Source organism: Bubalus kerabau, chromosome 1 (assembly GCF_029407905.1).
Source record: "Bubalus kerabau isolate K-KA32 ecotype Philippines breed swamp buffalo chromosome 1, PCC_UOA_SB_1v2, whole genome shotgun sequence".
Taxonomy (NCBI): Eukaryota; Metazoa; Chordata; class Mammalia; order Artiodactyla; family Bovidae; genus Bubalus; species Bubalus kerabau.
Window position 1 is genome coordinate 271,034,109 of NC_073624.1, and position 144,179 is coordinate 271,178,287.

A 144,179-nucleotide genomic window follows, 5' to 3' on the forward strand; every position below is an offset into this window, starting at 1 on the left:
ATAAGTCCTGAATTTTCATTGGAAGGACTGATGCTGAAGCTGAAACTCCAATACTTTGGCCACCTGATGTGAAGAACTGACTCATTTGAAAAGGCTCTGATGCTGGGAATGATTAAAGGTGGGAGGACAAGGGGATGAGAGAGGATGAGATGGTTGGATGGCATCTCCAACTCAATGGACATGAGTTTGAGTAAACTCTGGGAGTTGGTGATGGACAGAGAGGTCTGGCGTGCTGCAGTCCATGGGGTCACAAAGAGCCGGACACGACTGAGCGGCTGAACTGACTGAATGGAACACTGAGTCAGTCACTCTCAAGATCAACCATGGGCTTCTAGCTATCAATGGCAAAAATAATAATCTGAAAAACAGAGGCAGTTTTGGGGCTCCAGGTAGGTATTCTGAATTCCCAGTGTTATCTGAAATGGCACTTTATACCCCCTAGGGATAGAATCTAATTAGAGACAACGATATGCAAATTGAGCTCAGGTCTCTCTAGGCTGTCTCTGCAATGGTATCTGCCACCTCAGAAGCTTTTGCAGCAGTGTCAGCAACAGGCCAGGGAAAGGGTTGCAGAAGTCGCTCTACAATCCATGACTCTCCTGCCTGGCAGTGTCATTAGGACCAGAACTAAGGTGATATTATTAACCTAAAAACAGTCACCATGTATTTTTCTTAATTGCCTCTGAAACACATATTTCTTTTTTTTTTTTTTTTTTTTTTGAAACACATATTTCTAAGAAACTTTTATCTGTGAAGAAAAACATCACTAACTGCTGGAGATTGCTAATTTAAATTTTGAATTATATTACCCTCATGGTAAAATACGTGAAGGAGAAGTAAAGGAGAAACGGTTGACTGCCATTCCAATTCTACCAAGATCAGCCTTTAGCTCCTCTAGTTGCCCACGGATTGAGCACCCTGGGGAGAATCTCAAGAGGAAGAAAAACAGGAAGCATTCTATGCTGTGCATGTGCAGGCCCCTAGACAGTTGAAACACAGATCTCAGGAAACATTTCAATGAAGTCCAGATTTTTGTATCTTCTCTTGTGTAGAAAAGGACTAAAATCATTAACCTGAGATGTCTATTCTTTGTGATTAGCAGTAATATTTAGATGTTTGACATGTTTTTTCCTAGCCAAAAAAAAAAAAAAAAAATTATATATATCCTGACTCCTCCCTTACCTCTTTGGAGCAGGTCCTCAGAACTCTGAGAGGCTGGTTTCCTGGGCCGTTTCCCTCAGTAAGGTCCCTGAATAAATGTAACTCACAACTTTTACATTGTGCTTTTTACTTTTGTCAACAGATACGTCACATGGTAAAGTATGTCAACAAAATGTAGGCTAGTTCTATCCTCCTTCTAATTTAAAAAAAAGCCCTCAACATAGTACATTATACATGTAAATTATACATCTGACATTTCAGCTCATGCTTTATAAGGTAGATAATAGTTCAAACTCTAAAGAGGTGACATGTCTCCACAATATGAATCACCAGTCATACTGAGAATCGAGGAAGCTTTCAGGTACATGCCCACAATAATTGATGCAAGCTAACTGCAAACTGTTCTGATGTAAATGCCAGTGTTCATTGTGGTGTCTGACTACAGCATGCATCCGCAGATATTAACTCTGCTTTTTTAGTTCTGCTTTTGCTTTTGATACAGATAGCCATAAAAGAATAGGAATGAAAATTCAAAAATATTTCAAAAGAATAAGAAAGAATACTTTATTAGTGACCAAATTCTTAAGCTGTATAATTAAACAACATTTACACTTAGTCCATTTGAATTATAACAGAAATAATAGGATTCCTGCTGTACCAAATTACAGGATAATTTTTTTTCCTGAGAAGAAATAAGTTTTAATTTCTAAAGTAGAATTACAGAAGTACATTTCTCCCTCTTTACTCACTCCAATGAAAGAGCAGAAATTCTTCCCAATGATGACTGCTCCAACATGGGTTCTCCATGTTTTATACCAAGAGAGATATACTTTTCATGTATGCGAGAAAAGGCACATTTATATATTTACAGGATGATGGGAAAGGTAGTTATTTAGGGCACTAGTGCCTCTTCTTGGACTCTCATAGGCAATAATGGAGAAACCAAAGCTATGTATAGTATTTTAGAAAAAATAATCCAGAAATAGCACACTTCCTAATTTCAAACCCCATTATAGAGCTATAACAATCAAAACAGTAGGACACTGGTATAAAAACAGATATATAGGCCAATGGAACAGAATCATGAGCCCCAAGATAAACCCCTGCATATGTGGTAAACTAATATTTGACAAGAGCCAAGAATACTCAGTGGAGTAAAGATACCTCCTGAAAAAAATGATGCTGGTAACACTAGTCATGTAAAAGAGAAGGAAACTGAACCCCTATCTTACATCACTCACAAAACTTAACTCAAGATGGATTAAAGATAAATATAAAACCTGAAGCTATAAAGCTCCTAGAATAAAACACAGGGGAAAATCTCCTCTTGGCAATGGTTTTATGGCTATGACACGAACAGCACAAGCAACGAAAGCAAAGGTAAATAAGTATAACCACATCAACTAAAAAGTCTCTATACAGCAAGAGAAGCAAGCAACAAAATGAAAAGACAACCTACAAAATCGAAGAAAATGGGTGCAAATCTGACATCTGTTAAGATGTTAATATGCAAAATATATAAGGAACTTATACAACTCAAAGGCCAAAAAAAATCGAACAAACCAATTAAAAAATGGCAAGACATTAATAAATTAACATTTTTCCAAGAAGATATTTAAATGGCCAACAATTACATCAAAAGGTCACTAATTATCAGGGAAATGTAAATCAAAACAACAATAAAATATCACCTCACACCTGTCAGAATGGCTATTATTAAAAAGACGAGATAGTGTTGATGAGGATGTGAAGAAAAGGAAGCCCTTGTGCACTGTTGGTGGTGGGAATATAAATTAGTGTAGCTGCTTGACAGAGTAACTAACTGTGGACCTCCTGTTTCCTGTTATTGTACAGCCTAAGAATAGTTTTCACATTTTTTTAATGGCTTAAAAGAAATCAAAAGAAGCAGATTTTGTGGCACATGAAAAGTATATTAAATTCAAATTTCAATGTCCATAAAGTTTTATTAGAACATAGCCATGCTCATTTGCTTATGTACTGAAGCAAACCCAAAACTTTTATCCTCTAGAACTTGGCAGAGCAAGGTTACTGACCTCGGACCTTAGCAGATTGAACACCACTGAGGGGCAGGGGCTAGAACAGACAAGTAAGGCAATGTAAGTAAATTCAAATAGCACAGGTGATATGATAAATAACTTGTTTGGGGGAAGAAAAATTGAAAAGGAAAAAAGCTTACATGAGAGTATGTAAAATGAAGCTTCGAAGTTTCTACTAGGGGTTAGTGGAAGAGTGGTTCCAAAAGAAAGGGGCAAAGGTTTTACTCAGAACTGCCAATGCTGGTGTTTACCAAAAGAGAGCAAAGTTCAAAAAAAATAGTAGAAAAACACTTACCTGTCACAGAGAAAGTTATCAAAATATTGAATAAAATAACTGAGTGAGAGGTTCGGAAACATTTCACTCTTTTAGAAATACCAGGCTGCTCCTGAGATGTATTGAAAAGGCCTTGGCTTGTTGTCATCCATATGTACAAAGGAGTTGCTATCTTCTTTATATTAATAATTTTCTGATTCTTCACATGCTACCCCTGACCATTATGCATTTTAGAATCCAAAATGACCATATTTAATCAGTTCAGTTCACTTCAGTCACTCAGTCATGTCCAACTCTTAGCAACCCCAAGGACTGCAGCACGCCAGCCAGGCTTCCCTTTCACTATCTCCCAGAGTTTGTGCAAACTCATGTCCATTGAGCTGGTGATGTCTTCCAACCATCTCATTCTCTGCCACTCCTTTCTCTTCCTGCCTTCAATCTTTCTCCTCCTTTGTTTAGTACTTTCAGGGTTTTTCTAATGAATTTGGCTTTTCACATAAGGTGGCCAAAGTATTGGCATTTCAGCTTCAGCATCAGTCCTTCCAATGAATATTCAGGACTGATTTCCTTTAGGATGGACTGGATGGATCTCCTTGCAGTCCAAGGGACTCCCAAGAGTTTTCTCCAACACCACATTTCAAAAACATCAATTCTTTGGCACTGTTTTCTTTATAGTCCAACTCTCACATCCATACATGACCACTGGAAAAACCATAGCTTTGACTATACGGACCTTTGTTGGCAAAGTCTCTGCTTTCTAATATGCTGTCTGGGTTTGTCCTAGTTTTTCTGCCAAGAAGCAAGTGTCTTCATTTCATGACCACAGTCACTGTCCACAGTGATTTTGGAGCCCAAGAAAATAAAATATGTCACTGTTTCCACTGTTTCCCCATCTATTTGCCATGAAGTGATGGAACCAGATGCCATGATTTTAGTTTTCTGAATGTTGAGTTTTAAGCCAGCTTTTTCACTCTCCTCTTTCACTTTCATCAAGAGGCTTTTAGTTCTTCTTCGCTTTTATGCCATAAGGGTGGTGTCATCTGCATATCTGAGGTTATTGATATTTCTCCCAGCAATCTTGATTTCATCTTGTGAGTCATCCAGCCCAGTGTTTCTCATGATGTACTCTGCATAGAAGTTAAATAATCAAGGTGACAATATACAGCCTTAATGTACCCCTTTCCCAAGTTTGAACCAGTCCATTGGTGGGAATACCAGACCACCTGATCTGCCTCTTGAGAAATTTGTATGCAGGTCAGGAAGCAACAGTTAGAACTGGACATGGAACAACAGACTGGTTCCACATAGGAAAAGGAGTTCGTCAAGGCTGTATATTGTCACCCTGTTTATTTAACTTATATGCAGAGAACATCATGAGAAACACTGGACTGGAAGAAACACAAGTTGGAATCAAGATTGCCGGGAGAAATATCAGTAACCTCAGATATGCAGATGACACCACCCTTATGGCAGAAAGTGAAGAGGAACTCAAAAGCCTCTTGATGAAAGTGAAAGTGGAGAGTGAAAAAGTTGGCTTAAAGCTCAACATTCAGAAAACAAAGATCATGGCATCCGGTCCCACCACTTCATGGGAAATAGATGGGGAAACAGTGAAAACAATGTCAGACTTTATTTTTCTGGGCTCCAAAATCACTACAGATGGTGACTGCAGCCATGAAATTAAAAGATGCTTACTCCTTGGAAGGAAAGTTATGACCAACCTAGATAGCATATTCAAAAGCAGAGACATTACTTTGCCAACAAAGGTCCGTCTAGTCAAGGCTATGGTTTTTCCAGTGGTCATGTATGGATGTGAGAGTTGGACTGTGAAGAAGGCTGAGCGCCGAAGAATTGATGACTTTGAACTGTGGTGTTGGAGAAGACTCTTGAGAGTCCCTTGGACTGCAAGGAGATCCAACCAGTCCATTCTGAAGGAGATCAGTCCTGGGATTTCTTTGGAAGGAATGAGGCTAAAGCTGAAACTCCAGTACTTTGGCCACCTCATGCAAAGAGTTGACTCATTGGAAAAGACCCTGATGCTGGGAGGGATTGGGGGCAGGAGGAGAAGGGGACGACAGAGGATGAGATGGCTGGATGGCATCGCTGACTCGATGGACGTGAGTCTCAGTGAACTCTGGGAGTTGGTGATGGACAGGGAGGCCTGGCGTGCTGCGATTCATGGGGTCGCAAAGAGTCGGACATGACTGAGCGACTGATCTGATCTGATCTGATTGTTCCATATACGGTTCTAACTGTTGCACTTTGACCTGCATACATTATTCTCAGCAGACAGGAAAGGTGGACTGGTATTCCCATCTCTAAGAATTTTTCACAGTTTGTTGTGATCCATATACAACCATAAATAATTATTGTATGTTATACACATTTACATACATAACTTGAAATTTGGCATTTTTGTTCATTTTATTTTTAAATATTCATTTTGACAGCTCCACCTCAGTTTCACCATTTAATAGCAATTGGTTTCCATTATAAAAATATCACATAATGCATTTATGTTATCTTACCAATTACAATTTTTATTGTTCCCCTATTTCCTCATACAAACCATTACTTCTATGAACATTTCTTAGCATGTCTCTTTCTGAACATATGTAAAGTTTTTCTAAGATTTATACTCCTAGGAATGGAATTTTTGGGTTACATGGTATATACACTTTCAACTTAGAACATAAAGCAAATAACTGTTCACAATGCTTCTACAGTTTCACACTTCCACCATATAGAAGTGTAAAAGTGAAAAAGAGAAAGTCTATTTGCCCAAATTCTCAACAAGAGATCTTGTTATGTTTTTTAAATTTTTAATTCTGATGCATACAAAATGACTCAATTTTCAATTATGATTTTCTCAGGGTATATGCCCAGGAGTGGGATTCCTGGGTCATATGGTAGTTCTATAGTGGTTGTATCAGTTTACATTCCTACCAACAGTGCAAGTGGGTTCCCTTTAAGATTTAATATTGTGTTGATGCCCATAATACCTAAAGCAATCTATAAATTTAATGCAATCCTTATCAGAATACCCATTATATTTTCCACAGAACTAGAACAGACAATCCTACAATTTATATGGAACCACAAAATGATCCAGAATAGCCAAAATAATCTTAAAAAAAATAACAAAACTGGAGGTATCATGTTCCGACTTCAGGCTATACCACAAAGATACAGTAATCAAAATCGCATGGGACTGACACAAAAGAGAAAGTACAACGGAACAGGATACGGAGCCCAGAATTAAGCCCAAACACTTACAAACAACTAGTCTATGACAAAGGAGGCATGTCATATAAAATGGATAAAAGATAGTCTCTTCATAAATGGTGCTGGGGAACCTTGCCATCAACACATAAAATTATGATATTCGAACATTTTCCCGCACCATATACAAAAATAAATTCAAATGAGTTAAAGACCTAAATGTAAGCCTCAAAACAAAACAAAAAAACTCCTAGAAGAAAACATGCAGAACACTCTTTGACATAAATCAAAGCAGTATTCTTTTGAGTCTGTCTCCTGAGGCCAAAGAAACAGAATCAAAAATAAGCTATTCCTACCTAATTAAATATGAAAGGTTTTTCACAGCAAAGAAAACCATTGACAGCCTACCAAGTGAGATAAATACTTCCAAATAATATGGCCAATAAGGGGTTGATATCCAAAATGTATAATCATTTCATATGACTCAATACCAAAAAACCAAACAACCCAATTAAAAAATGGGCACAAGACCTGAATACACATCTTTTCCAAAGAAGACATATGAGTGGCCAAAAGGCACATGAAAAGACACTCAGTATCACTAATCACCAGAGAAATGCAAATCAAAACCACAGTGAGATAGCACCTTGCATGTGTCAGAATGGCTATCATCAAAAAGTCTACAAATAACAAATGTTGGTGAGGGTGTGGATAAATGGGAACTCTAGAATGAAAATGGGAGCAGACCCTGGGAAGACAGTATGTTGGTTTCTCAGAAAAACTAAAAATAGAACTACCATGTAATTCAATAACTCTACTTGATATATATCCAAAGGAAAAAAACAAAAAAACAAATCACTAATTCAAAAAGATACCTTCACGCAGTGTTCACAGCAGTACTATTTACAACAACCAAGATACGGAAGCAGGGACTTCCCCGGTGGTGCAACATTAAGACTCTGAGCTTCCAATGAAGGGGGCCCGGGCTCAATCCCTGGCCAGGGAACAAGATCCTGAATGCCATAATAAATAAAAAATAAAATAACTATACTATTTTTTTTAAAGATATAGAAGCAAACTAGGTTTGTATCAACAGATAAACGGATAAAGTATATGTTTTTGCATGTATATACGTATATACCATGAGGGATCACTCAGACCTAAAAAAGAATTCTGTCATTTGCAAAAACATGAACAGACCTAGAGAATATTATGCTTAGTGAAATAAGTCCCAAAGAGAAAGACAACTATTTTATGTTATCACTTATATGGGATTTGAAACAAACCAAACACAATCTAAAGTCATAGAAAAAGGATCTGAGTTGATCAGGGGCAATTAAGACGGTCAAAGACGCAAACCTCCAGCCGTAAGATATAGAAGTACTGGGATATACACCACGTGATGACTACACTTAGCACTGTGTCACTGGGAGTTAGGAGGGAAGATCCTAAGAGTTCTCATCATGAGGAAAAAACATCGGCTCTTTCTGTTTTTCTTCCCTCCTTCCTCTTTCTTTCTTGTCTGTATTAGATGACGAATGTGACTGCGGTAGACTTACTGTGGTGATCACTATACCATACGTGTGACTCAGGGCATCACACTGTACACCTTAACCTTACACAGTGTGCGCTGTGCCCGGCTGTGTCTGACTCTTTGTGATCCCCTGGACTATTGCCTGCCAGGCTCCTCTGGTCATGGCATTTTCCAGGCAAGAATACTGGAGTGGGTTGCCATTTCCTACTGCAGGCCATCTCTTGTGTTTCCTGCACTGGCAGGCAATTTCTTTACCACTGTGCCACCTGGAGCCCAACCTTATACAGTACTGTGTGTCAATTATATCTTAAAGCTGGGGGGAAAGGGGGAATAAACTCTTAGTGCTGAAAAAGGAAAATGTTCTGTTAATAAACCAAACCTTGATGCTTTTCTAGACTATATGTGTAAGGTTAAATGCTAAATGTTAAATCAAGAAAGCATCAATCTAGTTTACATAAGAATCCAGAGAAGAAAAAGATTGAAGAGACAGGATAGTCATAGGTATTAAGACTTTGGTGAAAATGCAACTTAAAGAGCACAAATAAACTCATCAATTCTAAAACATAAGCACTCTGCTGTAACACCAGGTATTGTTGTTTAGTCACTAAGTTGTGTCCAACTCTTTTGATCCCATGGACTGTAGCCTGCCAGGTTCCTCTGTCCATGGGATTTCCCAGGCACGAATACTGGAGTGGCTTGCCATTCCCTTCTGCAGGGATAGAACCCTTGTCTCTTGCATCTCCTGTATTGGCAGGTGGCTCCTTTACCACTGAGTCACTAGGGAAGCCCAGTATTAAGTAGGCTTTGCTTAAAAATGTCCCTTCAGGCAAAATCAAGCACCCAAAATAATTAGGCTGATGCAGAAAATACTGTAGAGGTGAACCATTCAAAAACCTATGCAACTTTGTAACCACAGTCCTAACAAAAATAATCACAATCTTAATGAATTTTAGCTTAGCTAAATCTCTCTAGCATTTTCACCCAGCAATCAGCAATTTTCACACAGTCAATCAGTTCTTTAAGTTTTAAGGCTGGGGCTCACCTCCCTCCTTTGAGAAGTAGTTCCTTGAGGGCACCAACTGTCAATAGAAAACTGCTTCATCAAAAATTTAAATTTAAAATCTGATATTTAAAAATGCCTTTGCAGCTTCTTCATCTGCAGTTGCAGCTTCACTGGATACATTAACACTCTAGAATGTGTACTGATCCTTGATAGCATTAAAATACTCAAAACTGATTACAAAGAAAAGTATTTTAATAGGATTTTTAGCTGGCCTTTTTCCTTAAGACTAAGGTTTTCTCATTAACATTGAGAAGCTTCCACTGATTGTTTTAAAAGCTGCTAAAGTGGTGTTAACCAGTGACTTTGGGGTTATATTTTCTCTATCAATCCTCTGTGAACTAGTTTGCGGCATAGAAACACACGTTCTATTGTAGCAGAATATTATATGCAAATTGAAGTCAACACTACTGTCCAAATTGTTATAATCTTTACTATACTTTTACTCTACTTACACAAAAAATACATATATAGATATTTACACATAAACACAGAAACATACTACAAGTTCCTTCAAAATGGATCAGAATATTATTATCTTATTTCCTCATTGCATAAATTTTCAAATAATATTTTTAGACAATAGAATATAAAGAAAGTATATAAATACCCTACAAGTATTAACCTCTAATTCTAGGAAAACCTATACTGTACATTGGTGTTTAAAATCCTACATATATTAAAAACATAAGAGAAACACTTTATAAGAATGTACTTTATTATGAAAATACAAATCACCACAGATTACATTTCTACTACTTTTGCAATCACATGTGATTTTCCTTTTCTGAATGTAGCACAGCAACAGATCTTGTAGAATCTTTAAAGGAAAAACTTCTGTTTTCACATTCTGATCCTCAGATATTCTACTATCCTGCTGGTTCAAACAGAGAACAGTCAAGTTTCACATAAAGGCAAGTTTATAGATTTTCATAAATGCATGTTACAGCTAGGTAGAAAAACGTATAGGAAGATATGAACACTCCCTGCTTCACATTTCCTTCTGCCAACCAAGACCATGAATAGGGCCATGTCTGCCCTTACACACAGGGTCACTGACTAATATGAATAACCAAGGAGAAATTTTGTGAGTTGTTCATTCTCCCAAGAGAACAAAAGAAACATTGTAGAGAAGCTTTTGTTTCATAGCAATTTTATTTTTTAATAGTTGGAAAATTGCTTTATGATTTGGATAGGTATTAAATCATGTATGAAATAATTATATCAACATTTTTCTATTGAAACACATTTAAGCTTAAGAAAAACTCCACAAATGGCACGTTTTCTGCATTCAGATTTGAACATTTCTTTAAGTGAAATGATTATGATTAATCATAAAATTAAATATAAAAACACAAAAATGGATATCAACTGAGGTATCAGTAGTCTTTACCAATAAAATTCAAGTCAAGAAATTAAGTGAAACAGAGAAGTATATGATCATATTGAATTTCATGTCTACTAATAGTAAAGAAGCATGAAAATATGTATTGTAAACTGGCCAATTGACTGTTTGGATAAATTTTCTGAGAAAACCTTTCCATTACCAAATAAAGGAAAAATGCTAATTTTTAAATAGTTTGACATGTCTCCTTTTGGAGAGCAAATATAACTTTCATGTAAATATTTATTATATGAACTGGATTGGCACATCTAGTCTTATTTTGAAAATTATTTATAAATATGCACAGCCCAGAGGAAAAGTAGCAAGAATAAACTACATGAAACCTAAATAATTCTACATAAAAAAATGAACGTGGTGGTTGTTCAGTTGTGTCTGACTCTTTGCAACCCCATGGAGTGTAGCCCTCCAGACTTCTTTGTCCATGGAATTCTCTAGGCAAGATTCCTGGAGGGGGTTGCCATTTCCTTCTCAACGGGATGTTCCCAACCCAGGGATTGAACTGGGGTCTTATTTCTGGGAAAGACTGAGGGCAGGAGAAGGGGACGACAGAGGACAAGATGGTTGGATGACATCACCGACTCAGTGGACGTGAGTTTGAGCAAGCTCCGGGAGATGGTGAAGGACAGGGAAGCCTGGCGTGCTGCAGTCTACGGGGTCGCAGTGTCAGACATGATTTAGAGACTGAACAGCTCCCTCATTGCAGGCAGATGACTTACCATTTGAGCCACCAGGGAAGCCCAATCCTACATAACCAAAGACCAATAAGGAATATATAAGACATCACTGCAGTTACAATTAACTTATGTGTATTTTCTACTTTCACTTCATCTTTTTCTTTCAGAGTATGACCTTTCTATTGAAAGTATTAAATATGTGTGATATCTTTTAAAAGTGCAAAACACAGACTATATTATTATTTTATACTCAAAATAATAAAACTTATAAGATCACATGAACTTATTAAACATGTAGTTATATTAAATTATTTTAAATTTTATTTTATTTTTTTTAATTTTATTTTATTTTTAAACTATACATAACTGTATTAGTTTTGCCAAATATCAAAATGAATCCACCACAGGTATACATGTGTTCCCCATCCTGAACCCTCCTCCCTCCTCCCTCCCCATTCCATCCATTAAATTTTATTAATATCCAATAATATCCCATTGATAGATTGACAATTGTGTAATTCTTACATAATGTTGATTCTTCTCTTTCATTTTTTTTAACTCTTGGATTCTTCACAACTGTAGCCAAGACATCACTATTTTCCTGTGGTAGATTTCTATATAGGCTCAATGCAACAGCATTAAAGAAAATAGTAGCTACTTTGCAAGTAAAACCTGAATTTGAAAAAAAAAAATACAATCATCAGATGCATCAATTTATGTAGAGCAAAATGTTTATGGAAAGAAAGATATTTACCAAAGAAAAGGTGAACATATTTCATCTCTAAAGTTACCAATTTTCCAATTGTAGAATGTAATTAATGTCGTAAACTTATATCAAGTTACTTAAAGGAAAATTTGTTTAAATGTTTGTAAAACTTTTTAGATTTCTTAAATGTATAACCCAAGAAAAATGCAAAGTATATTACTATTTCACAGAATGTATTAACTCTAAAACATAAAAATACATTTCTACTTTCAAAACTAATTATCAGTGGAAACTGGAAACTTTTAAAGTCACTTCATGCAACTTTACTCTTTTTTGAAATATATATAATTTTCTGAATGCCAACAGAAACATTTTAGAAAAACGAATTGACTATGTTTAAGTTTTTAAATTCATTTTCATTTTTCAAGTTTCAGAAAGGTATAGGCATTATATCAAAGTACTTGAAATTTGGATGCAAATAACCCTGTTAAAGTAAAAAATATTTTATAGCAACAATATCAATTATAGTGGTTTCAAAGATAAAATAGGAAACATTTAATGAGTCTATATCATTTGTAATGATACATTTCAAACATTTATTTATAACAGCCAAACAGGGCAAACAGCCCAAATATCCATTAATATGAGCATAAATAAACTATAGCATATTCAAAAATGAAATGGTATTCAGAAATTTTTAAAAAGCACAAACTACTGCATAAAGTAACATGGATGAATCTCCCCAAAGTGTAACATTAAGCAAGGCAGGTGAAATCTGCCCCGCCCCCAGCATATATTCTATGCCATTTGCATAATTTGTAGAACAGGCTAAACCAAGGTATTGTAATAGAAATATGAAAATGGCTTATCTGTGCAGAAGGAAAATTGACTCAAAAAGGGCGTGGATAAATTTCTATAGTTGTTTTGGATGCAGCTTGCACAGGTGCACCCAATTATCAAAAACCATGACATGGAATACCCAAGACATTACCATATGAACACCTGTGTTAATTGTAGGTGAACTGAACCTTATTTTTTTAAAAAACAGTACCACTTGATACATTTTTCACAAACTAAATAGCGTGACCAGCATTTGGATGAAGAAAATTAAGCATTGCCTACACACCAGAAACCCTTCTCATATTTCCTCAAAGTCACTGATGACAAAAGTTTAATCTTATTTGCTTTGGAAGAATATTTATAGCAGGTTAAAATTCTGTAAGTGGAGTCATACAATGCATATTCATTTGCGTCTAGTTTCTTTCCTGCAACATTATGTTTATGTGATTCATATTTTATGAAGTTGTGTGCTTTTACATTTCACTGTTTCATAATATTCCATTGTTGATGTTATCACAATTTATCCATTCCATTGTTTTATGAATATGTATAACCTTTCTATTGAAAGTATTAAATATGTGTGATATTTAGCTTCCAGCATCTAAGCCTCACATTTTAGATTAACTCAGTTCAGTTCAGTTCAGTCGCTCAGTCGTGTCCGACTCTTTGCGACCCCATGAATCGCAGCACGCCAGGCCTTCCTGTTCATCACCAACTCCCGGAGTTCACTCAGACTCATGTCCACTGAGTCAGTGATGCCATCCAGCCATCTCATCCTCTGTCTCCCCTTCTCTTCCTGCCCCCAATCCCTCCCAGCATCAGGGTCTTTTCCAATGAGTCAACTCTTCGCATGAGGTGGCCAAAGTACTAGAGTTTCATCATTCCTTCCAAAGAAATCCCTGGCACTCTCGGCCGCCGCCCCTGACCTTGGACGTGGAGTAGCTCCTCTCTGCGACTTAGATTAACTACTTAATAATATTATAAATGTGAATGCACAGCCTGATAACTGGGAATCTAAATGACATAGATTTACTTATTATTTATGTAACCATACAAAATTTTATATGCAACAGGAGCTTTTACACTGTAGAATCTGACCTTACAAACTAGCTTACATATAAAACATAGTTACTCTTTACTCATCTGTCCTAACCTAGAAAGTGTTGCACCAATGCTTTTTAAGATGTTCTTAAAACAGATGAGTTCTCAACACAAGCTTAACAAATCTGAAGCACCACCCTAGAAATACAAACCCATGAATAGAAAAATTGTTTTACCAGAAACAGGGTATGAGCACCTCTTCCCAAAGTAGTTACAGGGAGTTACAGTGTTGACCCAAAGAAGACACTGGTTTCTCATTAAGCTTTTTATTAATGGGTCTCAAATTCTGTGACAGATTTTTGGTCAAGTTGTTTTCATTAAAAAGTACTGATTTTAAGAACTAATAACTTAAACTGCCACACACAAAACATATGGTCCACAAAACATTCTCCTTTCCTTCTGAAGGTTTTACAATGCATTGTTATCATTAACCAGTCTTTTGCTATTAAACATAAATGGTCAATTGAGACAAACAGTTCTGAGACCGTTCTTCCACCACTATTAAGACTTGGGGTGGCAGGTATTGGGGATAATATTCATTTAGCCTTCTGAGCTTTCTGGGCAGACTTGGTGACCTTGCCAGCTCCAGCTGCCTTCTTGCCCACTGCTTTGATGACATCCACAGCGACCGTCTGTCTCATGTCACGCACAGCAAAACGGCCCAGGGGAGGAGAGTCAGAGAAGCTCTCGACACACATGGGCTTGCTGGGAACCATATCAACGACGGCAGCATCGCCGGATTTCAAGGATTTAGGACCATCTTCCAGCTTTTTCCAGAACAGCAATCAATCTTCCCCTTCAGCTCAGCAAACTTGTAAGCAAAGTGAGCTCTGTGACAGTCCAGCACAGGTGCATATCCTGCACTGATCTGGCCTGGATGGTTCAAAATAATCAGCTGGGCTGTGAAGCCAGAAGCTTCCATTGGTGGGTCATTTTTGCTGTCACCAGCCATGTTGCCATGACGAACGTCTTTGACAGACACATCATTGGCATGGAAGCCCACATTGTCCCCAGGAAGGGCTTCACTCAGTGCTTCATGGTGCATTTCTGCAGACTTCACTTCAGTCATTACATTGCCTGGAACAGAGGTGACCCCCATGCCAGGTTGGAGAACATCAGTCTCCACACGACCCACAGGGACAGTACCAATACCACCAACTTTATAGACATCCTGGAGGGGCAAATGCAAGAGTCTGTCTGTTGGGTGAGTTGGTGGCAGGATGCAATCCAGAGCTTCACACAGGGTGGGTCCATGGGCATTGCCATCCTTACAGGTGACTTTCCATCCCTTGAACCATGATTGCTGTTAGCACTTGGCTCCAGCATGTTGTCACCATTCCAGCCAGGAACTGGCACAAAAGCTACTGTGTCGGGACTATAGCCAATTTTCTTAATGTAGGCGCTGACTTCCTTAACAATTTCCTCATATCTCTTCTGGCTGTAAGGTGGCTCCATGGAACCCATTTTAACTCCAACAATTAGTTGTTTCACACCCAGAGTGCAGGCCAGAAGGGCATGCTCATGCCCACTCTTGGAGATGCCAGCCTCAAATTCACCAGCACCAGCAGCAACAGTCAGGACAGCACAGTCAGCCTGGGAGGTGCCTGTAATCACATTTTTGATGAAGTCTCTGTGTCCGGGGGCATCAATGATGGTAACACAGAACTTGCTGGTCTCAGATTTCCACAGGGAGATAGCAATGGTGATACTATGCACGTTCAGCTTTCAGTTTGTCCAAGACCCAGGCGTTCTTGAAGGAGCCCTTCCACCTCGGCAGCCTCCTTCTCGAACTTTTCCACTGTTCTCTTGTCAATCCTGCCACATTTGTAGACCAGATGGCCAGTCGTGGTAGACCTCCCTGAATCTACGTGCCCAATGAAGACATAACAATGTCGATGTGGGTCTTTTCCTTTTCCATTTTTGGTCAGGTCTAATGGCAGTTTTCAAGACACTTGTGTCCTGGAGGCAAACCCGTTGTGAAAGTATTTTATGACTCTTTGATTATCCACTTTTCTAAAGAGTTCTTTCCAGCGTTTTGTTCACTTTTCTATTAAGTTATATATCCTCTATTTATTGTTGTTCTGTGGGGTTTTTTTTAAAAAGTATCTTGGACATTAGTTCTTTTTCACCTTTTTACTTTTCCACTGTCTTCTAACATTGTGGTTATCTTTTCTGTCTCTCAGTTGTTTCTTTGGATGATCAAATTTTATTAATTTTATAGCTTGTGCTTTTTGTATCCTTCTTTATGCAGTCTTTTCCTACTTCAAGGTTGTGAATATATTCTACTGTTAATCTCTCACACTTGCTTCAGGGCATCTAGAAATGATTTTTGTGTATAACGTAAGGGAGGGATCAAGATACATTTTTTCAGATATGGAGATATAAAGTAATCTATTACCCTTTAGTTAAAAGACCACCTTTTTACCCGCCTAGTGTCTCCTTTGTCATTATCAGATGAGTGTGCAAGTGTGGGTTTACTTCTGGGTTCTCTACTCTGTTCTATTGGTTAATGTGCCAACACTCGCACCCTTTTGTATTGATTATTACAAGTTGATAGTAGGTTTTGTTATCTGGTGGCATATACCTTTCAATTTTGTTTCTTCTTTAAGATTTTCTGGATAGATCTTAGCGCTTTGGCTTCCCATATGAATTTCAATTCCCTTGACAATTAAAAAATTTCCTTCTGGGATTCTGTGACCACACCAAGGCTATAAATTAATTTAGGAGAGGTGGTATTTTTAAATCTTCTTATCTGTAATCATGATACATTTTTTTCATTTATTTAGGTTATGATTTCCCTCAAATAAATTTTATATTTATCTGTGTAGAGGTTTTATACAACTTGCAAGAAATTTTTTCTTGGTACTTGATTTTTAAATGTTACTGTATTTTTTAGATTATTTCTGTATTTGGTTGTGCACATGATTTCTGTGTATTGATTGTATACTAAGCATCTTTACTAAATTCATGTATTAATTCTAATATGCTGTGTTTCTTAATTTGAGTGCTAATGATACATACGCTCACTTTATAAAAATGTGTTCAGCTATACATTTATAATATGTGCTCTTTCTTTATATTTTCTATAAAAATTTTACCAAAAAACTCAAACTTGATGAAGTTGGTTGATGAATTTCCTTGCTACCAAAGAGAACCGACAGATTGATAAAATACATTTTTCCTAACTTTTTTGAGTGATAAAACTTTTGAGGATTTGATGAATGCCACACTCTTCCTCTATAGCAGATTCACGACTGTACAAACAGAATTTTAGGATTTCAAAAATACACAAAGTTTAACGTGGGCTCCCAGCGTTCCTGGATCCCTCTTGAATAAGTTTTGCCCTAGAACAGTGGCGTGCATAGAACTTTCTGTGACGATAGCAGTGTTCTACATCTGCACTGTCCTACAGAGGCACTGGATGTTTAATTGCATTAGATTAACAGAAAACAACTTTATATGTGATGCAGCATTTCAAATACTTACATAAATTCCATAGTAATTTAGTTTCTAAAATATTTTGTATATAATAACATAAGGTTTCTTTAATAATTAGAGTATCCACTTGTTCTTAGTTTATTATGACTATGCCTTACTCCAAACAGCCATAAGTTTTAAAAAACAATTTTACTTCTTGACATTCTTCAATAGATATCACTTACATACTGCTACCAATAGGTAGGCCATTTTTGTCTTGTAATAGATCCAACAATTTCCAGTGCTTCCACAGCGCTCAGTATCCCGAAAGATGCAAGAAGTTTCTCTTATTATTTTAAAAATTACTGGTCCAGGTAGAGTCCCTATCAAAAATGCAATGATGATAAATTCTCCATGAAAACACTGTAGGCTGGAATCAAAATGATTTTTATCCCAAACTTAAACTTATATACTTAGCCATCATCACTCTAAACATACCATTTTAAATTATCTAAGAATTTATTTTTTAATAGGATTGTTAAAAAATGGAAACACAATTGCATGTTTTTGAAAATCCTTATTCTTGTAGATATTAAAAAAAAAAAACTAGCAGATTCTCATCTTCTTAGAATGGTATGCATGCTCTTCTTTAGTTCAGTGGTCCTCAACCTTTTTGGCATCAGGGACCAGTTTCAGGGAAGACAGTCCTCCCACAGATGGCGGCAGGGAATGGGCCTATGACTCAAGTACATGACATTTACTGCACCACCACTGATCTCACAGGAGGCAGAGCTCAGGTGGGCATTCGAGCAATGGGGTATGACTGCAAATACAAAAGAAACTTCACTTGCTCACATGCCACTCATCTCCTGCTGTGTGGCCCGGTTCCTAACAGGCCACCAAACAGTACTGGTTCATGCCCTAAGGGTTGAGGACCCCTGATCTAGTTGACATCTCAACATTTTTGTTAATTTCTGAATTAAAAGTTTAGGAGGAAGTATTTAAAACAGAGATTCTAAATACCAGTTTTGTGAATCCAATGTATCTCCCAAAGATTTAAAAGTCTGAAATTTTCAATGACTGAAAAATTAGTTTTGAAATGCAGTGTGTTATGTTATGTGTCAAGATATTGAGAGAAATAACTGGAAAAGTAAATTCTTAGGTATGTCGTAGCAGCCCTAGCTTCAGAAGACCCCAAGTCTAGAGGCGTACTTGTGTGCTGCCTGAGGGAAATCTCTGTATACTCACAGAGAAAACATCTTCCCAGCAACAGTATCACTTTCAGATAAAAGTGAATGAAATCTTTAAAAAAAATGAATAAGTAAATAAATAAATACCACTCCAAAGACATTAGAGATAGGTTCTCAGAACTAATATATCTGGGTTCTCAGAACTAACATATCTAATGACTAACCTTCTTGCTTAAGAAATTGTGAGTTCTCATGCGTCATGACTTTGATGCCTATCAAAGAAAGCTACCCATCACCAGATTTCCCAATCCCAGGGAGTGCCGGTACTCTGTCTACAATTGCTCAAAGTGAAATGAGGCCTATTAACTCAATTTTTTTTTTCATTTCCCTCCATGTTTTTTCCAATCCATGATAAATCTTTGTAACATTAACTCCAAGTATATCTTGGATAAGTTGATTTCTCTTTTTCATTACAACCCCCAGAATCCAATTTAATATAACTCAGACTAAGACTTCAGCAAACACATTTATCTTTTATAAATACTTCTCTCCAGCAGCAAAGTTATCTTTTAAATGTAAATCAGGTAACATCTATCATCTGCTTAAATTTTCTGAGACCTAGAAACAGTCATATCTAAAAGATCATCACCTTGTCCCACCCTCTCTCATTCAAAAATGTACCAGCCTCACTGGCTTCATTTCTGAGGTAGGAAACTGTGCCCTTGCTCTTTCTTATGCTCCCTCTACCATTCAGAATCTATCTTTATCCACTGGATCATTGTTCACCATTAAAATATGATCTAATTTTTCTCAATCAAAATAGCTATTTTGAACCCTGAATACTGAGCTAAAAATTTCTCAGATTCCCCATTACAGCCACATTTAAATTTTTCTGCATTCTTGATCCTAATTACTGTCTGTCTTTGTCTTCAACCCAGTCTAATCTTATTTCCTTACCCCACCAATATTTTAAATCAACTTCTTGAATCAGAGCTCCTAATATAGTCTTAATGTGGACTTGAAAGCTAGTTTTTGCACTTTAAAAAAGCCTGAAGTACAGAGTGCATCACCATCACAAAAATCAATTTGTTCTTTGCATGTAAATCTTTTAAAACATCAGATACAGTATCTTTGGTAATGAAAAAAATTTAAAGCTCTAATCTAGGTTAATGACTTCTCAAACACGCAAGAATGTAAAATATAGTTTCTGTGGTTATATGTGCTTTGTTTCAGCTTACCAAACCATTTGTATAAGCTTGAAGAATATATTTCTGATCAAAAAGATTTTCTTCTAGTTAAGTAAAAAATTAATACACATTTTATATGACAAGATGGATTTACATTAAGTATTATCTTTTTATACTGTCTCCTAAATTCTGTAAAGTATCTCCCCTATTCACTTGTTTTTTCAGTTTATCATTATTATCATTATTATTTGTTTGAAATTCTATATATACATGTTGACACATATAAATCAAAAGAGAAACAATTCAATTCAATTCAATAATAGATTGCCAAAAATCCATACCACATATTCTCAAAATCACAAAGGTCATACCCATGGCCAGAGGACGCTGTTTGTCAGACACAATCCTGCAAGCAAATAGCAATGATATCATCAAAACAGCATTATAATTAGCTGGAGAGAATGCTTACTAGGTTCAGGGGTGATTTTTTTTTTCCCCTGTGCATCCATTAGACTAAGACTCTTTAGCCAGTTGACAGAATTCAGTCTGGTTGAATTAATTACAGCTCTTCCCATTTCCCCATATTTTGCCAACCAACTTTAAAATGTCTTACACTTCTCAAGGAGGAAGCATTTATGGCCCAAACTCTCTGCTCCAGTATTTGCTGGAAAAAAGTGTAGCACTACCTTTCCTACTTCTCATTTTTCATCCTGTGGGCAGTTGTCTCAGATGTCTTCCTTTTTTCCCCATGAGATTCATTCTCTACCTTTCTCTCCCTTGCTCTCTGCCTTGGGAATCTGACTTGAATGGACTTCATCAGGAGGTTCTCTTGCTTCTGGCTACTGATTGGGTTCTGCCAATGCTGTGCTCCAGAGTGAGAAAGGAAAGTGACGTCAAGGTCTTCAGCCCCAGGTTTCCTCCCTGAAGAGTTTCCCACGTTGACTGGGTCTCTAGGCAAAGCAGTCCCCTCTACAGGTCTCTCCTCTTCCTACCCTTGTTCCCCTTGGGTGTGGGGTGGTAAGAGACCTGAAGCTCTATACTTTGGGATGCCTAAACCCTGCCCACATTTTAAATAGCCACTTTATTCAACCTTACTTGTTCTAATTGGAGAGTGCCATTTCTTTTCTGTTGGAAATCTAATTTTTACCCTCACTATTCAAAAGTTGAAATAAATGAAAAAATAACTTTCTAAAAATATATATAAAGAATGAAGATCTCTGTACTTTGTATGGGTCAAACTAAGCATTTGTTTTAAAAAGAAATCATAATGCATAATGTCATATATTAGTAGTTTGGAAAATAAACTGAACTAAAATAAAAGTAATCAACCTTTGAACATTTTCAAAAGTAAAAAAATCAAAGCTACATTTAAATGGATATTTAAACAAATCCTATGCATATCCTTTATTTCCTTGTTCTGGAACTTGAATAATAAACAAATATGACCAAGATTGTCACCTAGAAATACCTCAGTGTATTAAAATTCAGCATTTGGACAGTATTTTATGACTCTTTTGTAAAAAATAACTCCACCTGTATCAACCTGATAAAATTACATACTCTTCTCTCAAAAGTTTACTACTGGGAATATGAAACCAAATTTACCAATTTTTAAAGGATTTTAAAATGTTTATAAATAAAAAATAATTCAACTGTTATTATGAGTAGATTCATTAAAGACATATAAAGGAAGTAAAGTGAATTTTTTTGGTATTTTATCTAAGGGGTAAGGCTGTGATAAGATGGTTTAAGAATTTCATGGAATAAACAAAACATGTATTAGTACTCTTTCAAAATGGAACAGGCAGTTTCCAATATCTCTGATAACTTCTAAATTTATATTTTCAGCCCATATTTTCTTAAGTTCTATACTTCAGTTCCTATCTTGCACAAAAGTTGCATCCCCCTCATGCCCCCTATCACAAGAAGTAGAATCATCATCCATGCAGCTTTCAAGCCCAAAATCTAGAATGAGGCATGCTTAAAAAAAAGTATCCTTTCCTGCTTTCATCAAATCAATAATAAAATACTGTGATTTTTAAAAATAACTTTTTCCCCATCTCTGATTTTCTTAATCTCTAATTCCACTAACCTATTCCAAGCATGTATTTTTTTTTTTTTTTTTGGCCTGAAGAAAATGAAACAGTTTCCTTACTTATCTCCCCCAAATCATTTTTAATCCTTTCAGCCCACTCTCTACATAGAGCCACAGTGATTTTTTTAAGGTAAAATTTTGATTATTTCATTGCCCCCCTAGGATCCTTCAATGGCTCATCAGTCTCATTGCACGCCACCTCACAGCTTTTGCCTTTGTCATCCTCTGCTTACATTCTATCACACAACATTCTTACAAAGCTGTTTCTTGCACTCAGCTCAGAGTCTTGCATATATTGTTCCCACTGTGTGAAATTCTCATCCCTCACCTTGAGGACTTCGTTAAAATGTGATTTCTTTAAGGATACCCTCTCTGAATCTCCAGACTAATTAAGATTGTCCCATAATTTTCTCCTAGCATTCTTCTACATTTTCTTTGCAGTATATTTTAATGTTATAATTAAACACTTATAAGTGAAACTACTTTTTTTTTTCCGGCCTTACAACCCTTCAAAGTCCATCAGAGAAGCAGGGACCTGGTCATTTCTATTCCTCTTTCAATTTACTGTTTTCCCTGAAAGTGCTCATCCACCTTCTAGCTTAAATCCATGGCACCTATCACAGGTGAGTAGAATACCTAGACATGTTAAAATAATGAGGAATGGAAGGGAAAGACATGAAGAACTAATTTTTCTTCATGAGCGCCTTGATGGAGAGAGAACTGAAAAATCATACTTCTCTGTTTAGACTTAAGCCTCACAGCTTCAGATGGCTCAAATTAGTCCAGAGGAAAAGGAACGTTGTCTTTCTTTGTTCTTGTTTTGTCGCCAAGTTATGTCCGACACTTTTGCAACCCCTTAAGCTGTAACACACCAGGCTCCTCTTTCCACAGGATTCTCCAGGCAAGAATACTGGAGTGGGTTGCCATTTCCTTCTCCAAGGGATCTTCCTGACCTAGAGATCGAACCTGTGTCTTCTGCATTGGCAGGCAGGTTCTTTACTGCTAAGCCACCAGGGAAATACTACCCCTCATCAAGAACTGGCAAGAACATCAGTTCTTTAAGGGTCGGTTTTAGATCCCTATTACATCTCTAAAAGCCCTGCTCTCTCTGGAATTTTAATCCCTCTAGTCCTCTGCCACCTTGTGCCTTTAATATATTTATCTCAGCTTTTCTAGTGATCTTCTGAAAGAGCACTGGGCTGCTGCAAAGTATTTCATCCTACATCACTTCCATGACATGAATTATCACTTGATAATGACTTCACAATTTAGGTATTTGACTCTATTATTATATTTTTAAAAAATAAATTTTGTTGAATTTGTATTATGATTATATGCTTTGGAAAGCTATAAAAAGAGCACATACTGGACAGACATGCTTGTTTATACCCCTGCTCTCATCTACTTCCTTTATGCACTTAATTAGAATTTTACTTTTGTTGTATTAAATTCCTACATGGGTTGAGATCTATTTCTAAGCTTAATGTTATTCTATTCATAAATCAACACTATACTGCTTCAGTGTTGAGGCTTTATGGTGCATTTTAGCTTATGAGGCTAAGCCTCTGTTATTCGTGCCTCTTTGTTTCAGATTCCCAAACCACTCTTATTATTTTTCAAAAAAAACTTTAAAATCAGATTTTACACTTCAATAATTCTATTGGTATTTTCATTATCACACTGAAATTACACATTAACTTAAGGAGAATTGATATATTGGTGGTGCTAGGTCTTCCTATTCAATAATAGGAGATATACCCTTCCAAATTGTTCAAGTCAGTTTTTGTGCATTCAAGTGTGTTTTGCTTTATTTTGAAATTATTATTTATCTTGAAACTCACAGGTGGTTGTAAAAATATTAATAGTACAAAGCATCCTGTGTACCCTCACCCAGCATCTGTAAATGGTGAAATCTTATATAACTGTAATTATAATATTAAAACTAGGAAACTGACATTGGCTCATTGCTGTTAACCAAACTATAGACCTTAATTTATTTTCATTTTTCAGTTTATAAATGTTAAATTTTTAAACTGAATTCGTGTGTGTGTTTGTGTGTAGTTCAATGTATCTGTTATTTTTTTATATTCTGTTACCTTACTAAACACTTAGTTAAAATGTACTGGCTATTATTTCTAATACAGTGTAAAAAAGAACTGGTAAAATTGCTCTTAGAAGTTCTGTTGTGGCTGGGTAGATAAGTACTGGAGTTCAAATCTCACCACAAGAGAAGGATCTTATATCTAACATACCTTTCTTTCAATTAAATCCTCCTGAAAGACTATACCCTAGTATCAGTCTTAGAATTGATAAGGTCTTTAAAAAACTTATGTGGACAAGAAAATGGCAACACGCTCCAGTATTCTTGCCTGGAGAATCCCATGGACAGAGGAGCCCGGTGGGCTACAGTTCATGGTGTCACAAAGAGTGAGCAACTGATACCACTACTTTAAAAACTTAAACCTATCATCAAATCAGCTAAGTTTTTGCTTGGTTTACAGGGAACTGTTCCTATCTACCTTTCTTAATAAAGCTATTGTAAAATATTTTTGGAGTTATTAACATTCAGAGTCTCTATTATTTTTTGGTGCACAAAATCTCACATATGATTAAAAATAAGTACAGGTGTTTTAAGAGACAGAGACAAGAGAAAAGTTGAAATGTAATAATCCTACAGAATATTCAGATACTAGATACCTGATAGACATTTTAAATTTAGGGGACTAATAAGTTCAAGGAAACAAATGACAAGGTAGAGAATATTATCAGAGAACTAGTCTATTAAAAAGAAATAAAATTCTATAACACAAAAGTACACTAATTATAGTGAACTCATGGATGAATTTAAAAGCTAATAAGATACAGAGACAGCTAGAATTAGTAACCTAGGGGACATAACTGAAAAAGCAGGTGGAAATATGATTAATACATTGGAGATCAGTGAAAAAACTTAGGCTGAAGCACAGAGCATAAAAACAAATGAAACTGAAAGTAAAAGTGAGAAGATACATGGATATAGTGAAAGGTTTACAATTTGTGTAACTGATATCCAAAAGGTAAGCAGACTAAGAATGGAACAGAAGCAGTATGTGAAGAGATAATAGTTAAGTATTTTCCAAAACCAGTGAACGATACTGCGGTAGATAATTACCTGAGATGGCTATCATTGATTCTTTTTTCCCCTAAGACATGCACATTACTCCTGATCTCAAGAAGTGGAATCTAATCACTCTCCTTTTGAAACATGACTTTTTGGACAAACAGAATGCAGAACAACGGCATTCTTGGACTTTCAACCCGGATCGAATGAAACCTTGCAGTTTATACTTGTAGCTTATGCCTGTGTCTCTTAGAATACTTAAACTTGGGATGTTCCCTTTTGGAATTCTTGCACTTTGTTAGCAGACGTTTAAGTTACATAGCAAAGCCACTTGGCAACAGCCCCACCTAGGCTCCTAGCAAAATTCAGCCTAAATTATCAGCCATCTGGGAAATCTAGCCCAGTCATGCTATCAGACAACTCAAATGTTATGTGTCATCTGACCACAAGCTCAAGAGAAACCTCAAGCAAGATCTATTCTGTTGAGCCCAGTCAACTCACAGAACCATGAAATATGAGGGAAAATGTTGTTAAGTGATCAAATTTGGGATGGTTTGTTACTGCTCTGGACTGACTTCCCTTCAAAATTTATATGCTGAAATTCTACCCCCAGCACTTTAGCTGCCGCTGCTGCTAAGTCACTGCAGTCGTGTCCGAGTCTGTGCGACCCCATAGACGGCAGCCCACCAGGCTTCCCCATCCCTGGGATTCTCCAGGCAAGAACACTGGAGTGGGGTGCCATTTCCTTCTCCAATGCATGAAAGTGAAAGTGAAGTCACTCAGTCGTGTCCGACTCTTAGCGACCCCATGGACTGCAGCCCACCAGGCTCCTCCGTCCATGGGATTTTCTAGGCAAGAGTACTGGAGTGGGGTGCCATTGCCTTCTCTGCCAGTACTTTAGAATGTCGTCAAATTAGAGACAGGGTTTTACAGAGATAATTAAGTTAAAATGAGGTCAGTTGGATAGGCCCTAATCCAATAGAACTGACATTTTTATAAGAAGAGAGAGTCTGGACACAGACATTCACAGAGTGAAGATAATATGAAGACTCAGGGAAAGACAGCATTGAAAGGCATACTTGAAAGTATGAGAAAAAATATATACATCAAGACTTCTGGGATGCAGCTAAATTTATACTTGGGTAGAAAAGGCATATATAGCAATACACAGAAGACATAAGTGAATAAAATAAAAATACTAAAAATGCAGAAGCAAAATGATAGAAATTATAAAGATAAAAGAAGAATGATTTATTAGCCACATATACACACATTCAAATTTTAATTTAAAATATTCTCACAAATAAATTCTAGGCCCAGGTATATCACAAATAATTTCTTCTAAAGATTTAATTAAAATACATAATAATAAAACCAGATTAATAATGATGCCCAAACCTAACAAGTACATTGATAAGAAGGAAAATTCTAAGGCAAACTTCAAAAGAAAAAGGCACCCTTATTCTTGAAAATGGGGCTTCCCAGGTGGTGCAGTGGTAAAGAATCTGCCTGACTGAAGGAAACATAAAAGACGTGGGTTCGATCCCTAGGTCAGGAAAATCCCCTGGAGGAGGAAATGGGACCCCACTCCAGTATTCTTAGGGCTACCCTTGTGGCTCAGCTGGTAAAGTATCCGCTCGCAATGCAAGAGACCTGGGTTGATCCCTTGGTTGGGAAGATCCCCTGGAGAAGGGAAAGGCTACCCACTCCAGTGTTCTGGCCTGGAGAATTCACAAAAGTCAGACAGGACTGAACGACTTTCACTTTCCAAGGACACTACAAAAAAACCTGCAACCTGTCACAGTAATGAACTTTTATCTCCCTCTAGTGATAGCCTTTAGCAATCAATCATGTAAAGATAAAAATAGCTTCAGCTTGCCAGCAGGGAGCATAATTCTTCTGAAGCAACTTTGTAGCCTTGTGGGTTTTGCCTTTACAAACACCTGCATTTTATCTCTTTCTTGGAACACATTTCAGCTCTTGCTCAAACTAATGTCTTCAGAACTGGAATTCTCAGACCCCAAATAAAGCCTTTATTTCTTCGCAGTTCAACTGTGGCGAATTTTTTTCTACATCGTATACAAAATTGGAAGTAGTCTACCAACTAACTATTAGAAATTAACATGAAGGCAGTCACAGGATACAAGATAAAAGCACAAGAATAAATTGTATGTCCTTCAAATCAGTAATAAACAAGTATATTATATTAGACTGCTGCTGATAAGCCGCTTCAGTTGTGTCCGACTTTGTGCGACCCTATAGACGGCAGCCCACCAGGCTCCACCGTCCCTGGGATTCTCCAGGCAAGAACACTGGAGTGGGTTGCCATTTCCTTCTCCAATGCATGAAAGTGAAAAGTGAAAGTGAAGTCGCTCAGTCATGTTGGACTCTTAGCGACTGCATGAAAAACAGTTATCTAGGAATGCGCCAAAGAATTGATGCTTTTGAACTGTGGTGTTGGAGAAGACTCTTGAGAGTCCCTTGGACTGCAAGGAGATCCAACCAGTCCATTCTGAAGGAGATCAGCCCTGGGATTTCTTTGGAAGGAATGATGCTTAAGCTGAAACTCCAGTACTTTGGCCACCTCCTGAGAAGAGTTGACTCATTGGAAAAGACTCTGATGCTGGGAGGGATTGGGGGCAGGAGGAGAAGGGGACGACAGAGGATGAGATGGCTGGATGGCATCACCGAATTGATGAACATGGGTTTGGGTGGACTCCGGAAGTTGGCGATGGACAGGGAGGCCTGGCATGCTACGGTTCATGGGGTCGCAGAGAGTCAGACACGACTGAGTGACTGAACTGAACTGAATGGCTAATGAATAAAAGAAAATATGTTCAATAATATTAGTCCTGTGAATAAGGAAATTAAGATTACAATGAAATATCAACAGTTACACAATAGTAGACTGCTAGAAGAACTTATGCACTTATGCAAATACTTAAAAAATTTATTAAAATGCTTAACATACTATGATTCATAAATTCTGTTTATACATGTACTCAACAGAAATGTATTCATTTTTTCCAAAAGACAAGTAAAAGCATGTTCATAGAAATAGTAATCATATTAGCCTAAAGTGGGAACAACATTAACTATAGAAAGAATAAATTTTAGTATATTCACACAATGGACTACTATGCTGCTAAGTCACTTCAGTCGTGTCCGACTCTGTGCGACCCCATAGACAGCAGCCCATTAGGCTCCTCTGTCCCTGGGATTCTCCAGGCAAGAACACTGGAGTGGGTTGCCATTTCCTTCTCCAATGCATGAAAGTGAAAAGTGAAAGTGAAATCGCTCAGTCGTGCTCGACTCTTAGCGACCCCATGGACTGCAGCCCACCAGGCTTCTCCGTCCATGGGATTTTCCAGGCAAGAGTACTGGAGTGGGTTGCCGTTGCCTTCTCCCCTATAAAACCATACTATACAATATGGTAACTATTACCCACATGTGCCTACTTAAATTTAAGTCAGTTAAAACTAAATACAATTAGAGTTCAGTGCTTCATTCACACTGACCGCATTTCAAATGCACAATAGCACATGTGGCCAGAGGCTATAGTGAACATTGGAGATACAGAACATTTCCATCATCTAAAAAAATCTGATTGGATAGCACTGCAATACAACAATAAAACTGAATTTCTGCTGTATGCAACTATATGAATGACTCATGAGCACATCATTGAGTAACAAAATGCAGACACAAATAATTATGTGCTGTATCCTCCTGTTTCTGCATAAAGTTCAAAAACAGGACAAATTAACCTATTTGCAGAAGTCAAGAGTGTGGTAATCTTAGGGATTAAGGCTTTAGATAAGAAAGGAGGTGGAGGCAAAGTTTTTGAAATAGTTGAATTATCTGTTTCTTGAGCTGGACTCGGGTTACATAGATGTCTTCACTTTGTAAAAATCTATCAATCTATACTGGTAATTTAGCACAGTCTTCTGAAAATGTATTATGCTTCAATAAAATGTCTCTAAAAATAATATCAATATTTCCTGCACATATCCATATACAAACTGTTTATAACTGTAGGATAGTTTTTTGATGATGAAATAATGAGCTAATGTTTTCTTTCCTTGAGGATTTTTGTTTGGCTAGTTTTCAGGAGATGAATGCTACCGATGAGAAATTTGATTGAAAACATTTTTGAGTTCTCTCTTTTTTTTAGATGACAAAAGGACTTTTTCTTCATTTTTAAATCCAATAATTTTACCACAGTATATCTCAATGTTGAGATATTAGATACTCCTTAAGAACTGACAGCAAGGCAAGTTATAACCAACCAAGATATAACTGGATAAACTTTGATAAAATGTCTGGTGACTAGCATCAAGTACCTTAAACTTCTTACGTTATACTACTTAGATTAACATAGATTTAACCACTTACATTAGCTGGTATACTTAATTAATTAATTAATACTAGAACTAAGACTAAGTGAACATAAGGGTGAAAAAATGAAATAATAATATCTCTTGTCTCCCCATCTATTAGGCAGCCATCAAGTTTTCCTTCTTTTGATCTTTACCCTGTTTACTTCTCCAATTTTTGTCAGTTGTATGTGTACACTGGATCTCCTTTTCCTTTCTTCTATATTTGTCTCTTCTCACTAATACATTTCTTACTCTTATTTTATATTCTCCATCCTCCCCCTTCTATGCCACACTTTTGTTGTTCAGTAGCTCAATCGTGTTCGACTCTGTGACCCCATGGACTGCAGCACACCAGGCCTCCCTATCCTTCACTGTCTCCTGGAGCTTGCTCAAACTCATGCCCATTGAGTCGGTGATGCCATCCAACCATCTCATCCTCTGTTGTCCCCTTCTCCTCCTGCCTTCAACCTTTCCCAGCATCAGGGTCTTTTCCAATGAGTCAGCTCTTGGCATCCTCTGCCTTTTCTGAATCCAGCTTGTATATCTGGAAGTTCTTTGTTCATGTACTATTGAAGCCTAGCTTGGAGGATTTTGAGAATTACCGTGCTCCATGTGAAATGAGCACAACTGTGTCATAGTTGGAATATTCTTGGGCATTGCCTTTCTTTTGGGATTGGAATGAAAACCAACCTTTTCCAGTCCTATGACCACTGCTCAGTTTTCCAAATGTGTTGATATATTGAGTGCAGAACTTCTACAGCATCATCTTTTAAGATTTGAAATAGCGCAATTCCATCACCTCCACTAGCTTTGTTTGCAGTGATGCTTCCTAAGGCCCACTTGACTTCACACTCCAGGATGTCTGGCTCTGGGTGAGTGACCACACCATCGTGGTTATTTGGGTCATTAACACCTTTTTTTTTTTTTTTTTTTGCTATTCTTCTATGTATTCTTGCCACCTCTTCTTAATATCTTTTGCTTCTAATAGGTCCATATTGTTTCGTCCTTTATTGTGCCCATCTTTGCATGAAATGTTCCCTTGGTATTTCCAATTTTCTTGAAGAGATCTCTAGTTTTTCCCATTCAATTGTTTTCTTCTATTTCTCTGCACTCTTCACTTAAGAAGGCTTTCTTATCTCTTCTTGCTATTCTCTGGAACTCTGCATTCAGTTAACATATAGTTATGCTTATATTTTTATTGGATTCATGGTAACATTGTTCTCGAGCATTTTCACTGTCTATAGCAAAGTAATGCTTAATAATTTTAATTTATTTTACTATAATTATTTGGTATAGAGGAAGGAATTCTTCCTTTTTTTATCCATTTTTACTTAACCATATTTGAATGAGATGCATTTTCTTAAACTAGAGGCAGAAAGTTATGGGAATGGAACATGCAACAGGTTTCCAAGCTTCAAAACTGAAGAGATCTTCTCTGTTTATGTAGAGGAGGGGTTTTAATATAATCCCTATGTGCAGTTACACCGTCTCCACTCCTGCACACCTGGCCTGCTTGCAAAGAACTTCTGTTGCCAGCTCTGAGCTTCTGAGATCTCTTTATATTTCTTGCTTTCCAAGGTTATGTATTCATTTATAGAAGGTACATTTTGCTGGCACTTTTTGAGATCTGCTGTCTGGACCTCCCAGGCATTTGCAAAGCTTTTCTCCCATTCTTTCCAAAAATAATCTGCTCTGATTTATCACTCCCAGAACTTTCATCTTAAGGTGGAACTCTCACCTTCCAAGAAACAGTAATATATGCTGGAGATACTGAGATCTGTCAATTCCGAGACTCTCTCAACATTTGCTGTATCTTTTTGTGATAACATTTGTGATATATTTGTGAATCTACAATCTGGTTCCTTGTTCTTCTTCAATTTTGGTAATATTTATATGCAATTACAACTCTTTTTTTTGTCTTGTAACTGTACTAAAACAACATTATAAGTGTGCTCATGTGTGTTTGTGTGTGCATATTTATGTGTTTTATTCTTCTTATTGCTTTGTATAGTTATCAGGAGAAGTGAGAAGATTCAGAACCAGACTTCTAGAAAATTACAATCATCTTTCTCATCTCACTGCTGAGAATATTTACTCAGAAGTTTCACATGAACTTTAAATAAGGCATGATCAATACTTTAATCATTATCTTCAATCTGAGCTTTCTCTTCTTGAATTTTTAATCTCAGTTAATGGATTATCATTCATTTAGTTCCCAGACTAGATATCTGGACATCAGTTCAGTTCAGTTCAGTCACTCAGTCGTGTCCGACTCTTTGCAACCCCATGAATCGCAGCACGCCAGGCCTCCCTGTCCAGTGAACTCCCAACTCCTGGAGTTCACTCAAATTCATGTCCATCGAGTCGGTGATGCCATCCAGCCATCTCATCCTCTGTCATCCCCTTCTCCTCCTGCCCCCAATCCCTCCCAGCATCAGGGTCTTTTCCAATGAGTCAACTCTTTGCATGAGGTGGCCAAAGTACTGGAGTTTCAGCTTCAGCATCATTCCTTCCAAAGAACAGCCAGGGCTGATCTCCTCTAGAATGGACTGGTTGGATCTCCTTGCAGTCCAAGGGACTCTCAAGAGTCTTCTCCAACACCACAGTTCAAAAGCATCAATTCTTTGGTGCTCAGCCTTCTTCACAGTCCAACTCTCACATCCATACATGACCACTGGAAAAACCATAGCCTTGACTAGACAGACCTTTGTTGGCAAAGTAATGTCTCTGCTTTTCAATATGCTATCTAGGTTGGTCATAACTTTCCTTCCAAGGAGTAAGTGTCTTTTAATTTCATGGCTGCAGTCACCATCTGCAGTGATTTTGGAGCCCAAAAAAATAAAGTCTGACACTGTTTCCCCATCTATTTGCCATGAAGTGATGGGACCAGATGCCATGATCTTCATTTTCTGAATGTTGAGCTTTAAGCCAACTTTTTCACTCTCCACTTTCACTTTCATCAAGAGGCTTTTGAGTTCCTCTTCACTTTCTGCCATAAGGGTGGTGTCATCTGCATATCTGAGGTTATTGATATTTCTCCCGGCAATTTTGATTTCAGCTTGTGCTTCCTCCACCCCAGCATTTCTCATGATGTACTCTGCATATAAGTTAAATAAGCAGGGTGACAATATACAGCCTTGACGTACTCCTTTTCCTATTTGGAACCAGTCTGTTGTTCCATGTCCAGTTGTAACTGTTGCTTCCTGACCTGCATACAGGTTTCTCAAGAGGCAGGTCAGGTGGTCTGGTATTCCCATCTCTTGAAGAATTTTCCGCAGTTTATTGTGATCCACACAGTCAAAGGCTTTGGCATAGTCAATAAAGCAGAAATAGATATTTTTCTGGAACTCTCTTGCTTTTTCCATGATCCAGTGGATGTTGGCAATTTGATCTCTGGTTCCTCTGCCTTTTCTAAATCCAGCTTGAACATCTGGAAGTTCACGGTTCACATATTGCTGAAGCCTGGCTTGGAGAATTTTGAGCATTACTTTTCTAGCAGTAATGTAGTACTACATTTTACCACATTTTATACCAGGAACATCAAATTAATAACCTTGCCCTTTTATCCAAGCTAAATATTTCTCAATTATGATCTATTCTTTCTCTCTTTCAGTAGAGATAAATTCTAAAATGGTTTCCTAAGTTCTTTTCTTTGTTTGCAGTTTTCCCCCATCAGCTCCAGCACCCAGACTATCTTCAAAGTAATCTATCTAAAACACATATTTGATAACTTTTACTTCTGAAGTCTGCTGTCTTTAATGGCTTTCTGGTGTACACAGAATAACATCATTCATGTTAACATGGCAGAGAAAGCCTTCCACGACCAGGCCCTTATCAAGCTCAAATCTCCCTGTCCAATTCACAGTCATGGTACTCTTGCCACTAACTCCTTGCCAATATAGTTCACACACTTTGCCTCTACATTCCCTACTCATTTTTCCTGTTGAGAACTGCCCCCCGTTTGCTTGCATTATGAGAAATCACTTATCGTTATGACTCAGTTCAAGTGCCACATTGTCTTAAGCATTTTCAAATCATCCTAGATAAAAATGACCATTTTTTCTCCTTTGTTCCCAAGTCACCCTGTACAAGCTTTAATCAAGGCATTTGAAGTGCTCACTGCACTCCTTTTTATGTGTTTTTCTCCTCCTATTAAACTCTAAGCAACATAAAGACACGTCCATACAAGGTCTTTGTAGTTTCAGTACCAGATACAGGTGAATAAACTAAAAGCCCATCTCATTTTATAGATATGTTCAAGTTTTGTCACCCCTCTAAACTGCAAGTTCACCAAAGACAGAGACCATATATGCCCAATTTAGATCTTTCATTGGCATATATTTATTCATGTTTTCTAGTCTATTTTTGTAGCAGACAACAAATTGCTTCTCACAACCTAAGGATTTATGCTAGCCTTTTGAAAAAAATAATTTGAAAATAATGACCAATTATTCTGTTACTATGATAAAAATATCAAATATACTTCATATATTCAGGAGGAACAAATGAATAACCAATGTTTGTTTATTTTAGAGTAATAATCAACTTATATATTAAAATTCCAAAATTCTAGAAGCTAATTTATGTTCCTTTATTGATGACACTGATGTTTTCTCATAGTCAAACTGGCTAATATAGAAGTAAGTAGGCAATAAACATCTATAACCAATGAATAAACATTGAAATAATGTGTTAAAATTAAGATTTTTCCTATATCTATGAAATTTCCAGGTGTATAAAATTAATGTTTAGTTTTAAATTAAACTAAATCTGTTTTCTACATATCTTCTGCAAATAAATTAGAGGATTAAGCACATACAAGAATTTTGAAAATATAACAATTTTCCCCTTGAGCAGTTGCTACCTTGAAAAAAAAGCTTAAATTATTTACTGCAATATTCTAAAAGCTTCCTAAAATTGTCTTTCACATGTATTAAATGAATAATGATTATGAATAACATATACACACCGAAGGATGGTCAGGATGCTTGGTACACCAGCAAAAGCAGAAAATACAATTGTAGCAAAGATAAAAGCAATGAACAAAGGTAATTTATAACACTTTGGATCACATGTCCCTCTTGTAGCATCAATAAAATCACCTTGATCATCTGAGGTTGTTAATCCTTCTTTAATGCAAGAACAATTGTAGTATGTCTATAAAAATGAAGATAGGAAACAATCTTTAGAAATATAATCATAAGGTAAAAGCTCTTATAGTCATAAAATAAAAATTAAATCATTAACTGTAGGGAGACTAGGCAGTTTTATTAGTAAATATTTTTTGCCGTGTTGCTGATATTTGTTGTTTTAGTCACTAAGTTATGTCCAACTCTTTTGTGACCCCATGGTCTGTAGCCTACCAGGCTTTTCTGTCCATAGGATTTCCCAGACAAGAATACTGGAGTAGGTTGCCATTTCCTCCTCTAGGGGATCTTCCTGACACAGGGATTGAACCCACATCTCCTGCATTGCAGACAGATTCTTTACTGCTGAGCCACCAGGAAAGCCCAATTAGTAAATATACTTACATTAAATCATATGTTGTTAATTTATAAATTAAGGACTAATGATAAATAATATCAAGGCATTTTACCTAACAAAGAATTGTGTACATGTGAATATACAATTATAGTTACTTAGGAAATATTCCATTAATTTAAGAAATTTCACTAAAAATATTTATATTTAATTATACAATAACTGAGAGAGATATGGGTTGAGAATGAATAAGGAAAATATAATGAATAAAATGGAATTTTAGGTGGGATTTGAAATATGGAGAATTACTCAATTACAGACAGTTTTAGAACTGTGCTGAAAAGACAAGACTTTACTCTGTATGTGATGATGATAGGGCTGTTATCTATTAGGCAGAGGAGGCACAGTGTGCCTAGGGCCCACAATACTTTCAGGACCAAAATAGAGGTTTTAATTTTACAGTCTTTTAAAATCAGAGAAAAAATAAATGTCATAATAAAGGAATATATTATAATGTATCAAGCCTGGATCATATTTGTCTTTACACCATTGCAGTTGAACATTAAATCACATTCTCTCTCTCTTTCTTTTGTTTTAAGTGAAAGAAGAGGTTTACAAAGGCAAAAGTGCCTAAAGTCAATGTAAGTCATAATGTAGTCCCTAATGAGAACCAATAAAAACTTCAGGTTGTTATTTTAGTACTGGTAATTCAAGGAAGATGAATAGGTGACATTTTCTAAGAAGAGCTAAACAGAGCTGGAGATACAAAAACTAGTAAGCAATTTGCTAATATACTGAGAAGATTCTAAATTAAATAATTTTGTTGTTCAGTCGCTAAGTCAGGTCCACCTTTTTGTGACTCTATGTACTGCACCACACCAGGCTTCCCTGGGGAAATCAAGATGACTGGAACCTCGGTGATTCAGAAGATGATGGTACAAAAGTCATGTCAGTTGTTTAGGGCAGCTGCTAAGTGGTTGCTGGATGTGTTAAACAAAAATAGAAATATCCAAAGAGCAAATCATTCTTTCCGTCGTATTTTTTTTTATAATGCCCTTGTACCAAACATCATTCTAGGTATTATTAAAACAGAGTAAACATACAACAGAAATCCCTGCCCTCATGTAGAAAATTTACTTGCATAATATAAGTGATTTTTTTTATATAAAAAGAACCTTTAATGGAGCACACGGTGATGAATACTATGGAGAAAAAAAATAAAGGAAGGAAAAATCAGAGAGATGATAAGGATGAGTTTTGCACGGTCAGGTAATGCCACAAAGATACAGTGATATTTAAGCAGAGATTTGAAGAAGGTAAGGAAGTGAGCTATTGTGGCTATCTGAAAGAAGTATATTCCAGGTAGGAAAAACAAAATAGAAATTAAAAAGCCTTGGGACTTGAGCTTGCTTGACAAGTTCAAAGAAAACAAGGTGAAAATTTTGGTTGAATCAGAGTGGACATAAAGAAAACTAAGAGAAAACAAGATCAGAGTAATGAGGAAAGGATTTATACAGAAATTGATAGGTAATTGCAAGAGCAGTTTAGAACTTTGGTTTATATTCTTAGCAATATGAAACCATTAGAGGGGTATATGTATAAGTGATATATTTAAAAAGACTACTTTAGCAGCTATATTGATACTACTGAACTGTGAAAGCAGAGAAAAGTTAAAAGGCTATTGAAATAAGATGCAAGTCAGTGGTGACTGGGGCCCAGGTATCAAAGAAAATGATGAAGATAATCAGATCCAGCATGTATTTTAAAAGTAGATTTGAAGGGTCCTAGGGTAGGAATGCTTATCAGAAGGAGAAAGTCATATGGAGAAGGCCTCCCTGAACGAAACTAAGATTTGCAGGAAAAGGCAGTCAGTCTAAGGCACAGAGAGGGAACCAAGAAAATAAACACAATGGCTTTACTTTCTCCTACCCCATCTTTCTGATTTTCTACTAGGACTTCTTACTAGCGTATAGTCCAGTCAGAAGCTAGAGGGCAAAGGAACTCTCATCCTATAGTCCAGTCTTCTGGAACAATGAGTAGGGTAGAGAAGGTGGAAAGTAGAGATCTAGCATAACAAACAATTGCAGGCCATAGAACCTAAGCTGACTAACAGGAAAAGTGAAAATATGAAGAAAGGTTAGTGAACAGATGATAGAATTACAAGATATTAGGCTCCGTGGAGTTATAACCAAAGAGATATAACCAAAACTGCAAAAGTTAAATTAAAAATGAAACATTAAAAAATATTCAATCCAAATAATAAAAGAGGAAGACAGATCTAACTCTACAATATCAATAATTACAATAATTGTCAGTTGTCTAAAAATGCCAATTGAAAGACAAGACATTAACAGAAATGTGGAATAAAGCAAAAGCATATTATCCATGGGCTATGGGAGACACTTTAAACCTAAAGACACAAACTGTTGGAAAATAAAATGATAGAAATAAGATGCACCATGAAAACAGCAAGAAAATCTACAGTGACTATTTAATACACAAAATATACTTCAAGGAAAAAAAGTATTATCAGAGTTGGAAAGGAACATTTTGTAAAGATAAAAGAAACAATTCATCAAGAAGCTGTGACAATTATTAATGTTGTGCACACAATGAGAGAGTTTGAAAATGCATGAAGCCAAAATAGAGAAATAGATGATGGTATAATTGTGTTGATATATTTTTATATATAATGTTTAGGATTTCATATATCATTACAAAGTATGCAAAATGATAAGAATAATTGGCTTAAAACTAGAAGAACAAACGTAAGTAGGCTACTACAAACAGTAGACCTGAAAACAAGAACTTGAAAACAGTTATAATTAATATTTTCCAGAAAATAGAATGTAAATAGATAAAATATCTTAAGGAATGTACAATTTCTCCAGGGGTTTGTATTCTGCAAAAACACAGTGTTAGAACTGAAAAATACAATGAGTAAACTTACCACCTCAGTCAATGGGTTTGACAGCAAAGCAGACATTGCAGAAAACAGAAATAGCAACTGGAAGACAGGCCAATAGAAAATATCTAAACAGATAAAAGGAGATGGAAAATAGAAAAAAAAAAAAAGCAAAAAAAAAAGGATGGGACACAGTAGAAAAGTATATTTGTAGTCTAGTGTTAGGCAGAATTCTAAAATGGCACCTATGAATCCCACCCCTCTATTTTATAAACCTGCATAATTACTAGGTTGATGGAAACTGGTGAATTTTAATCCTCTTACTAAGTTTATGTTACATGGCATTGCTAAGAGGTGGTAAACCTCACCCAATCAGATAGTGTATATAAGCAACTGGGACTTTTCCGAACTCAGAGATTCAGAGCATGTGTCATAAGTAAGATTCCTTTGCTGGCTTTGAAGATGGAAGGAGTCATGTAGCAAAGAAGGGGGGTGGCCTCTGAGACCTAAAATCGGCCCTTAGCAGACAGCTAACAAGCAAAAGGAGGCTTCATTTTTTATAGTCCAAAGGAACTAAATTTGGCCCATAATCTGAATGAGCTCAGAAGTAGGTTTTCCCCCCAGAGCCTCCAGAAAGGAATATATTTCAGCCAATACCCTGATTTCAATCTGTGAGACTCCGAGCAGAGGACTGAGTGATGCCATATCTGGACTTCTGATCCTGTCAGCTAATAAATGAGTATTATTTAAAGACACTAAGGCTGTAATAATGTGTTACACAGTAATATTAAGCTAATATATAGTGCTTCCCCCTCCAATAAAAGAGGAAAAAATGAGGGAGAAACAATGACCAAGAATTTTCCAACCGATAGACATAAATCCAAAAACTAAAGATGTTCTGTGAAACTCTAGCAAAATAATTATAATGAAAACCGCATCCAAGCACATCAAGTAAAATTCTTGAAAATTAAAAATTAAGAGAAAATTTTAAAAGCAGCTTAGCAGCCAGAGACATAAAGACGATATAATGGCCCCAAATGTAGGGGCAGGGCAGGGAGTGGGGACAGATCATTGCCAATATAGGATTCCATACCAAATGAAAACAGTTTTTCTTTTCAGAAATGAAAGGTAAAATATAGTTCTTCAGGAAGAAAGAAAATAACCTCATATGAAAATGCAAGGAAATGGGCAAATTGACTGTACAAAACAGCAACAAAAAGGGTATGGTGTGTGCTGTGTCTGACTCTTTGTGACCCCATGGATTGTAGCCCGCCAGGCTCCTCTGTCTATGGAGGTGGTGGCCATTTCCTCCTCCAGGGGATCTTCCCAACCCAGGGATCCAACCCAGGTCTTGTGCATTGCAGGCAGATTCTTAACCATCTGAGTCACCAGGGAAGCCCATAATTTACATAGTTTATCAAAATTACATATGTCTGCAAGAATACTGGAATATGTCACCCAAGAATACTGGAGTGGGTCACCTATCCCTTCTCCAGGGGATTTTCCCGACCCTTTGATGTGGGGTTTCCTGCATTGCAGGTGACTTCTTCACCAGCTGAGCCACCAGGGAAGCCCAACAAAAAGGATATGTGTCCTTAAAAGTATATGGGGAAATAAAATATATATGACAAAAATAACACAAAGAAGGCAAATCAGTAAATGAAATTAAAATATTCTAGGGGTGTTTCAACTGGAAGAGACCCTAAGCCTGGCTTCTTGTAATCCTTAACACTTTGGACAATACTGATTTCCCTTCTCTATAAATAATTAGAATGAGGCTCCTGTTGAATGAGAGCAGTCTCTAGAAGAAGCCCCCTGAATCTGCTGTTTTATGATGAAAGCCATATCAGCTGCTGAAAAGAACTGCTGCTAAGCTGCTAAGTCACGTCAGTTGTGTTCGACTCTGTGCGACCCCACAGACGGCAGCCCACCAGGCTCCCCCGTCCCTGGGATTCTCCAGGCAAGAACACTGGAGTGGGTTGCCATTTCCTTCTCCAGTGCATGAAAGTGAAAACTCAAAGTGAAGTCGCTCAGTCGTGTCCGACTCTTAGCGACCCCATGGACTGCATCCTACCAGGCTCCTCCGTCCATGGGAGTTTCCAGGCAAGAGCACTGGAGTGGGGCGCCAGTGCCTTCTCCGGCTGAAAAGAACTAGTCCCAGTGAAAGGATCATGAAGAAAAGCTAGAGATTTCTTTCATATCTATGTAAGGATAGTTGACGGTCTTTGATAGCATGGAAAATAGCAATACATGTGGGTCTCAAAGAGACAAAACACTTGGAATATTATCAACATGAATAGCAGATATCTGTTTTCAGTTTTGGTAAAGCTGTGATTCTCTACTGAAAATTAGAAATCTTCAGAGGTGTAGTGTTTCCTACCACTCCTCTTGTAAATTTTTGCATAAATCTAACTGAAGAGCACTCAATTCTAACACATTTGACCCTGATCATACTTTGAATATGAACATTTAATCAGAATTATTTCAAAGTTGACATATTTTTATTGAAAAAAAATTTCCAGAAGGAATTCCACTAACACAATTTAGACACAATAGTTTTTTATATATGTTTAAAGTTTTTAAAATATTTCTCTTATTTAATTTTCATTTTGTTAAAATTATGTTTATTGGCATCAGTTCTTTCCCACTTGAAGTTAATGTATGTTTTATCCATTAATTGGCTTCATCTGTATCAAATGGTACTAATCATAACATCTGCTATGGTCAGTTTTCCTTCAGAGACTTTATTGCGTTTCAAAGCTAATTGTCTTGGGTAATTTGTAACATCTAATTTTTGGTCATGGAGAAGGCAATGGCACCCCACTCCAGTACTTTTGCCTGGAAAATCCCATGCATTGAGGAGCCTGGTAGGCTGCAGTCCATGGGGTCTCTAAGAGTCGGACACGACTGAGCGACTTCACTTTGAGTTTTCACTTTCATGCACTGGAGAAGGAAATGGCAACCCACTCCAGTGTTCTTGCCTGGAAAATCCCAGGGACGGGGGAGCCTGGTGGGCTTCCGTCTATGGGGTTGCACAGAGTCGGACACGACTGAAGCAACTTAGCAGCAGCAGCAGCAGCAGCAGTAGAAGCAATTTTTGGTCAAAAATATTTCATTCTTTTAATTTTTATTCAGGATCAAATGTTATCACTGCCTGGGCTCCTGTATTATGTGGCAGCTTCCCACCAGCTATCTATTTTACAGATGATAGTATATATATGTCAACACCAATGATATAAAAAAAAATGTTATCACACAGTTTGAGTCACTATTTTGTGAATTACTTCATTATTCCTTAAGAATTAATTATTCCTTAGACAAATTAAATATAAAGATTTTTATGAAATAGAAACAAATCCCTAAAAGGGATTCCCCAGAAAAATAAAGAGGGGTTAGAGCATTTCAGTGAGTGGACTTTTTGGCTCTTGAATATCCCATGGGATCAAAACACCAAAGTCAAACAGTTCTGCTTTATACTGTGGTTACAATATGAACACTTAAAAAATCATTTATTTAAAATAAGATTTTCCATAAGTTAATAAATTGTTGAAGATGGGTAACATATAGGAGTTCATTATGCTTTTCTACTACATTTAAAGTTTTCTATAGTAACCTATTTTGAATGATTTAAAATATTTTAAATATATTTTAAAAATATAAATCATTTAAAATATGTAACAGTTTTTAGAAAATATAATATTTATAAATAACCATCTTAAATTTTAAAAATTTAAAGAATCATTTTAAACATTTAAGAAAAAAATTTTAAGGGTATATAATCTTTTCAATATAAATATTCAATAAAAACTGAAGATACATTGTTAAATCATAGGCCAGAAAAAATACGACAATGAGGAACTAAAGTTGGTCAGGTATGTTATTATCTTGTAATAAAATTATCTGTTTGTAACAGCAAAAAAGAATATTGTGGTGTAGATACGAATAAATAAAGTACTAATCAAGTACTTTATTGCCTACTTGGGAATATGGTATAACATCCATATGTGAGGAAAAATGCTCTTTGTTTTTCTCTTCCCCTCACAAAGACTAGACAAAGAGAGAGGAGAGAGAACCATTGAATAAAATGATGGATCCCAAAGTCATTCCTGGGCTTCCCTGGTGACTCAGATAGTAAAGAATCTGCCTACAATACAGGAGACCCGGGTCCCATCTCTGGGTTGGGAAGATCCCCAGGAGAAGGGAATCTTGAGTATTCTTGTCTGGAGAATCCTATGGACAGAGGAGCCTGGCAGGCTACAGTCCATGGTGTCATAGAGTCGGACTCCATTGAGTGACTAACACTTTCACTTCACTTATGGTTCTCCATAAGTCCTATGAATTGTGATCAATAAATCCACAATTTAAGAAAAATTTAAGAAAAGGGAAAATAGGAGAAAAAAAGGATTTTATAGAGAGCAAGAGTAAAATGTAAACATCTATAAGATGCACTTCTTAATGGAGAGAGAGAAGCATAATAGAAGATAATAACCTTGCTAGCCTTTAATGTTTTAGACTGTGTACAACCTGCAAAGCAAGGAGAAAAATATCCAATATCATTTCTTCCACATGTAGCAGAATAAAATGCAGATGAGCATTTACAATGAGAATTGCAAGGAGCTGTCAGGTTTCCCAACTGCCCTATTCTGTAACAAAAAAAGAGATTGAATGTAATTATAATACTAGTGTATTACACATATTAACACACACATCGAGATATCAATGAGACCAATAAAATATAATTATTAATTTTAACAGATTTAGGAATAACTGATATACAATAAACTCTACATATACAAGGTATAGCATTCGCATACACTTGTGAAATTATCACTGCAATCATGTTAAAGAACATGACCATCACCCGCAGTGGTTCCCTCATGCTCCTTTGTATTAATAGTTCCTCCACCCCATGGCATCTGCTGATCTACTTTCTGACACTATTCATTACTTTCAATTTCAAAGCATTTTATGAAATGGAATCATACAGTATGTGCCCTCTCTTTGTCTGACTTCTTTCATGAAGTTGGTCTTTACATGGTCTTTGTATGGTCATATGTTTCCATGTCTCTTGAGTAACATCAAGGACTAGAATTTTTGTATCATATGGTAGGTGTTCATTTAACTTTTTAAGAAACTGTCAATTAGTTTTCCAAAGTGATTGTGTTATTTCATAATCTCAGAAACAGTGTATAAGATTTCAACTGTTTCCTATATTTCTTGCCAACACTTGGAAGAGTCTTTTTAATTTTAGACATTTTAACAAAGATATAGTTTGAGAGTCCCTTGGACTGCCGGGAGATCCAACCAGTCCACTCTAAAGAAAATCAGTTCTGAATATTCACTGTAAGGACTGATGCTGAAGCTGAAACTCTACTTTGGGCACCTGATGCAAAGAACTGATTCAATTTAAAAGACCCTGATGCTGGGAAAGATTGAAGGCAGGAGAAGAAGGAGACAACAGAGGATGAGACAGTTGGATGGCATCACCAACTCAATGGACATGGGTTTGGGTGAACTCAGGGAGTTTGTGATGGACAGGGAGGCCTGCCGTGCTGCAGTCTATGGGGTTGCAAAGAGTCAGACACAAATGAGTAACTGAACTGAACTGAATATGAGTTTCCCTAATGACTGATGCTAGACATCTTTCCATGCACTTATTTTCCATCTATATTTATTATTTGGTTAAATATCTGTTTAAATCTTCTCCCCATTTTTGTGGCTTTCTTATTAAACATTGACAGTTGTTAATATTAGCAAGAAATCAAGTTCTTTGTTAAACATATGATTTTCAAATATCTTCTCATAGTCTATGGTCTGTCTCTGCATTACTTTAATGGACTCTTTCAAAGAGCATGATGTTTTTTTTATTTTAATTAAGTCCAATTTATCAATATATTTCTTTGTGGATCACATATCTGGTGTCATATCTAAGAAATCTTTGCTGAACACAAGTTCACATAAATTTTTTCTCATATCCCTGGAATTGTATATTTTACATCTACAATCCATTTTAAATTATTAGCATTGTATAATATACAGATCAAAGTTTATTTGTTTAAATATAGATATCTAAGTGTTCCATAAACTGCATATGCACTCTATCATAAATCAATTATCTATATATGTATTTGTGTACTTTTGGACTTTAGTCTGTTCCACTGACTTACTTGTCTATATTACACCAATACTACTTTCTTGATTATTGTGGCCTTATAATAAGTCTTGAAATCGAATAGTGTTAGTCCTCCATCTTTGTTCTTTAGAATTGTTTGTTTGTGGTTTTCTAGGTCCTTTGCATAGCTATATGAATTTAAATGTCATCTTTCCAATATCTAAAGAAGGAAGCTCACTAGGATTTTGGTTGTGAGTACACTGAATACACACATTAATTTTTGTATTAACATCTGAAGATTAACATCTTAAGGATATTGAGTCTTTTAATCCACCAACATTGAATATCTCTTCATTTTAAAATTTAGGTCTTTAATTTCTCTCAGCATGTTTTACAGTAATCATTGTATAGAGTTTTTACATCTTCTATCATATTTATCTTTAAAATTTTCTTTTCTTGATACTATTGCTAATGGTATTGTTTAATATCAATTTCAAATTGTTTGTAGGTAGTGTATAAAATGCCAAAGATTTTTGAATACTGATCTTTTCTTCTACAGAATTTTTTCTTGCTTAATAGTATTGTTAATGTTATTTTTTAAGCTTTTCTAGTTTTATTGAGATATAATTTACACTTTATAAACTTAAGGTGTATAGCACAATTATTAGACTTACATATGCCATGAAATGATTACCACAATAAGTTTAGTAAGCATCCATCATCAATATAAAATTAAAGAAAAAAAAATGTCCTTGTAATGAGAACTCTTAGAATTTACTCTAACAACTTTCATCTATAACATGTAGCTGTACCCCACTCCAGTACTCTTGCCTGGAAAATCCCATAGACGGAGGAGCCTGGTGGGCTGCAATCCATGGGGTCGCTAAGAGTCAGACACGACTGAGCGACTTCACTTTCACTTTTCACTGTCATGCAATGGAGAAGGAAATGGCAACCCACTCCAGTGTTCTTGCCTGGAGAATCCCAGGGACGGGGGAGTCTGGTGGGCTGCCGTCTATGGGGTCGCACAGAGTTGGACACGACTGAAGCGACTTAGCAGCAGCTGTGTCTATTACATCCCTAGTACTTATATATAAATGGTAGTTTGTACATTTCCACTGCCTTCCTTCAGTTTCTGCTCCCTTAAGCCCCTGCCTTAGTAACAAATTTGATCTATTTTTCTGAGTTAGTTAGTTGAGTGGTTGGTTGGTTTTTGAAGCATAATTGGTCTACAACACTGTTAGCTCCTATTACACAGCATGGTGATGTGGTTTTCTATGCATTTCAAACTTTCCATCACACTAAGTCTAGTTACAACACATCAGCACACAAAGATATTACACAGTTACTGACTATAATGCCCACACTGCACATTTCATATCCGTGACTCACTTATTTTGCAACTACAGGTTTGTACCTCCTAACTCCCTCACCTATTTAATTCCTGCCCTCAACTCCCTTCTTTCTGGCAAGCAGTTGTTTGTTCTCTGTATCTATACCACTTTGTTTCTGTTGTGTGATGTTTGTTCATTCGTTTTTAAATAGATTCCACACATAAGTGAAATCATACAGTATTTGTCTTTGAACATATTTAACTTATATTTAAATACCCTCTATTTCCATCCTTGTTGTTACAAATGGCAAGATTTCATCATTATTTATGACTAATATTCCACTGCATGTGTGTTGCATCTTTTTTTATACATTCATCTATTTATAGGCACTTGGGTTGTTTCTATAACTTGGCTATTGTAAATAATGCTGTAATAATTACTGAGATGCATATATCTTTTCTAATTAGTGCTTTTCTTCTCTTCAGCTAAATACCCAGGAGTAGAAACTAAACTTGTATGTATGCTTTGTATATTTTAGATATAAATCCCTTATCAGATATATCCTTTACAAATATCTTCTCCCATTCAGTAGACAGCCTTTACCTTTTGCTGGTGCTTTCTTTTACTGAAAAAAAGATTTTTAGTTTGATGTAGTCCCATTTGTTTATTTTTTATTTGTTTTCTTTGCCTGAGGAGACATCCAAAACTATCACTAGGACTGAAGTCAAAGAGTGTACTGCCTGTTTTCTTCCAGTACTTTTGTGATCTCAGGTCTTACATTTAAGCCTTTAATCCATCTTGAATTTATTTTTGTTTATGATATGAGAGAGTAGACCAGTTTGATTCTTTTGCATGTAACTGCCCAGTTTTCCCAATACCGTTTGTTGAAGAAGCTGTCTTTTCCCCATTGTATATACCTTCATTGTTGTAGCTTAATTGTCCATATAAGATTGGTTTTATTTCCACTGATTTATGTGTCTGGTTTTTGCCTGTGCTATACGTTTTGATGACTGTAGCTCTGTAGTACAGTTTGAAATCAGGGGAGCATGATTTCTTCTTTCATGAGATTATTTTGGCTACTTAGGGTCTTTTGTTTCCTTACAAATTTTAGCATTGGTTGTTCTAGTTCTCTGAAAAATGTCATTGATATTTTTAGGGATTGCACTGAATCTGAAGTTCTCATTGGGTAGTATGGTCATTTTAACAATATTAATTATTTCACCCATTCAGTTCAGTTCAGTTCAGTCGCTCAGTCATGTCCGACTCTTTGCGACCCCATGAATCGCAGCACGCCAGGCCTCCCTGTCCGTCACCAACTCCCGGAGTTCACTGAGACTCACGTTAACATGGTCTATCTTTCCGAAATCTGTGTGTATCATCTTCTATTTCATTCATCATTGTCCGTTATAGTCTTCTGAGTACAAGTCCTTTACCTTCCTAGATTTACTTCTAGGTATTCTGTTCTTGTAATGCATTTAAAATGGAATCGTTTTCTTTTCCTTTTAATTTTTAAAAATGTATTTGTTTTTGGCTGTGCTGGATCTTCATTGCTATGAAGTTGCAGTGAGTGCGGGTTACTCTTCACTGCAATGTGCGGGCTTCTCATCTCAGTGGCTTCTCTTCTTGCAGAGCACAGTCTCTGAGGCACACAGGCTTCAGCAGCTGTGGCCTCAGTAACTGCGGCTTGTGGACTCTCAGCGCACAGGCTCAGAAGTTGTGGTCACAGCTTAAATGCCTCACAGCATGTGGGATTTTCCCAGACCAGGGATCAAACCAGTGTCCCCTGTATTGCAAGGTGGATTCTTAACTACTGGACCACCTGGGAAGCTGGAGATTGTTTTCTAAATTTCTGATAGTATGGTGTTAGTGTATAGAAATGCAACAGATTTCTGTGTATTAAATTTATACCCTACAACATTACCAAATTCACTGATGAGCTCTAGTAGTTTTTATATCCTGTTTTGAATCCTTTCCAGCCACTCTATATATTTTCATTAGAGTATTTAGAACATTTACATTTCAAGAAATTATTACTAGGTATGTACTTTATCGTCATTTTGTTCACTTTGGGGGGTTTGTTTCTGTGGATCTTTTTTGTTCCTTTCTCTTCTTTTGCTCTCATCCCTTGTGATTTGATGACTCTTTTTCGTGTTATGTTTGGATTCCTTTCTTGTGTGTGTGTCTGTGTAACTAAGAGATTTTTGATTTGCAGTTACCATAAGGTAGGTATCCACAGACAGAGACACACATATCATTATTTTGTTATTTATCTCAAGTTCAAACACATTTTAATAACCCTGCATTTTTGCTCCACCCATGTTTCCTGTTTTTTACACAAAAAGATGTAATCAAAAAAAGATATAATCTTTTTGTGTACCCCTTAACTATTTATTGCAGATATAATTTGATTAGTTTTGTCTTTTAGTCTTTCTACTGATTTACATGTGGTTGATTTACTGTCTTCCCTTCATGTTGCCGTCACCAGTGAGTTTTTTCCTTTTCTAATTTTCGTGTTTCTAGTAATGGCCTCTCCTTTTCCAGTTAGAGAAGTCCTTTTAATATTTCTTAAAAAGCTAGTTTGGTGGTACTGAACTCTTTTAGCTTTTGCTTATCTAACTGTTTATCTCTCCATCACATCTGAATAAAAGCCCTGTTTGGTATAGTATTAGGTTTTTTCCCTTTCATCACTTTAAATACATTAAGCCACTCCCTTCTGGCCTACAGAGTTTCTGTTGAAAAGTCAATTGATAGCCTCATGGGAGTTAATAATACTACTTTTAATATTGATTTCTACAGTTGTAGGTAGCATATATAAATGACATAGATTCTTGTAGATTGATTAGTATCTTACAAACTTGCTAAGCTCATTTTATTACAGTATTTTTTTGGATTTTCTACATAGGCAATGGTGTTGACAACAGTTTTGCTTCTCATGCCTTTTGTTTATTTTTTTCTTACATTATTGTAGTGGTTAGAAGCTTTATTTGGATTTTTAAATTGTCTTCTACTTGAATTTTTATCATATGGATTACTGGTATAATAATTGTGTTAACATTCTTCTCTGATAATCTTAACATATACATCAGTTATGGGTCTGTAATTTTGCTAATCATTATGGGTTGTATTTTTCTGCTGATTTGAATTTCTTTTAATTTTTCAAGGGTTATTAGGTCTTGTAAATTTTACCATTTTGGAAACTAGATATTTTTGTATTTTTATAAATAAGCTTTGTTCCGGAATGCAGCTAATTTATAGGTAAATGCTTTGCCTTTTTGAGCTCTTGCTTCCAAGATTTGTTAGAGCCAAAGTAGTGCTCAGTTTAGAGCTAATTATTACCCGTTACTGAGGCAAGATCCTTCTGTATTCTATACGCTCTGTGATTTTGGAGGTTTCCCAGTCTAACTGGTCAGAACAGGTACTAACCCCAACAGAGTGTGTGTGATGGGTTCTGCTTGCTTTAATTTATTTTTTCCTTTGTAGCCTCAGACTCAGGTACTTTACTCACATATATGCTAGTTAGTACTCTGCTTCATACTTCATCCTCTATAGATACGCTGTGTCTTCTGGTATACTATCCTCTGAACTCTAGCTGCACTGATTTTTTCTGGACTCTCAGCTTAATTGCTTCAACTCAGGGAGTTTGACAGAATCTGTATGGTTCCCCCTTCCTGTACCTTGACCTCAAAACCCTCTTAAGGCAGTAAGCTGGAGGAATTATAAGGCTCACCTTAAATTTTTCCTACCTCTCATGTATCACTGTCTTTCACTGACCGAGTCCTCTGTCATGTAAACCACTGTCTCAATTTTTGTCAAAATTTTGGTTGGCTTTTGTAGTAGGGGAAATGTGTTATTCCATCTTGGCTGAAAGTGGAAATCCAGAACAATTGCTAAATATAAATTTATAAGGAAATAAAAGGATCTTAATTTACATTATTAGTAATTTGAAAAAGTAGCTATATTTAAAATCACTTTTAAGACTATCATTTTTTTATTTATAAACTATGTATTTGAACCAATATAGGCAGCATGAACTAATTCTTGGTAAAGTGCATGAATTTATTGAGAGAATGTCAAAGAGCTCATAGAAATAAGTAAGAAGCCTCAAAAAGTAGATTCTAAAAAGCATCGAGAACACTAAAAAGGCAAGCAAAAGTACATTATAGGACTACTCTTCTAGGCGAGATGCCCCCGTGCCTCCACCCCCGGGATCTGATGCACTGCGGTATCCCGTTTTACACTGGCTGCTGCAGGTAATCTCTGGCTGACCATGGGCTTTTTTCTTACTTTCTCAAAAATCAAAATCTTGAGGGAGCAGTCCAATCAGATGAGCCTAACTCATACACCTGCTCATGAGAAGACTAGTTTGTATCTCCTTTTGGTTGATTTAGAGGGCTTCCCTGATAGCTCAGTTGGTAAAGAATCTGCCTGCAATGCAGGAGAGCCCGGTTTGATTCCTGTGTCGGGAAGATCCACTGAAGAAGGGATAGACGAGGCAAGGCCCTGACTCACGTGTACACTGAATAAGCCCCAAACAGGAGAGAGGATGAATATTAGGCACCAGGAAGGTATAGTTTTTGTATAAATTTGTAATATATATTGTTGCATTTAACTTGCTAATGTTTTGTTGATGCTACTGCATCTAAGTTTATGAGAGATACTGTTCTGTGTGACCCTTTTTTTTTTTTTTTTACTGTCTTTGGCTTTGCTATCAGAACAATACCAGCCTCATCAATCAAGTTAGGAAGTATTCCTTCCTTTTATACTTTCTAGAAGATACTGTGTAGAATCACTGTTAATTCCTTAAATATTTGGTAGAATTCTCCAGTGAAATCATCTGGGCCAGCATATGTTTTAGGGGTACTTTGTAAATGGTGGATTCACTTTGTTTAATCATTCCTTCTATAACTATTCAAATTATCTAGTTCATTTTGGGTGAGGTTTTTCTTCTGTTTTTGAGAATTAGTCCATATTACCTGTCAAATTTATATGCATGGAGTTACTTTTGGTAGGCCCTTATTCTTTAAATATCTATGAAGATAGATATTGCCTATTTTATTCCTCATAACAGTAAATTGTATGTTTTCTGCTTTTTTTTCTTTGTTAATCTTGATAGTGATGTGTCAATTTTATTGATCTTTAAAATAATAAGGTGCTTTTTTTTTTGTTTGATTGATTTCTACTTGTAATATTATTTGCTTCCTTCTGATTCTTTTGAGTTTATTTTGCTCTTAAGTTCGTGGGTGGGACCTTAGATTATTGAGGTATTTCCTATTTTTTATTGTATGCATTTAGTCCTATAAATTTCCCTCTCAATCCTGTTTTAGTTTGGTCCCACAATTGCAGTATGTGGTATTTTCATTTTCATTCAGGTAAATGTATTTTCTGTTAATTTCTCTTCAGACTTCTTTGATCTGTGGGTTCTTAGAAGTGTGTTACGCGGTTTCCAAGTCTTTAGAGATTGTCTCATTATTGTTTGATGATAGTTTGATTCTGCTATGGTATAGTGCTCTGTATAGTTTCAGTTCTTTTGTACTTTAAAGGTCTGTTTTGTAACCCAAAATATGGCCTATTTTGCTATATATTCCATTTGTATTCAGAGAATAGGTATTCTGCTTCTGTTGACTGGAGTGTTCCATAAATATAAATTAGTTTAAGCTGACTGACTGTGCTATTCAGTACTTTTTTATCTCCCTTGAGAGAGGAGTAATAAAGTTTTCAAGTATATTTTTGGATTTATCTTTTTTCTTTCAGTTTTACTAGCTTTTTCCTCTTAGATCTTGAGTCCCTGTTGTTAGCTGCACACTTAAGTATAATTGTTTGCTCTTTGTAAATTGACCATTTATAATTTTGCAATGTTTCTTTATCCCAGTTTCTTTATCAATGTTTCTTTATTCTTGATTCTAAAGCCTGATATTAATATATTTATTTTAGATTTCTTTTGTTTAGTGTTTGTATGTTATGATTTTTTCATCTTTTGACTTTCAATATATATGTCATTATCTATTGTAGATTTCATGTAGACTGAGTTTAGCTTAGGTTTACTTTTTTAAACAATCTGACAATCGCTGCCCTTAAATAGGTAGGTTTAGATTAGGGATCAATGAATACACTCTATAAGGAGCCAGACAGCAAATATTTAGCCTTCACAAGACTTGTGCTGTCTGTTGTATATTCTCAGTTATCTGGGAGCCAACTGTGGTCTTCCCAGAGACTGGGGAAGACATCAGACACCACATTTGACTTCTCACTCTAGTCCACTACAAATGGCCAGTCTCCCTGGAAGGAGCAAGTACACATATCTGCCATCCCAGCTTTTCTGACTGCTGCCCAAGGAAGGAACAGGTCCTGGGATCACTTGGCTGTGATAGCCAAGGGGCCTTGTATTCACAGGATTATAAACAAAAGAGCAGTTATTAATAGGCATAAGAACACCCCTCCTGCAGTGATAAACTCAAGCTTAGCACAGAGGGAGCAGGCAGGAAAAGCCTATCTCCCAGTTTCTCTCTAAAAGCAACCTAACTACATATTTTCTCCTCCACTGCTTAAGGATCCAGCTTCCCATCTGCCTGCATCTATGTGCCAGCTGCCATCCTCTCCCTTGGGCCACTGACACATCCCAGCCATCCTTAACTACTGGGGGTGACTACAGACAAAGAAGGACACCTGGGCAATCACAAAGATTTGATGAACAGCCAAGAACTCAGGGTTGGTTAAGTGATAAGGCTATTTAGTCAGTATAATTATAGATAAGGTTACTGTTATAGATACAGAGCTATGGGCTTCCCTCATATCTCAGTCGGTAAAGAATCTGCCTAAAGTGCAGGAGACCCAGGTTCGGTTCCTGGGTCAGGAAGATCCCCTGGAGAAGGAAATGGCAATCCACTCCAGTATTCTTGCCTGGAAAATCCCATGGACAGAGGAGTCTGGTGGGCTACAGTCCATGAGGTATCACAAGAGTCAGACACTACTTAGCAACTAAACCACGACTGTTATAGATAAGGTTCATCTTGTTATTATAGTCATTAAAATACAACTACAATAATTTGTTTATAGATATACAAGGTAAAAGGTACAAATTTTGACATCAAAAATATACATAAAATGCAAGGGGAAAATGAAAGTGTAGAGCTTTATTATGCATTCAAGGTTAAGTTGTTATCAGCTTAAAAAGACTGTTATAAATATGCTTTCTATAAGCCTCATGGTAACCACAAAACAAAAACCTATAGAAAATGCACAAAAGAAAGAGAGAAAAGAGTCTAAGCACTAAATAAAATCACCAAATTACAAAGGAAGAGTAAGAAACAAGAAGAAACACAGAAACTACAAAACAGCCAGAAAACAATTAACAAAATTGCAGTAAGTACATACCTATCAACAAACACTTTAATGTAAATATACTAATTCCCCAAGTAAAAGACATGGAGTATCTGAATGGATTAAAAAAACAAGCCCCATATTTATGCTGCCTAGAAGAGACTCATTTCAGATATAAGGACACACACAGACTGAAACTGAAGTGATGGAAAATTATATTACATACAAATGGAAAGCAAAATAAAACTGGGATAGCAATACTTATATCAGACAAAAAAGACTTTAAGACAAAGACTGCAAGAAGAGACAAAACGGTCATTTTACAATAAAAAGGGATCAATCCAACAAGGATATAACACTTGTAAATATTTATGCACCCAACACAGGAACATCTAAACACATAAAGCAAATATTAATAGACCTAAAGGGAGAAATAGATGGCAATACAATAATACTAGAGGACTTTGACGTTCCACTTTCAGCAATGGATAAAACATTCAGACAGAAAATCAATAAGGAAACACCGAAATTAAGCCACAGGTTTGAAATACAAGACTCACCAGACATTTACAGGACATTCCATATGATAATAACAGAATACACATATTTCTCAAGGGCACATAAAAATTCTCCATATGTTATGTCACAAGTCTTCATAAATTTAAGAAGATTGGGATTATATCAAGCATCTTTTCCAACCACAATAGTATGAAACTAGAAATCATTTACACGAAGAGGACTGGAAAATTCACAAATATGTAAAGATTAAACAACATGCCACTAAACAGCCAATTGGTCACAGAATAAATCAAAAGAGAAATTTTTAAATACCCTGAAATAAAATTGAAAGCATATCAAAGCCAATGGGACACAGCAAAAGTTCTTTAAAATGAAGGTTCTTTAAAAAACTAAAAGCAGAACTACCACAAGATGCAGAAATTACACTCCTGGGTATACATCCAAAGAAAATGAAAACACTAATTCGAAAAGACAGTAATACATACACCCCAATAAATGTTGATAGCATTATTTACAGTTGCCAAGATATGGAAGCAACCTAAGTGTCCATCAACAGATGAATGGATAAAGAAGATGTGGTATTTATATACAATGAAATATTACTACTCAGTTATAAAAAAGAATGAAATTCTGCCATTTGCAACAACATGGATGGACCTAGAGGGTATTATGCTTTGTGAAATAAGTCAAACAGAAAACAAGTAACTCTATGTTACCACTTATATGTGAACTCTAAAAAAATAAAGAAAGCTGAGCGCTGAAGAATTGATGCTTTTGAACTGTGTTGTTGGAGAAGACTCTTGAGAGTCCCTTGGACTGCAAGGAGATCCAACCAGTCCATTCTGAGGGAGATCAGTCCTGGGTGTTCATTGGAAGGACTGATGTTGAAGCTGAAACTCCAATGTTTTGGCCACCTGATGCAAAGAGCTGATTCATTGGAAAAGACCCTGATGCTGGGAAAGATTGAAGGCAGGAGAAGAAGGGGACAACAGAGGATGAGATGGTTGGATGGCATCACCAACTCAATGGACATGAGTTTGGGTAAACTCTGGGAGTTGGTGATGGACAGGGAGCCTGGCGTGCTGTGGTTCATGGGGTCGCAAAGAGTCAGACACAACTGAGAAACTGAACTGAACTGAAAAAATAAAATGAATAAATGTATGTAACAAAACAGAGAGACTCAAAGATACAGAGAACAAACTACTGGTTACCAGCAAGGATAAGGAAGGAGGGAGGGGCCAGATAGGGTATAAGACTGAGAGATACAAACTACCATGCATAAGAAAGCAATAAGGATATATTATACAGCACAGGGAAATAAGCTGTTATTTTATAATAATCTTAAAAGGATTATAATCTATAAAAATACTGAATCACTATTTTGTACACCTGAAACTAATATAATATTGCAAATCAACTAGTTTTCAGTAAAAAAAAAAAAAAAGCAATTCTAAGAAATTCATATCAATTAAACCTTAGATGAAGAAAAAAGAATGATCTCAAATAAACAATCTAACTTTATACTTCAAGAAACTAGAAAAAGAATAAACTAATAAGTCCAAAACTAGTACAATAAAGAAAATAAATATCAGAACAGAAATAAATGAAAAAGAGCAAAAGAAAAGATTAATAAAACTGAGGTTTTTTTTTTAAAGATAAATAGAATAACATAGCTAGACTTGCAAGAGAAAAAAAGGAATTAAATAGATGTAATTATAAATGAAAGTAGAGACATTACAGGTGATAAATTACAAATATAAAGGTCATAAGAGACCATTGTGAAGAATTATACAACAAAAATTTGTTCTTTCTGGTTTTCATCTTTCCTGTTTTTTTGCTTTCTCTGGTTTTCGGTATGAGATTTCATTTTCTCTCATCTGTTAGCATAGCATTTATATTGCTTTTTAAAAATGTTTTAATGGTTTTTCCTAGAATTCCCAATATACATTTACAAGTTATTTACGTTTGCTTTAAAATAACATTATAACACTTCATTGATATTACAAGTACTTTATAAAAATGTATTCCCAATTCCTCCCTCCCCTTTTATAAGACTGCTGTCATTTTTTCACTATCCATAAATTATAACCACTGAATACCTTAATGCCATGATTATTTTGAAGAATTAACCTATCATAACAATTAAAATAATAAAAATAAAAGAACATAGTCTGCCAACATTTATATTCACCTCTAGTGCTCTTCGTTTTATATGGATCTATTAATACATCTAATAAATCATATCATTTTTTCTGAAGAAATTCTTTACACATTTCTTACAAAGCAGGTTTACTGGTGACAATTCCCTTATATTTTGTTTATGAGTATCTGAGAATATTTCTCCTTCACTTTTGAAAGATACTTTCATTGTATATACCATTCAAGGTTCACTTTTTTCCAATCCTTTACATATTTCACTCCATTCTTTTCTTGCTTGCACAGTTATAAGTAAGGTTTTATTTCCTCTGGCTTTTATTCAAGATTGTTTTTGATTCTGCAGGTTGAATGTAATATGCCTACATGTAGATTTTTTGGTAATATTAATCAATTTTGGTATTCCTGAGCTTCCCAAATGTATGGTTTGGTGTCTGTCATTAACTATGGAAAATTCTCAGCCATTATTACTTCACCTATTTCTTCAGTTCTTTTGTCTCCTTCTTCTCTTTCTGGCATTTCCATTATATTTGTGTTACTTCTTTGTAATTGCTTCATTGTTCTTGGATATTCCGTTTCTGGTTTTTTCATTCTTTTTTCTCTTTGCTTTTCAGTTTGAAAAGTTTCCACTGATGTGTCTTCAAAGTCGTTAATACTTTCTTCAGTTCAGTCCAGTTTACTGATGAATCAATGAAAGGAACTCTTCATGTTATTATACAGCTGTTTTGCCTTTCTAGAATTTACTTTAGATATTCTTCTTAGAGTTTCCATTTCTCTGCTTGCATTATCTAGATTTTCTTTCATGTCCACTTTTTCCATTAGAACCCATAGAATATTAATCATAGTTACTTTATGTTCCCAGTCTGATAATTCCAAAATCTCATTTCTTTTAGAGCCAACAACAAATGTTATTAATTATCCTTAACCTGAGACTGTCTTTCATCTTCTTTCTTGAAGAATATTTCCACTGGATAATAAATTATGTGTTGAAAGTTCTTTTCTGTCAGGACTCTTAAGACATTGTTCTACTATCTTTTGAACCTGTGGCTTCTGATGAGAAATTCACAGTCATTGTCTCACTGCACCTATAATTACTATTTTAACATTCTCACTTGATAATGTCAATATCTGGATCCTCTATGGGTCTATTCTATAATATGTTTTGTCTCATGATTTTGTGGCTATCTGGTTTTTTTTTTTTTTAATACGAGCCCGTTGTCTACAACCCTTTACAGCTTTGTATGATATTATCTTTCTTTCAGAGTGTCAAGTCTTTCTGCTGCTACAGTGCTGGCTGACCAAATTAATCCAATTAGAGCAAAATTAACTCCTGGCTGGTTACAGTACTAGAGGGAGCCCCTCACTCCTCGATCTTAGCCTTACAGAGGTATCAGTTAAGAACATGGTGGTTACCATGGCTCCTTCCCAACAGCACATTCTAAAATTGAACTCTTATCTATAGAGCATCACAAGACCAGTGAAAATTTTCTTTGCTTTTTATATTATTTTTACTTTATCTTAGCCTCTTAGCTTCACTGTTATGTAAATGTGCTGAGTGAAACCCTAAAGAGTGTTATCTTATTTGTTTCCATCTCTTCTTACTGATGTTGCGTCTCATTCCGTGGCCTAATTTTTGTCTCTTTAGGCTCAAAGTTCTGTCAAAAAATTGTGCCCGATTTTGGCCATCTTACTATTAGGTTGGTGCAAAAGTAATTGTGGTTTAGCATTGTTGAACTTTGCCCTTTGATATTGGAATACATTCTTAACTAAATGTGCTTAAACATTATACATCATTCTAACGTGCATCTCTCATTTTACATCTTTTGCTAATGAATTACTACTTGCTATTTATTTTGGAAATGATGTTAGACAAAAAACAAATTCGAGCAATTTTCTTATTTGAGTTCGAAATGGGTCATAAAGCAGCAGACAACTCACAACATCAACAATGCATGTGACCGAGGAGCTGCTAGTGAGTGTACAGTGCGGTGGTGGTAAAGGAAGTTTTGCAAACAAGGCAAGAGCCTTAAAGGTGAGGAGTGCAGTGGCCGGCCATCGGAAGTTAACAATGACCAACTGAGGGGATCATCGAAGCTGATCCTCTTACAGCTACATAAGAAGTTGCCTAAGAACTCCACGTCGACCAGTCTATGGTTGTTTGGCATTTGAAGCAAACTGGAAAGGTAGAAAAGCTCAATAAATGGGTGCTCACGAGCTGACAGCAAATCAAAAATATTGTCGTTCTGAAGTGTCATCTTCTCTTCTTTTATGCAACTGCTGCTGCTGCTAAGTCGCTTCAGTCGTGTCCGACTCTGTGCGACCCCCATAGACGGAAGCCCACCAGGCTCCCCTATCCCTGGGATTCTCCAGGCAAGAACACCGGAGTGGGTTGCCACTTCCTTCTCCAATGCATGAAAGTGAAAAGTGAAAGTGAAGTCGCTCAGTCATGTCGTATAAAATGCACTTTTCATCACACATCAAATCCAATTGAGAAATGGTTTGTTGCAATGGCACCCCACTCCAGTACTCTTGCCTGGAAAATCCCATGGATGGAGAAGCCTGGTAGGCTGCAGTCCATGGGGTCATTGAGAGTCGGACACGACTAGGCAACTTCACTTTCACTTTTCTCCAGGCAAGAACACTGGAGTGGGTTGCCATTTCCTTCTCCAATGCATGAAAGTGAAACAGAAGTCGCTGTTTCTTGCCAATGTCCAGAAATAGTAAATGTACTCAGGGAAAACAGTAATTGCAGAAGGTTGCTTCTCCTTACAAGGTTTGCCTTTCCCCAGGATTTTGGTGCTTTAGCAGATACTTGCCTAAGCAACTGTCTGATATCTTTAAACAAATCTTTTAAAACATTGATTCAGCTTTTCTAGGTGTACTCAGTGGAAGCACTGGCCTGCCGTGTAGTTGAAGTAGTGCCGGGAGCCGGCATATTGCATATTGAGTGCATATTGCATATTGAGTGCATATTGCATATTGAGTGCAGCACTTTCCACAGCATCATCTTTCAGGATCTGGAATAGCTCAACTGGAATTCTATCACTGCAGGGAGCCAGCGTGAGGAACTCCGCCCATGACAAAGGTCATGAGGAAGGAGGCTCGGCATACGCAAAGGCGGGATCGAGCCTCAGGAGTCCCCCTGGAAATTCTCGAGCATCTACCCCCCAAACCAGAGTCTGCCTACTTTCTGCTTTGTGCTTTCACCTACACCTCTGACTTTACAGGGGGCTGTCCCCCACTACCTCTCTCTGAAAAAAAGAGTTAGCTTACAGCTCCAGTTAATAATTCCTGGGTGTGACACTGTTTCAACCTACAAACTCCTTTGGAAATCCTCTAGCCTGCCTGAATGGGTTTTTCCGGCCACATGTGATTGTTCAGAGCCTCCCAACTGTGAGAGGCAGGAGATGTTCTAAACTGCCTAAACACAGATTCCTTTGAGTAGTTAAAAGATTGATTAGAAATTGTATTGGTGAAGGGTTTTTCACTTGTTGGGCCAATGTTTGCTGCTAAGTCTCCATACTCCTTACCTACTGTGTCCTTGGCAGTGTATTGATTGATATAATGGGTGTATAGAAATGTAAAATGCAGCTTTGTCCAATGCTTTTTGGGAGGCTGGTGCCTGACTTTGGAATAATCACCTTTAGAGAAAAATAAGTTTCTTAAAATGTTAACAGGCCTCCGGGCCAGAAGATGATGTTAATCACCTGAACTTTTGCATATGATAAGTTTGAAAGCCTGGCTTAGATTAGAACCAGGAACTGCTGTCCTTGCATGACTCCACCCCTTCCCCCATTATCCTCTATGCATAACTTAAGGTATAAAAACTACTTTGGAAAATAAAGTGCGGGCCTTGTTCACTGAAACTTGGTCTCCCCATGTCACTCTCTCTCCCAAATTCTAGCTGAGTCTCCATCTGGAGCGCGGAACCCACCATGCTTGCTAATTATGCCTGGGCTTCTAAGATCCGACCGGGGAGGCCTCAGTGTCTCCTCTCCTTCGGGAGAACGGAAGGACGCCTGCGGCCTACGTAAGTGGTGCAAACTTCTTGTCTTGAAGTTTTATTGGTCTCCCGCGTAAACCAAGCTGCTCAGCCCCTTTTCTCCACTGAATTTTCCTACGAGCTATCCTCATTCTATTACTCTTTGTATCCTTAATTAACGTGTAATTAAGCAGTTGTTTCCTGACCCTCGCCTATGCCGTCTCTCCTTCGAATACCCTGGATCAGCTGGGGCTGGACCCCGGCAGAGTAGAAGTCTACTCTTCTTTACTTATTTTATCTGCTTAGTTTTTCAGTTTCTAATTCCAGCTCTGTTTCTCTTCCTTAACATTGCTACTGCTAAGTTACGTCAGTCGTGTCCGACTCTGTGCGACACAAGAACACTGGAGTGGGTTGCCATTTCCTTAACATTAGATAACATTAAAATAATCTGTGCCCAGTTCTTTGAATTTTTTCAGGTTTAACTAAAAGGAGACCTTACTCGTGCATACTTTCAGATGCCTTTGGTTCCATTCTTTGACAAGAAGGCTGACATACCAATTCAGACAAAGGTAAGCCTGGCTTCATACAGTTAGTATGGTCTCCTAGTTGCTAGTTACTTTAATACAGATTTCTACTTCTAGGTTCTGATTCATTTCAATATCTTCTTTCTTTATATGAATGCACAAGCTATTACACCACAAGCTATCCTTATGATATTTCTGCCCTAACAGTGAAAAGTGAAACTCTGCTTTATGTTTCTTTTACATGTTCAATAATGCCAAGAATGTTATGAACCTATTAGGGTTACTGGGTAAATAATTATTGACTAAGAAATATGTGATTGGTTTGGATATGAAAGTACAAAATTATACTTACCCACCATAATCTTCAGTGATCCCAGCAAATGGTATTGGATCACAGTGCACAAAAACTACAAATGCAAGCAGTACAAGGGATACAGCAGATGTAACTATTACAAATCTCATAAGGCCTTTAGAAGATATGTGTAACTTGGAAATAATGATACCTCCCAGAATCTGGCCAAGTGCACCTCCTGGAAGTAAAACAAGTCCTAAAAGAAAGGAGGAAGAGAAAACCCAGTTAAAAATAGTAGATGTATGGCAGACACCACACAATATTGTAAAGCAATTATCCTCCAACAACAAAAAATAGTCAGCTAGAGACAGGACAGAAAATTCACACAGTGATGCAATCTCCTCTGCTCTAAACATACAGCAAACGTAAGTTTAACTAAGAAGCCAAGAGAAAATTTAAAGACACAATAAACAACAAACCTTAACCTTAAGAGAAATACAAATTTGTGCATGGGGCTGATACTACAGGCCTAAAGGACCTAGAATAAGAGGTTCCACAAAATGTTTTACAGCAGTTGTGAGCAATACGATAAAATCAATGCCAGAGAAACAACATTTGACAGTCTGCAGCCAACTATGATAAATTTAAATAATTAAAGTGATATTAGTCCTGGGCATAAATGTGTACTATAATTATGGAGAAATGTAAAAATAAAAAATATTAAATCATATAAAGTAATAAGGTAAGAAAACTTTGTACCATCAAGACTAAAATGAAAACTGTAAAAGCTGCCAGAGAGTCTGTTACTTGCCAAAGAATTATAATTATAGTTTATTTTTTAAAAAGATAAAATTAATAACCTAGGCATACATACACACAAGCATACATACACACAAGCATACATACACACAATCCTGAGGAGTGGAGTTAGTGAACTGCAAGTGAGCAGCTAAAATTTCCTAAACCAACTGATGGGGATAAAATGAATAAAACATGAATCCACTGAGAGAAGACAGAATAATGGGGGAAGGGGTAGGAAGCAAAAGAGAAGTGCAAAAAAACAAAATATACAATTAAAAAATGAAAAATTAAATATGTCAGAATTCACAATAATGATGTATGAATAAAACAACTATTAGAAAGAAAGATGATGAATTTGATATTTTTTAGAATGGAAAATTTGAAAATAAATAGTAAAAAAAAAAAGTACCATGAAATGTAGATCATGAACATGTTTATACCTAATGACATCACATTAGATAAATTATATAAACACTGCCTAGATTTCAAGGAAATTAAAAATCTATAAACAAAGTGTTTTATTTTTTTATTTTTTTTAGTTTTTTGAATGTTGAGTTTTTTGCTTTTTTTTTTTTAATTTTATTTTATTTTTAAACTTTACAAAATTGTATTAGTTTTGCCAAATATCAAAATGAATCCGCCACAGGTATACATGTGTTCCCCATCCTGAACCCTCCTCCCTCTTCCCTCCCCATACCATCCCTCTGGGTCATCCCAGTGCACTAGCCCCAAGTTGATGTATAGAACAAAGTGTTTTAAATCAGCTGTCTCAGAGATGAAAATTTACTTTACAACACTGTTAAAGATATGTAAAATATTAACTGATTTGAACAGGAGTTACTAAAAAGAGAAATAAAAGCCTATGTCTACAAACAAAAAATCTCTGTTTTCAACAAAGCATGGCTTAAGTAAAAATATGCTGATGAGAATTTAAAATGCTTAGAACCAAACAATAATACAAATTACATCTAAATGTATGAGGTGCTATCAAATAAAATCTATAAGTAATGACACCTCCATCATAACTTGTTAGGAGAACTAAATGAGTTAATACTTAAGTGCTCAGGACAGAGTATAGTCATGCAGCAAACATTATATGAGTGTTTGTTTAAAGGTAGAATTTACAAACAAATTCATTTATTAGAAAAGCAAAAAGTACAAATAGTGTAGAGGCAATATTTATTAAGAAATTTGTGGGAACTTGAAGTGAATCAGAGAGTGAGCAATAAGGCTATAGGTAAAGAAGCCAATAAGAAGTAAACCACATTGCAACTCATAATCTCAGAAATTAAGAGTAGGTATTAATATGACTGAAAGCAAGAGTGAGGTAGACTTAAAAAAACAAAGAGGTTTGGATGGCAGTCTACATAAAATGCTTGATCCCCAATTCCTACCCCTAACCACAATGCCAGAGGACCCTAGGTTTCTTCATTTTGAACCCAACAACCATAGAGTTGAGAAAGCCAAGTACATCTGTGAGCATAAAACTGAAAACACAATTCAACTGAAAAAGTATTGGCTGCCAGGCTCATTGCCCTAGGCAATAAGAAAATACTGAACACTGGAAGTTCAACAATTAAAAACTGGGTCCTTGAGGACTGCCCTAAAAAGAAACAAAATGGTTGAAAATTGAATTGCAAAGCACAGAACTTCCAAGCAACTTTTTATGCAAATATTATATTGATGTACAGAAAAATACATAAATTGAAATTGTACATTTGATGAATTTCCAAAGCGGACTTAACTCTGTAACCACACCCAGGTAAAAAAAAATTGATCAAACATTTACTAGAAGGCCAGAGGCTTTTTTGTGCACTTACAAGATTTTATAAAATATGAATCGTAAAGTATGCATACATTATAGCTTCTTTTATTGGACATGATATTTGAAAATTCCACCCATGTTTTTGTATATAATAATAATAGTTCATGCCTTATCACTGCTGAATAGTATTCTAGTATGTGCATACAACACAACTTATTTACTCGCTGTGATGTTAACAAATTGTGCTGCTACTTTAAAAATTCATGTATATATTCTATTTGCAAACATTTGCATTTCTGTTGAATATATTCTTTTTTATATATATATGATATTATACATGTTTCAATGCCATTCCCCCAAATCATCCCACCCTCTCTCTCTCCCACAGAGTCCAAAAGACTGTTCTATACATCAGTGTCTCTTTTGCTGTCTCGTACACAGGGTTATTGTTACCATCTTTCTAAATTCCATATATATGCATTAGTATTCTGTAATGGCACCCCACTCCAGTACTCTTGCCTGGAAAATCCCATGGATGGAGGAGCAGGCTGCAGTCCATGGGGTTGCTAAGAGTCGAACACAACTGAGTGACTTCACTTTCACTTTTCACTTTCATGCATTGGAGAAGGAAATAGCAACCCACTCCAGTATTCTTGCCTGGAGAATCCCAGGGACGGGGGAGCCTGGTGGGCTACCATCTACAGGGTCGCACAGAGTCGGACACGACTGAAGTGACTTAGTAGTAGTAGTAGTAGTAGTAGTATACTGTGTTTTTTATGTAGTATGTTTTTTATGTAGTAGTATGTGGTGTTTTTCTTTCTGGCTTACTTCACTCTGTATAATAGGCTCCAGTTTCATTCATCTCATTAGAATTGATTCAAATGTGTTCTTTTTAATGGCTGAGTAATACTCCATTGTGTATATGTACCACAGCTCTCTTATCCATTCATCCACTGATGGACATCTAGGTTGCTTCCATGTCCTGGCTATTATAAACAGTGCTGCGATGAACATTGGGGTACACGTGTCTCTTTCCCTTCTGGTTTCCTCAGTGTGTATGCCCAGCAGTGGGATTGCTGGATCATAAGGCAGTTCTATTTCCAGTTTTTTAAGGAATCTCCACACTGTTCTCCATAGTGGCTGTACTAGTTTGCATTCCCACCAACAGTGCAAGAGGGTTCCCTTTTCTCCGCACCCTCTCCAGCATTTATTGCTTGTAGACTTTTGGATCGCAGCCATTCTGACTGGCGTGACATGGTACCTCATAGTGGTTTTGATTTGCATTTCTCTGATAATGAGTGATGTTGAGCATCTTTTCATGTGTTTGTTAGCCATCTGTATGTCTTCTTTGGAGAAATGTCTATTTAGTTCTTTGGCCCATTTTTTGATTGGGTCATTTATTTTTCTGGAATTGAGCTGTAGGAGTTCCTTGTATATTTTTGAGATTAGTTGTTTATCAGTTGCTTCATTTGCTATTATTTTCTCCCATTCTGAAGGCTGTCTTTTCACCTTGCTTATAGTTTCCTTTGTTGTGCAGAAGCTTGTAAGTTTAATTAGGTCCCATTTGTTTATTTTTGCATTTCCAATATTCTGGGAGGTGGGTCATAGAGGATCCTGCTGTGATGTATGTCGAAGAGTGTTTTGCCTACGTTCTCCTCTAGGAGTTTTATAGTTTCTGGTCTTATGTTTAGATCTTTAATCCATTTTGAGTTTATTTTTGTGTATGGTGTTAGAAAGTGTTTGTTTCATTCTTTTACAAGTGGTTGACCAGTTTTCCCAGCACCACTTGTTAAAGAGATTGTCTTTAATCCATTGTATATTCTTGCCTCCTTTGTCAAAGATAAGGTGTCCATATGTGCGTGGATTTATCTCTGGGCTTTCTATTTTGTTCCATTGATCTATATTTCTGTCTTTGTGCCAGTAGCATACTGTCTTGATGACTGTGGCTTTGTAGTAGAGCCTGAAGTCAGGCAAGTTGATTCCTCCAGTTCCATTCTTCTTTCTCAAGATTGCTTTGGCTATTCGAGGTTTTTTTGTATTTCCATACAAATTGTGAAATTATTTGTTCTAGCTCTGTGAAGAATACCGTTGGCAGCTTGATAGGGATTGCATTGAATCTATAAATTGCTTTGGGTAGTATACTCATTTTCACTATATTGATTCTTCCAATCCATGAACATGGTATATTTCTCCATCTGTTAGTGTCCTCTTTGATTTCTTTCTGGCACCCCACTCCAGTACTCTTGCCTGGAAAATCCCATGGATGGAGGAGCCTGGAAGGCTGCAGTCCAGGGGGTCGCTGAGGGTCAGACATGACTGAGCGACTTCACTTTCACTTTTCACTTTCATGCATTGGAGAAGGAAATGGCAACCCACTCCAGTGTTCTTGCCTGGAGAATCCCAGGGATGGGGAAGCCTGGTGGGCTGCCATCTATGGGGTCACACAGAGTCAGACACAACTGAAGTGATTTAGCAATAGCAATTGATTTCTTTCACCAGTGCTTTATAGTTTTCTATATATAGGTCTTTAGTTTCTTTAGTCAGATATATTCCTAAGTATTTTATTCTTTTCATTGCAATGGTGAATGGAATTTTTTCCTTAATTTCTCTTTCTATTTTCTCATTATTAGTGTATAGGAATGCAAGGGATTTCTGTGTGTTGATTTTATATCCTGCAACTTTACTATATTCATTGATTAGTTCTAGTAATTTTCTGGTGGAGTCTTTAGGGTTTTCTATGTAGAGGATCATGTCATCTGCAAACAGTGAGAGCTTTACTTCTTCTTTTCCAATTTGGATTCCTTTTATTTCTTTTTCTGCTCTGATTGCTGTGGCCAAAACTATGTTGAATAATAATGGTGAAAATGGGCACCCTTGTCTTGTTCCTGACTTTAGGGGAAATGCTTTCAATTTTTGACCATTGAGGATAATGTTTGCAGTGGGTTTGTCATATATAGCTTTTATTATGTTGAGGTATGTTCCTTCTATTCCTGCTTTCTGGAGAGTTTTGATCATAAATGGATGTTGAATTTTGTCAAAGGCTTTCTCTGCATCTATTGAGATAATCATATGGTTTTTATTTTTCAATTTGTTAATGTGTTGTATTACATTGATTGATTTGCGGATATTGTGGAATCCTTGCATCTGTGGGATAAAGCCCACTTGGTCATGGTGTATGATCTTTTAATGTGTTGTTGGATTCTGATTGCTAGAATTTTGTTAAGGATTTTTGCATCTATGTTCATCAGTGATATTGGCCTGTAGTTTTCTTTTTTTGTGGCATCTTTGTCAGGTTTTGGTATTAGGGTGATGGAGGCCTCATAGAATGAGTTTGGAAGTCTACCTGCCTCTGCAATTTTCTGGAAGAGTTTGAGCAGGATAGGTGTTAGCTCTTCTCTAAATTTTTGGTAGAATTCAGCTGTGAAGCCATCTGGACCTGGGCTTTTGTTTGCTGGAAGATTTCTGATTACAGTTTCAATTTCTGTGCTTGTGATGGCTCTGTTAAGATTTTCTATTTCTTCCTGGTCGAGTTTTGGAAAGCTGTACTTTTCTAAGAATTTGTCCATTTCTTCCACGTTGTCCATTTTATTGGCATATAATTGTTGATAGTAGTCTCTTATGATCCTTTGTATTTCTGTGCTGTCTGTTGTGATCTCTCCATTTTCATTTCTAATTCTATTGATTTGATTTTTCTCCCTTTGTTTCTTGATGAGTCTGGCTAATGGTTTGTCAATTTTATTTATCCTTTCAAAGAAGCAGCTTTTGCCTTGTTGATTTTTGCTATGGTCTCTTTTGTTTCTTTTGCATTTATTTCTGCCCTAATTTTTAAGATTTCTTTCCTTCTACTAACCCTGGGGTTCTTCATTTCTTCCTTTTCTAGTTGCTTTAGGTGTAGAGTTAGGTTATTTATTTGACTTTTTTCTTGTTTCTTGAGGTATGCCTGTATTGCTATGAACTTTCCCCTTAGGACTGCTTTTACAGTGTCCCACAGGTTTTGGGTTGTTGTGTTTTCATTTTCATTCGTTTCTATGCAGATTTTGATTTCTTTTTTGATTTCTTCTGTGATTTGTTGGTTATTCAGCAGCGTGTTGTTCAGCCTCCATATGTTGGAATTTTTAATAGTTTTTCTCCTGTAATTGAGATCTAATATTACTGCATTGTGGTCAGAAAAGATGCTTGGAATGATTTTAATTTTTTTGAATTTACCAAGGCTAGATTTATGGCCCGGATGTGATCTATCCTGTAGAAGGTTCCGTGTGCGCTTGAGAAAAATGTGAAATTCATTGTTTTGGGATGAAATGTCCTATAGATATCAATTAGGTCTAACTGGTCTATTGTATCATTTAAAGTTTGTGTTTCTTTGTTAATTTTCTGTTTAGTTGATCTATCCATAGGTGTGAGTGGGGTTTTAAGTCTCCCACTATTATTGTGTTATTGTTAATTTCCCCTTTCATACTTGTTAGCATTTGTCTTACATATTGCCGTGCTCCTATGTTGGGTGCATATATATTTATAATTGTTATATCTTCTTCTTGGGTTGATCCTTTGATCATTATGTAGTGACCTTCTTTGTCTCTCTTCACAGCCTTTGTTTTAAAGTCTGTTTTATCTGATATGAGTATTGCTACTCCTGCTTTCTTTTGGTCTCTATTTGCATGGAAAATCTTTTTCCAGCCCTTCACTTTCAGTCTGTATGTGTTCCCTGTTTTGAGGTGGGTCTCTTGTAAACAACATATATAGGGGTCTTGTTTTTGTATCCATTCAGCCAGTCTTTGTCTTTTGGTCGGGGCATTCAACTCATTTACATTTAAGGTAATTATTGATAAGTATGATCCCGTTGCCATTTACTTTATTGTTTTGGGTTCGAGTTTATACACCCTTTTTGTGTTTCCTGTCTAGAGAATATCCTTTAGTATTTGGTTTGATGGTGCTGAATTCTCTCAGCTTTTGCTTGTCTGTAAAGCTTTTGATTTCTCCTTCATATTTGAATGAGATCCTTGCTGGGTACAGTAATCTGGGCTGTAGGTTATTTTCTTTCATCACTTTAAGTATGTCCTGCCATTCCCTCCTGGCTTGAAGAGTTTCTATTGAAAGATCAGCTGTTATCCTTATGGGAATCCCCTTGTGTGATATTTGTTGTTTTTCCCTTGCTGCTTTTAATATTTGTTCATGTTTGATCTTTATTAATTTGAATATATTCTTAAGAAAGGAATTTGTGTATATAACTAGGAGTTGAATTCTTGGGTCAGAGGATATATATAGGTTCAGATTTTTATGACACTGCCAAACAGATTTATAAAACGATAAACCAATTTACACTCTCACCAGGAGTTGATAAAATGGCAATTGCTCCACATTCACACCAACATATCTTTCTCTTACATTTCAGCAATTCTGGTGACTGGGTACTAGTATTGCCTTGTGATTTTAATATGTATTTCCCTGAAAAACCACTGAAGGTGAGTACATTTTCACATGAATATTGGCCAACTGGTATCATCTTTTATATAATGCTTGTTCAAATCTTTTGTCCATTTTTATTGGATTATCTACCTTTTTATTATTGTCAGATTTTTAAATATATTCTGGACCCAAATGCTTTGTAGAATATTTCTATTGAAAAGATTGTTTCATATGCATTTTCACTCTTCATGCTGACCTTTGATGAATGTAAGTTCTTAATTTTAATGTAATACCACATTTTTTCCTCCATATTTATGTAATTTGTGTCCTGTTTAATAAATCTTTATCATCTCTAAGGCACGAAGATATTTTCCTACATCTTTCTAAAAAGCTTTATTGTTTTACCATACACATTGAAACCTGCAATCTACCTAGAATTGGTATCTATGTATGTAGTTACATAGAGGTCAAGATTTGTCTTTATTTAAATGTACCGATTTAAACAATAACTGTATTCAAATAATTTTAAATTTAAAAAATATTTAAATTAAAATTTTTGTATTTAAAAAATTACTACTTTATTTATTGGGCAACAATTCTCTACTACCCTCTGATGCTATATATCCTACAAGTAAATGCGCTGACTGCTTTTTGTCCTACATTTTCACAGATATTTCTATAGTATGCTGTAGTTCCAATTTCAAAGTATAGAATTGGTAACTGTATTTTGCACACTGGTACTGCATACGCTTCTAAATTCTAAGAGTGACAGTGGAACACATAAATTGCTGTCCTTTTCCTCATGTATGGTCCAACAGGAACAACCCAGGACCCCAGGAGGCAAAAGGAAAGTCCCAGCTTCCATTAGGGACTTAAATGAAGCAGTGTCTCATCAACAGACCTTATGTCCAGTGAAAAAAAGTTTCCAGGGGCTTGAGGTTTACAGTGGATTAACCACCAACTTAATTCCATTGTCCCTACAGCCTTGAATGGCCTGTACATGGTGATGTCACTAAATTTTTGGCACAGACTGATGGCACTGGATACACTGTCTTGGACATTGCCAAAGTCTTCTTTTGCACCCCACTAGCACCCAAAGAAGACTAATTTTCATTTGTGCTAGAAGGCCACAAACATACATCTGCAGTACTCCCTCAGGAGTACCTAAATTCCTCTCCCATTTACTACAAGGGGCAGATTTATTTTGACTGCCACTACCTACGATGCCCAAGCTTTCAATGATAGAAGATACTCAGTTGGTTGTAGGGTGAGAGGCCTGACTCAATGGCTCTGACTTTGGTGTTATTGTACCATCATCAGCAAGGAAGACTGATCAAGCCTAACAAAATCCAGAGACCGCTGATCAGGTTTTGGGGCACTCTGCAGACAGAATCACAGTGCTCTATCCCTCTGGAAGTTAAGGAAAAACTGTCTCCCTTTCTACTAACCAAAAGCCAGTCTAGCATTGGATTTTGGATTTTTGAGTATTGAACACAGTAGACAACTCACTTAGGATTTCTCTTTGGTCTATTATATTAGCTGACCCACAGACCTACACTGAATGCTAATCAGCAAGCTGTGGTATGCTCCATACTTTGAGGTGAAAGTGAAAAGTGAAAGTGAAGTCACTCAGTCAGTGTCCAACTCTTTGCAACCCTGTGGACTGTAGCCTACCAGGCTCCTCTGTCCATGGGATTCACTAGGCAAGAATACTGGAGTGGGTTGCCATTTCCTTCTCCAGGGGATCTTTCCAACCCAGGGATCAAACCCGGGTCTCCCGCATTGCAGGCAGACGCTTTAACCTCTGAGCCACCATACCACAAACCGAATAAACAGATTTCAGCTGCAAGGCTCTGTGACTGATGATTTTGTGTGCTGGAGCCTCTGGAAAAAGGGAGGAAACCCTCACTCAGAAGCATTATTGCTTGTATAGGGGTCACAGACTCCCTGAAACAGCTACATTTAAAAGTAACTCTTAGCTTATTCTGGGGAAGAAAATGGGAACCCACTCCAGTATTCTTGCCTGGAGAATTCCGTGGGGAGAGGAGCCTGGTGGGCTGCAGTCCACGGGGTCACAGGGAGTCGAACATGACTGAGTGACGAGCACTAACACTTAGCTTATTACTGGTCTCTTGGCATAATCAAAGTCCTGACTCACAGAAAAATTGATTTTGTGGACTGATATTCTCATTTGGAGATTAACCAAAACAGACTCACCACTAACCATTTGACAAGCCTTACTTGTCAACTGGAATTGGTGTGGTCAAGTCACGGAGGTGGTCATAAAAGAGCCACAAATGTTTAAAGAAACACCACCACTAGACCGCATAGCCCTCAGAATACTGTGGGAATTTCTCTCAAATGAAGTAACTTTCTTTACTCTGGGAAGATTTTCAGAGGGACTACTGATACACTATCTGTACATACCTTGAAGGCAGTTGTCTCTACTACTTGACAAGTAATCCGACTAGAAAAGGTGGTACAAAAAAACTTCTCCCTAATTTTCGTTGAAATAATCGATGACACCTCATCCCTGGAAAGCACTCTGGTCAGCCTCAGTCACTGAGCAGCATTGTTATGGATGACTGAATTGCCCAAAACTTCATCCTTGCAGGCCCCGGTAGAATATATGCAATTACTAACCCATTCTGTTATGCCTGAATGAATACCTCAGGCTAAGTGGAAAAGTCACTACAGAAACAAGCAGAAATTTATCTTGCTGTCTAAGGTAGATCCTGAGGACCAAGAAATTTGGTCAGCTGGCTGCATCAAAACTTTGCTAGCATGATTGAGGCCAACACTGCAGGTGGCCTTATCCTGTCCTTTGGAGTCTTATTGAAATTAGCTTTAATTAAGTACTGTATGAAAAAAACTGAATGATTTAGTCCCTATCTGTTAATTATATTAATCATTGTCAAACAAAATGGTATACCCATGGAAAAATCTATCATATGGCCCCTGAAACTGTGTCATGTTTGGCTTTTGGACTATGTGCAATCCAACAATGGTGTGCCCTTTACCACAAAATCTACTCAACAATGGGCTGAAAGTCAAAACTTTTGCACGTATTAACATTTGTTTTTATTTGGCTTACATGTTTTATGTTCCTTTTTTTTTTCCTTTCTTATTTTTTTAAATTGTTAATAACATATTTCAAGTTAATGTACTCTTTACTATTCTCTTACTGGTTACCTGCAAGTTACAGTGTGTATCCCTGATTTTTTACAACATAAAATAAATGATCACATTCACCATCTTCCCATTAATGTTAGAACATTAAAACATTTAATTCCACTTGCACCCTCTTTTGGAGAACCAATTCTCAATATCTAATAAAACTGATGTACTTAATAGCAATGTCTCTTTGATGTCTAAACTTAGATCAACTTTTACAAATGTGCACAAGGAACATCTATAGGAGTCTATTTGTTACTTCATTGTTTGGAAAAAGTGAAATAGTTGGAGGCAACTTCATGTCGATGTATATGATATAGAAAAAGAAACAGTATTCATAAAACAGAATCCCATAGCAATGTTAAAATGCCTTAAATAGAGATCAATATGAATCTGATGAACATAATTTCAGATAAAAGTAACAGAAGAGCACATACAAAATGATATATAGATTTTAGAAATAGACTGTATGTAGACAGGTACATAAGAGGTAACAATATATAAATGTGTGAGAAGGAAGAACTCCAATTTTAAAAGAGGTGTAAGTTACCTCTGCAGAGGGAGGAAAAGAAATGTGATAAAAGAGAAATGCAGAAGTCCTACAAATTTCTATATGTTAAAAACTAGTGATGCAATGATGGGAATATGTTCATATTTTAAAAATTTGAACAAGCAGTATTCAGATATTTAAAATTTAAGCAAACACTACTGCTCCTTCTACTTCCCACTTAGTTGAAATATTTCATAAATACGTAAAAGAAAACTTTACATAAAAATTTCACAATGAGTACAATGAATGGAAATGTCTACCTGCAAGTGTAGTTGCCTCATTGGGTGATAATACAAACTGATTTTCTATATATATAGGCAAAAATTCAGATGCTCCGATCATAACTAAAGATTCTGAAGCTCTGGACAGAGATAAGTACACAAATATTGGATTCTTGATCAGAATCTGAAATAGAAATAAGTTACATATGAATTATTTTATTTTACTAGGTAAAGAAAAATAGATATACCCACCTGTATATTAGTGACTGATCCACAAAAAGTTTACCTTTGTCAATAACTGACAATACTATATGTATATAAAAATTGAAACAGAAACTTAAAATTCACCAATATACCATAAAAGACATGCAGTGTTTGAACCATTTTTATTTGCTATTTGATCTCCATACCACCTATAATTTTTATTTGTGACTCTGGCAGTGTGCTAGGACTGCTAGAACTAGAATATTAATTTTCAAACTGATTTCTATATTTCTTAGACATATGTATATCTTTGAGAATGTTCAGTGATGTTTTATATTTGTATATTTTTAAATAAACTTAAAATTTCTTTTTCTATCCCTAAACACTATTTCTGAAATCTATCATTTTCTGCGTATTTGTCAAATTTATCTTCTGGGTTATATTTAACACACTACATAGTGTAATACCACTCCCACAGGGTTAAATGCTTAAGTCGACTTGAGCTTCCTACTGGTGTAAACAGGGTGACATTAAACATCCCTGTGCAACCCTTAAAGAAACAGGATAGAGTGTCTTTGTAAATATATATACTAGACAGGGATTGCTAGAGCTCTGGAATTTGGTCTACCTCATGCCATTATTTCTCCAAATTTTTCTCCAAAATTATCAATTTATACTCCCACCGTAATACAAGAGAATTCCATTTTCTTCACGTAGCGACTGATACTTTTCTAAAATTCATCAAAGCAATATTTCTGATTTCATATTCCTTTCCAGAACTTCCCCATTCTCCAAGAAAGAGGGTTGAACTTCAAAGGGCCTGACTGACTTCCTCACGAAGCAAGTAATGCTGCACAACTTCTGAGGCTGGGTCAAATAATGACAGTATGACTTCTGCTGGGAATGAACTCTCTCAGGAGTCTGGCCGTGGAACGTGGTTACCATGTTCTGAGAAAAACCAGGCCAGACAGGGAGATCATGTGTGGGCATTCTGGCAAACAGCCAGAATCAAAAGCTAATATCTGGAACAAGCCTTCAGATGACTTCATCACCCAGACTTACTTCACTACAATTGATCAAAACAGATGCTCTATTATTTTAAGCCACTAAGTTTGGGAGTGGTTTGTCATGTAGCAACAGATAACTGGCACACCCCACATATTCACAAACACTTTAATATTAGTTGGCTTTCAAAATTTCACCATTCTGATGAATGCATATTATTACAGTGCTATTTTTTATAATTCTCTAACTTCAAATATAACTGAGCATTTCTTCATATAATTTCTTAGGTATTTAGTATTCACTTGGGAGTATGAACCGGCTGTTTATATGCTTCCTGAAATTCTTCTGTAGATTTTCAAAGAACTCTCATTTATTCTAAATACTAATATTGTGTTGGATTTAGATATCTGTCACTAACCTTTTAACACTGTCTACAGCTTCCTTCATTGAACAGAAATCTTAATGTAATGTACTTAAGAAATCTTAATTACATTAATGTCTTAATGTAATCTAATCCATAAATAAGCTCATATTTGACACTATTACAAGTCTTGTCTATTATTTTCATATCCTTATATTGCAAGGTGTTTCTTTCGTTTTAAACCTTGACTTTGTTATTTTTTATAGTCACATTCTATTAACCTAGAAATTATCTTCTTGCATAATATGAAATAGACAGCCAACTTCACTTTACCACACAAAGAACCGAGTTAGTCATCATACCTACTGAACAATTATCTTCGGAGTGCCTCCTCTATCATATGACAAGTTCTTATATACACTAATCTGTAGCTGGGTTTTCTGTTCCACTGGCTTGTTTGTTTGTACTGAGGAAATACTACCTTTTCTTTTTTTAACCACTATGGCTTTATATCAGGTCTTATTGTGTACTAGAATAAATATTCTTTGTTTCACTTATTCATGCCCTTGCATACCCAGTCACTCAGTGACTTCCCTGCCAGGCTCCTCTGTCCATGGAATTTTCCAGGCAAGGATACTGGAGTGGGTTGCCACTTCCTTCTGCAGGGGATTTTCCCAACCTAGGGAAGAGTATGACCTTGCACACCAGAGTAACATCCACTTTTCCCCACAGCCAGTCCCTTCCATCAGAGGCTTGTACAAGCCTCTTACCCTCATCCATCAGAGGGCAGATAGAATCAAAACTACAGTCACAGAAAACTAATCAAAATGATCACATAAATCACAGCTTTGTGTAACGTAATGAAACTATGAGCCATGTCCTATAGGGTCACCAAGACGGATGGGTCATGGTAGAGAGTTATGACCAACTGTGGTCCACCGGAGAAAGAAATGGCAAACCATTTCAGCATTCTTGCCTTGAGAACCCCATGAACAGTATGAAAAGGCAAAAAGACATGATACTTCTGGAGAAGAGCAGAGAAATAACTCCAGAAGGAATGAAGAGGCTGAGCCAAAGCAGAAACAATGCCCAGTTGTGGGTATGTCTGGTGGTGCATGTAAAGTCTGATGCTGTAAAGAACAATACTGCATAGGAACCTGTTAGATTCTTGAATCAAGGTAACTTGGAAGTGGTCAAACAGGAGATGGCAAGAGTGAACATTGACATTTTAGGAATCAGCAAACTAAAGTGGGTTGGAATGGGCGAATTTAATTCAGATGACCGTTGTATCTACTACTGTGGGCAAGAATCCCTTACAAGAAATGGAGTAGCCGTCATAGTGAACAAAAGAGTCCAAAATGCAGTACTTGGGTGCAATCTCAAAAATGACAGAATACTCTCAGTTCATTTCAAAGGCAAACCATTCAATATCACAGTAATCCAAGTCTATGCCCCAACCACTCAATGCCACCCCCCTCCAGTACTCTTGCCTGGAGAATCCCAGGGACGGCGGAGCCTGGTGGGCTGCCATCTATGAGGATGCACAGAGTCAGACACGACTGAAGCGACTTAGCAGCAGCAGCAGCAGCATGCCCCAACCACTAATGCCAAAGAGCTGAAACTGAATGGTTCTATGAAGATCTACAAGACCTCTAGAACTAATACCTCATAGGGGACTGGAATGCAAAAGTAGGAAATCAAGAGATACCTGGAGTAACAGGCAAGTTTGGCCCTGGGATACAAAATGAAACAGAACACGGCTAACAGTTTTGCCAAGAGAACACCCTGGCCGTAGTAAACACCCTCTTCCAACAACACAATAGATGACTCAACACATGGACATCACCAGATGGTCAATAGTGAAATCAGATTGATTATATTCTTTGCAGTCAAAGATGGATATGCTCTATACAGTCAGCAAAAGCAGACTGGTAGCTGATTGTGGCTCAGATCATGAACTCCTTATTGCAAAATTCAGACTTAAATGGAAGTGAAGAGAGTGAAAATCCTTCAGTCATGCCTGACACTTTGACCTCATGAACTATACAATCCATGGAATTCTCCAGGCCAGAATACTGGAGTGTGAAGCCTTTCCCTTCTCCAGGGGATCTTCCCAACCCAGGAATGGATCCCAGGTCTACTGCATTGCAGGCAGACTCTTTACCAACTGAGCTATGAAGAAAGTAGGGTAAACCACTATGCTATTCAAATATGACCTAAATCAAATACCTTATGATTATACAGTGGAAGTGAGAAATAGATTCAAGGGATTAGATCTGATAGACAGAGTGCCTGTCTATGGACAAAGATTTGTGACATTGTACAGGAGGCAGTGATCAAAACCATCCCCAAGAAAAAGAAATGCAAACAAGGCAAAATGGTTATCTGAGGAGGCCTGACAAATAAATGAGAAAAGAAGAGAAGTAAAAGGCAAAGGAAAAAAGGAAAGATACATCCATCTGAATGCAGAATTCACAGAATAGCAAGGAAAGATAAGAAAGCCTTCCTCAGTGACCAGTGCAAAGAAACAGACGAAAACAATACAATGGGAAAGACTAGAGATCTCTTCAAGAAAATTAGAGATACCAAGGGAACATTTAGAAATGGTATGGACCTAACAGAAGCAGAAGATATTCAGAAAAGATGGCAAGAATACACAGAAAAACTGTAGAAAAAATATCTTAATGACCCAGATAACCATTTTGTTGTGATCACTCACCTAGAGCCAGACATCCTGGAGTGTGAAGTCAAGTGGGCCTTAGGAAGCACTATGAGCGAAGCTAGTGGAGATGATGGAATACCTGTTGAGTTATTTCAAATCCTAAAAAATGATGCTGTGAAAGTGGTGCACTCAATATGCCAGCAAATTTGGAAAACTCAGCTAAGGCCAAAAATTTGAAAAAGTCAGTTTTCATTCCAATCACCAAGAAGGGCAAGGCCAAAAAATATTCAGGCTACTGCACAATTGAACTCATTTCACATGCTAGTAAGGTAATGCTCAAACAGTATTGAACTGAGGACTTCCAGATGTACAAGCTGGATTTAGAAAAGGCAGAGGAACCAGAGATCAAATTGCCAACATACACTGGATCACAGAAAAAGCAAGGGAATTTCAGAAAAAATATCTACTTCTGCTTCACTGGCTATGGTAAAGCCTTTGACTTTGTGGATCACAACAAACTGTGGAAAATTCTTTAAGAGATGGAAATAACAGACTACCTTACCTTCCTCTTGAAATATCTGTATGCATGTCAAGAAGCAACAGTTATAACTGGACATGGAACAACAAAGTGGTTCAAAATTGGGAAAGGAGCACATCAAGGCTGTATATTGTCACCCTGCTTATTTAACTTATATGCAGAATGCATCCTGTGAAAAGCCAGGCTGGATGAAGTTCAAGCTGGAATCAAGATTGCCGGGAGAAATATCAATAACCTCAGATATGCAGATGACACCACCCTTATGGCAGAAAGCTAGGAGGAACAGCCTCTCAAAGAAAGTGAAAGAGTCGAGAGTGGAAAAGCTGGCTAAAAACTCAATTCGGAAAACTAAGATCATGGCATCTGGTCCCATCTTTCATGGCAAACAGATGGTGAAACAATGGAAACAGTGACAGACTTTATTTTGGGGGGCTCCAAGATCACTGTGGACGGTGACTGCAGGCATGAAACTAAAAGATGCTTGATCCTTGGAAGAAAAGCTATGACAAACCTAGACAGCATATTAAAAAGCTGAGACATCACTTTGTCAACAAAGATCGGTATAGTCAAAGTTATGGTTTTTCCAGTAGTCATGTATGGATATGAGAGTTGGACTGTGAAGAAAGCTGAGCGCAGAAGAATTGATGCTTTTGAACTGTGGTGTTGGAAAAATCTCTTGAGAGACCCTTGGACTGCAAGGAGATCCAACCAGTCCATTCTAAAGAAGATCAGTCCTGGGTGTTCTTTGGAAGGAATGATGCTAAAGCTGAAACTCCAGTACTTTGGCCACCTCATGTGAAGAGTTGACTCATTGGAAAAGACTCTGATGCTGGGAGGGATTGGGGGCAGGAGGAAGAGGGGATGACAGAGGATGAGATGGCTGGATGGCATCACCGACTCGATGGACGTGAGTTTGAGTGAACTCCGGGAGTTGGTGGTGGACAGGGAGGCCTGGCGTGCTGCAGTTCATGGGGTGGCAAAGAGTCAGACATGACTGAGCAACTGAACTGAACTGAACTGAATATATGAGCACCTAAATATACAAAGCAAACACTAACAGACATAAGAGGAGAAATTAGCAAGAATGCAAAAATAGTAGAGGACATTAATACCCCATTTGTATCAATTGACACACCATCCGGACATAAAATCAATATGGAAATGGTTGTCTTACATGACACATTAGACTACTTGGCTTAACAGACATCCATAGGACATTCCATCCCCAAACAGCAGATATACTTTTTTTTCAAGTGTACATAGAATGTTCTTAAGGTCAGGTCATATGTAGGTCACAAAATAAGTCTCAACAAATTTAAGAGGACAGAAACTATACTGAGCATTTTTTCTTACCATAGTGATGTAACTAGAAATCAGTTTTAGGGGAAAAAAAATGGATAAAGCACAAATGTGGAGACAAAACAACATGCTACTAGAAAATCAATGGGCCAGTGAAGAAATCAAAGAGGAAAACAGAAAAGATACAGAGAAAAATGAAAATTAAAAAGGCAAATTCCAAAATCTATGGGATGCAACAAAAGCAGTTCAAAGAGGGAAGTTCATAGCAATACCATCCTACTTGAAGAAACAAATCTCAAAAACAAACAACTTAACCTACCATCTAAATAGAAAATATCAACAAAATCAAGAGCTGTTTTTTTTTTTTTTAAAGATAAGCCCTAAGCTAGGTTCATTATGAAAAAAAGATAGAGGATACAAATAAACAAAATAAGAAATTAAAGAGGAAAAATTACAACTGATATCACAGAGATACAAAAATTATAAGAGAATACAGCAAATAGTTAAAGGCCAACAAATGGACAATCTAGAACAAATGGATAAATTTCTATAAACATACAATCTTCCAAAACTGAATCTAAAGAAGAAATAAACAATCTGAACAGATGCATCACCAGTAGTGGAATTGAATTTGTAAGAAAAAATTCCCAGCAAACAAGTCCAGGACTGGACAAGTTCATAGGGGAATTCTACCAAGCATATAGATAAGAGCTAATACTTATCCTTCTCAAGCCATCTCAAAAAATTTTGGAGGGAATGCTCTATAATTTGTTCTACAAGGTCACCATTACCCTCATACCAAAATCAGATAAAGACAAGCATATAAAAATAAAACTATGGGTCAAATTTTCTGATGAATATAGATGCATAAATCCTCAAATATTAGCAAATTGAATACATGTTTGTTAGTTTTGTTGCTTTGACGTGTAGGTTCATAAAAGCAAAACTCAGTCATGACCCAAGAGAAGGGCTGACAGGAACTTTACCTGGGTAAGGTCCTATAGGCCATTCTGAAATAAACATTTCTAAATGAAAAAAAAAAAAAGTTGTTTGTGAGAGTATTTGTTAACTTCTAAAGTTCTTTTCTAAGTTATTAAAATATAATAAAAAGATAATGCTAATACTTCTGTCATCTTATTAAATGGATTATTTATTTATATAGAGAAAAAATAAATCCATTATAATATAAAAGTTAAAAGCAATAGAAGAAGGAAAAATACTTTGTATCAGTCTCTGACACTAACCAAGTTCATAGTGATGCCACATAGGTGAAATGGATCCTATTTTCCATTACCTATAAAATGAGTAGGTTAATTAAGACTTCAAAAGTTCCATTCAGATTCAAGTGGAACACTTCATAGTTTTCTTAAATCCACAACAAAAATACTGTACATGTCAATTTCATTTGCTTGTTCATATAAAATACTTTACCCCAAAAGTAGCAAGTAAGTCCTTGATACTAGGTCCAAATTCCTGATCTTTTGTTTGATCTCTGTCCAAAATATGAGGCTGTTTACGTTTCCCAGCTTTTATCCTTGCTGTGCCTGTACGTTAACAAGGAGAAGAATCTTATAACATGTTCAAATAACTAACACGCATATAATAAGCATCCATATACATTCCAATATAGACCCAATTGGTCCTGAAATGGTAAGTAAACTATTTTTGAACAAGCTAAAGTCAAGCTGGTGGCCCCTGGTGGCTCAGACGGTAAAGCGTCTGCCTGCAATGCGGGAGACCCAGGTTCAATCCCTGGGTTGGGAAGATCCCCTGGAGAAGGAAATGGCAACCCACTCCAGTACTCTTGACTGGAAAATTCCATGGACTGAGTAGCCTGGTAGGCTACAGTCCATGGGGTCCCAAAGAGTAGGACACGACTGAGTGACTTCACTTTAACTTTCAAAGTCAAGCTAATAAACTAAAAGACATGCTCTTCTAAAACAGTACTGTCCTAAAGAACTTTGTGATAAGGAAAATTTCCCATATCTGTACTCTCTAATATCTCCAATACCGTAGCCATTAGCTATGATGTGGCTATTAAATATTTTTAAATGTAGCTCCTATGATTGAGTAAATGGATTTTTAATTTAAATTGAAATTTAAATAGCTACATATAGTGACTACAGTATTTGACAGCATAGCCCTAAAATATAAAAGCACAAATTTGGTATTACTAAAAATATTTTGTACCAATTAAATTTACTACCATTTGGAAACTATTTGATTTCTCTAATGCTACATGTATATTCCAGTGTTTTCCAAAGACTTTTAATAGTTAGTACTTTACCTTATAACTTAAATCATGATAGGTAAATAGGATTAAGTATGCTTCTTTCATTAAGAAAATTTTAGATTGCATGAAGCATTTTTAGACAGGAATGACAAAAAAACAAAGATATGTACTAATGACAGTCTGGTACAAAAATAAAATAATTACTTGGTGGCATGCTTTATTTGTTCAAATAATACTAGCACATGTCACTGTTTGTCCATCACAGAAAGAAATGTACACAGAAAGTAATGAAATTCAGTCATATTCTGAGAATTGGGGACCAGGGTAGGGTGAGGAATATACTGTCCTTTAATTTAATGAATTATATTTTTATAGTCACCTCGTAAACTCTGTGGAAAGCATGAAAATGGTATTAATGTAGACCATGCAATAACTGCAATAATAACAAAATAACTCCACCAACTCTGCTGCCAACGTTCTTTATCATCACTGTCTCCAACACTTTAATAGAGAAAATGAAAATTTTCAACTTTGTATAGTTTATTACAAAGCCATAATTAAACAGAGAGAGAAAGAGCATTTTCTGTTAATTTGTCTTTGTTATTGCTTTGTTTTGCTGATATTGAGTGGTTGTGAGTTCTCCAATTATGTGGTTCTCTTCTGTCATGTAGGATGCTAAATTTTTTCCTTTCCCCACTTTTCCCCTGTCTGCTCAGGTGGTGAACAGTAACTCTTTGTCCCTTTTAAACTTCTTTCTCTGACAGAAGTTACACATTTAGAAGACTCGCTTTAAATCTCATCTATTTTTTTTAAATCATTCTTACCCCCTTTAAATCATGTGCCAAATTCTTTAGAACAAGGTTGGCCCTTTAACTTGCACAACTAACACTTTATCTGGGTATCTGACTCATTACCATTTCTTGGTAGTCTTTTTCTTATAGTCCCTTCTCTGAACTCTCAGATTGAGCATGTTTTAGCCTTCTAGTGATCCTAACTCATCACACTTTGATAGCCTTTGTCTTCTATCCCCTCTGTGGTTTTTCTTGGTCTATCTTTGCAAACCATAAAGCTTTGCAGTGGGCAGAGCAAGATGGAAACATGAAGGGTCCTCTGCTGGGATTTTGTTGATTTTTTTACCCTTTTCAGTCACAGTTGCTTTGTAGTTTCAACATTCTTTGTTTCCAATTATGCTCAGGCCATGATTTTTGTGGGGGATTTTCATGTTATGACATTATTTTATATATTTAGGGAGGAGACTTGGGGAAGCTGATTACATCGCTTCCATTATCTTCAGTTCCACACACATTTAAGATGCTGTCCAACCAGCTGTTGTGGGAAAAAGTCCACATCCACAGGAACCAGCTTTGGTGGTACTCTAATGCCAGCAAGATCTGCTGCCAACAGAACCTGGTGAGTAGCCTGCATTTAGGCCTCAACTTCCACAGAGTATGGAGAATATTCCCAGTTTATTCATTGATGGGACAACTTCCTATCCATTGCTACATTATTCAAGGATACAAATACCAACTTGAAATGACACAGAGTTATAAATTTGATGTCCATAATTCAGTAAGGATATATACATGTGGATATGTTATGCCCAGGGAATTTCAACTCCAGATTATCACTGGGCTCTGTTTCCTTGTTGATTATAATATTCATAAAATTTATATTTTTCTCTCTTTTAAAGTATTTATAAAATTACAGCTTTTTGGAAACCTTTCTTTTTACATTTGAGCCCATCTATGTATTCTAACTATATGTATGCATTGGTTCCAATTATTACCATGCAATTACTCTCATTTGACACACAAATCCAACTGTTACAAGTCAAAACATTTTATTATAACCTATAATTATCATATGTATCTGGAAGAGCAATTTTGTAAAAACAGCCCCTTATTTGATGAATGAGGACTTATTTAACAATATAGAAAATAATGCAATAAAGCTTTAGTTATTGAAACCCTTCAGTATTGGCATGAAATAAAAAAAATATATCAGGGAACATACTAGAGATACAGAGACAGGAAGAAAATCTATATATACAGGAAAATTTTATTTATCATAAAGATGGTATCATTAAAAATTAAATTAATATTTTAAAAAATCATGGACTGACTAAAAAATGTTATCAGTATAAATAAATATTCCTTTCAGGAAAAAATATAAATGTGTCCCATTTCTCATATTATATGCAAAAATAAACTGAAATTGATGTTAAATTTAAATGTACAATCAAATCCAGACAAGGACATTACAAGTAAAGAAAATTACAAGTCAATATCCGTGATGAACATCAGTGCAAAAATACTCAACCAAATACTAGAAAATTGAACTAAACAGTACATTAAAAGAATCACAACCATGATCAAGTGGGATTAGTTCCAAGGATACAAGGATGATTCAACATCTGCAAATCAATCAATGTGATTCACCGCATTAACAAAATGAAGGATAAAAATCATATGATCATGCCAGTTAGAGCAGAAAAAGCATTTGAGAAAATCCAACATCCATTTATGATGAAAGACACTCAATGGATTGGGTATATAGGGAACATTTTGTTGTTTAGTCTCTAAATTGTGACTGACTCTATTGCCACCCCATGGACTGTAGCCTGCCAGACTGCTCTGTCCATAGGATTTCCCAAGCAAGAATACTGGAATGGGTTACCATTTCCTTCTACAGGGGATCTTCCCGACCCACAGATCAAACTGCATTGGCATGTGAGTTCTTTACCAATGACCCACCAAGGAAGTCCATAGAGGGAACATGCTGCTAAGTCTCTTCGGTCGTGTCCGACTCTGTGCAACCCCATAGATGGCAGCCCACCAGGCTCCTCTGTCCCTGGGATTCTCCAGGCAAGAACCCTGGAGTGGGTTGCCATTTCCTTCTCCAATGCATGAAAGTGAAAAGTGAAAGTGAAGTCGCTCAGTTGTGTCCGACCCTCAGCGACTCCATGGACTGCAGCCTTCCAGGCTCCTCCGCCCATGGGATTTTCCAGGCAAGAGTACTGGAGTGGGGTGCCATTGCCTTCTCCGAGAGGGAACATACCTCAACATTAAAAAGGCCATACATGACAAACACACAGCTAACATCACAGTGAACAGTGAAAAGCTAAAAACATTTCTTCTGAGATCAGATAAAGACAAGGATGCTTACCTAGCCACAGCAATTAGGCAAGAGAAAGAAAGAAAAGGCAACCAAATCAGAAAGAAATAAGTAAAACTGTTTCTGTGTGAAAATGGCATGATATTACATATAGAAAACTCCAAAAACTCCACCTAAAAACCTGGTGAGGGCCCCAAGCTATGACACCATTCTATTAAGCCAGATATTTCTGGATAATGGTGTGCAGATGAAGACCAGTAAATTCTGTAATTGCCATGCTGTCATACTGCCTTTGTCTTATCATACATCCCTAGTCAAAGACTAGAGAGATAACCACAGGAATGAGATACCAAAGGGATGAATAGGGCATCTATATGAATGGTAGTGATAGCATAAGCACTGTTGGTAGAATGAATATTGTTATGAATGAATATTTGTGTCCCCTTCAAATTCATATGTTAAGATTCCTTGTAATGGTTTTAAGAAGTGGAGCTTTGGGGAGGTGATTAAGTTACGATGGTAGAGTCTGCATGAATGTGACTAAAAACCCCAGACAGACTTCTTGCCCATTCACCCATGAAAGGACACGGGGAGAAAATAGCTGTATCTATGAACCAGAAAGCAGGGATCTCACCAGACACTGAATTTGCCAGCACCTTGATCATGGACTTCTCAGCATACAGAAAAATATAAGAAGTACATTTCTGTTTCTGTAAGCTCAGAGTATGAGATTTCTATTCAGTTCAGTTAGGTTCAGTCACTCAGTCATGTCCAACTCTTTGTGACCCCATGAACCGCAGCATGCCAGGCCTCCCTGTCCATCACCAACTCCCGGAGTTCACCCAAACCCATGTCCATTGAGTCGGTGATGCCATCCAGCCATCTCATTCTCTGTCGTCCCCTTCTCCTCCCGCGCTCAATCTTTCCCAGCATCAGGGTCTTTTCAAATGAGTCAGCTCTTTGCATCAGCTGGCCAAATTATTGGAGCTTCACCTGTCCAAATGGACAAAGACAGTAGAGAAGAAAATTCTTGCCTAGGATATGTGCTGTTGTTACTGTTGTTGCTGAGTTGTGTCCCACTCTTTGTGATCCCATGGATTGTAGCACAACAGACTCTTCTGTCCTCCACTATCTCCTGGAGCTTGCTCAAATTCCTGTTCATTGAGTAGGTGATGCTATCTAGGCATCTTATCCTCTGATGCTCCATTCTCCTTTTGCCTTCAATCTTTCCCAGCATCAGGGCCTTTTCCAATGAGTCAGTTCTTCACATCACGTGGCCAAAATATTGCAGCTTAAGCTTTGTCATCAGTCTACCAGTGAATATTCAGGGTTGATTTCCTTTAGGGTTGATTGATTTGATCTCCTCACTGTCCAAGGGACTCTCAAGAGTTTTCTCCACCATCATACAATTCAAAAGAATCAATTCTTTGGCACTCAGCCTGCTCCACAATTCAACTCTCACATATGTATATGACTACTGGAAAAACCATAGCCTGGACTATACTGACATTTATCAGCAAAGTGATGCTTCCATTTTAAATACAATGTCTAGATTTGTCATATCTTTCCTTTTAAGAAGTTCAGTTCCATTCAGTTCAGTCGCTCAGTCATGTCCAACTTTTTGCAACCCTATGGATTGCATCACTCTAGGCCTCCCTGTTCATCACCAGTTCCTGGAGCTTACTCAAACTCATGCCCATTGTGTCAGTGATACCATCCAACCATCTTATCCTCTGCCATCCCCTTCTCCTCCTGCCTTCAATCTTTCCCAGCATCAGGGTCTTTTCAAATGACTCAGTTCTTCACATCAGGTGGTCAAAGTATTGGAATTTCAGTTTCAGCATCAGTCCTTCCAAAGAATATTAAGGACTGATTTCCTTTAGGATAGACTGTTAGATCTCCTTGCAGTCCAAGGGACGCTCAAGAGTCTTCTCCAACACCACAGTTCAAAAGCATCAATTCTTTGGTGCTCAGCTTTCTTCACAGTCCAACTCTCACATCCATACATGACTACTGGGAAAACCGTAGCTTTGACTAGATGGACCTTTGTTGGCTCAGTAATGCCTCTGCTTTTTAATAAGCTGTCTAGTTTGGTCATAACTTTTCATCCAAAGAGCAAGCATCTTTTAATTTCATGGCTGCAGTCACCATTTACAGTGATGTTGGAGCCCAAAAAATAAAGTCTGTCACCATTTCCACTGTTTCCCCATCTATTTGCCATGAAGTGATAGGACAAGATGCCATGATCTTAGTTTTCTGAATGTTGAGTTTTAAGCCAACTTTTTCACTCTCCTCTTTCACTTTCATCAACAGGCTCTTTAGTTCTTCTTCACTTTCTGCCATAAGGGTGGTGTCATCTGCATATCTGAGGTTATTGATATTTCAAGGAGTAAGCATATTTTAATTTCATGGCTACAGTCAACATCCACAGTGATTTTGGGGGCCAAGGAAATAAATAAAATCTGCACTGTTCCAGTTTTTCCCCTTCTATTTGCCACTAAGTGATAGAACTGGTTTATTTCTGCTTTATTGACTATGCCAAAGCCTTTGACTGTGTGGATCACCACAAACTGTGGAAAATTCTGAAAGAGATGGGAATACCAGACCACCTGACCTGCCTCTTGAGAAATCTGTATGCAGGTCTGGAAGCAACAACAGCAAAAACTGGACATAAAACAGACTGGTTCCAAATAGAAAATGGAGTACGTCAAGGCTGTATATTGTTACCCTGCTTATTTAACTTATATGCAGAGTACATCATGAGAAATTCTGGGCTGGATGAAGCACAAGTTGGAATCAAGATTGCCAGGAGAAATATCAATAATCTCAGATATGCAGATGACACCACCCTTATGGCAGACAGTGAAGAAGAACTAAAGAGCCTCTTGATGAAAGTGAAAGAGGAGAGTGAAAAAGCTGGCTTAAAGCTCAACATTCAGAAAACGAAGATCATGGTATCCAGCCCCATCACTTTATGGCAAATAGATGGGGAAACAGTGGAAATAGTGGCTGATTTTATTTTGGGGGGCTCCAAAATCATTGTAGATGGTGACTGCAGCCATGAAATTAAGAGATGCTTGCTCCTTGGAAGGAAAGTTATGACCAACCTAGACACCATATTAAAAAGCAGAGACATTACTTTGTCAACAAAGGTCCGTCCAGTCAAGGCTATGGTTTTTGCAGTAGTCATGTATGGATGTGAGAGTTGGACTATAAAGAAAGCTGAGCACCAAAGAATTGATTCTTTTGAACTGTGGTGTTGGAGAAGACTCTTGAGAGTCCCTTGGACTGCAAGGAGATCCAACCAGTCCATCTTAAAGGGGATCAGTCCTGGGTGTTCATTGGAGGGACTGATGTTGAAGCTGAAACTCCAATACTTTGGTCACCTGATGCGAAGAGCTGACTCATTTGAAAAGACCCTGATGCTGGGAAAGATTGAAGGCAGGAGGAGAAGGGGATGACAGAGGATGAGATGGCTGGATGGCATCACCGACTCAATGGACATGAGTGTGCGTAAACTCCGGGAGTTGGTGATGGACACAGAGGCCTGGCGTGCTGTAGTTCATGGGGTCACAAAGAGTTGGACACAACTGAGCGACTGAATTGAACTGAAGTGATGGAACTGGATGCCATGATCTTAGCTTTTTCCACATTGAGTTTCAAGCCAACTTTTTCACTCTTCTCTTCCACCTTCATCAAGACACTTTTTAGTTCCTCTTCACTTTCTGCCATTAGAATGGTATCATTTTTATGCCTGAAGTTGTTGATATTTTTTCCCTGCAATCTTGATTCCAGCTTGTAATTCATCTAGCCTGGCATTTCACATGATGTACTCTGCATAGAAGTTAAATAAGCATGATGACAATAATTCAGTAGTTCCATGGCCACCTCTAACTGCTGCTTCTTGACCTGCAAACAGGTTTCTCAGGAGACAGGTAAGGTGGTCTGGTACTTCCATCTCTTTTAGAATTTTCCACAGTTTGTTGTGATATGCACAGTCAAAGCTTTCAGTGTAGTCAAGGAAGCAGAAGCAGATGTTTCTCTGGAAGTTTCTTGCCTTCTCCACCATCCAACAAATGTTGGCAATTTAATCTCTGGTTCCTCTGCCTCTTTGAAACCCAGCTTGTACATCTGGAAGTTCTCAGTTCATATACTGCTGAAGCCTAGCTTGAAGGATTTTGAGCATAACCTTGCCAGCACATGAAATGACTGCAGTTGAACTGTAGTTTGAACATTCTTTGACATTGCCCTTCTTTGGGATTGGAATGAAAACTGACCTTTTCCAGTCCTGTGACCACTGCTGAGTTTTCCAATCTGCTGATGTACTGAGTGCAGCATTTTAACAGGATCATCTTTTAGGATTTTAAGTAGTTCAGCTGAAATTCCATCACTTCCACTAGCTTTACGTGACTTTACACTGCAGGATGTCTGTCTCTAGGTGAGTGACCACATCAAGGTGGATATCCAGGACATTAAGACCTTTTTTGTTCGGTTTATGTGCTCTTGCCATCTCTTCTTAATCTCTTCTGCTGCTGTTAAGGCCTTACCATTTCTGTCGTTTACCATGCCCATCCTTGCATGAAATGTTCCCTTGATATCTCCAATTTTCTTGAAGAGATCTCTAGTCCTTTCCATTCTGTTGTTTTCCTTTATTTCTTTGTTCACTTAAGAACGCCTTTTATCTCTCCTTGCTATTCTCTGTAACTGCATTCAGTTGGGTATATCTTTCTCTTTTGCCCTTGCCTTTTACTTCTCTTCTTTCCTCAGCTATTTGTAAAGCATCCTCAGACAACGACTTTGCCTTCTTGCATTTCTTTTTCTTTGGGATGGTTTTGGTCACTACCTCTTATACAATGTATGAACCTCCATCCATAGTTCTCAGGCACTCTCTCTACCAGATCTAATCCTTGGAATCTATTCATCACCTCCACTGTATAATCATAAAGGATTTGATTTAGCTCATACCTGAATAGCCTAGATATTTTCCCCACTTTCCTCAATTTAAGCCTGAATTTTGCAATAAAGAGTTCGTGATCTGAGCCATAGTCTGTTCCAGGTCTTGGTTTTACTGTCTGTAAAGTTTCTACATCTTTGGCTGCAAAGAACATAACCAGGATATATATCTTCCCCTATAAAGACAAATCTCTAGGTTAATGGAGGGCCAACCTGATGACAAAGTAATCAACCTGATAAAAGCTTGTCTCCTGATGAAAGTATCATATCAGGAACTCACGGTTTACTGCTACTATTGATGAATTGGGCAATCAGCAGTATTCATAATTATATCCTGGGAAATATTCTTGTTGACAGATTGTCCTTAGTGTGAAGAAGTCCAAGTTGTGCATTTATGCAAAGTCAGCTTTACTCTCACCAGCTCTTTTTACATGAGCTTACTGAGGAAGAATTTAGAGTGGTTAGAAAAAAATGAGAGAGGCTGATTAACATTCACAGGATGGGTCACCTTGTCCAGATGCTAAAGAACCTCTTACAAAATGCATACCATTTTCATGTGCTAGTTGCAAGAGGTTCATCTATATAGTCTCCTGGTTACATAATTTTTATACTGCTCTAAGTCCCAACCATACATTAGTTTAAATTTATACCTCAGTATAAATTTAGTATCAGAGGATAAGATGGTTGAATGGCATCACCGATTCAATGGACATGAGTTTGGGTGAACTCCCGGGGTTGGTGATTGTCAGGGAGGCCTGGTGTGCTGCAGTCATGGGGTCACAAAGAGTTGGACACAACTGAGTGACTGAACTGAACTGAACTGAATACCTATAAAAAATTAGTATAAATTTATACCTCCTGGGTGGCTCAGCTGATAAAGAATCCTCTTGCAGTGCAGGAGACCCCATTTGATTCCTGGGTCAGGAAGTTGCCCTGAAGAGGGCTACCCACTCCAGTATTCTTGGGCTTCCCTGGTGGCTCAAAACGTAAAATATCTGCCTAAAATACAGGAGACCTGGTTCAATCCCTGGGTTGGGAAGATCCCCTGGAGGAGCATATGGCAACCCACTCCAGTATTCTTGCCTGGAGAATCCCATGGACAGAGGAGCCTGGCAGGCTACAGTCCATGGGGTTTCAAAGTGTTAGACACGACTGAGAAACTAAGCATAGCATACCTTAGGGTATCCCTTCTATGCTAAGTGGTCAACAGCCTGACATTCATTAGAATGATTTCCTATATTTCAAGGCCACTGTTGAGCGACCACTGTAATATAGTGGCTATCCTTTTTCTCATTTCAATAAGAGAACTTTATATTCACACGTTGAAATGTTTCCTTTTCCCTGGGAATATTTTCTAGTATTATTAAAAGAAGCTATATGTATTACAGAATGCAAGAAAAATTCAACATATAATTATCAGTTAATGTGATATACCACATTAACAGAATAAAGGACAAAAGCACATGATCATCTTAAAGCATTCAGAAAAAGCATTCAACAAAGTTTAACATCATTTCATTATAAAAAACACTCAACAAACTATGAACAGAAGGAAATTACCCCAACATAATAAAAGCTATATATGAAAAGCCCACTTCTAATATTGTATTCAATGTGAAAAACTGAAAGTTCTCCCTCTAATATCTGGAACAAGGTAAAGATACCTACCTACTTTTACCACTTCTATTCAACATAATACTCAAATTCTAACCAAAACAAATAGGCAAGAGAAAGAAATAAAAGCCATCCATATTGGAAGGAAGAGGTAAAATTATCTTTGTCTGAAGATGATATGAACTTCTGAGAAAATGCTAAACACTCCAAAGGAAAAAAAAAAAACTGTCAGAACTAATAAATGAATTCAGCAAAGTTGCAGGATACCAAGTTAATACAACTCAAGTGTAGTTCTATACACTAACAATGAGCAACATGCAAGGCAAAGACTTGTACACTGAAAACTCCAAAACATTGCTGAAAGAATTAAAGAAGATACAAATAAATGGAAGAAAGACATGCTCATATATCTGAAACTCAGTATTGCTAAAATGCCCTTAATACCCAAAGTGACCCACAGATTCAACGCAATCCCTATCAAAACCCCAACAGAATTTTTCACAGAATCAGAAAAAAATCCTAAAATTTCATATGGAATCTCAAAAGACCCCAAATAGTCAAAACAATCCCAAGAAAGAAAAAACAAAGTCAGAGGCTTCGTATGTCCTGGTTTCAAAATATATTACAAAGCTATAATAATCAAAACAGTATGGTACTGATATAAAGTATGGTACTGGTTCCAGAATCTAGAACAATGGAAGAGAATAAATATCCAAGTAATATATTCTCATAAATATGAGACAAATCATATTTTATAAGAAGAATAAGAATATACAACGGGGAAAGGATAACCTCTTGAATAAATGGTGCTGGAAAAACTGAATATCCATGTGCAAAAGAATGAAGTGGGATCCTTTCCTTACAATATATATGAAAATAACTCAAAATGGATTAAATATCTAAACACAAAACTTGCAACAATAAAGCTCCCAGAAGATAATATGTGAGAAAAGCTTCATGGTGTTGATTTTAGGAATTAATTTTTGATATGAAAACAAAAGCACAGGCAACAAAAATAAGATTAGAGCAATGGGACTACAGTGAACTTAAGCTGGACAGCAAAGGAAACAACAGAGTGAACAGAGAAACTAAAGAATGGGAGAAAATATAGGCAAACCATTTATCTGGAGTAAGGCTAATATCCAGAATATAGAAAGAATTGTGTCAACTCAATAAGAACAAAAATCTGATTTTAAAAATGTGCATAGGACTTGAATAGATATTCTTCCAAAAAAGATATACAAATGACCAACAAGTATTTGAACATCACTAATCATCAGGAAAATGAAAATCAAAACCACAACAAAATATCACCTCGTACACACTGGTCATTTAAAAAAAGAGAAAATAATAAGTATTGGCAAAGATATTGAGAAAATGGAAGCATTATGCACTATTAGTGGGAATGTAGAATGATACAGCCACTGTGGAAAACAATATGGAAGTTCCTCAAAAAATTAAAAATAGAAATACCATACAATCTAATAATCTGGGTATATATATCCCCAAAATATTGAAGATAGAATCTCAAAGAGATATTCACACATCCATGTTGAAGTAACCTAAAGGTCAACTGACAAATAGATAAAGAAAATGTGGTTCATACATACAATGAAATATTATTTATCCTTAAAACAGAGGAGCCTGGTAGGCTGCAGTCCATGGGGTCGCAAAGAGTCGGACACGACTGAGCGACTTCACTTTCACTTAAAACAGAAGGAAATACTGTTATATGCCACAACATGGATGAGTCTTGAAGACATTATCCTAAGTGAAATAAGCCAGTCATAAAAAGACAATTACTCATGATTCCATTTATGTAAGGTATCTAAAGTAGTCAAACTCTTAGAAAGTAAACAGGGGCTGAGGGGAAGAGGGAAATGTTGTTGTATAATGAACATCATTTCTTACTTGTTTTTTTTAGATTTTTTTTTTTTGGCTCTGCTGCACAGCATGTGGAATATTAATTCTCTGACCAGGGATTGAACCTGTGCCCCCTGAAGTGAAAGCTCAGAGTCTTAACCACTAGATTGCCAGGGAAGTCCCAACTGTATAATGGATATAGAGTTTCAGCTTTGCAAGACAAAAAATTTTAGAGATATGCTGCACAATGTTATGTATATAGTTAATATTATTGTATTACTTAAAAATGGTTAGAATGGTAAATTTTATACTGTGTGTTTTTTAACCCAATTTAAAAAACTATATGCAGAATTAGTAGTAAGGCTGCCATCATAAGCCACTTTTTAAATTACATTTCAAACAGCAAAGTGTATTTAGATGTATTTATATGTACCTATATGTGCATACTAGTCACATTTATATGCTTTTAAAAATATAATGATTATAAATCAAATATACATTTATAAGCTACAGTATCTATTCAATAAATATTTTATACAATGTAAACCAGAAAGAAAGGAAAAAAAACAGCTTACCTTCTCCCAAAAGTACTATTCACAGTTAGCACAGAGACCTTAATTAGGGGTGCTCCTATAGTATAACCCAAAGAATATCCGAGTATTCCTACAGCTTCCACAATGCCTATAAAATGAATACTGAACGTCAAATAACTATATAACCCAGCTTTGTTGCAAAATGATAAAAATTATCTAATGGAAATGGGTTACTTCTGAAAGCTTCATTGCATACTTTGTTAGTCTCCAAAGAAACAGCACAAATAGAATATTGAAAGAGAAAGAGAGACAGAGACAGAGATTTCAAGGAAGTGGCTCATGAAATTGCAGGGCTGGCAAGTCCAAATTTGTAGGACAGGCTCTCAGGCTGAAAATTCAAGTAAGAGTTAATGTTACAGTCTTGAGTTCATAAGGTTATGCACAGGGCAGGCCAGTAGGATGGGAAAACTCAGACAGAGTTTGTACATTGCAGTCTGGAGACAGAATTGTTTTCTTCCTTGGGAAACCTGTCTGTTCTGCAATGCTTCAACTGATTGGATGAGGCTCACCCATATTATTGAGGGTAATCTTGACTCAAAGCATACTGACTGTAAATACTGGTCACATCTAAAACATATCACAGAAATATCTAGCCTGGTGTTTGACAAAAGAACTAGTTGTCATAACCTAGCCAAGCTGACACATAAAATTAATCATGCATATTACTCAATGTACATAGAGAAATTCAGATAATTTTATAATTCACTGTAACATTTAATCTATATTTTAATATAATTTAAATAAATATACATATATTTAATATAATTCAAAAGTATTTCACTTTAATTTGTGGTACTAAAGCAAGATATTTCAATATAAATGTCATTTTTGCATCCTTCACTTTAGCTGCCAGGGAGGCAGAAGGTAATAATAAAGTAATCTATTCTCTGTAATATATACATGTATGCTTTTAATTGCTATTCTGTAAAATTAAAAGCAAAACAAACAGATTTGTGCTACCATCAGCCAACACTAATAAACTGGTGCAATTTTGTTCTAAAAGCAAGCATAAATATGAATGTCATCTATTTTAGTTTATTGACATGACTTTCCTTATCTTGGGTGGAAAAATTATTATTTTGGTATAAAATGTTATTTTCTGTTAAGTCACCTTCACAACAGGTATGTAAAAACAGCTTAATTTTTTTTTCAAAAAGGAAAGTTAGATAACCCTGTACAAATAGATAATCTACCGGGACCAGAAGCTATTACAATATAAAGGAGTACAGATTACTCTGACATATACTCAGGGTTACTTTTTGTATGACACACTAGCATGAAATATTATAAAAGTGGATTCTACATTGTAGCTAACTAAATAGCATGTCACTCCTCTCCTTGATAGGATGAACAAGATTATAACAAGAACTGTTATAAATTCATTAACTTCAAAATGTCAAAGCCCTCCAAAAAGACTGAGTTGGTATATGTAGAGAACCTAGTACAGTAATAATTATTTCAGCACTGCACTGAATCTAGTTCTGAGGAAGCATAAAACGATATTTTCATTCCCTTAAGGACATGATGGTAGCAAATCCCACTATATCCTCAAAATTTAAGCATACAAATATTCAAGCAACTTAATCTAGTAATTTGAGTTATTTATTTCCTAGAGAAATGAACTACAGCCTAAATAGTTTGATAGGATGAAAATATACAAAAATCATATTACAAGGGAAAAAAACTTGCCTAGATAAATACCAGCTGAGTGTGTGGCAACGCTGTTATAAATAAAGGTTACTCCAAGGATGTAAAGAGGTATGGCTGCTATTCCCTGCACACTCTGCCCAAGGATGAAAAAAGTCATGTAGTTTGATCGGAATGAGAATGAAGCTTTTGAGCAAGGCTTGACAATCTTCACTTCTTGGCAAGTATCTTTTGAAAAGATAATTACATTTTTGTTAAATGGGTCAAAAGTTAAACATACAACAAATATGCAGTGTCTTCTACGAAATGCTTACCTTTTATAAGCTACTTCTACCATAATGCTTTAATTTTAGTTAACATCTCACTTATATTGAATGTAGTAGTTCTACAGTAAATCATTATGTTCTCAGAAAAAAACAATGATAAAAGAAAATTTGTGGGAACACTGGAAAAGATGCACATATTACAAACCAAATATAAATCTTTATTGCATGATTATATGTGTATACACATTTATGTGTGCATAAGTATATATACATAACCACACATACACACATATTCCTCTTAAATCTGGCATCTGGTACCCCTGAGTTTTGACCCCAGAAGAAAAGTATTTCTGATGTCCTAAGTTATCTGAATTACTAAAGATTACTTTCTGAGATTAATTGTAGATTAACTTCTTTAGCAATCTTCACATTAACTTCATGTCACTAAATAGTTTTCCATTTTAAACCCCCTAACTTCTAGAATCACTTCATGGCAAATAGATGGGGAAACAGTGGCTGACTTTATTTTTTTGGAGGCTCCAATATCACTGCAGATGGTGATTGCAGCCATGAAATTAAAAGATGCTTATTCTTTGGAAGAAAAGCTATGACCAACCTAGACAGCATATTAAAAAGCAGAGACATTACTTTGCCAGCAAAGGCCCATCTCGTCAAGTAGTCATGTCTAGTAATCTTGTCAAGTAGTCTCGTCCAGTAGTCATGGATGGATGTGAGAGTTGGACTATAAAGAAAGCTGAGCGCCAAGGAGTTGATGCTTTTGAACTGTGGTATTGGAGAAGATTCTTGAGATTCCCTTGGACAGCGAGAGATCCAACCAGTCCATCCAAAAGGAGATCAGTCCTGAGTGTTCATTCGAAGGATTTATGTTGAAGCTGAAACTCCAATATTTTGGCCACCTGATGTGAAGAGCTGACTCATCGAAAAAGACCCTGATGCTGGTAAAGATTTAAGGCAGGAGGGGAAGGGGACGACAGAGGATGAGATGATTGGATGGCATCACTGACTCAAGAGAGATGAGGTTGAGTAGACTCCAGGAGTTGGTGATGGACAGGGAGGCCCGGCGTGCTGTGGTCGATGGGGTCACGAAGAGTCGGACACGACTGAGTGAATGAACTGAACTGAACTTCTAGAATACAGGTGCATAAGGACAAGGCATTATACAATAAAATTTCTCTCTATTGGAGTTACTCATTATATAGCAAATGTACTACATTTTAAATTCTTTGAAGTGACATTCCATTTCTTATGCTTTCTCAAATTCACACGACTGTAGCTCAATAATCAATAAATGTTTGTTGGAATTACATCTGTTGTTAGATTGGTAGATCCAAGCAATGCTATTAGATCATTCTGATTGTGTCTATTTTGATTCAAATGTGTCTATTTAACAAAATATTCTTAAAATATTAGTTCAGTTCAGTCGCTCAGTCATGTCCAACTCTTTGCAACCCCACGAACCACAGCACGCCAGGCTTCCCTGTCCATCACCAACTCACGGAGTCCACCCAAACCCATGTCCATTGAGTCAGTGATGCCATCCAGCCATCTCATCCTCTGTTGTCCCCTTTTCCTCCTGCCCTCAATCTTTCCCAGCATCAGGGTCTTTTCAAATGAGTCAGCTCTTCACATGAGGTGGCCAAAGTACTGGAGTTTCAGCTTCAACATCAATTCTTCCAATGAACACCCAGGACTAGTCTCCTTTAGAATGGACTGGTTGGATCTCCTTGCAGTCCAAGGGACTCTCAAGAGTCTTCTCCAACACCGCAGAATACTCTCAAGAGTATTCTCCAACATCAAGTCTTCAGTGCTCAGCTTTCTTTATAGTCCAACTCTCACATCCATACATGACTACTGCAAAAACCATAGCCTTGACTAGACGGACCTTTGTTGACAAACTAATGTCTGTGCTTTTTAATATGGTGTCTAGGTTGGTTATAACTTTCCTTCCAAGGAGCAAGCATCTTTTAATTTCATGGCTGCAATCACCATCTGCAGTGATTCTGGAGCCCCAAAAATAAAGTCAGCCACTGTTTCCACTGTTTTCCCATCTATTTCCCATGAAGTGATGGGACCAGATGCCATGATCTTTGTTTTCTGAATGTTGAGCTTTAAGCCAACTTTTTCACTCTCCTCTTTCACTTTCATCAAGAGGTTCTTTAATTCTTCTTCACTTTCTGCCATAAGGGTGGTGTCATCTGCATATCTGAGGTTATTGATATTTCTCCTGGCAATCTTGATTCCAGCTTGTGAGTCATCCAGCCCAGCTTTTCTCTTGATGTACTCTACATGTAAGTTAAATAATCAGGGTGACAATATACAGCCTTGACGTACTCCTTTTCCTATTTGGAACCAGTCTGTTGTTCCATGTCCAGTTCTAACTGTTGCTTCCTGACCTGCATACAGGTTTCTCAAGAGGCAGGTCAGGTGCTCTGGTATTCCCATCTCTTTCAGAATTTTCCACAGTTTATTGTGATCCACACAGTCAAAGGCTTTGGCATAGTCAATAAAGCAGAAATAGATGTTTTTCTGGAACTCTTTTGTGTTTTCAAAACTAGTAAAAGTACAGACTGCAAAAGAGTACACAAGTGGAATTTTTCAGCTGGTCCAGTATCCACATGTCAAATGGGAGGAGGTCTCTAGAACTGTGATCCAAACTACAAATGATTCAATTTTACATAAACGTATTAACTAGTGGTGATATCACAATCAATCTGACATTCTCAACACCCTGGCCTCTTAGTTTCTTGAATTTCACTCTGTCCATGTACTTGTGCTCCATTTACCTCAGCTATTCATTTTAAACTTTTGGAAACAATAACTACAAACCTTCCTTAATTGCAATTCCAAGCATCCTACACTCAAACTATTTCCACCTTTCCAGATCACTCCTTCTAGCAACCAAGTTGCTACACTCCTTAAAACCCACCCGGACCTATAATCAACCCACTGAGCCCACTCCATTTCACTATCTCAATGTCACCTCCATCGCCTTACTTTTTTCATAGTCATCTTAGCACTTTTAAAACCTTTGTTCTCTTTTATATCATGTAATCCCTTAGTAAAATTTTAGCCTTTCAGTCAAATTAAACTCTGTTCCCTACTCTACACCTACACGTTTAAAGCTGAATGTGGCTGGAGGGAAACACACAATGAGGCAAATCTCACTTTGCATGCATGATTGTTAACTCAACTAGGCCCTTCACCCTCCTGATAATCAAATATGTCCCTGATTGACCACTCTTGGCTTCTCCTGGGAAATTCAACTTGTTTTCCTTCTCCCAAGGATCGTGGGCCTGAGATTCAAATGTCCAACATTTGAAAACAAATGTTTTTCCATCAGTAGGATACAACTAATCTTTTGGTACCCTTCTTCATCTTAAAAAATATCCTTTGATTAGACTATAATTTCAAGAAGGGTGGCAGACAAGAAATGTAATAAATAAAACTTTTAATTATATTAAATAACAAATTATGATTATAGTTTGGTGGAAATATATCTGTTGCAGTGTTTATGGTGAGGGCCATGTTAAAGTGGGTTGAGTGAAGAATATGAGATAAAGCCAGAAAGCATTCTGGAATTCTTTCCAAATTTTTCAATGAAAATGAGGAAGTTGTGCTAAGGGATACTGTTGGTTATGTCTGTTGTTGTTTCAGTTGTTTAAGAATAGGAAAAAAACCTGAGCAAGTTTAAATGCCAATACATGAGAAGCAAAAGAGAAGGAGAAGTTGCAGAAAGAGGGGCAAGGAGACCACCCATGGAATAAAGTCCCCATGGAGTTAAAAGAGCACAGGATGTTTAGCGGGAAGACAGCTCTTTCCATTTATTATGGCAGTATTTTCCATCCAACACAAAAGGTAAGAGTTAAGTGAGATGTTATAGGGTGAATGTTTAGAGTTTCATATATTGAAACCCTAATCCCCAATGTGATGACATTTGGAGATGGGGGCTTTTGAATAGTAAGTAGCTCATGAAGGTAGGACCCTCACGAGTGGGATTGGTACCCTTATAAGAAGAGAGGACACATGAGGGCTTGCTTTCTCTCTCTCTGTTATATGAGAACATAACCTGGAAATGAATCAGCTGGCACCTGGATCTTGAACTCTCAGCCTTCAGGTCCGTGAGAAATGTTTTTGCTATAGCAGTCTCTGATGTTTTTGCTATGGCAGCACAAACTAAGACATGAGGAAAATCGAAAATCCTTGTTGTGAATTACAGAAGGGAGTTAAAAAAAAGTCAGTGGAATAGATCCATTTGAGACTATAACTGAGGTTGAAAGTAGCAAATTCATTGTGGGACTAAGCAGTCCTCTTGTGTGATTTTTTCTCTCTAAAATACTCATCAGCAGGCCAGGTAGAGATATAAAAGAGAGGTATATGGTTGGATCAAAAGTTTTCCAGACCAGGAACAAGAAAGGACAATGAGGCAGAGAGCTTAGTATAATCATTAGAGTGTGTTTGAAATACTCTAACATGTCATATTAAGGGACACAAAACAAGCTACAAATGAAAGAAAGTAACAACAGGAGAACCTGATAAAGGCAGAAAGTAGACATCAATGTACTAAAAGTTTCAGTGAAAGGCCAGAACTGAAGTCTCGGTTGCATGAGTGAGCTAGGAGAACTAGTGGATATAATCAGAGAGCAAGACAAGAGATATTTAGGAAGTTCTTAGTAAACTGACAATGCACTGAAACCATTGATATGCTAGGTATTCAATTATATGTAGAGATTTAGAAACTAAAGACCAGAGTGTGATACAACTGTTTTCATGAACTAGAGGGGAAAATTAGTTTTTAACTTCTCAAGGATTTGGTGGAGTATGATTTCTATATGTTAATTAGGACATAGGGGATGAAGACCAATTTATTATGAGTATTTAAAACTGAGACAGGGTAGAGGGGCAGAGAAAGGGAGTGTGAGGTAGTGGTGAATGGACTACTTCAAGCTTCAGACCAGTCATACAGGAGGATAAGTATGGCAGGTGACTGGGGAATACAGAACAAATAGAACAGGAGAGATATTCAGAAAAGAGGAAGAGATGGACTGTCCCCAAAATAGGATGAAAGAAGATAAAGAAATTAAAAATATATACATGTGTAAACTGAATTGTGGGCATAGTGCAGAAAATTAGTTATGTAAAAACTAAACTTCTAAACAAAATGGGCAAAACAGCTACATAGATAGACGGATGAAATGAGCACTTCTACTTGCAAAGATCATTCTTTTACTTTATTTCTGTTTTTCTAATACCAAGCAAAGGGTTACCCAGTCAACACATTGAATGAGTTTTGTTAGATAAATTTCATGTTCCTAATCACAAGCAGAAAATAAAATATGTAGAATCTAGATAATATAAAGAAGACAAAGGAAGAATGACTATACTATATCTACTCTCATTACTCCTGAGGACTCATCAAGCATTTTTAATATCTCAAGCAGTGCTTCCTAACTTTTCATCCTTTCCGACCAGAACAGGGTTAAAGGAAAAATAGAAGCAAAATGTTCTCCATTCCCTTCTTTCCATAAGTCTTATGGAAATTATGACTTATGGATGACTTATGGAAATTAGCTGTCTAATTCAATTAGCTGTCTATTCTATAAATACAATAAAGATATTACAAATATATCCTATAAATTAATAAATGTATTTATTCTATATACATTCTGTAAATATACAGATTATAAATATATGTGAACATTATATACTTCATAAATTAGTGATATATGATACATATTATTTATAATATGAATTATAGTATAACAATATCTTAATACATAAATTATTATATTTAATATGAACTATTTATTTATGTTATAAGCACAGAGCATAAACACACATCATAAACATACTTTTAAATATCATAAACATGTATATACACATATACACACATACACATGCATAAAGATATCCTCATGCCTTTTCCATCATTTCTTGCTTAAGCCCAGTCTAAAGGTTACAAATGAGTAAATGCATTTCAACACTTTTACACACCTATACATAAGAAAGAATCTGACATAAAAATGTCAAAAATAGTGCTTTAAAACTTTAAATAGTGTTTTTTATCTACTGGGGGTAGATTAAAAAAATGTGGAATAAATCAGAAAAAATTAAGAAAGCAAAAATATCACCTATCTTTTCAAAGCCCTATGCCAAAGGGCAGCACCCATTTTTGAAATGGTAGAAATAGCTAGAAAAGTTCTGACTTTTTGAGTACGTCTGTGTAAGTGTGTATCTTTGCCTTTGTGTTGAGGTCAAAATAAAGGGATCAGTTAAAATATATTGTAGAAGATGTAAGAAAAATTTCTCAAAAGATTTATAATATATATGAAAATTGACAGAAGAAAAACAACTTCACGAAATAATTATCCCAAATATTGTCCTAAATATTCTTTCATTTTCCTAGGCCCTTCTCTTAGATGAAAGGATATGTGTTCATGAGAAGATGGAAGAACGGCATATATGTTATTAGGGAGCCACCATTAATTAGCTAAGTAAACTTGATCACATAAATAGATACAGATGAATGAATGTACAGACAAGTATGACTGTTTACATTAAATTCCTAGAGTTAACGGTTTAAATGAATAATGATTTGATGGATGACAGTATCTTTTAAAATCTTACCTTCAAATTCTACATTCATTTGAGAATCTTCAACACCAAAGTATGGAAAAGCAAATAAGAGTGATCCAGATCCTACTAAAAAGGAGGAAACTGTAATCCATCTTGGTATGTTTCCTTTTCCTCCATAGTATGCTATAAACACTACTACCAGGCAAGATGAAATATCATAAGTCAATGACAAGAATATATTCTCAATGAAGCTCAAATTATTTTCCTTCTTAAAACTGTCGGTGCTCAGATCTACAAGACCAAACACAACACCTAAAATGTGAAAAGAAAAAAAGAAGCAATAATCTGCATTAAATAATCTTTATAAAGACAAAATAGATCATCATTATAATCATTAAAAAACAATTCACAATGATTTAAGTTTATTTTAAATTACTCTGAATGCTTCAGATCTATAAAAGCCTAATAACTTCTTTTCCAAAATACTAATAAGACTTCAGTTCAGTTCGGTTCATGTCTGACTGACTGTGACTCCATGGACTGCAGCACGCCAGGGCTCCCTGTCCATCAGCAACTCCCAGAGCTTGCTTAAACTCATGTCCATCAAGTCAGTGATACCATCCAACCATCTCATCCTCTGTTGTCCCCTTCTCCCGCCTCCAATCTTTCCCAGCATCATGGTCTTTTCCAATGAGTCAGTTCTTCACATCAGGTAGCCAAAGTATTGTAGCTTCAGCTTCAGCATCAGTCCTTCCAGTGAATATCCAGGACTGATTTCCTTTAGGATGGACTGGTTGGATCTCCTTGCAGTCCAAGAGACACTCAAGAGTCTTCTCCTAACCTCTATGATTTGCTATTGAACTTTTCTTGTAACTATTTTTAAACAGTATTTATGAGTAATTTACTAAAGAATGTGTTCTTTTTAATCATTTCACTTAGTACTCATCTTTATTTCAATGTATTATGCTTCAATTATTTAAAAAACAATAAATAACAATCTGATGAATACATTTTTTTATCCCATCCAGAAAAGGAAATGAAACTTTTCCGAAATAGTTGAAACTCCACATATACTCCCTAAACACATTCTTCATTCACATGCCACAATCCATATCCTATATTTGAAGTTTACCACTTCTGAACCATTTTAACACCTTTTTTGACAATGCATATATACATCCTTAGACAATTTAGAGTATCATTTGTTATGTCTTTGAACATTAAGTAAATGGTATCATATAGGTACATTTCTATAACTCAGCATCCAACTGGGAAAAATAAACGTACTAAATATTTTAAACAGAAAAATTGATCTAGGGGTTGGTTACAAAAGTAATACATTTGTTGGAATGAAAAGAAGAAAGTTACTAATCAAAACTCATGAAATATATGCCACTAACTGGAGTGGTGACTGGAGTGGCAACACCTACTGCTGTTGGAACTGCAATCACTGCCTCTTGCAGGAAGCCACGACCCACACACCTAATAATACGATGAAAGCTGGCTGCCTCATAGCCACGTGCTATTTCCATGGCTCTTGCAGTTGCTTGAGACAGTGCTCATAAGCACCTTACCACTGCAGCCTCCACTACTGTTGCTATTGGAGCTCTATTCACTGCTGACCATAAATCCAGGAGCCTCACTTATCCAGTACTGCTGCTGTTCTCAAAATTATCACCAGAATAGAGAGAGAAAAAAAGAGAAAGGCTTCCCCTGCCCCTTTTTCAAATGTTCTGCCGCAGCCTCTTACTGGCAACACCTAAGTGGAAGCCAACTGTCAAGGAAGTCTGGTAAATGTAGTTTACAGGCTGCCAGTCCCCTTGGAAACAGGAGAGAGTCCAGAAGGGCAACAATGGAGTTTATGGGCAACAGACAAACAACTTGAAGAGCTCTCCCTCTGGACTACTCAGGACACATTTTCACCCTTCTTTTCTATATTTAAACTTCCATACCAAATTAACAGCAACATAATCATGCTTCTGCCAAATGTGTCTCAATAATAATTCTTACAAACAAAAATGTTCTCACTCTTTCCCCAGAAAGGTCACTCTTACCCTTCTTCAATCCAATCACAAACCTGAATGCATTTCTTCAATATAAAAATGAGTTGCAAGGTATAAATGGTATGCTGCTGCTTAGTCGCTTCAGTCGTGTCCGACTCTGTGTGACCCCATAGACGGCAGCCCACCAGGCTCCCCCGTCCCTGGGATTCTCCAGGCAAGAACACTGGAGTGGGTTGCCATTTCCTTTTCCAATGCATGAAAGTGAAAAGTGAAAGTGAAGTTGCTCAGTCGTGTCCGACTCTTAGCGACCCCATGGACTGAAGCCCACCAGGCTCCTCTGTCCATGGGATTTTCCAGGTAAGAGTACTGGAGTGGGGTGCCATTGCCTTCTCCATAAATGGTATAAGTAAATAAATAAGTAAACAAAGATGTAGGCCTAACTAAAACTGTGAGGGAACTATACTGCAAAAGAAATCATAATCGGACTTAGAACCATAGTTTAACAGACCTAAATTAGCAAGAAACAAGATATAAACATTTTTCTGTACCTAAAAGAATTTTTCAACTCTCATTTTAGATGTGGCCAAGGAGGATAATGGCCAAAGCAAAGAATGTCCTGTTAGTAACTGTGTCCGTCTCTGGAGTTGGGGCATTAGTTCCTCCTCTAATTCATGAATATTTTTGCAACCTAAAGTTCTCTTCCACAATACTATTCTGTTAAATAGTAAGGGAAAGAGGAAGAGAAAAACTTAAAAATTGAAATACACACAAATGTATATATGTTGATGGCACCCCACTCCAGTACTCTTGCCTGGAAAATCCCATGGACGGAGGAGCCTGGTGGGCTGCAGTCCATGGGGTCGCGAAGAGTCGGACATGACTGCGCGACTTCAGTTTCACTTTTCACTTTTATGCATTGGAGAAGGAAATGGCAACCCACTCCAGTGTTCTTGCCTGGAGAATCCCAGGGACGGGGGAGCCTGGTGGGCTGCCGTCTATAGGGTCGCACAGAGTCGGACACAACTGAAACGACTTAGTAGCAGCAGCAGCAGCACACATAAAACAAGAGAAAAATGCACAGCTGCTACATATTTTATTTAAATCTGAATATACCACAGTTAAAATTCATAACTTCCTTTTTCCATTATTCACTCTTTCTTCTTCCTCTAGGTCTCAGATAACACATATGTAGGTTACTATCATAAAGTATATGCCTCCCTCTTTAGGATAGTACCCTAGAGAAGGAAATGGCAACCCACTCCAGTATTCATGCCTGGAAAATCCCATGGACCAAGGAGCCTGGTGGGCTACAATCCATGGGGTCGCAAAGAGTCGGACATGACTGAGCGACTTCTGTGTGTGTTAGGATAGTACCCAAACTTTTGATTGCTGTCTCCTAGCTGAAGCCTCATCTGAGTCTTTAATAGGACAATATACCAATCTATAAAGCTAAGGGTTTCTAGTTCATGAGCTGTGTAGTAAGGCCAGTGAATTCCATGAACATGAACGTCTTGATGTACATCTTTGGCTGTAAGATGAGTTCCTTCATTAAAAGCAATGTGATAATACATAAGATGATTATGATGGTGCATGAGGCACAGTCCAATTATAGTTGTTCTGGCAGAACCGTGGTGCTAAAAGAACCCAGATCTAAACATCTATTTCAGTAGGGAGAAATTAAACAAACAACATAATCAACCTGCCTCTAGGTAGCTGGTTGGTTTCTCTAGGGAATGAAGTTATTTCCTGGATTGTATTGAATTTTCCTGGTGGCAATTCAGGCACTCAAAAATGCAATAGTCAGATCAGCTCTGATGAAGATAAATCCTTGCATTCAGCTCTCATATAAACTGTATCTCAAATGCAATTATCACTATAAATATGAGCCCATTGAGAACACATACAATGGCAGGGAAAAGAGGCTGATTAATATTCACAGGATAGTTTATCTATCCACTTCATTACTGATAGCTTCCTCTGCAATGGATTTCTTTTGGTGAACCATTCAAATAGGATAACTTTGCCCATTCAGAGACACATACTACTTACCCAACACTTTTCTAGTCACCAAATGGTCAAACCATTAACAATGGCAGCATAGTATCTAAGCAATACAGACAATCAGACATACTCTCCAATGTTTTGGCCACTGGAAAGATTTCCTTTTCCCTCTGTTTTTCAGGGCTATGCTGCTACATATAACATTATATTGTAGCATACTTTGGCCTTCAAAAAAACCACAGGTTCACCAAAGATTATGTTCTTTCTTAGTAGTAGATGGTAGAAATGAAGAAACTTTTCCTTCATTTTAGAAGAGGTAGCCCTGCAGCATATCAGTCATATGCTGATATATCAGCATATCCCTAGAGGCATCGCTGAAGTGGCAGGCAAATTTTGGGTATATAAGATATTATCTCCCATGACAGATTTTATGTTAGTCATTCTAAGAAGGCTGGAATCTGATTCTAGCTATTAGTCTAGTAGCAATGAGAGGTAGGATGGGTCAAGAGAGCAATCAGTATTCCCTTAACTGAGGTGAAGTAAATTCAATGTCTGCAAGCAAGCAATTGCTTTTTTGAGACATAGAAGAATGGTAGCCCATACTGGGAAAGGAGGTTCAGGATTCAGGGTTTATAGTTGTTGGATTCATGGAAATCCACACTAATGCTTTTGGCCCAGTTCTCAGGGTTCCACTCTCCTCCAATCAATGTCCCAACTCTCACACATGAGATCACATGAATTTATGAATTCAACTTATGCTGTAATTCAGCAAGTGTGGATAAGGGTTGCTCCAAATACACAGCATGAGGCTAAAAGGGAAAATTCTCACAGGACCATCAGAGAACCTCACACATTTTCTAATATTGCCCTAAAATTCTCATTTTCCTTCTGTAACTTTTTCAGTGAAGTGAGAAACAGTCAATCCCAAAACCTTTGCAGTCAATAATATTGCCATAGGAGTTAACTGCAGAAGCTATTGGTCTGACAAAATCTTGACTCTAATAATAACTTTATCCCAGTAACATTTTAAATAACTCTTTTAAGTCACTTCATGTCTTGACTTCCAGTATACCATTTTCCACAGGCACAAATACTGTTTTTTTCATTACTTTCAAGCCCAGTCAGGTCAGATAACCAATTTTTGGATTCCTATCTTTGAGGGTTGATTTGTTTGTATTTTTCCTGCCTCAATGCCTGGTATGGAGTACTACATTTAAAAGCCATATAATTTTTGCATTTATAGACAAGCTAGTTTTATTACATTAATGAAGCCAAAAATTTAGTAAAAACCCTTTTCAAATATGTTTATATATCATGATATTTACAAGATAAAGGAATATTATTCCCGTTGCACATCAGATACCTTAACTGATTTCTTAGCCACCTTAATTCGTAATTTTTCCAAAGAATATGTTTTTTAATGTGATCTTATTTCTAACTGAATGAAAATGGACTGGAATGGGTGAATTTAACTCAGATGACCATTATATCTACAACTGTGGGCAAGAATCCCTTAGAGGAAATGGAGTAGCCCTCATAGTCAACAAAAGAGTCAGAAATGCAGTACTTAGATGCAATCTCAAAAATGACAGCATTGATCTCTGTTCGTTTCCAAGGCAAACCATTCAATATCACAGTAATCCAACTCTATGCCCCAACCAATAACATTGAAGAAGCTGAAGTTGAATAGTTCTATGAAGACCTACAAGATCTTTTAGAACTAACACCAAAAACAGATGTCCTTTTCATTATAGGGGACTGGAATGCAAAAGTAAGAAGTCAAGAAACACCTGGAGTAACAAGTAAATTTGGCCTTAGAATACAGAATGAAGCAGGGCAAGGCTAAGAGAGTTTTGCCAAGAGAATGCACTGGTCATAGCAAACACTGTCTTCCAACAACACAAGAGAAGACTGTACACATGGACACCACCAGATGGCCAACACCGAAATCATATTGATTATATTCTTTGCAGCCAAAGATGGAGAAGCCCTATACAGTCAGCAAAAACAAGACTGGGAGCTAACTGTGGCTGAGATCATGACCTCCTTATTGCCAAATTCAGGCTTAAATTGAAGAAAGTGGGGGAAACCACTAGACCATTCAGGTATGACCTAAATCAAATCCCTTACGATTATACAGTGGAAGTGAGAAATAGATTTAAGAGATTAGATCTGATAGAGTGCCTGATGAACTATGGACGAAGGTTCGTGACATTGTAGAGGAGACAGGGATCAAGACCACTCCCAAGAAAAAGAAATGCAAAAAAGCAAAATGGCTGTCTGGGGAGGCCTTACAAATAGCTGTGAAAAGAAGAGAAGTGAAAGGCAAAGGAGAAAAGGAAAGATATACCCATTTGAATGCAAAGTTCCAAAAAATAGCAAGGAGAGATAAGAAAGTCTTCCTCAGAGATCAGTGCAAAAATAGTGGAAAACAATAGAATGGGAAAGACTAGAGATGTCTTCAAGAAAATTACAGATATCAAAGGAACAATTTCATGCAAATATGGGCTCAATAAAGGACAGAAATGGTATGGACCTAACAGAAGCAGAAGATATTAAGAAGAGGCAGCAAGAATACACAAAAGAACTGTACAAAAAAGATCTTCACAACCCAGATAATCACAATGGTGTGATCACTCACCTAGAGCCAGACATCCTGGAATGTGAAGTCAAGTGGGCCTTAGAAAGCATCACTACAAACAAAGCTAGTGGAGGTGATGGAATTCCAGTTGAGCTATTCCAAATCCTGAAAGATGATGCTGTGAAAGTGCTGCATTCAATATGTCAGCAAATTTGGAAACTCATCAGTGGCCACAGGACTGGAAAAGGTCCAGTTTACATTCCAATCCCAAAGAAAGGCAATGCCAAAGAATGCTCAACTGCTACTGCTGCTAAGTCGCTTCAGTCGTGTCCGACTCTGTGTGACCCCATAGATGGCAGCCCACCAGGCTCCCCCATCCCTGGGATTCTCCAGGTAAGAACACTGGAGTGGGTTGCCATTTCCTTCTCCAATGCATGAAAAGTGAAAAGTGAAAGTGAAGTCACTCAGTCGTGTCCGACTCTTCTCGACCCCATGGATTGCAGCCTACCAGGCTCCTCTGTCCATGGGATTTTCCAGGCAAGAGTACTGGAGTGGGGTGCCATTGCCTTCTCCGAAGAATGTTCAAACTACTGCACAATTGCACTCATCTCACACACTAGTAAAGTAATGCTCAAAATTCTCCAAGCCAGGCTTCAACAATACATGAACTGTGAACTTCCAAATGTTCAAGCTGGTTTTAGAAAAGGCAGAGAAGCCATAGATCAAATTGCCAACATCTATTGGATCATCAAAAAAGCAAGACAGTTCCAGAAAAACATCTGTTTCTGCTTTATTGACTATGCCAAAGCCGTTGACTGTATGGATCACAATAAACTGTGGAAAATTCTGCAAGAGAGGGGAATACCAGACCACCTGACCTGCCTCTTGAGAAACCTATATGCAGGTAAGGAAGCAACAGTTAGAACTGGACATGGAACAACAGACTGGTTCCAAATAGGAGTACCAAATAGGAGTTCCATATAGGAGTTCCAAATAGGACTGGTTCCAAATAGGAGTACATCAAGGCTGTATACTGTCACCCTGCTTATTTAACTTATATGCAGAGTACATCATGAGAAACGCTGGGCTGGAAGAAGCACAAGCTTGAATCAAGATTGCCGGGAGAAATATCAATAACCCCAGATATGCAGATAACACCACCCTTATGGCAGAAAGTGAAGAAGAACTAAAAAGCTTCTTGATGAAAGTTGAAAGAGGAGAGTGAAAAAGTTGGCTTAAAGCTCAATATTCAGAAAACCAAGATCATGGTATCTGGCCCCATCACTTCATGGCAAATAGATGCGGAAACAGTGAAAACAGTGTCTGACTTTATTTTGGGGGGCTCCAAAATCACTGCAGATGGTGATTGCAGCCATGACATTAAAAGACCCTTACTCCTTGGAAGGAAAGTTATGACCAACCTAGATAGCATATTAAAAAGCAGAGACATTATTTTGTCAACAAAGGTCCACCTAGTCAAGGCTATGGTTTTTTCAGTAGTCATGCATGGATGTGAGAGTTGGACTATAAAGAAATCTGACTGCCAAAGAATTGATGCTTTTGAACTGTGGTGTTGGAGAAGACTCTTGGGATTCCCGTGGACTGCAAGGAGATCCAACCAGTCCATCCTAAAGGAGATCAGTCCTGGGTGTTCATTGGAAGGACTGATGTTGAAGCTGAAGCTCCAATACTTTGGTCACCTGATATGAAGAGCTGACTCTTGAAAAGACCCTGATGTTGGGAAAGACTGAAGGCAGGAGGAGAAGGGGACGACAGAGGATGAGATGGCATCACTGACTCAATGGACATGAGTTTGGGTAAACTCCGGGAGTTGGTGATAGACAGGGAGGCCTGGCCTGCTGTAGTCCATGGAGTCGCAAAGAGTCGGACACAACTGAGCAACTAAACTGAACTATTTCTAATTGTTCTTATAAGATTAACTAATTCAACAAAGATGCTTTTATAGCTTTGCAGTGAGTTAACTCAGAAGGCCTGGGTTACACAAAAAAGGCCTGGCTTCAGGACTGGTCTTTGGCAGGCTCCTGGGAGAGGACTCTGAGCCCTTGGAATATTCTGCAATATAAGAGTACTTTTTATATGCTGGAGGCCTTGGGCCACAAAGTACCATTTTGGTCAGATAGTTTATGTTAGCAACATGATTTGCAGTGAATGCCTTCTCTGGTGTGTGTGAGGGGTGGGATAATAGAGTCTGAATAGCTGAGGTCAGTCACACAGATATTGCATGTGTACATGTCTGAGACCCCCCCCTCAAAAAAAAAAAAAAAAAACCCTGAATACCCAGGCTCACATGGTTGAGCTTCCTTGGTTGGCAACTCTTTGCAAGTGTTGTCATATACAGTGTTGCTGAAAGTATTAAGGAGTCCCTGTGAGTCCATTGGGAATGGACAATGGAAGCTTGGCCTGGTTTCTTCTGGGCATGTCTCATGTGCCTTTTCCCTCTGTTAATTTCAATCTGCATACTTTCACTATAATAAATGATATTCATGAGTATACCATCTTTCTCTGAGTCCTTCTAGTGAATCACTTAGCCTGAGTGAGGTTTTAGAGATGCCCAAAGTAATAGTTAACAAATTTTAAAGTGGTTAAGGCCTCCAAATGACTCTTTATTGCAAAGTATGTATACCTGTGGCGGATTCATTTTGATATTTGACAAAACTAATACAATTATGTAAGTTTAAAAATAAAATAAAATTAAAAAAAAGAAACATTGCAAACAACAAAAAAAAATATTTTCATTGAGAAAACACTCTTTATAAGTATGTAAGTATCTAACAAGCTAAAGAAAACACTACTAAATAAAGAATATCTTCAGTTATATCTTTGCACTGAAATATTTCAGCCTAACACTCAGTTACAAAATCTTTCTTTGACAAATACTTTACAAGACAAAGTTCTTCAAATCAGTTGTCTCTGTTTGTGATTATTTTGAATATTTCACCAAGTTTAAGTGTCCAAAGTCATAGGTCTCCTTAATTTCAATTCAATATATGAAAATGAATCATTGTAACTTACTAAATTTTAAAAACAAAAGCCACATGAACAAATGCATTGCCCCCAGTTTATATAAACATGTGTGTGTATATATACAAAATCTAATTTCAGAAGATGGAAAAGGGTGTAAGCAGCATTCTAATTTATGAGATCAGGGAGTAAACATATGATTTACCTTTGTAATTCTGCTGAAGTGTATAGCAAAATATCCTTCTTGAGGTTTATTAAACTCTAATCATCTTCTTGAAAGATTAGCAGCAACTATCATTAAGGTTTAAGCATTTAACTGTGACTACTGCAGTAAATCTTATTAAAATAACTGAAAAAAATTTGACAAAATCTAACACCTTTTCATAATAAAAACACTTGATGAAAACATGATTCAAAAACACATGAAATGCTCCTTTGAGAGAAGGAGAAGGAGAACTTCATAAATTGATGAAGTACATATATGCAAAACCTACAGAATACTGAAAAATTTAACCACCACCTGCGCTATGTGCGCCGTCGCAGCCACCTGCGCTATACAGAGGTAGCATGTGATCCAGCAATTTCACTCCTATAAATTCCAGGGAAATGAAAACATGTGTCCAGGCAAATACTTACACACAGTTTCAGTTCCACGTTTAAGGAGCTAAGAGGTCACCACTATATCCTAAGTAACAAACCGAATAGACTGCAAAAATAACACTCTTCTTGGATACATAAAAGATGGGAAGACACAGGGCAAACTTGACAAAATTTTGAATTCAAATGTCATCACAATTCAGTAACCCATACATTTAATTTTGTGTTGATTTCCAGAAATATGTGGTTAAAAAAAGTGATAGCTTATTTCAGAGCTTTCATGGGAGCCCTCAAATTTTCAGACAAAAACTTGAGCTGAGAGTTAACAAACCCAAGTCTGTCATTTTTCCTTCACAAGTGCTTCAGTTCAGTTCAGTTCAGTCACTCAGTCATGTCCAACTCTGCGACCCCATGAACTGCAGCAGGTCAGGCCTCCCTGTCCATCACCAACTCCCGGAGTTTACCCAAACTCATGCCCATTGAGTCGGTGATGCCATCCAACCATCTCATCCCCTGTCATCCCCTTCTCCTCCTGCCCTCAATCTTTCCCAGCATCAGGGTCTTTTCAAAAGAGTCAGCTCTTCACATCAGGTGGCCAAAGTACTGGAGCTTCAGCTTCAACATCAGTCCTTCCAGTGAACACCCAGGACTGATCTCCTCTAGGATGGACTGGTTGGATCTCCTTGCAGTCCAAGGGGCTCTCAAGAGTCTTCTCCAACACCACAGTTCAAAAGCATCAATTCTTCGGTGCTCAGTTTTATAGTCCAACTCTCACATCCATCACATGACTACTGGAAAAACCATAGCCTTGACTAGACAGACCTTTGTTGACAAACTAATGTCTCTGCTTTTTAATATGCTATCTAGGTTGGTCATAACTTTCCTTCCAAGGAGTAAGCGTCTTTTAAAGTCATGGCTGCAATCACCATCTGCAGTTATTTTGGAGCCCCCCAAAATAAAGTCTAACACTGTTTCCACTGTTTCCCCATCTATTTCCCATGAAGTGATGGGACCAGATGCCATGATTTTGCTTTTCTGAACGTTGAGCCAACTTTTTAACTCTCCTCTTTCACTTTCATCAAGAAGCTCTTTAGTTTTTCTTCACTTTCTGACATAAGGGTGGTGTTATCTGCATATCTGGGGTTATTGATATTTCTCCCGGCAATCTTGATTCCAGCTTGTGCTTCCTCCAGCCCAGCGTTTCTCATGATGTACTCTACATAGAAGTTAAATAAGCAGGATGACAATATATAGCCTTGACATACTCGTTTATTTGGAACCAGTCTGTTGTTCCATGTCCAGTTTTAACTGTCGCTTCCTGACCTGCGTACAGGTTTCTCAAGAGGCAGGTCAGGTGGTCTGGTATTCCCAAAGGGCACTCAAAACATTCCATCCAACACCCGGGTCCTTATAGTCATCATTACTACCATAAGGTAAACTATAGCATCCACTCAGCTTTCAAGGTACATGCTTCACCTGGCATTTTATCCCAGTCAAGCACAGGTGATACCTTGATTAATTATGATACCACCACATGCCAAGAACTACTACCCATTTTCCACTGGCAAAGAGCTCAGCATTTCACTCAAGATTAAAGGCCCAAAAAAACCAACCCTAAAATTCCAGCTTATGAATATATATCTTCTGGCGCTACTCCTGATACCAATTCCATACTATTCTGCATCCGACCAGAAGAGAGAAACCGCACAGTAATCTGAACAAGAAAAGTTTAACATAAAGAATCATTAGCTATAATGGGGGATTTGCAAAACAAGGCATTAGGTAGTTACAAGTAAAGTGAAGTGAAGTGAAGTCGTTCAGTCGTGTCCGACTCTTTGTGACCTCATGGACAATAGCCTGCACCAGGCTCCTCTGTCCATGGGATTTTCTAGGCAAGAGTACTGGAGTGGGTTGCCATTTCCTTCTCCAGGGAATCTTCCCAACCCAGGGATCAAACCCACGTCTCCCGCATTGTAGACAGACGCTTTACCATCTGAGCCAATATAGAAACATCCAGTATGAGGAACAGTCACTTCCCTTAGGACTGAGAGAGAGCATTCAAGGGCTAAAAGCCAGACCTTGTGAATAGGGCACAGCTGTGGCTTACTGAATGACCAAGAAGTCACTGTGATGCCATGCTAACAAAACTAGCAGGAAATCTATACTCTAAAACTTTGTGGTAGGTCTCCTTCTATGTGCTGGGGAGATCTCTTCACGAGAGATGCCAGAGGGAGCTGCAGCCACTGAGGGCTTCTGGCCACCGTGTACTACAGGAGAGGGATACCAGAGAAGATGCAAACACGCAGGAGCCTGATGATAGAGAAAGCTGTACACACTGCAGAGGCTCGCCAAGCAAACACCCTGGAACCAAGAAGCAATATTTCCTGTGCAGTGGCTCTCCAGTACCTCCTACTGCCAAAGTTGAACACTGTTACAGCTTGGGGGTGGGGGGTGGAATTTAGAGGGCCCAGGTCCATTTTCACAGAGTAGGCAAAATGGATGTTTGGAACTGAGAGGCAATCAATTGACAAACTGATTCTGAAAGACTCAGGTAGGCACCCAATCTTACATAAACTCTTTCAGAAAAAAAGGAGAGAAAGGAATGCATTCAAATTTAATGAAGCCAGTATAACCTGATACTAAAGACAAGCAAAAACATTCCAAGAAAACTACAAACCGATATCCTCATTAAAAAAAATTCTTAGCGAAATTTTCACAAACTGAATCCAGCAATCTAGAAAAAAAAGAAAATAAGATAGCAATAAGGGTTTATCCCAGGAATACAAGGTTGATTAAACATCCAAAAATAAAAAAACACAATATATAATGTTAGTAGAATAAATAAATAAATATGATGGCCTCAATTGATACAGGAAAAAAACACTTGATAAAATTCAACACCATTGATGATAAAAAAAATTCCCAACTAACTAAAAATAAAAGGGAACATCTGCAAACCGGTAACAAGTATCCACAAAAATTCTGCAGTAAATATATTTAATTGTGAAAGGCTAAATGATTTCTACCTAAAATCAGGAAAGCTAAATGAATATCTATTTCAAAACTTCTATTCATCACTGTACTGGAGGTCCTAGTCACTGCAAGAAAGCAAGAAAAAGAAATAAAAAGCATACAGACTGGGAAGAAAGAAGTAAAATTGTCCTGATTCACAGATGACATGATCATGTAGTTAAAACTTCTAAAGAATCTGCCAAAAGGCTCCTAAAAGTAATAAATTACTACAGCAAACCTGCAGGAGCGAAGACCTAAGTAAATAGATATACAACGGTCAGGTATCAGAACATACTCGATATTGTTAAGATCTCAATTTTGTCACTCACCATTCTGAAGCAAGGCTTTCCTGTATCTGTTTGTTTACCAAAACACTCATTCATTCATTTCCTTATTCAAAAAGTATTTTACATCCCCAGCTATTACTGTACCTATTTGTCAAGGCATAATTTAAATCCTTCTTTCCCAAAGAAATGTCTTTGATGATTTCTCAGTACAAACAAATTGACAACTATTTATCAATCTTTGTTCCTCTCATATGGTTCTTATCACATACAGCCTTTTTACTGAAGTTATTTAGATACAGCATTTTAGAGCAAAAAGAGACCATGTTTGGCAGCCTCCCTGCTGCGATTCATGGGGTCGCAAAGAGTTGGACACGACTGAGAAACTGAACTGAACTGAACTGAATATCATCAGTGTAAAAAGGCTTGTGAAGAATATATATATATCATGGGAGTGGTGAGTGTTGTAGCCAGGTAGAAAATATATGCCCCCTCTATTGTTTAGTTGCTAAGTCGTGCTCAACCCTTTGCAATCCCAAAGGCTGTAGCCTGCCAGGTGCCTCTGTACACGGGATTTCCCAGACAAGAATCAGATCAGATCAGATCAGATAAGTCGCTCAGTCGTGTCCGACTCTTTGTGACCCCATGAATCACAGCACGCCAGACCTCCCTGTCCATCACCAACTCCCGGAATTCACTCAGACTCACGTCCATCGAGTCAGTGATGCCATCCAGCCATCTCATCCTCTGTCGTCCCCTTCTCCTGCTGCCCACAATCCCTCCCAGCATCAAAGTCTTTTCCAATGAGTCAACTCTTCGCATGAGGTGGCCAAAGTACTGGAGTTTCAGCTTTAGCATCATTCCTTCCAAAGAAATCCCAGGGCTGATCTCCTTCAGAATGGACTGGTTGGATCTCCTTGCAGTCCAAGGGACTCTCAAGAGTCTTCTCCAGCACCACAGTTCAAAAGCATCAATTCTTCGGCGCTCAGCCTTCTTCACAGTCCAACTCTCACTCCATACATGACCACAGGAAAAACCATAGCCTTGACTAGACGAACCTTTGTTGGCAAAGTAATGTCTCTGCTTTTGAATATGCTATCTAGGTTGGTCATAACTTTCCTTCCAAGGAGTAAGCGTCTTTTAATTTCATGGCTGCAGTCACCATCTGTAGTGATTTTGGAGCCCAGAAAAATAAAGTCTGACACTGTTTCCACTGTTTCCCCATCTATTTCCCATGAAGTGATGGGACCAGATGCCATGATCTTCCTTTTCTGAATGTTGAGCTTTAAGCCAACTTTTTCACTCTCCACTTTCACTTGCATCAAGAGGCTTTTGAGTTCCTCTTCACTTTCTGCCATAAGTGTGGTGTCATCTGCATATCTGAGGTTACTGATATTTCTCCCGGCAATCTTGATTCCAGCTTGTGTTTCTTCCAGTCCAGCGTTTCTCATGAGGTACTCTGCAGACAAGGATACTAGAGTGGGTTGCCATTTCCTTCTCCATCGTGACCCTCTAAAGGCATTCAGATTCACATTTTTCGTCCATCTGTGCGGACAAACATTAAACACCTTAGAGTTTGGGTTCTCTGATATCGTCTGAGGTCCCACACCACGTCTTTAATTCACACATGAGGAAACAAGATCCTGGAGGGAAGTGGCTCCATCAGGGCGTCTCAAAATTGTGGGTAGAAGCAGAAACCACCTGGTGGTCACGTTCTTTCCGACCTTATTTTAATCCTCTAAGTGACTCAGCCTTGAGTGAAGGAGCTTCTCCGGGTTGGTGACCAAACACACCTGGCGAAATGACTCAACGACACCCTCATCCCGTCAAGCTACCTGGAGGCCAGGCCCCACTGTGAGGAAGAATTACGTCAAACTGGGGCTTGAGTAGCTGAAGTAAACCAGGACGGGGCCCTGTGAACCTGCGCTGATTCCAGACGCTCCTGGAGAACGCCGGCGGGTTCATCCACATGGAGCTGGGCCTCCCCACCACACCGGGACCTCCCCACCTCGCCAGGGTAGGGGGCCCTATGCCCTCTGGCGCCCCCCTCAGCCCTCCCCGGGCGCCTCGCCCCTCACCCGCCTCCGCAGGGTAGGGGGCCCTCTGGCGCCCCCTTCAGCCCGCGCCAGAACACGCTCTCCTCAACGCAGCCCCCTCGGCGGGCTTACATTGAGCAATGACCAGAATGCAGAAGAAAATCAGGAAGCAACGGACGTTGTTAAAACGCTGACACCAGGGGAAAACCAGACAGCTCCAGCCGCAGGGCCCCTCCAAACTCCCTTTCCGGTGTCCGAGTCCGGTCTTGGCGCCGCGCCGCGTGGTCCCGGCCTGGCCGCCTCCTTGTTTGCTGAAAGCACCGAGCTTCAGGAGGCTAACCGGGAAGATCCTGAGGTGCGGGCGCTTCGGCCCGGCCTTCTCAGCCTCGGCCGCCGGCGGCCCGGTGCTCTCGGAGGGCGCGCCCTGCTCGGCCTGCGACTGCACCTGCTCCGGGGCCTGCGCCACCTCCGGCTGCACCTGCACCAGGCCCCGCTGCATCGCGCTGAGCCGGGGCCGTGGCTGGTCTCAGCCAGAAACAAGCTTGCCGGGCCTGGAAGTCGGGGACCTGTTGGCCACCAGGGCCGCCTGCAACCCCAGCCTTCAGGGGGAACGTTTCTCCTTGGGCAGGAGGCAAACGTCCCGCGGGGAGGTTGGCAGTTGCCCCAGGAGAACGTCCGGGGCTGCTTCCTGCTTTGCTTCCACGTGGGGCAGGGGGTGGGGTGGAGGGAACGCTAGTCCTACTGCGTGTGTGTGTCTGTGTGTGAGAGAGAGAGAAACTCAGTCGTGTCCGACTCTGCGACCCCATGGACTGTAGCCCACTCACCAGCTCTTCTGTCCATGGGATTCTCCAGGCAAGAGTACTGGAGTGGGTAGCCTTTTCCTTCTCCAGGGGATCTTCCCAACCCAGGGATAGAACCCACAGTTTCCTGTTTTGAGGCCGATTCTTTACTGTCTGAGCCATCAGGGAAGTCCCCTCAGTTTTGCTAGATTCTTATAACTGCTCACATGGACAGGGGCCCCCAGAGGAACTCGGATGAAAGAGATCCATTAGTGCCTTCAATCCACCACGATCGAAGGATACCGCTTCTTAATACTTACTCGTTAGGAGGCAAGGGAAGGGGAGTTCTGTTTAGTGATGAGACAGTGAAACTGTCTCCTGGTCTCTTCACACTTATTTTATCCTGGTGTTTTGTGAACTGGGTGACCTCACTAGAAACGACCTGCTGCTGCTGCTAAGTCGCTTCAGTCGTATCCGACTCCGTGCGACCCCATAGACGGCAGCCCACCAGGCTCCCCCGTCCCTGGGATTCTCCAGGCAAGAACACCGGAGTGGATTGCCATTTCCTTCTGCAATGCATGAAAGGGAAAAGTGAAAGGGAAGTCGCTCAGTCGTGTCCGACTCTTCGTGACCCCATGGACTGCAGCCTACCAGGCTCCTCCGTCCATGGGATTTTCCAGGCAAGAGTACTGGAGTGGGGTGCCATTGCCTTCTTCGAGAAACAACCTGAACATTGTTAAATAACCGGGGAATCAGAAGACATGGGGTGGGGGAGGAATTTTCTTTTCCATTAGAGTGGGCTGGTTTTGTACCTGGAAAATAAATCACATGCTAGGTCCCATCCCCCTATGTAGGGAAGAAAATAATAATCCTTTCTGTTCTTAACGAGGTATACAGATTCTGAGACAATAGTTTCTGTGTGAAAAACACCTAGCAAATGGATGAAAACCAGCAAAGATGAAAAGACAATGTACTTTCCCAGGTATAAAATTTTTTCTGAAAAGAAAGGAGGTAAGAGAATATTACCAGGATATGAAATATGTTTTTATGTAAAAATGCAAATTCTTACTGGGTTGTTTTTTTTTTCCCCCATAGGCAAAAATATAAGTTATTTGGGATATAACATTTGGGGAGGATAACTTTCCAGGAGAAAATTAAACTTTCTTTCCTCCCATGGATTAGATGTTTTATTATCAAAAACAACCCACCTAGACAACAAGTTTTTATGCTGCTAGCTATAATGGTACTGGGGCTCTGAGAAGAGCTGGGAAGAAGGCAGCCCAGACACCACTGCTGACCTGAGGCCGGGCTTTCCTCAACAGATCTAGATGCATATGGGTGAACGGAAATGTTATTTTGCCTATACTAAGAAACTTACCTTGTCAAATATATGTAACTCCACACAGAGGAGCAATGTCCTAGTTTTCCCATCTTCATCTCCATGATGAATATTCATTGGAAGGACTAATGCTGAAGCTGAAGTTTCAGTACTTTGGCCACCTGATGTGAAAAGCTGACACATTGGGAAAGACCCTGATGCTGGGAAAGATAGAAGGCAAAAGGAGAAGAGGGCAGCAGAGGACAAAATGGTTAGAGAGCATCACCAACTCAATGGACATCAGTTTGAGCAAACTCTGGGAGATAGTGAAGGACAGGGAGGCCTGGCGTGCTGCAGACCATGGGGTCGCAAAGAGTCAGACACGACTTAGCAACTGAACAGCAACAATCATACTCAAATAGGATTCTCCCTTCATATTGCTTCATGACATTAATAAGCATAAAGGAAACAGGAGGTAGGAAAGGGGTACTGTTTTTCTTGTGCTTTGGTACCAGACTGGGCACTGCCTGAAAGAAGGAGAAAGTCAACACTGATCAAAATAAATGATGCTAGTACTTTTGCTTCTACTCAAAATACAAAGAGCCATACTGAATGTTACCCCCACGCTACCAATGACAATAACCAAAAGAAAAAAGCAAAAAGAAAACTAGAAATAATATTTTAAAAATTATCACTTTTTTGAGCCTATCAGAGAACTGTATTTCCAAAGCAATCAGGTGAAATGACTCCAAGGGTAACATACCTGGGAAGAAGGATGAGACTCACAAACCATTTCATCTTTGGCAGAGTTTGAGAACCACTGATGCAGGAATGTGGCACCAATACAGTATACTAATGCATATATATGGAATTTAGAAAGATGGTAACAATAACCCTGTGTACGAGACAGCAAAAGAGACACTGATGTATAGAACAGTCTTGTGGACTCTGTTAGAGAGGGAGAGGGTGGGAAGATTTGGGAGAATGGCATTGAAACATGTATAATATCATGTATGAAACGAGTCGCCAGTCCAGGTTCGATGCATGATACTGGATGCTTAGGCTGGTGCACTGGGATGACCCAGAGGGAGGGTATGGGGAGGGAGGAGGGAGGAGGGTTCAGGATGGGGAACACAGGTATACCTGTGGCGGATTCATTTCGATATTTGGCAAAACTAATACAATGTTGTAAAGTTTAAAAATAAAATAAAATTAAAAAAAAAAAAAAAGAATGTGGCCACCTCTATAGATCCCTTTGAAATATGATATCAGTTCAGTTCAACGCTCAGTCGTATTTGACCCTTTGCGACCCCATGGACCGCAGCACTCCAGACCTCCCTGTCCATCATCAACTCCCGGAGTTTACTCAAACTCATGTCCATTGAGTTGGTGATGCCATCCAACCGTCTCATCCTTTGTCTGTTAAGAAAAAGAGGGTGAAGAGCCTCAAGAATAATGTTTATTTATGACACGTACCATCCTGTAAACTTTCTTCCCTCTCCTATGGTCTTGATTCCTGTGCTTTGAGTAGTAAATATGAACTGTAAACCCTGAAATATCAACGTCCTAAAAGAACCCTATAAGAACTACACAATAGAAACTTTCTCCATACTTCTTACTGATTTGATGTTTTGGTCACAGGTTAGTTGAGAGAGTGAAAATGAAGTGGAAAGGGATGGATAAAGTAATGAAATGTAGGTAGACAGCTCCTGAATGGCAATATCAGCTTTCAGAATTATGTGAAGTATCAGCTTTCAGAATGTTACTTGTCCTTACATTTAATACTAAGAATGAAGTTGATGCTTACACTACCTCATAAAGACATACCATCAGCGCTCTGAGTGTACAGAAAACAGTGAATATATCCTTTAGAACTCAACTGATCAACTGCCTTCACCCTGTCCCTTTATTTCTTTTTCCCTCCTTCTTTCCCTTTCTCCCGCTGTACTTGTTCTGGATCATTTTTCATTTGACATCAGTCATCTTTAGAGAGAGTTCTAGACATTTAGCTCCAGAAACTTCAAGAGACTCACAAACTGTTTCACCTTTGGTATGGTAATCTCCACGCAGATTACCATAAGAGTTGTCGAATTTACCTTTATTTTACTAGAATTCCCAGGTAGTATTGTTTAAGGAGCTTTCTCCTTTTCCTGTCTAATAAAAGGAATAGAATAGATCCCAAGCTAGTCACAAGGGGAATTCTAAAATTCTTCACTTAAACTAAAATTAAAGCACAATAATCTTTTCCTTGTGTCAGTGAGCTTTGAGGTTAACGAGTTAGACCTTTCTCATCAGTCTTTATTTTGAGAACAAATACCATTTTATTTTCCATCCTTCGTAACTTTTCCAAAGTTGTACAATTTTGACTTAAGGTATTTTTTTAACTTCAACTTTTTTTTCACATAATATCTTAGTATTCTGTCTCCTAATATTTCTCATTTGATTCCAAAAACCTCTTCTAAGACTTTCAAGTGTGTCATAATGGTAAATTATAAAAATAATACCACAAGTTGTTACTATGCAAGTGACAGACTGGTTTCTTCTTAGATAGGAACATTTTTAACTAGTGATTTGAAAGCTCTTTTCCAAACAATTAAGAGCATGTTTTCATTGTAGAGTCTTGGCTTACTAACAGGTTTCAAAAAAAGGAAACCTGTCCATGAGTTTGTACAGAGAATTGTACGTTTGGACAAAGTCCATTTCACATTTCTGTGTGATTTTTTTTTCATAACTTTTATTACATGGCAAATTAAGTTCAACCTGTATAAATTTAAAAACAATCAAAAAGAAATATTTAAAAAACAAATCATTCTGCTCTTCATAACCCTCAAATTTTGAACTAGATTACATGATGATAAGTAAATATAAAAATCTTTAAATTAAGATAATAATGTGATGGAACTAAATATGCAGCAAATGTATTCAAATAAAATATATTTAAGCTAATATATTTTAACAGAAAATGGTTATTATAATAAATGGAAAACATACTACATTTGAAATCAGAGACCTAGGTCAATATCTATCTTCCTTACTTATTAACATTGTCTTTGACAAGTCACTTAAATTCTCTTAACCCAAGAATCTTTATTTATAAAATGAGATTCTTCCTATCCTACTTGTTTCATATGGTTGTTGTGAAAATCAGAGATGACAATACAAATTAAAATGAATTATAACTACAAAATATATACATTGTAAATTTAAAAATAAATATTAAAATAAAATTTTTAAGTAATTTAAATTTAAAAATATAAAAAGAAAATGTTAACAAAATTACCACAATTCTTTCTTCAATGTCTACTGCCAGGATTTACTTCTAGTTTAAAATAAAGTCATTATTTACCACACTAAGATCTTAAAGGGTAAACTGCTTTGTTAGGATATGTTTCCATTTCTAGAGTCTAGGATAACTTGTTGGATTTTCAAAACTGAAAAGAAGGAGGAAGCAAAAGAACTGTCATTTGTTGCCTGCCTACTCTCTATCAATCACTGTGCTAGGTATTTAGCATTTCACTCAGTTTTTCAGATATACTGGCTCAGGAAAGTTAAGGCTTTTGCTTAAAATATCACGTGAATCAGGAAGAAGTATTTCTGTATTTGATCTAATTTCAAGGGTTCTCGACAGGGGCTACTGTGCCCCTGGGGTTCACTTGACAATGTCTAGAGACATGTTTTTCTGTCGCAACTCAGGGTGAGGAGTAGGATTCTGCTGAATATCCCGCAATGCACAGGAATAGCTTCCACAACAACTCTCAAGCTCTTAATGTCAATAGTGTCGAGATTAAAATGTCTTGCTCAGATTTCAAAGCTCATGTTCACTCTACCTTGTAATGTTGAAAATAAAAGCTATTTCCATGTTTCTTCCACAACACTGAGCTGTCACAGATGCACCAGGTTCAATCGTAGATACATTTCTTTCTATGTTTTGAGTCTGTTTGGGAAGCTCCATTTTAAGATCCCACTAAATTATCTTTTTATTCAAGCAGCAAAGAAGGTTTCTGGAAAATGTTCATGCTAATCAGTCCAAGGAAAATGACTCGAGGTCAGAGAGCAAGGATGATTTTGAGAAAGGCTGGAGGCCTGTTACTCAACTCACATCCTGGCTTCTTCTCCCTCGCCCCCACCACTCAGCACTGTGTCCTGGTGAGAGAGGAACACAGCAAACACTAAAGGAGCTTTTCATGAAACTTGAGGGCACTAGGAAGCTCTGTAGAAGTATAATACCAAGAGAGGAAAGAATACTCTTCCTATTTGGAGTTGCTTCTCGGAAAATGATGCCGAAACATGAAAAAAGCAGTACTGTGCCCGAACCTAAGTTTGGGTCAGAAGAACTTCATATTTGCAAGCAGATCACATTGGAGCTTAATGGTGTTCAAAAATTTGTAGCTTCAAAATACTTTTATAGAGGTTTGGCAGCCAACAATAATTCTAGAGCTAGAAAAGAGAGGTCTATAAGGCCAATATTTTTGTATTCCTTGACTCTGTGAATGCTACCAACATCCACTCAGTTACAAGTCTTGGTGAAAAATAAATGAAAGTGTTAGTCACTCAGTTGTGTCCAACTTTTGCAACCCCATGGACGATAGCTGTCAGTCTCCAGGAAAGAATGGAATTCTCCAGGCAGGAATACTGGAGTGGGTAGCCATTCTCTTCTCCAGGGGATATTCCCGACCCAGAGATCAAACCCCAGTCTCCTTCACTGCCGCCAAATTCTTCACCATCTGAGCCACCAGGGGACAAGTCTTGGTAGTCATCTGTAATTTCTTCTTCTTTCTAACTCCTCGGAACTCTTCAAACCCAGTGATAGAAGAGGATTTCTAGTATTGCAATCTATTTACATGCTTTACTCACAGAGACTCTATGTAATATTTAATTTGAATAAAGGAGTCCATGGTTGAAAAGTTATTTGAAACCTGTGATTTTCCAGGTTGAGATCTGCAAGGCACTCCCTGCTCTGACTGCTGCCTTCTGACTGACTTTATATGACTTTGATCATTAGGTTCCAGCTCTACTCAGTTCTTTGTGACTTCCCAGAGAGTTCATGCTACCATTTCAGTTTGATATAAATCTCCATTAAAACAAGCATCTCAGGGACTTCCCTGTAGGTCCAGTGGTTAAGACTGTGCCTTCCAATGCACAGGGTGTGGGTTCGATCCCTGGTTGGAGAGCTAAGATCCCATGTGCCTCATAGCCAAAAAACCAAAACATAAAACAGAAGCAATATTGTAGCAAATTCAATAAAGTCTTTAAAAATGGACCACATCAAAAAAATTACTTAGCACAGAGATCCTGGTACATAAGAAGCATGCAGAAAATATTAGTTAACATTATAAAACAACAAAAAAAACCCAAACCAAACATCTCATTGTTTTTGTATATATGTTTCTCCACTAAACCAAAAGCATCTTGAGGGCACAGTAGCACTTTGGAGAATTTAATTAATATTTGATTAGCAATTGATTAACTAATTAAAAGTGAATGCTACATGAAGCAAATGACTAAACCAGTGGAAACTATTAATAATAGTTAAGAAAATCTTTAAAGGAGCATGGAGCATATTACTGGGGTGAAGATAAAACCAGAGAAATATTGTCCTTGGATTGATTTACCCTGGGAAAGCTGTGCAGAAAACAAAAGAACATTCATTCCATGAACAGAAGATTTTATAAGAACCATTTTTAGCTAGAAATATTAGGCTAGCTATGATTCTACAAATAACATGTTAGCCTTTAATATCTGCATATATCTAGATTCTCAATTGCATTACTGACTTGGATAGCAATGCCTTATCAAGGAAACTGACAGAGATGATCTTTCTGCTGATGCTGATTTATTGATCTTTGACTTGTCTTCAAGGTCATTTGAGTCATCCTTTATGCAAAGATACAACTGTATGATCATGCAGTCATATTTCAAATAGCCAATGATGTTTAAAGTATCCATGGAGGAAGAAAAATGATTTACCCCCTTAAGAATGTAAATCTGGACATCACTACTGAAAGCAGTAGGTGACAGACTTAAAGAGATATGTCCTTTTCACTGTGCAAGACAACATGTGTTAGAAGATCATTGCAAGAGCACCAGTGTTATTTATTAGCACAACTGCGCCCTAAAGGAAAGAGGAAGTCCAAGGGGGAAGTTCTGCCCATGGCTTAACTTTTGTGCTGGGTGTTCTGATTACAAAATTTTTTAAGTCTAAAGGAGTGTCAAAAAGAAATAATAAGTGATTCCTTACAAATTCTTTTTTAACTTTAGCCAGAAATGAGACCTTTAAGTTTCTAAGTCTCTAAGAAACAAAAGTTATAAAGCAGTGCTGTCCAATAGAAACAAAATCTCAGCACATGTGTCACTAAAAATTTTCTAGTCAAGAGGGAGGGGACATATGTGTACCTATGGCTGGCTCATGCTGATGTTTAGCAGAAACAAACAAAATTCTGTAAAGTAACTATCCTCAAAAATAAAATTTTTTTAAAGATTTGTAAAAGAAAAGTACAAAAAAGAATTTTCTAGTACCACCATAAAAATGAGTGAAATTCATTTGAATTATATATTTCCTTTAACCAAATATGCACAAAATCCTGACCTTTCAGCATGTAATCAATATTTTTAAGGCATTAACTATAATAAGATAATTTACATTCTTTTATTCCTACTAAGTCTTCAGTATTTAGTGTGTATTTTACACTTGGAGCACATCTCAGTATGTACTGGCCACATTCCAAGTGCTCAGTAGCCGCATGTGGCTAGTGGCTACTATGGCAGGGAGTGCAGTTACAGAGGTTCATTTTTAGTTTGAAAAAGCTAAGTCTGTAAGTTATTTTAGGGCTAGAATTTAAATCACAGAATTAACAATATTTTTTTTATTCATTATTTAACCGATGCTTTTGTGTTCTTTCATAATTTAACATAAAATGAGGCTTTTTCCATTTTTATAAACGAATTGGTTTTTCAAAGTCAAGCTAAATTACTTACTTTTGTCTTTTTTTAATCTCAGGGTTTATTCAAGTTGAGAAGTGTCTAATCACAAGATTTATTACATAATAGAGGGCATTGCCATCCAGTTACAAGAACTGTAGCCAAGTATTTAAAAAGAAATAGTGGCTCTTTCCTGCCTTATAGATTTAACCTCAGTAAATATCATACTCAGAAATCCATGTTGATTCTGTTTTTATGGTGGCACAATATCTACAAAGAATTTCATTGTATGAATTTAATATAATTTATTTAGCCACTCTCATATTGATGAGATAAGCTTGTTTCCAATTTTTGTTCTGACAGTACTGAAATGAATATCTTCATATGTAGAATATTTTCCCAAAAGACTGATTGCTGACTTAGTAGCTTTTCATAGAAAATGTAAATAAGAATTATAAAACATATCCCAATTGTAGTAATACTAAATATGAATAAACTATCTTTGAATCTATAAAAGTATGGATATTAAAATTCTTTTGCATGTTTTCTAGAAGTTAACAAGTTACTATTGCTTAAAATTTCAATATAGGTATTAAAATATAGCTGCTGAATAAAGCAGCCCTTGATAAATTTAGCAAACCAAGACCTTGAGATATTTCAAGATATCAGCTTGAATAAAACAATGAATGTTTATAATGTGCTGTTAAATACCTCCCATATAAGATTTATTTTGGCTAAAATCTCTAAACCTGTATATAGGAACAACTAAGGAAAGTTATGACCAACCTAGATAGCATATTGAAAAGCAGAGATATTACTTTACCAACAAAGGTCTATGTAGTCAAGTTTTTCCAGTGGTCATGTATGGATGTGAGAGTTGGACTGTGAAGAAAGCTGAGTGCCAAAGAATTGATGCTTTTGAACTGTGGTGTTGGAGAAGACTCTTGAGAGTCCCTTGGGCTGCAAGGAGATCCAACCAGTCCATTCTAAAGGAGATCAGTCCTGGGTGTTCTTTGGAGGGACTGATGCTGAAGAGAAACTCCAATACTTTGGCTACCTCATGCAAAGAGTTGACTCATTGGAAAAGACCCTGATGCTGGGAAGGATTGGGGGCAAGAGGAGAAGGGGACGACAGAGGATGACATAGCTGCATGGCATCACCGACTCGATGGACATGAGTTTGAGTGAACTCTGGGAGTTGGTGATGGACAGGGAGGCCTGGCGCGCTGTAATTCATGGAGTTGCAAAGAGTTGGACACAACTGAGCCACTGAACTGAACTGACTCACTAAAGTAACCTGTTAAGAGTAATTCATATAACTCTTTTTGACAAATGAATCATAAATCAGATACGTGATGGTACAGATTACTGTAACATAGTTTAGTACAGGAATGACCTCAACTATTAAGGGATATAGAACTGTGTTCAGTTCAGTCACTCAGTCACTCTTTGCAACCCCATGGACTGCAGCATGCCAGGCCTCACTGTCCATCACCAACTCCGGGAGTTTACTCAAAATCATGTGCATCACGTCGGTGATGCCATCCAACCATTTCATCCTCTGTTGTCCCCTTCTCCTCCTGCCTTCAATCTTTCCCAGCATCAGGGTCTTTTCCAATGACTCAGTCCTTTGCATCTGCTAGCCAAAGTATTGGAGTTTCAGCTTCAACATCAGTCCTTCCAATGAATATTCAGGACTGATTTCCTTTAGGATGGACTGGTTGGATCTCCTTGTAGTCCAAGGGACTCTCAAGAGTCTTCTCTAACACCCCAGTTCAAAAGCATCAATTCTTCAGCACTCAGCTTTCTTTATAGTCTAACTCTCACATTCACCCATGACCACTGGAAAAACCATAGCTTTGACTAGATGGACCTTTGTTAGCAAAGTAATGCTTTGCTCTGCTTTTTAATATGCTGTCTAAGTTGGTCTTAGCTTTTCTCCCAAGGAACAAGTGTCTTTTAATTTCATGGCTGCAGTCATCATCTGCAGTAATTTTGGAGCCCCAAAAAATAAAGTCTGTCACTGTTTCCATTGTTTCCACATCTATTTGCCATGAACTGATGGGACTGGATGCCATGATCTTAGTTTTCTGAATGTTAAACTTTAAGCCAGCTTTTTTACCCTCCTCTTTCATCTTCATCAAGAGGCTTTTTAGTTCCTCTTCACTTTCTGCCATAATGGTGTCATCTGCATATCTGAGGTTATTGATATTTCTCCCAGCAATCTTCATTCCAGGTTATGCTTTATCCAACCCAGCATTTCTCATGATGTACTCTGCATATCAGTTAAATAAGCAAGGTGACAATATACAGCCTTGATGTACTCCTTTTCCTATTTGGAACAAGTCTGTTGTTTCATGTTCAGTTCTAACTGTTGGTTCTTGACCTGCATACAGATTTCTCAGGAGGCAGATCAGGTAGTCTGGTATTCCCATCTCTTTAAGAATTTTCCACAGTTTGTTGTGGTCCACATAGTCAAAGGCTTTGGCATAGTCAATGAAACAAAAGTAGATGTTTTTCTGGAACTCTCTTGCTTTTTTGATAATCCAGGGAATGTTGGCAATTTGATCTTTGGTTCCTCTGCCTTTTCTGAATTGAGCTTGACCATCTGGAAGTTCATAGTTCACGTACTGTTGAACCCTGGCTTGGAGAATAGAACTGTGTGCTCCTTTAGTAAACTGCCTTCATTTGCTTAGCTTAGTAAATGATTTTTGCTTCCTCTCTGATTAAGAGTAGTGAATTTTCACTACTTTTTGTTTCCAATATGTTGCCTTTCATAGTTTATATAATCAAATTTATTACATATTCTGCACAAAATATAACATCCTCAGGTTCTACACTGAAAAATGCAATATACTGTTAAAAATATTTAAAATGTGGGTGCTATTTAAGTACTACTTTTCTCAACCATTGAAGATATATTGTCAAAGATATAAGGTTAATAAGCAAGGAAGATAGATTTTTGACCTAGGTCTCTGATTCCAAATATAGTACGTTTTTCCTTTACAACTATCTTCTACTGCACTGTGCTAAGTTGCTTCAATGATGTCCAACTCTTGGTGACCCTGTGGACTGTAGCCCACCAGGCTCTTCTGTCCATGAGATTCTTAGGCAAGAATACTGGAGTGGGTTGCCATGCCCTTCTCTAGGGTATCTTCCCAGCCCAGGGATTGATCCCATGTCTCTTGTATCTCCTGCATTGGCAGGTGGGTTCTTTACCCCTAGAGCCACCTGGGAAGCCCCATCTTCTACTAGATGAAATATATTATTTGAACTCAGTGCTGCATATTTAGTCACAGCACATATTATCTTTATTTAAAGATTTTTGTATTTATTTAAAATCATGTAATCCAGCTCAAAATTTGGGGGTAATGAGCAGACTGGTTTGTTTTTAAATGTTTCTTTTTGGTTATTTCTATATTTATACAGGTTGTATTTAATTTGCTATGTAATAAATATATTTCATTATATAGGAACTTTGAAAATAATTTCTTAATAAGTTTGATAATATCATGTCTCATTGATACATTGAAGCTCATCAACCAGTACCAATAGGAACACCTCCATAAATCTAACTGAAGCAAGAGAGAATGCATACCTAAAGGGGGCAAGTAGGCAAGGGTCCCAAAAGGGTTTGGAGTGCTAGAGTTAGTCACAGTAAACCTTGGCAAGGATCACTCAGAATCTGCAAGCTGGGCCAGCCTCTGTCACAGTCAATAACCGTATTTTCAGAACTCAGAAGACTGTGGTGGGTGGGATCACTTGGTCTGTGGTACTTTTGTATAACATAAGTGTTCAAAGGAATTGGTATTAAAAAGAGTTTAACCTTGGGAGACCAATATAGATAGTCTGTAACCACAGTTTGATAGTGTTAGTCCATCAGTCATGCCTGACTTTTTCCAACCCCATGGACTGTAGCCCACCAGAATCCTCTGTCCGTGGGATTCTCCAGGCAAGAATACTGGAGTGGGTTGCCATTTCCGTCTTAAGAATTTGATAGAGTTAATCTGATTTACCAGTGCATTTTACAAGTCAAAGCTTCTGTCTAAATGCCTACTTCTCCCCTGACAACTTCACTGCCAGCAGGGACTCCCTTTGCCCCTCTACCTCATGCTTCCATGCTTAGTCACTCGGTCGTGTCCAAATCTTTGGGACCCTTTGGACTGGAGGTCACCATGCTCCTCTGTCCATGGGATTTTTCAGGCAAGAATACTGGAGTGGGTTGCCATTTCTTCTTCCAGGATATCTTCCCGACCCAGGGATCGAATCTGTGGCTCCTATGTCTCCTGCATTGCAGACAGATTCTTTACCTGCTGAGCCATAGGGAAGCCCGACTTCATCGGAGGCACTGCACTCCAGTGTTCTTGCCTGGAGAATCCCGTGGACAGAGGAGCCTGGCAGGCTATGGTCCATGGGGTCGCAAAGAGTGGGACCCAACTGAAACGAATTCGCACTTCTGCACACTTTTTGAAAGATTTAGTCTGCTGCCATCTAGTGGGCGTATACTTTCATTTTTATATTAAATGTTAAAGAAAGGGTTTCGACGTTTAAAACATGCTGTCACATTTTTAACTTACCTTTCTCTGGGGAAAATATCTTCAGTTCCTCTCACAAAATGATTTAATGTTCCTAATCATGCCCCCAGGATTTCATGAGAGCTGAACTGGAGTTACTGAATATATTCAGGGTAAAACAGTGTATTTTTGTTTACACCATGCCAACTTTTTAAACAGCACACAGTGTATTTAAAACTTGAGTTTTAAAGCAAAACATTTTTAAAGAAAAAATTTTAACTCTTTGAATCAGGATTTTAAAATTCTCTTAATCAGGAATACCTGATTTGCACAACTTTAAGGCAGGGATTGATTACATACATACTGATAAGCAATGGGGCTAAATTGGCCCATAATTAGATTTTAGCTCATTGATTGACATTTTATGAAACTGATAATTTGATGGGAGGAAATATCTATCACTATCACCCTTCTCTCACATCTACAAAAAGAGAGGTCTCCTATATTCCTCGGGAAAGAAACATCGAGATTACTTCTGCTCACTCCTGTCACCTCATTACTTGACTCTCCCCCAAGAAGGACTGACTTATGAAACTGGTGAAAGTAGGGAAAGGACCCTGAACGTACAGAACCCTGACCTGCAGTGTCCGTTCAGTCTGCCTACGACAATAGAGCAAGCTCAATTCAGTGGGAAGAACAAGAAGCATATTTCACTTTGCAGTTCCAGTTGTGCTCTTCAATATGGCTTTACCAATAGTACAGCTAATATTTTGTTCCTTACTGTATTTCTGTATCTTCTTTACCGTATTCAGAACTCAAAGGCAAAAGAGGGTGGAATTAGTACTACCACAAAACCCAGTATTTGCATTTATACGTGTGAAAAAGTGAAAGTCACACAGTCATGTCCAACTCTTTGCAATCCGATGGACTGTAACCTGCCCAACTCCTCTGTCCATGGGATTCTCCAGACAAGAATACTGGAGCGCGTTCCCATGTCCTTCTCCAGGGAATCTTCTCAACCCAAGGATCGAACCCAGGTCTCCTGCATTGCAGGCAGATTCTTTACCAACAGAGCCACCAGGGAAGCCTGGTGTATAACATATGTATATGTATAAAATAGGACAGCAGTTGAATTAGAGGAAGAGAAATCTATGGTAAAAGGTTTCTTTCTGTGGGATTTAAGGATGAGTCATAAATAGAGAAAGATCATCTTTGGGAGGCCAAGAGAGAATTACTGAAAAAGTACTGAAGTTAAAGTAGAATCTGAGAGAATGGCTATTTATTTAGCTTGACAAAGCTGACCATCCTCAAATGCAGATATTTTCAAGAAATTCAGAGCAAAACAGAGATTTGTATTCCTAGAAAGTTTTTCCCCTGACTCAGTGGAAATATACTATACCCCCTGGAATATACTATAAAAGCACAAAATTGGAAGGAATAAAAACATAGCATTGTTGGCCTAATATGTGTTCTGGGGAAACAGACTCTTCGAGGAGACAAACAGAACCTTGTGTGCACCAGGACCCAGGAGAAAGGAGCAGTGACCCCACAAGAGACTGACCAAGACTTGCCCGTGAATGTCCAGGAGTCTCCAGCGGAGGCATGGGTTGGTGGGGGCTGGCTGCGGGGCTGGGGACACTGAGTGTAGCAGTGGGTGCATGGGACCTGTTAAAGGCAGTCGCCAGTATCTTCATCACCTCCACTGTAGTTTGGCTTCAGGTCAAATAATGGGGAGGGAATATATCCCCGCCCATCAACAGAAAATTGGGTTAAAGATTTACTGAGCATGGCCCTGCCCATCAGAACAAGACCCAGTTTCCCCCTCAGTCAGCCTTTCCCATCAGGAAGCTTCCATAAGCCTCTTATCCTTCTCCATCAAAGGGCAGAGAGAATGAAAATCACAATCACAACCAACTAACCAAACTGATCACATGGACCACAGCCTTGTCTAACTTAACGAAACTATGAGCCATGCAAGTAGCACCACCCAAGATGGGCGGGTCCTGGTGGAGAGTTCTGACAAAACAAGGTTCACTGGAGAAGGGAATGCAAACCACTTCAGTATTCTTGCCTTGAGAACCCCATGAACAGTATGAAAAGGCAAAAAGATTGGACACTAAAACATGAACTGCCCAGATCAGTAGCCCAATATGCAACTGGAAATCACTGGAGAAATAACTCCAGAAAGAATGAAGAGATGGAGCCAAAGCAAAAACAACACCCAGGTGTGGATGTGACTGGTGATGGAAATAAAGTCCAATGCTGTAAAGAGCAATATTGCATAGGAACCTGGAATGTCAGGTCCATGAATCAAGGCAAATTGGAAGTGGTCAAACAGGAGATGGCAAGAGTGAACATTGACATTTTAGGAATCAGTGAACTAAAATGGACTGGAATGGGTGAATTTAACTCAGATGACCATTATATCTACTACTGTGGGCAAGAACCCCTTAGAAGAAATGGATTAGATCATAGTCAACAAAAGAGTCAGAAATACAGTACCTGGATGCAATCTCAAAAATGACAGAATGATCTCTATTCATTTCCAAGACAAACCATTCAATATCACAGTAATCCAAGTTGATGCTTTGACCAGTAATGCTGAAGAAGCTGAAGTTGAACGGTTCTTTGAAGACCTACAAGACCTTCTAGAACTAACACCCAAAAGGGATGTCTTTTTCATGATAGGGGGCTGGAATGCAAAAGTAGAGAGTCAAGAAATACCTGGAGTAACAGGCAAATTTGGCCTTGGAGTGCAGAATGAAGCAGGGCAAAGGCTATTAGAGTTCTTCCAAGAGAATGCACTGGTCATAGCAAACACCCTCTTCCAACAACACAAGAGAAGACTCTACACATGGACATCACCAGATGGTCAACACCGAAATCAGATTGATTCTATTCTTTGCAGCCAAAGATGGAGAAGCTCTATATAGTCAGCAAAAACAAGACTGGGAGCTGACTGTGGCTCAGATCATGAACTCCTTATTGCCACATTTAGGCTTAAATTGAAGAAAGTAAGGAAAACCACTAGACCATTCAGGTATGATCTAAATCAAATCCCTTAAAATTATACAGTGGAAGCGACAAATAGATTCAAGGGATTAGATCTGATAGACAGAGTGCCTGATGAACAATGGACAGAGGTTCGTGACATTGTACAGGAGGCAGTGGTCAGACCATCCCCAAGAAAAAGAAATGCAAAAAGGCAAAATGGTTGTCTGAGGGGGCCTTACAAATAGCTGAGAAAAGAAGAGAAGTGAAAGGCAAAGAAGAAAAGGAAAGACATACCCACTTGAATGCAGAATTCCAAAGAATCGCAAGGAGAGATAAGAAAGCCTTCCTCAGCAATCAATGCAAAGAAATAGAAGAACATGATAGAATAGGAAAGACTAAAGACCTCTTCAAGAAAATTCTAGATACCAAGGGAACATTTCATGCAAAGATGGGCTCAATAAAGGACAGAAATGGTATGGACCTAACAGAAGCAGAAGATATTAAGAGGTGGCAAGAATACACAGAAGAACTATATAAAAAACATCTTCATGACCCAGACAACAACGATGGTATGATCACTCCCCTAGAGCCAGACATCCTGGAATGTGAAGTCAAGTGGGCCTTAGGAAGCATCACTATGAACAAAGGTAGTGGAGGTGATGGAATTCCAGTTGAGGTCTTTCAAATCCTGAAAGATGATGCTGTGAAAGTACTTCACTCAATATGCCAGCAAATTTGGAAAACTCAGCAGTGGCCACAGGACTGGAAAAGGTCAGTTTTCACTCCAATCCCCAAAAAAGGCAATGCCGAAGAATGTTCAAACTGCCACACAATTGCATTCATCTCACACACTAGCAAAGTAATGCTCAAAATTCTCCAACCTAGGCTTCAACAATACGTGAACCATGAACTTCCATATGATCAAGCTGGATTTAGAAAAGGCAGAGGAAAGAGAAATGAAACTGCCAACATCCGTTGGCTCATTGAAAAAGCAAGAGAGGTCCAGAAAAACATCTACTTCTGCTTTATTGACTACGCCAAAGCCTTTGACTGTGTGGATCACAATGGACTGTGGAAAATTCTTCAAGAGATGGGAATACCAGACCACCTGACCTGCTTCCTGACAAATCTGTATTCAGGTCAACAGTTAAAACTGGACATGGAACAACAGACTGGTTCCAAATCAGGAAAGGAGTACGTCAAGGCTGTATATTGTCACCCTGCTTATTTAACTTATATGCAGAGTACATCATATGAAATGCCAGGCTGGATGAAGCACAGCTGGAATTAAGATTGACAGGAGAAATATCAATAACCTCAGATACACAGATGACACCACACTGATGGCAGAAAGCAAAGAAGAACTAAAGAGCCTCTTGATGAAAGAGGAGCATAAAAAAGCTGGCTTAAAACTCAACACTCAGAAAATGAAGATCATGGCGTCTGGTCCCATCACTTCATGGCAAATAGATGGGGAAACAATGGAAACAGTGACAGACTTTATATTTAGGAGCTCCAAAATCACTGCAGATGGTGACTGCAGCCATGAAATTAAAAGATCCTTGCTCATTGGAAGAAAAGCTATGATCAACCTAGACAGCATATTAAAGAGCAGAGACATTACTTTGCCAACAAATGTCTGTCTAGTCAAAGCTATAGTTTTCCCAGTAGTCATGTATGGATGTGAGAGTTGGACCATAAAGAAAGCTGAGTGCCAAAGAATTATTATTTTTGAACTTTGATGTTGGAGAAGACTCTTGAGAGTCTCTTGGACTGCAAGGAGATCCAACCAGTCCATCCTAAAGGAGATCAGTCCTGAATATTCATTGGAAGGACTGATGCTGAAGCTGAAACTCCAATACTTTGGCCACCTGAAGAGAAGAACTGATCACTAGAGAAGACCCTGATCCTGGGAAAGATTGAAGGTGGGAGGAGAAGGAGATGTCAAAGGATGAGATGGTTGGATGACATCACTTATAAATGAACATGGGTTTGAGTAAACTCCAGGAGTTGGCAATAGACAGGGAGGCCTGGCGCACTGCAGCCCATGGGTTCGCAAAGAATCGGACACGACTGAGCAACTGAACTGTAACTGAACTGTCTCCTCTCAAGGGTGCTGATCCTGCAGGCTGAAGTTCCCAGGCTTTACATCCACTGCTCTCTGTTCGGTTTGGCCAGTGGGAAGGCAGGAGGAAAGAGGAAACCACAACATTTCTCTCCTTCTCTCTCTGCCTTGGCAGCTCCTCTGCCAACAGCTGCCTCTTCCCCATGGATCCAGTGTCTGCCAGTTAAGCCCAGCCCCTGGGCTTCAGGAAAGCCACCTCCTTCTCTGCCTCCAAGGGCTGACCCGGCCTTCTGCTGGTGCTAATCAAGTGCCTCACTGTCTGCTATTTGGCTTCTCACTCTTTCCATCACCTATTTAACCAATTCCTGGTATTAACTTCTTTCAAAAGAAACTGTAGAGTGGTCTCAGGTTTCCTTTTTTTTTTTTCTTTTTTTGCCCCCCCTTAGGACTCTTACAACATATAAAATATGTGCATATGCATATATGTGTGTATATGTAGTCTGATTTTGATTCTGAGTCTATCTCCAACTTCCTCCTGGGAAAGCATCTTTGGTGAGGCTGAGGAAAGTAATAGAAACTCTTTGGGGATCATAATGTGGTATAATTCAACATTAAGAAGAAGTCCATCTCAGTGAGAGAAAAGATGTGACTTGCAGATATTCTGGTTAGAAGGCTGTAAAGAAACTGTCAGCCGTCACCCCACCACATTTATAGAATCCACGGACTAAGAGGAGGAACCCTCCACAAACAGGAGAAGGCCCAGGAGGACAGATAATGAAGACGGACAGACCAAGAGGCTTCTTCACTGTAGGCACACCTGGTCTCTTCTTCATATTCATTGTTTCCTTAACCCGGGTAGAGAGAGAGGATGTAGGAAAACCAGGCTTTTACCAGGTTCATTCCCTCCATGAATTTCGAAGACATCTTTAAGTAATAATAACACTTTCTACAAATCTTCAATGTCAAAATATAATTTTCAAAAAAACAAAAGTATCACTTACCCAAATAAAGTCCCATATTTGTTTTACCTCATTAATGAAGGAACCAGAAAGATGGTGAAGCTAGTGCAAAAAGAATTGGAAAAAAATCCCAGTATTTATAGTGGTTTATAGAGAAGACAATAATGGGGCTAATTTCAATACAAAACTAGTTAATATCCTACGTGGCAAGAAACCCGCAACTTCTGAGGTTCATATTTTACAAGGTAAAAATCATTTCATCTCTTGAACAAAATTCATTTGTATTGCTGTCAAAAAAAGAAATCATGTGTGTCAGCTTCTACAAGTCAGCAGCAATTTCTACAGGGATGTAGAATGTCCTAATCACTATTAAAATAGCAGTGAAAATAGTTATTAACTCCTAGAGAGTTAGATCACAACTGAGCGACTTCACTTTCACTTTCACTTTCCTGCATTGGAGAAGGAAATGGCAACCCACTCCAGCGTTCTTGCCTGGAGAATCCCAGGGACCGGGGAGCCTGGTGGGCTGCCATCTGTGGGGTCGCACCAAGTCAGACATGACTGAAGCGACTTAGTAGCAGCAGCAGCAGCAGAGAGTTAGATAATACCTCCATGGACCAGCTAGACAATTCCTAACATAACTCCAAAGAAATAGTAATCTCTTTTTATGTGGTTGTAAGATTTGGATACTTTTTCTTAGCATTTTGCTAGTTACCTAAGTTGCCGCCCCATTCATGCAAAGAAGATATGGTATACCTTTTCTGAAAGTTACCACTAACTGATCTTTAAGCAGCTTTCTCCAAGCTGTTACACTTCACTCTCAACAAGTAATTTCAAGTATAGACTCCAGTTAGAGGGACCACCAACCATTCCTATTTGCCTGAATCTGAGGAGTTTCCTGAGACATAGGACTTTGGTATTAAACCTGGGTGAATCAGACAAGTTGTTTATCCTAACACAAGCTCATCCCCTTAATTCCACAAGGTAAAAAAAGATGTATATCATGTAACATAAACCAAAATGCCACTAAAGTCTGGATATCAGAAGACAGAAATATCAAAGAAGAACTCAAAACCATACATTACACATTCCTGCTGCTTAGAGTCCCCTGGTCAAACCATCCCAGAGCAAGTGCACGTGGACACCTCTCCTTCAGCCCCTAGTCTCCTGTCACATTTGATCCAGCTCCTGACTTATTAATCGATGACTTCAGCATCAACACTCCTGCCTGGAATTCAGGTCCAGGACTTCCCTAAGTCTCCAAAAAGGGAGAAAATAGGAAATTTTTCTTTCTGAAAAGGAAACAAACTTCAGAGATATGGTTCCAATTCTAAGTAGAAAAAAAAAAAAACTTTTATTGATAATGCAGAGTAATTTCACTGCTTACTATATTAATAACACATCCCTTCTCTTCAAACTGGGATATTGGCTTACCATAGGAAAAGCCCTATTACACTGCTGAGATTTCTTCCCTAAAACAAAGATTGCTGACCTCAAAGGTAAATTCAAGCTTCTCCATTTAAAGAAAATAAAAAACTGTCTGCAACTTTGAAGTAGTAGAATTTTTTCCTTCCTAATATGAGCTAGTTTATATTTTTTCAGTGATAACTGCAAAAATACATGCTACCCAGCAAGCTCCATCACAATGTATGTGTGTATCACATACAATGTATGTATGTATCACAATGTATGTATCACAATGTATGTATCTTCCCCTTGGATGGGCTGTGGCTGCAACGGTGATACCTTCTGCCTTCTGAGGTCAGGTCATGAAGCCTTTTGATACCCACCATCCCCAGAGCAATAGATTATATTCAGGTGTGTGTGTATACATACATATGCAAATAATATATATATATATATATATATATATATATATATATATATATATATATTCATTTAAAAACTTGTTAAAATTGTGACCCGGGACATATAACAAGCTAACAAATTTGTTCAGAGGAAGAGAAGAATCCCCTGTTCTTGTCATCCTTAATTATTTCTAATGATCTGTCAGCTAAAAACTCTATTAGGTCCTCCTTCAATTTTGTTGAAAGCAAAGAACTGGAACTCACCAGACTTTCAAAAAAACATAACTTTGCTCATTAGCGTCCCTCACTATCTGAACAATAACAACACTATTTCATGTAGTCACTTTATTTGGCCCTGGAGGATTTCGGCATTAAATGAAAGCAGCACCCTCGCATTCGGATGGCTAAGAAGTGTACCTAGTTTGGAATGTGATAAAGAAGAGTTGTGGGAAAAGATAGGGAAATAGACATGACTCTCTAATATGATCACTTTTTGAGCCACAAGTTCTCAGGCACAGCACTGTTGAGTTCAGGATCAGCAAAGTGATTCCTTTAAGACCGTCCACACTCTTTGAAGGGTTCATGCAGCTGGTTCAGGCCACCATATTAATTATTTTATCCTTAGAACAACACCATGAAGTAAGTGCTATTAGAAATCCATTTTACTCATTAGAATATTTGGAGAAAAAGATGTAATATCACTTGTCCAAGGTCATAAAACTTACCAGCTAGCATAGCTGGGATTTACATTCAAGTTGTCTCTAAAGCCCACATTCTTAGGCACTCTCTTGAATATCTCTTATACACACTGTAAATACATGTATATAACATCTTGCTTTAAAGCCACATATCAGAAAAAAACAGGAAGGAAAAATTAATGTTAGCTGAGAGTAAAGGAAACTTTTAATGAACTCAAAGACTATTTCTTCTAAATGCCTAATACTGTATACTTAATTTAACATTACTATTTATTTAATTCATAGAAATTTATAACCACGAATATTACATCATTTGGTTGAATTTTCTCTCTTTATCTCGTACTATCCTTTGGTAATAATTTTTAGAGCCTACAGTTTTTCTACTTGCTAAAATCTTTATTTCACTCTTCCTTCTTGCTGGCACCAGAAAAAGCTTCCAGGAAGGAAAACATGAATACAAATCAGTATCTCTCTTTCCCAGTTCTTGATTCACATTTGTCCCATTGTCTCAAGAGCAAAAATAAAGAAAATGTGCAATTACTGTCTTTGGGAGATATGAATTCCTGAAACTATGTTATTGCAATTCTTGGAAGAATTTTTTTTTTTGTTTCTCTTTTGCTCACAAGAAAAGGAATAGATCAGCTTCTTGTTAGTTTTTTCCTCAAATAGGGAGTGAGTGACCATTTTACTTTGTATCATATCTGATTTATCAATTTTTCTTAGCAATCTCCCAACAAATTTTTTATGAACTTCTTTTGAAAGAATCCATTTAAAGTATACTTAATGCTTACAATTGAATATTTGAGCAGTAAATTAAACTAAATTCCCATTGAGAGTAATTTATTTTTTTCTGCACGACAATAAAAGCCAAGTTGACTTTTGGAATTGTTATCTTCAGATTCATATTTCCATTAATTTCTAAATTTGTGTTTTGATTCATAAATTTATGAGGGTATCTGTAGAAAGAATCCAAAACCTAGATTGGAACTGTGCCATAAATCTAGGGTATTCCATATTGAAGCATAATCTCTGGGGAAATCATCTTACTGCAAGTAATGTTAACCTTATGAACTTCAGGAAACTCCATTTCCCACAGACACAAAGACAGTAGATTTAGCCACAGTCTGTTGCATTTCAATAGTAACTCAACAGGCTACTGCAAATTTTTTGGTAGAAATCAGCTCTCATTTAGAGTTCCAGTAAAGAGTCATTTGTCAGAGATAATGGAAACAAGAAAAAGGATAATAACAGTATGAGCCACATACTGGTAAGTACTGCATATATTGTACATTCTGTCTGCTCTTGTCGTGATGGTTCAGGCCATGACCGTACCCATGCTTGGGGATGGAGAGAGGGACTAAACTCAACAATTTGACCCTGAAGTGGGAGAAACTGTCATTGAGAGTTTAGCATGTTAAATACAGAGAGAATCAGGCTCATTATTCTATTACTTTCGGTTGTGAGATGCTATTGGTCATTAGTGCATCAAACATGGTAATAAATCTCTTTGACTATAAACAATGTAGTAGAGACTTCTGCTGCTGCTGCTGCTGCTGCTGCTAAGTCACTTCAGTCGTGTCCGACTCTGTGTGACCCCATAGACGGAAGCCCACCAGGCTCCGCCATCCCTGGGATTCTCCAGACAAGAACACTGGAGTGGGTTGCCATTTCCTTCTCCAATGCATGAGAGTGAAAAGTGAAAGTGAAGTCTCTCAGTCATGTCCAACTCTTTGCAACCCCATGGGCTGCAGCCTACCAGGCTCCTCCATCCATGGGATTTTCCAGGCAAGAGTACTGGAGTGGGGTGCCATTGCCTTCTCCAGAGAGACTTCTACAGCCCATTAAATTTCCATTTTGAGGGGGAGGAGTTAGTCTTTTCATGTTTACAACTTTGTCCTAGATTGTCAGGCCATGAATCTTGTCAGGCAGAAGTCCCACTTTGGCACTGTAAATATTTGACATCTCTGAACCCCAGTTTCCTTATCTGTAAAATGTGGAGAACAATACCTGGCTGACTTCATGCTGGGTATGAGTTAAAACTAAGTGCATTAAAAATTACTGTGTTGTAAATGCACTGTGTGTACTGAGTAAACCAGGACAATGGTGGACGTTATCAGAATCAACTAGAAATCTTTAGCCAAATGCCTGGTGCAGAACATAACGCAAACAGTTGGAACTCAATGTACGCAAGGTGCTCTTATCATTCTAGAGGCATGGAACTTCTCATTCAATGTTATTTAAGTTGGAAACACAGGGTATGTCACACATGAACCCAAGTATTAGTAACCATTGATCTTTTTGTCAAGGAAAAAAATGTAACCCTATTCTTTCACCTTGTCAGTTTTCTATGGGCACTCTCTTGTTCATGTGTAGATCACTAGAACCAAGGCTACATATCTCGCTGTAAAGATAATGATGATGGCGTGAATAAGGCACGGTTTGGGAACAATCCAGTGGATCAAACACAAGAAAGGAAGGCGGTGGGCAGAACTGTGACAGACTGAGTTTTACAAGAGCTGAGAGCAAAGGAACCTTTGTCAGGAGTCCCGGAGAGGCACATCAATAATATTAACAGCACAGGTCTGAAGGGTTGCTTCAGCACTAAAATCCTAACATTAAAGAGGCCGTTGGAGATTACTGGCATTCTTTCTGGCTGCTAGGTCATAAGTATAGGCTTTGCTGAGTTTGAAGGATTCACCAAATGGTAACACTCAGTTGGGGGTGTGACCAATTGGAGAAGCACTTTAAGATTTCCACCAACTGTCCATTCTAAGAGTCTGTGTACGTCTTTTGTATTAGCTTTCTAGGGTTTCTTTAACAAAAGACCACAAACTAGGACACTTAAGCCACAGAAATGTTCTGTGTCAGCGTTCTGCAGACCAGAAATCTGAGACCAAGGTATCACTAGAGTTGGTTTCTTCTGAGGCTGTGAGAGAATCTATTGCATGTCTCTTTTTAGCTTCTAATTGTTTGCTCATAATCCTTGGCTTATTGCTTGACTTGTAAAAGCCTCACCTTGAGCTCTGCCTTTATCTTCACAGGGTTTTCTCCCTTTGTGCACATATGTATGCAAGTTTCCCATGTTTATAAGGGCTCCAGTCACACGGGATTAGAGGCTGACTCTACTACGGTCTGACCTCATCTTATTTAATCACATCTGCAAGGACTCTAGGGCTTCCCAGGTGGCTGAGTGATACAGAATCCATCTGCCAATGCAGGAGATGTGGGTTCAATCCCTGGGTCAGGAAAATCTCCTGGAGAAAGGAATGGCAACCCTCTCTAGTATTCTTGCCTGGAGAATTCCATGAACAGAGGAGCCTGGCAGGCTACAGTCCATGGGGTCACAAAGAGTCTATTTCCAAGTAAGGTAATATCCTGAGGTGCCAAGGGCTAGAATTTCAACGTACGAATTTTGTGCTGCGGGATAAAATTCAACCCTTAACAGGATCCTTGGAATTATCACCTACTGCTATGTTTCCCTGGGCAAAGCCATGGGCATACATCATGTATGGGAAAAGGAGTGTGAATGCACTGAAATAGGAATATATGTGTGAGTACAGTGCAGACAGTCAGTACTAGTGTATCTTGGCAGTGGGAGAGATTAGCCAAATAATGAAGGAATCATTGGAGAACTTTGTGGGAAAGCAACCCTGAGTGTTGGGAGACAACTTTGCATGGGTCTCTCTCATGCCTGCTTATTTCATGTGAGGTGAACAGACTAAGTAAACTTTAAATGCTGAGTTTTAACAAGGAAAGGATTTAGAGACATGATTTTAAAGACTTGGTATTTGATGAAGATGATTTTTTTTAAGCACCTAAGTAAAATTATTCTTCTTTGACCACTTATTTGCCATTTATCTCAAAATATATAACATGAAGAGTCAAAATTAGAATGACTTATTTAAAGAATAAAGAAAAGGCAATGAAGCTCTTGGTAGGGAATAATATATGTGAATTGACAGTGAAAGATTCTTCAGGTTACTGGCAGAGTTAAGATAAAAATAGAAATAGTCAGCATTATCTGTAGAGAAGCCAGCAAATGAGAATGAATGATGATCTTTTAAATGAGGAGATCAGATTTGGTGATGAACATGATTTATTTTTAAAAGCACCTACACCTAAGTAAAATTATTCTTCTCTGACCACTTATTTGCAATTTATCTCAAAATATATAATATGAAGAGTCAAAAATAGAGAGTGACTTATTTAAAGAATAAAGAAAAGGCAATGCAGTTCTTGGTAGGGAATAATATATTTGAATTGACAGTGAAAGATTCTTCAGGTTACTGGCAGAGTTAAAATAAAAATAGAAATATTCAGCATTATCTGTAGAGAAGCCAGCAAATGGAATGAATGATGATATTTTAAATGAGATCAGATTTGGAATTTCATAAAGATAATTGTTAAACGAGCACAGGAAAAGTTCTCCTGGATATGGTATATGCTAGTGAAAGTTGCTCAGTCGTGTCTGACTCTGAGACCCCATGGACTATACCGTCTATGTAATTCTCCAGGTTAGAATATTGGAGTGGGTAGCCTTTCCCTTCTCCAGGAGAATCTTCCCAACCCAGGGATCGAACCTGGGTCTCTCACATTGCAGGCAGATTCTTTACTAGCTGAGCCACAAGGGAAGCCCAAGAATACTGGAGTGGGTAGCCTATCTCTTCTCTAGGGGATCTTCCCCGCCCAGGAATTGAACCGGAGTCTCCTGCATTGTAGGCAGATTCTTTACCAACTGAGCTATCAGGGAAGCCCATGGTATATGCTAAGAATGTTGCTATTTGGAGTCTAAACTTTATAAATTTTCAGACAAAAATTCTGCTCCTGCAGAGATTATAGAATTGCTTTTAAGGGTAATATGGGTTTGGTTTTGTTTTTCTACATGAATCCATCATCTGTCTTTACCTGACTTTATTAGAATCTTGATTATTATCCAATCCATTTCAAGTGTTTGCTTTGAAAGTTAGTGTTATTCAGGCAGAAGTAGCCACATGCCAGTTTTCAGATAGCTGTGTGTCACACCTCACCAAACACAGCTGAATTTCCAACCAAAGTAAACACTGATTCAGCAGCATTGTCAGAAGACCTTATTCCTAAGATGTCAAAGGACAAACATTAAGTGACATTTTGTGAAAGAAAAAATAAATGCATGTAGGTTACCTTACATTTGACTGTTGCCTCAAGGAAAAAATAAATATTTAATGTATATATTGAATTCACAGGAAATACTGGAAAGTTGATTGTGTGTGCATGTGTGTGTGTGTGTTTAAATCAAATTCTATGATTCTTAAAGATCAAAAATTTTCCCCCAGACACATATAACTTGATCTACAAAAATACCCTCATGTTACTCTAAGGGCTTTGACCAAAGACATTCCATTAATGAAATGTGAAAGGGTTGCCTTCTCTGTCTTCTTTGTGAGTGAAACCATTTTGATTTCTTTTTACCTTTAGCTCCTTTGTTTTCTCAGTCAGTCATAGCATCATATCAGGGCTGATTCTCAATAATCATTTATCTATTCATTCCATGGTGGTGGTGCTTTAGTCACTAAGTCGTGTCAGACTCTTTCGACTCCATGGACCATAGGCTGCCGGGCTCCTCTGTCCATGGGATTCTCCAGGCAACAGTACTAGAGTAGGCTGCCATGTCCTCCTCCAGGGGATCTTCCGGACCCAGGGATCAAACCCAGGTCTCCTGCATTGCAGACAGACTCTTTATTGACTGAGCTACAAGGGAAGCTCCTTAAA

The 144,179-nt window shown here is 37.7% G+C and overlaps 1 protein-coding gene and 1 pseudogene across 1 annotated transcript; both read right to left on the reverse strand.

Moving 5' to 3' along the window:
* Positions 1-10,075: 10,075 nt before the first annotated feature.
* Positions 10,076-116,877, reverse strand: SLCO6A1 (solute carrier organic anion transporter family member 6A1). Its single transcript, XM_055554569.1, has 15 exons — positions 116,511-116,877; positions 100,934-101,194; positions 94,065-94,250; positions 92,358-92,463; positions 89,253-89,283; positions 80,618-80,702; positions 79,437-79,549; positions 71,976-72,120; positions 60,083-60,278; positions 42,278-42,431; positions 34,372-34,559; positions 20,170-20,234; positions 17,697-17,834; positions 11,913-12,059; positions 10,076-10,128 (listed from the first exon to the last, which is right to left on the reverse strand). Exons 1-15 carry the CDS (start codon positions 116,875-116,877, stop codon positions 10,076-10,078), a joined length of 2,235 nt encoding a protein of 744 aa, XP_055410544.1.
* LOC129640318 (elongation factor 1-alpha 1-like) lies at positions 14,380-15,952 on the reverse strand (annotated as a pseudogene).
* Positions 116,878-144,179: the final 27,302 nt, after the last annotated feature.

Excerpts from the sequence above, each read along its gene's own strand:
- SLCO6A1 (XM_055554569.1), bottom strand. The coding sequence starts at position 116,877 with ATGCAGCGGGGCCTGGTGCAGGTGCAGCCGGAGGTGGCGCAGGCCCCG. Across the intron at positions 60,279-71,975 it reads TGAGGCAACTACACTTGCAG|GACTTGTTTTACTTCCAGGA; the intron begins GTAGACATTTCC and ends CCTTTCTTTTAG. Across the intron at positions 20,235-34,371 it reads AGCATCCTGACCATCCTTCG|GATTGTGTCTGACAAACAGC; the intron begins GTGTGTATATGT and ends ATTTGCTTGCAG.